The 144,179-nt window shown below is 40.9% G+C and overlaps 1 protein-coding gene across 1 annotated transcript; it reads left to right on the top strand.

Moving 5' to 3' along the window:
• Positions 1 to 69,274: 69,274 nt before the first annotated feature.
• On the top strand, positions 69,275 to 140,943 carry SPATA13 (spermatogenesis associated 13). Its single transcript, XM_058825096.1, has 13 exons — positions 69,275 to 69,353; positions 96,379 to 98,175; positions 111,021 to 111,383; positions 114,454 to 114,598; positions 123,198 to 123,334; positions 123,906 to 124,085; positions 125,159 to 125,344; positions 127,417 to 127,596; positions 128,232 to 128,464; positions 130,875 to 131,004; positions 131,537 to 131,909; positions 135,611 to 135,685; positions 136,914 to 140,943. The coding sequence occupies exons 2-13, from the start codon at positions 96,538 to 96,540 to the stop codon at positions 137,093 to 137,095; spliced, it is 3,822 nt and encodes a 1,273-aa protein (XP_058681079.1). The 5' UTR covers positions 69,275 to 69,353; positions 96,379 to 96,537; the 3' UTR covers positions 137,096 to 140,943.
• The last annotated feature ends 3,236 nt before the right edge of the window (positions 140,944 to 144,179 follow it).

Genomic DNA, 144,179 nt, shown 5'->3' with positions numbered 1-144,179 from the left:
TCTCTATTTTTCATTATGTATAGCACATCCTCCTTTGCTAGCTTTTGCTCCTCAACAAAAATATCAGTATTATTTTAACCCCCTACCAAACTCTTGTATAAATGGATCAGCAGGTTCTTGTTAAGGGTTCAAGTAATGCATAAAATCAAGTCTGTGATGCTCCTTTGGTCCCCAACTCTAATTCACCAGCAGATGGTAGCAAACATCGCCTTCCTTGTGAGCTTTGCCTGGGCATCAGTGAATGAGGAAGGGCCGGGATGCCTCATCGGAGTAATTTGTTTCCAGCTAGAAGAAATAAGCTGTAAACAAAGTAGTTGTGCAACTCGGAACAAGGAGGATAACCACGGAAACCATGGAAATATTGCTGCATTCGGGACAGAAGAACTAAGTAGAGGTCAGAACAAACTCACTGCAGTGACTTGCACTGAATGGCATGAGAAGCATTTTAGTGTCACTGTTATTCTCGTAGTGACAAAAAGAAACCATTATTTGCAATGTAGCAAATGAACAACATTCAGGGAGTCACGATAAAATTGAAACTGCTCTGGGTCAGCTCTGCCTGTGTATATTGACCCTTTGTACTGAATACATGGAAAGTTCAGGAAGGCAACTGCCTTACTAAAGGCAGTTTCTAACCATTTATTTGGTTTTATTCTGAGATATACCACTCTAGTTCTTTTATATTTGGTATTGGCTGCTAATTACCACTTTCTCTCACTCTCTTCTGTACACTTCTCATTCAAATGGCTTGTTATGGCAGCAACGTCTCAGCTTCTTTTTCCCAGCAATGGCTAGAATGACAACAACTGAAATGAAACACAGAATGGACAGAGGGACAGGATAAAGCACAAAGTTCTAAACTGTGGTGTAATTCCCATATGGAAATGTCTCTTCACTTATAAGACAGTACAGTATAGATCTGGGCAAACTATTTGTGGCGAATCATTGGATTTTTTTTGCCTATACTGTTTTCAATTGTACCACCTCTACTTTCAACTATCTAAATAAAGATTTGAAATTCTTTGACTTCTTCATTCAAACACTGTTTAATTCCATAAGCAGTTTTTGGGAAGCATTTCCTTTGTTCTCATTTCTTCATCAATAAGTGTTTGATGGCGAAAATCCTAAGAGTTGCCTAACTGCATACTGAAATTGATTTATATGTTTATTTACTGGAAATGAAAAAAAAATTAAATATCATTTAAAATAAGATAATGGCTTTTTATGGGTATAAAAATTATTCCTTCTCCAGTGCTTGCCATATCCTGGGCCAGTAAACTTTTATTGCTTAAACTTTTAGAATAGAAAGAGAAAGGAAGGACATCAGTTACCGTGTTGTGCTGCTCCTTTCCTTTCAAGACTTGATCTGGAAAGATCACAGAACACAGATGGAACTGGCTATACCTCTGTCAGTGCTTGTGCCCCATTCCTGAGGATTTCAGCTGAAGCTGTCAGGATTCTCCTCTGGCCTTAAATCCTCCTGTTTTCTTGCAACAATCAGAAATACCTGAATACTTCTTTGCCTTTGGCTGATATAACTGGCCTGAGTCCTTTTAGCTCCATTGGCAGGAGTCAGTGGTATAATACTGTGTTGAACTGCATGTGCAGGGTACAAAGTCCTCCCAGTGTGAAAACACTTGTCTCCCAGAGCTGTGCTCTCGACAGAGGTATGATCAATCAGTTCAGGATTTTTGCTTTGGAGTTTTTTGCCCATATCCCTTGCAAGCAGATTTGCTGGGAAAGGCCTGGACATTAGTTGACTCACAACCTAATTTGACAGAGGTAGAACTGGAAGAGGGCACATTACAATATTTGAATGTCATGGTTTGGCAGTATGGTAAATCTGCCTTCAGGGACCCTCACATTTGATCAGAAATGCCATGGCCATCTGAAGCTAAGCTTTGATTTAAAATAAACTCACTGCTCATTCAAATTTGTTTAAAACCACTGATGGATCTATTTTGTACTGTCAGGTTTTATGCCCAATCAGGTACAATCTGTCTGTACATTTCTATTCTTATGCTTAGATCAAGGAACATCTGCCTCCCACAGCCATCATAAAGCCTCCATAGGAGGATGAAACCATTACAGAGCTTAAACTCTCTCCTGTGTAGTGCATTTAATCTGTCTGAACTGCAGTCACCTTCTCAACTCTGATCAAATCCATTTTATACTGTGGGTGGTGCTTAGATACACCATCATGGAACCACAGCCTAAATGCAGCCATACAGAAAGCTGGTGTCAAAACTGTGAAGTCACATCTCTGCTTGACCACATTTGCGTTCCAAATCCACATAAAGATGGATGTGACCTTTTAAAAATATTACACTCAAAATGTCTGTATTTGCCAGTTAACATCAGCACTACCTTTAGTCATCCTTTACTGGCTGATGACATATTAGTAAAGGAGGTCTTGTAAGATGAATCTGGATAAGAAAAAGGAGGGAAAGAGCAAATGTGAACTGAAATTTGTCACTGGAGAGGATGACTAGAAACCCAGTAAACTGCGAGGGGGAATTTCAAGGTTCTTGTTGAACACGAAGAAGGATTCCTTAGAGCTCTATGGAGACTGGAAAATATGATGGTGCAGCACCAAAACAAAGAGGCATGTGTATGGGGGAAGTTTGGGATTTATCTTGTAGAAGTTTGGATTCTGACCAAAAAGAATAAACTTTATGTGAAATACTGATTTGATGAGAATGCACTGTGAAATTATAGCATAGCTATGTGTTTTGCCCATGGGATTCCCTTTCTGTTCCAGTGCAGATGTTTAGCTCTTGGTAACTCACTTAGCCACTTTGTGTCTTATTCAACAATATGAGAAGGTCTTCTTGCTATTACTGTTACAAAATGAGCAGTTGCAAACTTATTGTAGCATGTAGAAATCTTCTTCCACAATGGTAATTCATTCCTCTTTATATAGTATCCATTGTCTTAGCACAATTAAAATCATCCTAAGCGCTTTACAAAATATAAAAAGACATGGTCCTGGCCTAAAGTGCTTTCTGCTTTAGTTCAGACATGACAGAAGACATGTGAGAAACGAATGAGATGGTGCAGGGATGAGTGAGACCCAGAGTTCCTCTAAAGAGAGCACTCTGGTGTGATGTTTATATAATCCAAGCATTAAATTGTGTCCATCCCCCCTCTCCTTTTTGAAGTTAGCATAACTTTTTCCAGAAGCAATTGTTGTATGACATTAACTGGCACTGCAAGAGTTCTGACTGAAGACAGCTTCATTTTTTACTTTTGATAAGAGCTCTTGTGAGTCGCATTACAACTTGGGGCATTAAAGAAATATGTATCAATTTATCTTAATATGTCATACAGTAAATCAGAGTGATTTACCTCCTGCTCTAGAAGAACTTCAGCAACCCCTGCAGCAGGGACAGGCACCTCCAAGTGCTTGGGGGTGGGCAGTTGAGAAAACACATATTGCATCCATCATTTAGCTCCCAATATGGCCATAAAATGCAGTAGAGATATTTCCTGAGCTGTACTCAGTTCAAGTTTCTTATAAGGCCATCAAATTCTAATCAGACTAGTAAAAACCCCAGTGATCTTTGCAAAACTGGTCTCAACAGCGGGGAATGTTTAGTGGTGTCTTACTGCTGCATTGACGATAACAGCACGTCTCATAAAAAGTATTTCCTGGCAACACCTCCTCTCTGAGAACCAGAGAGAAAACTGTAGCTTGAAAATCTTTATTTACAGTTGGGGAAAAGTAGTCCTTTGCCTTAGTGAGCTTCTGGCAGTTACTGAGGTTCTGCAGTGCAATATTCATCTGCTTCCCAAGGAAACTGGCCAGATTATCCATGTGATTGTGGATCATACTGTGCTGGTTCCACTCCTGTTACTGATCCCGAGGGTTAGGAAATGCAGGATACTGCATGGATTTCCTCATTCCCAAGACAGGAATGTGTCCTTCCTACTGGCCATGAGGTCTCTCTGTGATCAGAGAGGAGGGGTGGAACTTCCTTAGACAGGCACTTTGGGTTCAGGGACAGACACATCTAACTCTCTTGGAAGAACTATGCCATTTGCTTCCTATCATGCCTTTAAGCATCCCTCCCTCTGTCATCTTTGACCAGGCAGTCTTGTCTGTCTCTGATTTAGATGTGATCAAATCAACATCCTAACACCTAGCACTTTCCAAGGGAGGATTTCAGAGGGTTGTATTGATGGTGGCAGTGGGTATTCAATTAAAGTTAATGAAGAGAGATTTACATTGTACAGTGATCAGCAAGCAGCTCTGTAAGGATGTTAGATTGGATCACCCTGGTGGTCACTACATCTCCTTTGGCTCTGGTTTCCAGCACCCAAGGTGAATGCTGAGACAAACCAATGCAGGGTCCAACACATTTGTCAAAAAGCTCTCGAAGTCCCATTGTTTAACTCCATATGGAATTTAATTAATTAGTGGATCTGAACATTATCCAGCAGCACACTGGCCTCCACTGGCCAGCCTCAGGCTTGGCTTCTGCCAGCTTTGCAGGCTCTGTCTCTCACAACCAGGTGGTGGAAGGGAATTGCAGACAGTCCTGCACCTACGCACAAATGAGGTGGAATTTTTAAACAAACATTCTCCACTATAAACTTATTCTGCTTGTTTTCCTTATTTCCCGGTCTAAAGTTGGGACATTTCACCTCTCTGTCATTATCTGTTGTTTCATTTCCAGGTTGGACTAAACTAAGGAGAGCTATACACCTTTCACTAGTGCTGTCAGCCCTGTAGCAGGGAGGGGTTCTGCTGGTCCTGCTCACATGACACATCTTTCTGTAAAATGGTTCTGGGAAGAAAAAAGCTGTGCTTGGAAGAGGGAATTCAAGTGAGCAGAAAGTTTTCCATTTAAAGTTGGCAAATTGCTTGAATGAAACAGTGAGCTGTGCATAACTCAGGGTGTAGAGTATGTGATGTGACAGACTTCTAGTGACCTCTTTTCTGTCTTGCTGCCCTTTGGGCAATAATATCACGAAGCTCTGCAAGAACACTGTAACTCCAGGTAAGCTCAAAGATAAGCTGAGAGGCTTTCGCCATTTAAACCTCTTTAGAGTCCTAATGCATTAACAGGAGATTTACATAGCACAAAAGTTACATAAACTGTCCTTTACAGAAAAGTTGTCTTTCATTTGAGTGCCAAAATTTTACTTCTCTCTGAAAGCAAAGGCATTGTATTGGCATTTAACACTATGGCTGCTGCTTCCCTCTCCCACGGCTCTGAAGCTGTGTTTTGGAAGATTGATAATGCGTCTGTGTGTAGTCTGCAAGTTTGGCTTTGTTAAAGAGTATTATGGTATATAGAGTTTGATACTTTCTTTGGTTCAACATTAAACCAAGCATTTCTTCACTATTTAAAGCTGCCATTTTGACCTTTATCACTGTATTAGAAAGCAGCAGCCAGCTCAGCTGGCTGCAGGGGTTTGCAGGGGTTGTTTGCCTTCTACGAACTCAGATTATCTGTTCCAGTCACACTCTATTATTGTACACCATTATAACCATTAACTAGTAACTCTTCAACACAATGAATCTCTGTATTCTGAAGAAACTAGAGCACTCAGTGGGTGCAGTGCCCATTACTCAAAGGATTTTGGACCAGGGTTTGTCCCTGAATTACAGAAAATATTAACTGTCTGGAAACTCATAATGCAGCATTCTCTTTAGTTACTGAGTGCTTGAAATATCCACTGATTTTTCATAAGAAATAAAAGGTGTTTGCAATTTTCTCTCAGTGTTTTTCAAGAAAGTGGGTAAGTGGGCACTAATTACAGGCTTTAATGGCTGAAGAGTCTCATTAAGGAAGATCCATAAGGACCAACTGTCTGAGTTAGGAGAAGCAGTATTTTCACTTCTGGAGGAAAGCTACAAAGGTCTGTGTTACTGCTTAGCCTTCTCTTACTAGACAGAGTCCTTGGTGTTTCTAAACTATGGGCCTGGCATGCTCTGCAGGTGGCCCAAAGCCCCTGGTCCCTCCATCATCTTCATAGGGAGGCAGTGGATGCCACTTAATCATATTTTACCAGTGAAAGCATTGTGATAGTTCAAGGCCTGGAGGGGCAATGATATGTGTACATTAGAGTCTTATCTCAACAAATATTCACTAGGCATACAGAGAATGGACCTTGATGCAAGAGTGGGAAAGATTCCCAGATTCCAGGTTAGTTATTGTCAAATATCAGATTTATAAAGCAGAATGACATTTCTACCTGTAAGAAATGCACCATTCATTTCACCACCTCCAGAAGCTGAGCTACTGTGTTTCTGGACCTAAAAATGCTACTAATGAACATTAGTCATGAGGGTGACTAATGTTCTTGTTTGTGCCAATGTTTAGCCAGTCTGAAAAGATGTAGATTCAGTAAACGATCTCCAGACTTTGAGACTCTGCCCAGTTCTACATCCAAAGCTCACCAGCAAGAGGGAAACCTTTATGCCACTCTCAAGTAAGGAAATAATGGAGTGAAAGCATTAAAGTAATACGACAAAAGCCTGGCTCTACCTAGGGTACAGAAAAATATTCAGCTGATTTTGAAAGCTGGTCTCCTCCTCTCAGTTGCATTGCATACACTGCAAGGTAACTCTTGCCTTAAATGGAGGAGGCCATTTATAATATCCATAATTTAGAAAAATTCAGACATAAAGCATCATGTATAGTTCAGTAACATGACCTGAATCACTTGGAATTTCAGCTGTAAAACTCAGAATCCAAGATTGCAGACTGAACTTTTCTGATGAATTTATTTTCCCCAATTAGAGATCTCATAGCTTGTGTTGTGAGCAGTTCAGATTGTTCCACTCATTACGCTTTGTAGTTTTGTCAGCAGAACAATTTACTGCAGCCTGTCCATGTGTAGTGAATCTATAATGAATTATGGAAATTTGCTTTGAAAGCCTGACCTTTTCCAAAGTTTGTTTCATGGTTTCCCAGTACTGCTGTTCTCATACACTTCAGTGGTCTAGGCAGAAAGAAGTAGTTTCAAATATTGTTAAAGAAGTTCACTTAAAACTCTATGTAGACACATTAAAACTCATCCTTACAAAGGTAAGCAATGCAAATATTACACTAAAAGAAAACTTTGGAGAATATAACAGGCTACTCATTATGTTTTCACCAAGGCAATTAGAGTTCTTGCAAATACAAAAAGTGTTTAAAGTTGTCTGCTGGTCTGATATACACTGCGCAGCATGTGGTCACCATTAATGTGGCTTTCAAAAATCTCAGAAGTGTGGTTCTGTTTTCTCATATATCCTGAAAGATGGTTTTTATCTCAACAGTTGTGTTAGTGAGATGCATTGGCAAGGTATTGTAAATTGAAAGATTTAATTCTGAAGCAGATAATTAACTGGGAAGGGAATCCTCTGACATTAGCTTATATGGCCTCTGATGGGCACAGGGTTGACTATCTCAGCTGGTGAAAGGATACTGTGCTCTGGACATTTGTGATTTGATATAAAGCCTTATAAATCTAGAGAGAAGCTTTCCAAACTTTGGATCACTCTTCTGATATCTGATTCAATATCAAGTCAAGCTGAATCCATTTCCTAAACAAAACCACTGGTATAGACAGATAACAAAGGAGCTTCTGTATTTTTTTTAGGCAAGCAAAAAGGGAGAAGATTTATTTCAGAAGCCTTGAGATAATGTCTAATGTTCAAAGAATCAGAATGGGTATGCAGATACATCCTCTTAATATTATTATGACCACAGTATGTTAAAATTTTTATGACAGTATTCCTTGATTTACTGACAGGATGGTCAAACAAGAAGCACAGATCCATCCTCTTAAGTTACATAGTAACTGCAATGCAATTTAAAATCCTTTGCTCTGAACCTGATTTTAGCATATATGTTTACAAGACTTCATAAGGGATTAGAAATTTGTCTCTTGGCCATTCTCTTCTTCCAGATAAAGGGATGGTCTTCAGATTTAGGATGCCCAGGTTGAACCATTTGTGCTTCTAAATCTGTCATGGGATATTTAGAAATCTGTGAAATCAGACCTTAATAAAGAAGCAGAAGTTGCAGAGCTAGTAATGGGACAGGAGATGTAGAAATCTACAGTGCCATCTGCACTGAAGACCTTTGCTTTTTATAATGTAGCTGTGTCAGTGCAAACCCTTGAGGTTAATGAACCATTCCCTGGTGCTGTTGTTCATCTACTAACCTACAAGAGCAGTTTGCAGCATTGGAAAGTCCTGTTTTGCTCCTAGGTAAAATCCATGTATATGAGAGGTTTGCTAGCACCACAAGTAGGCAAGAATGATGCTGTTTTGGTACAGGGGGCTGGGTCATCTCCTATCCTAAAACTTCCTGGTTTGTAAACACATTTTGTGTTTTAAACTTACAACAATTGCCCGTTGAATAATGAAGAAGAAAGTGAAAGGGAACTCACCTAGTCTACTTACAGCATTACTTGATTTGAAGGCTAAACAAGCTATTGCTTGAATGTTACAATATTGCAATGAAATAAACCTATCAAATTGGGCAAGATTTGTATGCTTGGGCAGGGAGAGGGACAGATTCACTAATGCGCTCACCTCTTGCTTCAGAGTTGCAGACTGAATTGTGATGAACCACAGCAGAAACAGTATCGGGGGCAAAAACGTGGGCAAAAATGCTGACCTTTATAGCATTTGGTGCATTCTGCCAAATCTATGCATAGGGGTGTTTTAATATTTACTGATCATGGTAGTGTTTTATGTTCACAAAATATGTTCATAATGGAGCTGTATTCTGTTAGATGTTATCTATGTAGATGTGAAGAGTTTCTGCCCTAAAAGATTTGTAAACCAATAATTCTAGTTCAGTTTAAACAGAAGTTATTTAGCAAAAGCAAAGCCTTTGGAAGTCTGTTTCCTGCTTATATTTTGTAGTGACTTCTATATTTTCAGATAGGCTGGGAAAGGAATTTCCTGAGCTCAAACAAAATACTGACCAGCTTGTCTGATAGCTGCTCAATATATTTATTTCCCAGTGACCAAGGTTAATTTCACCTGGGACTGGAAGTTCAGGAGCTTGGCAGGGTGGTGCTTGTGCTCCTGTTAGCAGAGCTCCTCTAGATCACAAAGGGAACTCTTGTGGAAGCCAGACTGCATCATCATGTTTCACCCTTGCTGTCCAAGCCAGCAGCAAATTCATTTAGTTTAGAGCCAAGAAAGATTTTGCCTATGGTGGGGAGTGGGAAATTGTTCTGTGAGAAATTTAAATGGTCTTAGTGTCAGGGATTTTTTTTCTTTTCTTTTAAATCCCACAGTCTTGGTTTTTAGGAAATTCTTTTTGCTACTTTATGTAGTTTTTCCTTTACTGAGCTTTATCATTATGTCTCTACAAAAAACTACCCGAATGTGAAATCCAAAAGCCCTTTTTTCTGCAGTTTATTTTCAAAATACTTGAAAAAATAGATTTTTGAACAGATTTTATTATTGACCCCTGAAACTATTAAAATCAGTACCAACTGCTCATGAGTTGGTCCTTATCTTTGTAAAGAGTATACTGCTAGGGGTTTTTTCCCTTCTATGATCTTTAGAACTACCTGAATTATTCAATTGCAGCATAGATTGTGTAGAAAAGTGTGGAAAACATTAGTAATGATCAAGGGACAACTTACTTGACTTCCAGTAAGAAGACATTTTGCTACCAGATGTGTTCATACTCTTTGCAAATGCACTTTGAGGGCTTACTGAATATTGCTTGCTTTGTAATGACCTAACATTATGTTTTATGAACTCCTGAATAAGAGATTTCCTTTAACAAGACTCAGGGCCCATTACAGCAGAGGTACAGTTCTATGAATTTACAACATGCAAGTTTTCCACCAAACTGGGGATGGCTCAGCTCCTGTCACAGAAATACAATTTGGTATACGTGGCTAAGCCAACTCTGCTTTCATCTGTCCTTAATGTAGAGGAATTTGGATATGTTGGATCAGTATTGGTGAACTGGAACTATCACTGTACGGTGGGTGATTTGAACTCATTGGGTTAAGAGTTACTGCAGCCCATGGTGCAGCAGAATCCTTAAACATGTGACAATGCTGTGTCTTTGGAATATTTCCCCTCAGGAAATATTTGGATGCTTTTTGTGAACAGGTGCTTTGCAGGAGTTTTGTTTCCAGTGTTACACCAAAGAATAAACACATATTTTCTTTTTGAGGTATTTTGATGCTTCTGCATTTGTTCTTTAATAAAGCTAGAAAGGGCAGAGGAGATTGAAAACTAACCAGACTGAGTATATAAACCTTTCTCTTTTGCCACACCGTAAACATACCAGTTCCAAATCAAGTTACAAATGGCCCTTTAAGACAGATTAATTCAAACCTCCTCTCTCAACCCTATTAAACTGTCATCCTGCCCGGAGCGGGGATAGGCACAAATCAAACGCGCAGATCACAATGACCCTGGTCACTGTGTGGGAGTTGAAAACTCATCTGACGAAGGGCTTGTGAACGACCTTTCGCTTTGTACCAGGCTGCATCGCGCTCTCCAGTCAAATACCCATTTAATACTTAATCTAGTGCAGGTGAAGTTATTTACTCGCCCCGCGCTGCACGTGGGAGCCCGGAATTCCCGGCAGGAGCGAGCGGTGCCCCGGGCGAGTCCCCCCGGCTGCAGGGAGCGGGAGCCCCGCTGGGGGGCGAGCGGGGAAAGCGCTCCGCGCCGGCGCGGCCAGGGCGCTCCCCGGCTTCTGCTGCCCTCGGCCCCCGATCACACCTGTGTGCCTTATGCGAGAAACCTGGGCTTGTTTCACAACCGCTGAAGCAGGTGTTTGTTTGGGGTTTTTTTGTTTTTTTTTTTTTTTTTTTTTTTTGTCTTTCTGACATTAACAGTATGAATTCTTCATGAAGTTCTTCTCTTGTTTAGCTTCTCAAAGAAGAGTCAGTGAGTCACATTGAGTCACTGAAACATTCCTGGAATTATGCTTCTTAGGCATTAGAAAATGTCAGAACAATAACAACATTTCCCCTCGTGCTTTTGGGAAGAACATGAAATATGAAGCCCATTAATTTAAATAATTCTGGTATTGGGTAATTGTACTGGTCACAGGTTTTACTTTTTCCTTGATGCCACATGTTGAAAAGCTACGTTGAAACAGTAAGAAGACAAAAAGAAAAAGTAGCATGGTATCCTGTGAACACCAGCAGTATCATTATCTTCTCTTTGTTTTCAGAAATAACCTAGTGAAAGGCTCTTTCAAAAGCTAAATGTCTGTGTTGAATCCTTTCTCTGAATCTATTTACCAGCACAAAAGTCTTCAGCCTAAGAATCAACACAAAACTCTGAAGAACAAGGACAAATGGAACAAATTTCTGCCGATCCTGTGCTATAATGTAGAACAACTTTTAATTTGTGCATTGCCAGGAATTGAGGTTTTTGAATTTATAAAGGTCAGGATTTTGGTACTCTCTGAAGTCCTGAAGATCTGTTTCTGATCCCTTCATTTAGAACATATTAAGAAGTGATAAATCTGTATAATTTGCTTTAGAAGTAGTCGTACATTTTAAAAGCATTATGAAATTATTTAGCTTATCAGTAAATCAACTGAATGACATTTCTACTTCTCTTTGCAATTTTTTTCTGTGCAATTAAAGGACTTTATTTATTTTATGTGACTCCCCTTCAAAGTTTGTATTTCAGTTGCTTTTAGACAACCTCTTAAGGCAACAGTAGTCTGAGCCTTACATTTTCCATCCAACTTCTGACTACATTTGAAAAAACTAACTTCTACTAATGCTGACAGTAGGATCCATGTGGTTTTTTCAGTTGGATATACTATCAGTCCCTGTAGAGGTGATGTTTGAAATTCAAAGCCAGAGTAACCACACTGTCTGCATTATTTGTTCTTCTTTCACCCTAATCCAGAGCGATGGTGAGCAGATGCAACATGTTTCTTTTGATCAATGATTTCCTGTCCTCAAAGGACCTTGTGAAATTGCCTCTCCTTCCCATTTCCAGATGGTCATTCAGAGGTTCAGTTGAATCAGGTTTTGAAAACATTAAACGTTATCTCATTCCATTCCCTGTGATTATGTTTTTATTACTTTTATGAGAAAGGCTTGCTGCACACTCCCTGATCTGAACACAGACAGTTTTTGTCTGGGACTTAGATGGCACCACATCCAAGTTGTCCATGAAATCTACCTGATAGTTTTGCAGACAAATTAGTCATGAAAGGTCTTGAATTTATAAGAGTATTTTTTGCTCAGGGCAACTTTATCTTACTATATCACAGGGTTTTCCATCCTTCCTGTCACAAACTAGTGGATACCTGTGTGCTGAAGCTTTGGTGTTATTAGCAGTAGATATAAGACATACATTTTGGTGGTCCAATGGTTTGTTTTGCACACTGACTTGGAGAAAATGCTGACAGCAATAATTAAAAAAAAAATTTCATTGGTAAGAACTTCACCAGCTATCAGTTTTCTATTTTTTGTCCACACAGTTTCCATAGGAAGTTTGAGATGTGGATCACAAGAATTGGCTTTGACAGGCCTCCAATAAATGTCTTTCAAATGTGGAAAACTACAGAGGTCTCTGTTTCTCAAAATATTTCCATGGATCATGTTCTGATTAAAAATGTATGTATCCTATTATGTGCAAGAGCTGTCTTCCCTGAGATGTGAAACTTGTGACCTACTTTTAAAACAGCCCTAGTGCAGTTTCCCAGGTTCTGCAGGACTTTCTTTCTCAGTATCTGCACCAATTTCCTGCCCTATGCTGGAGTCTGCTTTGGATGTGACCTGCTGCCCACAGTAATTCTTGCTGTCATCCATCTTGATGTTGGCAAACTGCCACTTTGTGCCAACATTCCTGCAAGAACAACTGAAGAATTACACTGAATCATGTCAAGTCACCATAATTCTTCCTCTTTTAAAGAGATTATTTTGCTAACCTGGAGCTCTGGACTTCATGAAGCATCTGGATGGCTGGGCCCTTGCTCCTCAGCCTTTGGTAGCTGGATGATTTCATGAATCTGATGCAGAGTTGAGCTCATTTATCTCATTCTTCCTTGTGTTCAGGGTTTGAATTGCTCTGTGCTACTTTTCACTCCCATTAAAATCTCTCAGTTATTTTGTCATCTGCTGCCACAATATCAGAGGGAATTAATATTTGATCAGAGAAAACTGATAAATCTGATATAAACTATCAGAATAGTTCTGGACACAGTGTGGTGCTGGCTTCTCCTGCCCTTGTTATATAGCAATGTGTACTAAAAGGGTAGAGGCTGCTCGCCTACCTGCCTGCCTAAATGCTCAAGGGACTGGATAGGTATTTCTGTAGATGGAAATGGACCATATCAGCAGTACAGAAGAGTGGGAATGGGGCAAGGGGAAGCCTGGGGAGAGGTTTAATGGAATACAGGGAGACTGGGGAGAAAGGAGCAGTGAGGAGCTAGGAAGGGTCCAAGGATTAGTAAGCAGAGAGCTAGAGGTGTTATGTGAGAATATAATTGAAGAGAGAGAAGGATGAGGAGGTAATCTGAAATGGAGAGAGTTTTCTGGTGAAAAAAGGTGGCCAGAAGTAGGTGCAAATCATTACAAGAAGTATCTTTGGTTTTTTCCTCTCCCTGGACAGGAGATGGTACTGGAGGCCCTGTTAGCTCAGCCAGCTAGGGGAAGAAGAGTGTCCTTCTGTGCATGTGTAGACTTCAATCTTGGTTAAGAGATCTTACTGTGGGGAAGTGGGGGACCTTTCATTTTAAAAGTTTACTGTAAAAGCCTGGTGTGATATGATGATTTTATGTTGATCAGAAATTGGCAGCCACAGTCTGGTTTATTTCATAATGCTTGTAACTTCTTGAAGTGCATCTACAGGAGAAACACATTTTCTGCCTCTGTACCCTTTATGAGTTTGTTTTAGATTAAATTCACTAGGGTCTCCAAAGATCATTAAAGAGATTCTGCCATGCTTAACGCAGCCCCAGGTACATTATCACATTAGTTATGATCTTTTGATTAGACTTTGCCTTCAGTTCAACTACAAGCTCCATTGAGAAAAAATCCTGTAATTGAGTATATATTGATACTGAGAATACATTCTGTCAGTTTTTTGATAAAAGTTCTATGTGTACCTTAAAATTTGCTGTCCCAAATTTAATAGAATAATAACGAAACACAATGAACTTAGTTGATCACACCCACTCCAACACAAAATTATCGTGTTCTTGTAGATAATTATTTCAAGTAAAATTTCCGTAGAGGAGATAATAATGTGTCTTCTCATGATTAGTGCAGGCCTCATCACACTTGTGTTATTTAATATTTTAGCCACAGTAAAGTATTGTTTGAATATCTGAATATCCTGCTAGAAAAAAAATTAATGTATATGTGGAATAAGATGAAGATGGAGTGCTTGGAAATATTTTTTCTTACATATGCTTATAAATTATATGTGTATGGAAAAATTAAGGAAATCTATTATGTCCAGCAGCCATGCCATAAAATGTTTTCCATCCCATCACCTGTAAAACAGTTTAACACACTTTTTTTGAAAATTTAACACACTTTTTTTTGAAATTTTTCATTTTTTTGTTCAGAAAATTGGTTATTTGAAATATAGCAATTATTAAATCCAGGTTGAATGCAACCCTTAACATACATAGTCAAGATGTATGTAAACTTCACCCTTTAAATTAATATTTTTTTCAGGAAATAGAATGTTATACTATATTTTTAAAAATTCTTACCTCAAATGTTTTAAGAGTTTTTTTTGCTTTTAGTAGCTCAGAGAATTTCAGAAGAACTTACCAATAACGATGCATTTGTTAATCTGAGAAAATAATGTTATTCTGCTTAATAGAGAAGAAACACCTGCACAGAGTAGTTTCATTTTGAATTTGATGTGCAAAAGCATTTGTATGTGTGCAAATCTGTAGCTCTTTCTAGATGCACCAAATAAGGGTTAATGTTATCTCCAGCCTAAAAGCTGTTTATTAGCACTGCTATGCCATTAAGTTCCAGCTCTATGCCTGATGAGTGAAAAAGATATTAAAGCACTAACCTAAGATATTGAAGTAGCAAAATCCATTTGTGAAGATCACCACTGTGACACATAGTTTTACTCCAAAATAACAGAAACAAAGTAGTTCTGTGTAGTGTTGCAGCATGAATGTGCTGCTCCTTCTCTTGGGTGGCCAGTTATCTCCTGCCACTATCTCCACTGTGTGTTTTCAGTCACATATTGCGGCTCTGATTCTGCTGGATTTCCACAGCTCCTTACCACAGGGTCCCTCCAAGCATGCTGCAGAGCTCCAGATCTCTGAACATGGGCACAACCCAGTGAATGGGCCAGCAAAAGGAATCTTGAGGATTGCTTGGTAAATTGATTCAAGAAAGCAAACATTTCTAGGAGAAAGATTTCGGATTGATATTCAGATCTGTAAGCAGTGTCCATATATTTGCTTGAGCTGGAGGATGAGAAAACATGTTTTGTGCATTGCTTAAGTTCTTGTTTTATTGCTTTCACAAAGTTTATTCATAGTCATAACCTTAGAAGCTGACCAGAAATGTTTCTTATGTAAAAGTATACACAATTTTATCAAATCTGTGTTACCTAATAGTCCTATAAATTGTCTGAGATATTATATAGATGTCCTAGGCTACAGAGAAACTGATTTGGGCATTTCCTAGAAATCAGATGGAGGCATTTTATTGTTGCTGGGAGTCACTAGAGAGTGTGTGCTCCACACAAGAAGGTGTTTCCTTGCAGGTAGTGGAGGAACAGAAGTTTTACCAGTACTGCACACAGCAAACCCTCTGGTTCATCCAACTCACCCCATCCTTACCATGCTGCTGCCATCATTGCTCCCTTCTGGGCCCCTGGTTTTGGAAGAGTGGGGGACAGGGCTATTTGCCTGCTGTTGTTTGAACAAAACCTAATAAACCAGGCCCTGCCTCTCCAAGATGAGAGTTAGCAAAGAATCTCTGCCTGTGGCACAAAGTTTACTAATTAAAGACTTTGCCCAAGTAACCAAGCTGACAGACAAGGTATTACTAAAGTACTGCTGTGTTGAGCCATTCAGAGTGAGTGACCAAATTTCCCCAGGAGTTGCAGAACAGGTTTGTGAGGACACACTGTATCTGACCACACAGCAGTGCCAGAGCAGTATTCACTATTGGAAAGAAAAAGATGATGCATTTTTCCAGCACAGCACATGGTTAGATGGGACCATGGCCTTTCACCCTGACATTCTCAGCAAAAGTTGCACTTTGTGTAAGTGACTCACAGGACATGCCAGCTTCGGTAGTTAGGAAACGTGTCTGTGCCCTCTGGCTTCATTAGAAACCAATAAGCAGAACAGTAAACACTACGAGTTTTTGGCATTTTGGGTAAGGTTGCTTTTAAAATGTTCTTCTGTATTTGAAAGGAGGACATGACTCACTTAGCAGAGTTACATTATAAATGCTGGCTTGGAAGTGCCCCATAATAGCGCTTTTCATTGCAGGCTCTCTGCTCGCAGGGCTGGGAAGAGTACACCCTGCCACTCAGACCTGTTGTTCTTTTTTCCCTTGTTAAAGCAATGCTTTGATGCTGGCATGCAGACAGCTGCAAACTCAGTAGGGCTAAACACAAGTTTCCTCTGATCAGATTCTTTGCCAGGGTCTTTGCATATCAGCTCTCAAAACACCCACAGGAAAGATCTCAGGAAGAAACAGAGCTGTAAGTTACAGTCGCCTGTAATTAGTAACAGTGTTATTGTCACTTTAGAGCACAGCAATTAATTTGTCAAGGATGGAGAGAAGTTTTTTGTTCAGTAATTGCATTAAATACAATTTAAAGATACAAAAAAATCTATAAGATCAAAGTGAAACTGTTTAATCAGACTCCTTTGTTGGCCAGTTTCTGACCCAGTACAGTTTTTAGTTCCTGTTTCTGTTCTGTGATGCTGTAGACTGTTAACTCCTCTGTCTTTGCATGTGGAGGAGTGAGACTCATCTCCACTTTGCCCTACCAATACATTTAAGGCTTAGATTTAGAGAGCTGAGCATTTCAAATAGCCCCTAAATGACACTCAGTGGTCTTCACATTTGCAGTGGCATCTTCCTGCTCTGAAAACCTGTCCTTTGAAATGATCTTTGAATTGTCAGATGACTTCACTGAATTTGTCTCATTAGGTAAATGGTTCTGAAAATTTAACTTCAGTTACATGACTAGAGATTGAGACAGAAAGCAATGGGCAAACCAACCACAAAGAAGGATCAATATTACCATGCATTTGAGGTGAAGATTGCTAAGATCTGGAATTGAAATATGTGCCATTTACTGAAAATCCATGGTTATACGTCAGTTGTCCTTATCTAAGGTAAATCCAATACAATTAGCAAACTTAATTTGCATATTTCATTTAAATAGCCAATTACTGACTAGAAGCAACAAATTATTTCAGAAAAAGCACACGAGTAAATGTGTATAATGTAACTGCAGAACCTAATGAGGTAAACAAAAAAGGACTAATCATAAATTGGCAATATGTCAACATTATGAATTAATTTTTAATAGCACAGGCAAGGTTTCCTGAGCAAAATTTCTTACATAAGATGTGTATTCCCAAAGCATGATAATTTGTAACCAGATGCTTAGTGTTATTGATGATGATATGAGCAACTAGTAAGCCCTTTGGGGGAATATGGGAATAATACATTGAAGAAGAAAGGAATGGTTTACAGTGTGCATGAAAAAGAAATTAGATTATTTCTCTTCTACTCTGCTCTTAAGAGGTTTTCTACTCAACTCAGCACGGGGTTTTGTCAAAGGTTCAGCTATCACCAAACTGCTGTAACCATTCCCATTGCGATTCAATACTGAAAGGAGAGAATTAATGTAATTTCTGATCTTCTGTGGTCTGTGTTCAGAACAGTTTTAATGATAAGCCCAGAGCACTGCTGCATGGAATGTTGTAGCAGTAAGAAAATTAGGAAAATATTTGGGATGCAAATATATTTAAAAGTGTATTGCATCTTGTTCTACCTTGGAGGTAGATATTATGGATATGTTTGGTTTAATTTGAAGAAAAATTCCAACAAGGGCTTGAAAAATTTCAATACCGGAGACCACACTAGTGAATTTTTTTGCTTGAACAATCATGTTATTTTCAAGAGTCTATTATAGATGTATTGATGTCTTTCATTGTCTGTTTGGCTGCAGAATCAAATTCTCTCTGTGAGTCCTGATCAAAAATCAGAGGTGGTTTGGGTTGAAAGGGACCTTAGAGATCATCTAGTTCCAAACTCCCTGCATGGGTAGGCACATCATCCACTAAATCAGGTCTGCAGGTCTTCAAGGCATATTGCAGGATAGCTTGAACAACTGTAGAGTATGGAACCTGGGTAAGGGCTGTACAAATGCAGGATGCTTGAGAAAGTGCCTGAGGGGACCATTGGGAGAGGGTTTGAATTAACCTAGAACTTGAAGAGTTATCTTCTCTTCGGTTCCTTTTCTGTTTGCTTGATCCAATTTTAAATAGATCCTTTTTAATTTTTATATTACTCTCTTTCTCTTATAATATGTAAGTAAGTGCTACAATGAATTCCATGGCCTCTGTAGTTTATTAAAAACCTAATAAAAGTGACACACCGGGCTTATGTAAAGATATCATCTTTAGTGATTGCCTACATGAAACTGATTAAAAATCCAAGAGTCCTCAAATGTGGTTTTGTATCCTGAATAAAACCCTGAAATGAGAACACAATAAGCAATTTCGAATTTAGGCACAAAACCATAATATATCTAGGATATGTACAGTTTTGTTAGCTCTTTCATTTACTGAATAATCTGTTTGTACTGTTGTATTTTGGTATTGTGGGTATGAACCTTCACAAAATATCTACAGCCCCATGTCCTTTTATATTACAAAAATTCCCACATTTAATATTTCAATTAGTTTAATTGTACTTTTGCTATCATTAAGATGAAACAACATGCATCTCTCTCTCTCTCTCCTAAATATATACATTCAAGGAGCAAGTTGCAAATTATGAGACACAAAATATATAAAATATCAAGGGGAGAAGTACTCTATAATGAAGAAGGTGTTAAAAAGTATATAATTAATTCATACAATATTGTTGAAAACTCAGGTCTCCAGCGTTAGATTCTTTTTTGCCCTTGGTTTTCTAGTGATGTTTTAGTTGCAAGGATTGGAATGCAGCCTGGTGGAAATCAAAACCTGAATTTATTTAAGGTTTCAATGAAAATTCTATTGGTACAGTTGAATGAGAACATGGCCTGAAATTTTGTTGAAAAATAAATACTGGATAAAATGTCTCTTCCTTCTCTGCAGAAAGATTGCTCAATTAGGTTATGTGTTGAGTAATACCAGTATGTTGAGAAGCTCAGAAAAGAGTCATTGATTCCAGCTGAGATTAATTCTGAGCTTCTGGCTTGCTTTGAGTGGTGATCTCAAAGCGAAACTCAAAGGTCTCATTCCATTGTGAAGCCAAAACTCAAAGGTCTCATACCACTGTGAAGCCAAAACATGAAATCTGTTTATTCAGACCTAGAAGAACTGAAACTGCTGCTTCTTGTACAGCTGTTTCACCCATCTTTCTGGTTTAGTGCCTTTGCTCAACGATAAACAAAAATGGAAACTGAATCTCCTTGGGCACTGTCTGTTTTCTCAACTGTCCCCTGTAATGTCTGTCTACTGATTTACTTAGTGTCCTTAGGTTTTGACCAAGCAGCATGTGCTGAGATCAGTCAGGGAACAGGACAATGTGTGGGGCAGGGTACTGGGTCAGCTGGGGGCTGGCCTGTTGTTGCATGACCAGGGACAGCATGCTGCCCCCGGCACCATTCCCACCTGGAACTGGGGCTGCTAAGCAGACCAATGAAAGTCACTCCAGTTTGTCCTCAACCAGGTTGAGGATTTTGACATTTAGTGTGTCACCTGCCAGAAGACTATCTGTTTTGCCAACAGCTGGTGAAAAGGAAACACAGACCCTCTAAACCCATTTCTTGGTAAGCAAAGGGAAAGCTGGTTATGACTGATTTTATTCTCAAGGGTAGTCAGCTAGGCACTCTCACACTGCTGTTTTGGACATTAAGAAGCTCCACGGAGTTCTACTGTTTCATTTAATCTTCCTACTAACAAGTTTATTGTGCCCTCTTGCTCAGTCCGTGTTTACCAGAGGCAGAAACTCTGCCTCGTGAACTTGTCCTTAAAGCCCTCCAGAAGGCAACGTGGGCAGGGAGCACTGAAACCAGAGGTTTCTACATCACAGAGGCTGACTGTAGCTAAGTACATATCAGCTCTGGTCTTGCTGGCTCTTTTTTGGGAAGTGGGAATCAGTCAGAAAAATGCTGCAACTTTGGACAGAGATCAATAAAACAATAAATATTGTGCTGGAGGCACTGAGAGTAATGTAACAAACATGTTTGTTGGGAAAGTCTTCTGTTTCACATCTAGAAGAGTTACATATGAGGCAGGAAACTCTCTGTAGATTGAAAAATAATTTTATGATGAGGGAACTGCATGAAAATCAAGTGAATGGCAACTTGTGTTCATTAATGCACTTGCAGTACTTGGAATAACAGTAATGATTATTAGTGTTGACCTGGCAAAATGCCAGCATACATGCCTGCTTTTTTTGTTTGGGGAAGTTATTAAATATATTGCTAAAAACTGTTCTCTAATGCTACTGCAAGTATGTCTTGTTTCACTCAAGAAAGTGTTGCATTACACTGAGTCAATAGTACTCTAATACATGTCTTTATTCATAGTTTTCATCTAAATAATGCACATAGCCCATTATAAAGCTAAACTGATATGAAAAATGTGAGGTTGATCCATTCCCAAAGAGATACAGATGTTTTTGAGGTAGACCCCAAAACAGCTTAGAAATTTGCAACATTTTAGGTAGGAAAATTGATCACATTAAGCTATTATAAAAAATGCCAAGACTCATGGCTGAATGGTGACAGTTTGCTAATTGGTATTCTCATGATTAAAAGAAAATTCTTTTCTTTCCAATTGATTCCTCTAACAGTGAAGGACGTATGAAGCAGGAACACATATCACCAGCAAAATTAGACTCCCTGAGGAAGTGCTTAGGTGGTCATAATTTCCCATGGCATCACATTTCCACATTTCAAGGAAAGGTCAGAACAGCAAGACATCTTTGAGATGACATGTTGAATTGAGCTGAAAAAACATTTTGTTGTTGCTTAGGCATGAACTCTGCTCCATAAACAGAGATAAGTTGTCTCAACTCTTGGCAGCAAGGAAGGATTAGGGCTCCAGAAGGAGCTGGTGATAACCCTGTGCCCAGGAGATCTCTCAGTGCTGGCTGGGCACTGGGCCTGGCTTAGGCCACCTTCTTACTGCAGAGTAGCTCTACGTGTGTCATGGCAAGGCAATGCTCTTCCACAGCCTTGTGCGTTCGTGTCGTGTAGCATCCACCACACTTTGGTCACCTGCCAAATTTAGGAGAGTTTTCCTGGCACACCGGAAAAGGTGAACTGTAGAAGATAGTGAGAAATAATCCCAAACTCCCAAACACCCAAACACCCATTAAGCCTTAAACAAAACAAAACAAAATCCTTTGAAATTGTCTGCGAAGATTCTGTGGACACTGGCATTATTTGCACACATTTCTTTGTGCTGTTGGCCCAGATGAAAAGTAAACACTTGAGTTTGTGGTGATTTTTAATTATTTTTTTTAAATAAATTTGGCGAATGAAAACATTTCTGGAATTTCTTAATATTGGTCAAACTATCCATGTAACCGTCTTACTGTGATTGCGGGTCTGTACGGGTATTGTGACCATGCACAAAGATATTTTGCAAGCAGAATATAGATTGCTAATGAGTTTTAACTAATCTTTTATTGGCCAATCAATCATTAGTGCAGTGGAGAAGTTAGCCTGTGTTGCACTTTGGAGCTGTCTCTTACTCAGTTGCCATCTGCAAGTGCTCTGATTTCTTTCCTTAGGGTTTTGTGTTAGTTCACTATTTTTTCTCTTACATGCTTCAGTTGTTAACTCTTATCAATTATTATGCAATATTTACATCTCTCTCTGTGTTTTCACCTTGGGTTTTTTGGGTTTTGTTTCTAAACTTTAGCTCATGCATTTTGTAAAACCTTAACAACTATTTTACCAATAAAATTAAATTGAGGTCATACAGCCTGGCTCCCAAGCCATACTTCTGATAATAGATGGCTGAACCCTGGGGCCACAGGTTTCAACTGCAGCAAGCTCTTTGTGGGTTTTGCAGAGCTGCCTGCACAGCAATAGCTGATGATTAATTTTACAGTCTTCTCTATGATTTCATGCTTTTCCTGAACAAGATGACTATTGGGACCTCTCTATTTTTTGATCTGGTTAGATCTGTAGCACAGAGTTATCCTTTGAGTCTGGTATGCTCAGCAGCAGTTACACACTTCCAGAATGAAGATGTTCTAAAGCTTTTAGCTTTACAATGAGCCATATAAAAAACTACCATAAAGAAAGAAGAGTGTTGTTTGTTCTGCTGAAGATAATCTTCCTGTTCTGCTGAAGATGATCATCCTCAGTTAGAGTTGGCTTTAACCAGGACAGGACCCTGCTTGAGGGAAGGTATAGAGAAGACAGATATTCTTCTCTTAGAGATACACAGTGAAGGGACAAGATGCCATGGCACAAAGCTGTAGCAAGGCAAATTTAACCTAGATATGCAGGAAAAAAATGTGTACACCATTTAAAGAGAGAGATAATTAAAGTATTGTTATAGGTTACGAAGAGAGACTAGAATTTTCCTCCTCAGAACTTTTCATGTGACTGTACAAGACCTCAAGGAAACCAGTTGAGTATGGAGTTAGTTCAGCTTTGAGTAAGAAGCTGGAAGAGACCTCTCCATAGTTCCCTTCCAAGTTAAATTTTTCCTATAATTCTGTGCTGATATATTACATACCTTACCTCAGAGTCTTTTCCTTTTTTTGTCCCTGATGAGCTGTTTAACAGGAACTTGAAAGATAGCACATAATTCATAATTTTTCACCAAATTGAGAAGGACAAATAATCCAAAATAAAACTAGTCCTTCAGACTGTCAGATTTCAAAGTGGTGGACTGATTCCAGCTTTTGAATCCTGCAGTCCTATTCAAGCAACTCACATGTCTGTGCATATTCAAATTTTCACAAATTAATACTGGGAATGTAGAACTTGATTATCTAATTAAAGTTTCATTTCACTCTGATAAATTGCTTTATTTTTAAAAGCCATCTGTGCTACAGAAACACAGATGCTAAATGACCAAAAAACCCTCTTTTTGTCCTGACTTTGATTTAAATCATTAAACTTCAAAATGCTTTCCTCAACCAGCACTTGACCACCCCAACCCTACCACTTCCTTTGTAAAGCTGGGCATGAGATGATTCTCAGTAGGTGACTTGAAAAATGTTCTCCATGCACATGTTCCCAGATGTGTTTTGCTATACCCATGTAGGTTAAATTTCTTTTTTTCAGTCTACTAAACAGACATTTTGTGGTACACATTTGACTTGACAAGCCCATTTGACTGACAGGACATGTCTCAATCTGGAGTGAGGCAAGTGCACTGGGACTCCAGGAAAGACACTAACTGCTGTGGAGGGCCACTGGAGGTACATAAGCACCATGTTCCTGCCTCGCTTTTCACTGCCTTTAGAGAAGACTGATATTCTTCTCTGATCCTTTTCTAATTGCTGCCTCAGCTATTGTTGATATTAATATTAATGTGTTCGCATTCCTAAGAGAGCATAATTATAACAACACTATTTTTTCCTATTGTATGTGAGCAACTTGAATATAAGAATTATTACATTTTAATATAATCTTGATATTGTCACTGATATCAAGCTTATAGTCTTCATCACTTGTCACATCATCCTGTATTCCTTTTAGAATAATGAGCCTAATTTGCAGGTGTGATTTTAGTGGGTGTTTTGAGAAGGAACCACTCTGTGACCTGAATACAAGGGTGACACATTCCTGTAGACTATGTGTTTTGTACCAGTTTTCAAGAATGTGTTGCTCTAAAATTTTTGTGCTGTTCTGATAATTGCACATTAATTCCCTGGAAGTCCATGTTTACATGTGACAATAAGATTTTAGCTGTTACAATGGTTTCTATTTGATGTTCTAAAGCCCAGGGAAAAGAAACATTAATTTAACTGGACTTTGTATTATATTCTGTGGAAGGGATCTCACCTAAATATCTGAAATTAATTAGACACTGAAATGAATTAACATAAGCTGATTTTCTGGGTTCTCCTTCTCATCAATATGAGGAGAAATGCATCTCCAGAAGCAGATTCAGACTCCTGAATCTATATCTGTGGGAAGAATTCATCACACTTGCTGAACGTATTCTCCTTATGTAAAACAAACTGTACATTTTCTTATCTGAACAAGATCTACATTATCCTTTAATTTAAGCATCCGTTTTCATTTTAATATTTAACAGTATCACCTTGGAGAGAGGGAGATGAGTTTGCACCACTATAAACCAATGATTAAAACTTTCTTCAAAATCTGCTTTATTAATCTGTGATGGTGCATGCTCCAACAGACTGCCTGCTCAATCCCTTCTCTGCACTGAATGGCAGATCCAGCCCAACATTAAGTATCAGCATACTTTACCTATTGATGAAAGGTAAAGGTTCTTTAAAAGATCTTCTCTAAGTTTAAATCAGTATAAGCATGTTTTCCATCCTTTTTGTAAATTTTCTAGGGGCACACATTGAACTCTGGTGTCCAGCTTCACTTCCTTCCTGAAAGTGCCTCATACATTTTTGTTCAATGTGGGCTGGTGTCTGTCCCCAGAAAGCAGTTCCCTGTCTCCTCTTTACTGTGTACAGAAGGCTCTGGCTGTGCACAGTGATCCCAGGTGTACAAGGGCTCCCCAGCATCAGCCTGTGCTGAAGTCTTGTCCACAAGACTGTCTGGACCCAACTCTGGCACCACTGCAATGCTGCTGTGGTTGTGCATAGAGATATGAACAGTGCAATTCTTCCAGCAATTCTTCACTTCCCTTGCACATTAAAGGCTCATTCATGAGCCCTGCAGTTTGCACCAGGATCTAGGAGTACACTGTGTGGAAAAGAGCAACCAAGGCCACACAGGGACACAAACAAACAGAATCCAGAACCCTGAGGCAGTAACACCAAACTCAGAATCCAAGAAAGTCATCAGGAGAAAGCAAAACTCAGAGGAAGGAATTCATTATGAACAGCAGAGGAGCCCGTGGCTTGCTGATATGTTATCTTTACCAGCCAGCCTGGCTCACCAGCATGCTGAATCTGTCTAAAAGGCTGCTGATTCACTCAACTTGCCTTGTGCTCACAATCAGTCCCTCCAAAAGCCTTCTCAGACAGCGTGAGAAAAGCGTGACCTGACTCACGCAGAGCAGGGCTACTCCCAGGAAACTTGAGTGCTCCAAAATCTTACTCTAGCTGGGAGCCCTGCTATTGTCTGGGAGCTGAGGGGTGCCAGGACAGCCCGGAGCAATCTAGTGAGGAGTTAATTAAAAGAAAACAAGTTACAGTTTCATCTCATTTGCCGAAGAAGGTGGTTGACTCTTTGTTGCGCTGGGCTGCCAATGATTTGCTGCGCTGGGATGAAAGCCCATCCTCTTCAATCATTCCCCAGCAGAGCAAAATTACCAGTGTCAGGAAAACTCATTTGGTGGCATTAATCAGAATGGATTAAAAAGGAACAATTTCTGAGCTGCCCTGCAAGAATGGCTGTGGGACTCAAAGAGGGCCTGTGATCCACAAAACCAGAAGACTGTGTCTTCTGCTTTGAAATATTGTAGTGAGCCAAACATTTATTGGAATGACATGCTAACTGCATTGTGTATAAAAGCACTTCAGTGTTTGATAACTTGTGTCCTATCTCCTCCGTAATATTGTAATATTATAATTAGATAAGTAATTATTTGATGTATTCAGGTGCTTCTGTTGGAGGAGTTTAATGATCCATTAAAAGTCTTAGACTGCTTCTTGATTTTAGGTGCTCAGTAATGCTGGGTAATGGGCAACCACAGAGGCTATTCAATCCATTAGGAATAAATGCATTGCTATGTATATTATAGCTACATGCAGTTACTTTAAACATGAATGTTTCCCTGGCTACTTTGAAAAGTATTTTTCCTCTTCTAAGGAAAGAAAAAGCAGATTATGTGTAGAATTTTGGTATTTTATGATCCAATAATTTTCTTACCTTAAAAATCTGTTTCAGATTTTTTTATTTGAATTTGCTACATAGCAACATATTTGACAAGAGTAAAAACATTTTCTTCCAAATCCAGACAGCTGAATTGTCTATAGAACTTGGAGAAAGTACAAAATGTCTCACGCTGGTTTTTTGCTTGAAGAAAAAGAATGCATCTACAAGCTACATATATAGTAGACATATGTGACATGATTTTCAGATGCAAAGTGAGACAAATATGTGTCTTTTCAGATTTTTTTCTACTTTATATAACATCTCATCTCTACTATAGTCATGTATGTGTCATTGCTGAGTGGAAACTACTAATTTGTACTTGAGAGACCAACAGAAACCCTAGACCCACAGCATCTCACTGTGGTCATTACCATATTGTCATTAAAACAGTCTCTTGTAGAAGTGCATAGGGCTTAGTAGTATACAGTTGTGTGAAAAGATCAGCTTGATGCTCAGTACTAATCAAAGAAACAACCAACCAACCAAGTAAACTCCCCCAAATAAGATGTTCATAATTGCTAGGAAAGGAGAAAAGAACAAATATTGTGATGCCATTGTATTAAAAAAATTCAATGCCTCCCATGTCAAATCATGACAGCTGTGTAGAAGTCTGCTCTTCCCAGCTCAAAAATACACAATGCCATTGGAAATGATCCAGAGGAAAGTCACAAGAATGTTCAAAATTATGCAGTAGCTTCCATGCAAGGAGCAAATAAATTAGGATTCTTCAGTACACAAAAAACCCCAAGCAAATGAAGGGAAGATACAACAGAAATCTATAAACTAATAAATGCTAGGCTTTACTAGCATTTAATATGATAAATTAATCTAATATGATAGGTTTAGAATAAAGGGGATGATTTGTCACCCAACATGAGTTTAACCTGTGTAGTAGTTCTATCATAGGATGTTCCAGATATTTCAAGTTTCAAAAAATAATTCAAAAAATTCAAGAGAAATCTATGAAAAACTGTTACATATGAAACACTGCTTCTGTCTGATGAAGCCCCTGAAGGCTGGGAAATATTCTGATTAATTTCCACCATCTGTTTGCTGGAGTTTTTGCAAATTTTGCTAAACATTCACTTTTGGCTAGAGCCAGTTGTTGAACTAAATAAAACATCTTCTTGTCCCAGTACAGCAATTCTTCCCCAACCTGAATTAACTTGCAGTCTAAAAGCACTGAAGCCTCAGTGTGGAGCACACATGGGGAAGGAGGGAATGGGACAGCACAGTTAGGTAGGCATGGCATGAGACTTGAAGTGCTGTCCCAGGCAATGCTCTTGGGAAGGTTGGAGCATCATTAGGTCTTCTGGCAAAATCATATTCATGTAAAAGGCAGATTTTCACCAGGAGAATGAGATACTTATGCCAGTACGGCTAAGACTGTGTAAGGTCTTCTTTCATTTATATGAATGGCAGAAACTGACACAGCTTTTGATTACTGAATTACTATTTTAATTTTTCTAATAAATAATGTCCACTTTAGAATTCATTGGAAAAGCTGCTTACTTGTTTTGCCATGACTCCTTCAATTGCAGCATTGCATGCAAAGACAGAATTTGACTCACATATTCTGATTTAGGAGGAAGTGTGAAATCTATGTGGCACTCAAGAAATACAGGAGACGAGTTTTCAGTCTTTTACTCCAGAGGTACATACCTGCAGTGTCAGAGCAGCAGCTCTGAGACGATGCCTCACAAGGTTCAGGACAACACTGGAAAGATGTTTGTGAACTCAACAAGATTTCATGGTTTGTTTGCTTTTATTGTCTCCACCCACGTAGGATCTGCGCATAGTGTGAAGGAATATATCATGTGGGAGGCAAGGAAAAGTTTTGTAAACAACCCTACACAGGGTGATTAAAAAGTTGTTTTCCTTTGAAGCAGGCCTGAAGTTCCAGCTACACAAGCTTTGGAGACCAATTCAAGCACCAGCATTCAAGAATGCCAAACTACACATCTCTACTACTGGTTGTTGCATTTAGGGATAGTCTCTATGTAGCCCTTCAGAGTCCCTGAAGACTTTCATTCACATTGGAACATTTTAGTACATCAGAAGTGGTAACTTATGGCATGATTTTTTCACATTAAATCACCTTAATCTGCACCCTTCCCTGTGAGTAGGGAATGCGAGCAAGGTGGCTGGCAGACATTGACCCTGAGATTTTTATTCAAACTGATCTAGCTTCAGTGATAGAAGATTAATACCTTCATGTGAAGCAATGGACAATTTCCTATCAACTGGGCTGTGCTGCATCACTAAACCTAAAAGATATTTCCATAGTGCCAAACAGGGTGGGTGAATCAGACCATTACTGGAATTGTTTCTCTGGAAAATTGTTCAGTACTTAGAGATTCCCTTGCTTGTGGTACCCCATATGCATATGTTATCCCTTTCAAATCATTGAAAATCAGCCTGCAATATCAAGATGAACAATTGTCCTCTGTTACTGACACTTTACAAACCATATCTTTTTTCTGCATCTTTGCATCAGAATACAGAACCAGTGATCCAATGTCTGCTTGTAGGAATGGCAGGAATAAAACAGTAGAGGCACTCCCAGATTCATCTGGACCAGATTCTATATCTAATCAGGTCCTATTTAGTTGCAAGCTATCACTTGATTACTGAAACCCATTTTACTGTGATGCAGCAGCTCATTTTATGCAGAAAAAGAATTGCTTCAGTTTCCAGGGCATTCAGTCTGATCCTGCCTTTGAACATTCATGAATAGTTCAAGGGAAAAAAAAACAATCTGTTTTTGTGGGATTGGAGTCTCCATTTTATCCTAAAAAATAAAAACCAAGCCATTTAAATGGATATATTTCATTTCCCCTGCTCTGAGTCTGAATCATCCAAGGAAGGGATGAGTCAGTGAGCCAAAATGATTTTGAAGAGAAGGCTACCTCTTGAAAGGGATGACTTGTAACCCTCCCCACAGAGGTGTATGGAAGGGAGGAATAGCACACACTGACTGGGCAGTGCTAACCCCAAAATGCACATTTACATTGCAGTGGCTGCTGTGAATATAACTTGTGTAAGTGGCTCTGACTCCAAAAAAATATTGATCTCCATTGCTGCTGTTTGGGCTGCTGTGCTAGCAAAGTGCTCAGCAGGAAGCTGCCCTCTGGCAGCTCAGGGTGGGCTTTGTAGCCAGTCCTGAACTCTGAAACAGCACCAGTTACCTATGGGTAAGAGGATTCAAGGAGCTCTGCCTTAGGTGTGCTCCTGCCAGCCCTGGTGAAACAGGGCAGAGCTCTGTGCCGAGCCTGTCTGAAAGGCCTTTGCTCCAACAATGCTGGGCCAGGAGACACTGAGTGCTGAGCAAACAAATGCCCTTTGGAGTTAATGCTTTTCTGATGCTGTTGCATGCTGAGGGAACTGCATGCCTTCTCTAAGTTTCATTTTTTGATCCCAGAGGAACCTGGGGGATTGTCCATTAAATAGAAAGTTCTCTCACTTCAAGAGAATTCTAAGTATAGCAGGCATACATGAAATTTTAGGACCATTCACCAAAGCCTGAAACATAGTTCTGAGCGTGGAAGGATGTGCAAGAGTCTCTGGAGGTTTTTGGGTCAAGGAAAGACTGGTTTATTTCTCTACTCTGCTACAATGTTTGTGCCTGTGCTGTGGAAATAATTTGGGCTGGAATTTGTGAAAGCACTTGGCTCCCTAAGGACACAGATTTAACACCGCCAGTCATGCAGTCTTGAAGAAAAGAGAAAGAAATTGGGAGAAAGAAATTGGCACAGGCAGCTGTGTTGGTGAGAATGGGGAAAAGAGGCTGTAAGAGGCCACAGGAGAGCTCTGCTAGCTTCTGTCTCACTCACCTGTGTGTGTGCTATATGTTCACCATTTGTGAAGATTCACCTGGATTACCACTCTTCTTCTAGCACAGAGGAGTCCCAGGGAGAAGGAACAGAGAAAGATAGCATGGATACTTTCCAGAACAGTCTCCCAGATGTCCAAAAGTTTCACAGTTGAGAGCCTGTCAGAAAGCTCAGTGCTTGTTGAAAGTCAACCATCCTGCTACAACCTAAGGTTTGCAGGAGCCTTTGATGCTTACATGTAAATAAACATACATATATTACATATATATACATATAAATATATAAATCTTCATTATTTCAGAGGACTGCCCACAATGTCTATGATACAGATTTTTCAGCATTTTTAGAAATACACAAAATAGTATTGCAGTATCTGCCAACCTGTGCCTGGGAAGCTGATCAAACAAGCAAGCATGTTCCAATTAGGGTTTATGAAAAGTGAGGACTTAACTGGGATGTTTTCTATGGGCAAGTACAGCAAAAACATACTAAGGTCTATTACCAGTGCTGAAAGGATGAAGTGCAACTCAACAAAGGAGCTTGGTCAATGCATGAATTGGTAAATAAATGATTGGTGTAGCTGTGGTGCCTTTTAATAAATAAACCACTTGAGTAGAAGAAAAATTACTCTGAAACACAACCACAGCACTTTCAGGAACACTGAATGCCTCCTTCAGAAGTGATTTATCAGCTTCTTGATTTTGGTATTTATCCTCATAAAAGAGCAGTAAACACTTTGGGCTCTTTTGGAAAAATCCAAAAAGATATTTCTGTATTTGCCATGTGCTAGCCCAGGCTTTTGCTGCATGTCTCTTACACCAGTTCCAACAAGCTGAGGTACTGAAGAGGGCATTTCTTGTTTACTTCCCTGGAAACAGAAACAGTGTTTAAAAAAGCCCTGGCACTTGAGGATATGGCTCCTAATTTTAACCTGCAAACAAACCACTCCATAACTGCTTGGATGACAAACTGTGTGGAAATGCAGCATGTGACAGCCTGGTTCATCTGCCTCAACAAGTGTTTTGTCCAGTTTTCTGAAAATGATGGCTCCAATGGCAGGGAATGGGCATAAGAGCTTCCCACAATTCTTGGGATCCAGACAAGCAGAGCTGAGGAGCTCTGTGAGTTCACTTGCCTGGTGAGTGAGTTGTGATGTCTCCTCCAGCCTCGCTCAATGTCAGGGATTTGGACTAGACTGGTCTGCCACTAAGCAACCTGGATTCTTTGCACCAGAGCTTCTGTCTGGGATTTGAAAATCTTCCTGTCTGGGTCTTTAACTGAAGCAAATATGAAGCTTTTCAGGCTTTTTACACAATGCATTTTTCATGAGAAAAATCTTAATAATATTCCTCTGCTATTGCAGCAAGGATTTCAGGCTTCAACCAGAATGTGGCTGAAGGGAGAAGCAGCAGGGGCTCCTTTGCACTGGAGCAGGGCACACTGATGCAGAGCACAGGGAGAGGGAGCCTGTGCTGCTGTAGCTCCTCTTGTTGGAAAATGAAAAAAATTGAGACAGTGTGCGATTCTGCATGCACAGCTACACATCCATCCCTATCTAGGCTGGAAAGCATCCCATTTCTTACTTTAGGGGGTTCAAAGTCCTACTTTAAAAGGACAGGAAAGTATAATTTAATGCAGAGATCCTCACTTTCTCTGTAACCTGAATTTTTAAGGAGAGATTTCAAAGGGGCACAGTCACATTTCTCATTTCTGTTGTCAAATGAAATGTAAAAATGACAGCAGGATGTGTAAATTTTTTACTTAAATTATTCCTCTGATAGAAAGGATCAGCCCTCACAGTCTAAAAAGTATAGTTCAGGACCTTTGGCTTGCATTAATAATAAAAAATCAAGACTTCTTAAAATATTTGCAAATTAGAGGAATTTGCAGAGCCAATCTTAGAAAAAGACAAAGATTGTGAGATTTAGCTGCCTGCCTAAAGATAATGCTATTTGCAAAAGTATCTGTATTGAACAAATCCAGAAAAAATATTTATGAGAAAAAAACTTGACAAATGTTTTCCTCTTACTGTTGAATTTTCTGTGGATTTGTTATATTTATTCTCAATTTAAAATTTATTTACTTGGTGATTTCTAAAGATAACCTTTCTTCTTATGCTTTGTTGCTCAGAAGAATTCATTGCATCAGTGGCTCCCAGACTCTTCTGAGTGAGCCTCCCACCCACAGTCTCCTTCCCTGCCCCCTCCATTCCCAGCAGCTCTGGAAGTCTGGGAGATGAAAGAAGGGGGAGGTTTGTACCATAAACCATCTGGCAGCAATTCTTTTTGCTGTCTTGTGTCACTCTGTGCCCCTTTGCTGTTACCTGAAGGGAGTCAGCCAGCAGCGCTGGGGCCTCTGTGCTCCCCAGCCTCGGGTGCAAGGGGAGGCAGTGCCCGGCTCCGGCTCCCTCCTGAGCCCTTCCCGAGCCCAGCTTTCACCCGGCGCTCCGTGCTGAGCATCCAGGGTGCCTGTGGGGGGGGGGGGGGACCAAGGGAATAAGGGCTACATTCTGGTTTACAGTGCTTTAGAGTACCTACCTCTCCTGCTGCTGCTGTAAGAACACTGTTAATATGCCAGAGCTGAAATGTGGGGAGAACACAGCGCAGGAATGATTTTTGCCACTCAGGTTTATTTTATTCTTTTCTGAGTTTCTGATCATAACTCTTAAAATCTGGTTTTCTATAAAGCATAGTCTGAAATATGTTCTCTGCACAAATCCATTCTATTTATCAATATAATTGTTTGCACTAATTCCATGGCTGCATATGTACCTTGACATTTGAATTTATTTTGTTTTTGACTGGTAGGGATGTAATTTCTTCTTTTTGAATGTTAGGTACTCATTTTAAAATTAGTATAGTGCTTCCTTGCTTCTTGCCTTTGCCTGGCAAATTTCCTTGGCTTATAAAGTTTTATGGTTTGGGGATTGTCTCTTGCCTTCTGTCTACTTATGAATAGCACTGAGGCGAATCTGAATAGAAAATTTTAAGGGCAACTATAGCACTACTATTAGAGTAGTGGTCACAGCAATTGCTACAAAAGCTGTAGAAACAGAACATAACAAGAAAACACAGTTCGAGCCTGTTTATGTGTAAGTAAAAATTGCTGCATAGCTTTTTGCAGGGTTTGTGCAAGCTGAACTCAGGTATTACATTTCAACTAGATTATGGAGTGAATCAGTTAATAGATGGGGATGGTACTTAGACTGTATTAATGAATTATGCTGTTTGGTGGTTATATAGGAAAGGATTACCAACCTCATGAATTTTATCCAGTGTGATTGATTGCCTGACTGTTTAATGTGAAGTCCCTGATTAGTCAGCCTCCCAGATGGTTTTTCTCTCCACTTACATTTCTATTAAGATATCCTTTATCTATTTATTTTTATATTATTTTTTCCACTTATATTTTCTTCGGCAAAGAATTCTTTCCTCCTCCCAACCCCTTTTAATTAATTCCAAAGTTTAAATGACAAATAAAAAAATGCTAGATTTGAAAACTCTGGTAAGCTGCAAGTGGACTGACAAAACTAAAGTGCACAATGTCTTCCCCACACTGTGAGGCATTGGAAGATAACTGTAAATAATCTACCATCTGTTTATAAGATGCACATAGGTAATAATTCTAAAAACTTTTATGGCATGATATGAGTTTATTTGCCTGGGTAATTCCAGTAAAGTAAATGGAAATATATACAGCAGTAAAGTACCTCAGAGTAAACTTACACACAGGCTGTGTGAAGCAGGGAAAAGTCATGGGCTTACACGCAGGGTCCCAGTGGTGCCAGCCTGTTAGGATGTTCCCCTGTGTGGGGCAGGCACAGACCAGCCAGCGCTTGCTGTGCACCCAGGCAGTGTGCAAGGAGCACTTGTGGGAAGGCAGGAAAGCATAATGGCATGGATGTGGTCAAAGCATGCCACTTGACTTCATGGCAAGAGACCAAACTCTGCCACTTTGCTGCACTCAAAAAAATATACCCTTAGGAGCCACTGCTGTATAAAAGGAAGCTGCAAAACCCACGAGATCCATGAAGTTCTGTATTCACAGATAGGTTAGGTGTCCGTGTCAGTTTTCATAACTCTGCCTATCCTGAGTAGTTGAAACTATGCTCTACTTAGGTACATTTTTCAAATGTGATTTTGGTTTTCCTGAGCTTTCTGGAGCTTTTTGAAACTGTCCTGCCCTTTGTCCTCATTCCTTCCTGCACATGGGCTTTATGATTCCCAAAAGCCCCAGCTAGTTCCCTGAGTGTGGCTTCCCCTGTTGATTTTCCAGCTCCAATATAGAGAGAAATCAGGCAACTTGGACAGTGTAAAAATTTCAGATATATTTTGTGATGCAAGGGAGTTGGGCTGTGGGGTTTAGTTTACCAGTGATGATTCTGACCCACTTCTCAGGATTAGAATGGAAAAAACTGTTCTCTTTGCTGAAACTACTAATGAACTAATGTCTTTTTACAGAGAATGGACCTTTTCTTATTCTGTTCCACTTTTCTAAAAATATCATATCGACTCATAATCATTAATGCTTTTCAATAAATACAGAAAAATATAATTAAATGTTCTTATTACAGGAATAGGTATACTTGTAGAGCCACAGGTCTTATTAATTACATTCCTGTAACATGTTAAATCTGTACCAGTGTCATATGCTGAAAAAATACCATTAAGATTAGGGGGTTTATATAAAGTAAATGCAAAATAAACCTGTAAGAAAGACTTTTGCAGAAGTAGAGCCTAGAATTACTAATCTGAATTAACAAAGAAGAAAATTAGATTCTTGGGAGCAGTGAAAGACCTGGCTCAATATTTTAGCATCTCAATTGCATAGTGTTTGAAACACATTTATCTTCAATGCCAGTTATGTTTGTTGCCATACAGTCTCAAAAACCAAATTGATACATGCTTTGGATTGAGCCTGTAGCCCCAGAGGAAGTAGGGTTATTTCCAGGTACTTTGGAAGATCTCTAATAGCTGCTCTGGCTGCATAAAATCAGGAAGAGTCTGAACATTTTTTAATTACTCTCTGCAGAAAGAGTGAGCCATCAGCCTTGTTTTAATCCTCTTCCTGGGTGAATGAGCTTATTGCTCTGTTAAATGGCCAATACAGGGAGAAATATTGTGAGCAGGCCATATATTCTCTCACAGCTATCAATGTGATGAGCTGGAAAACAAGCTCTGACACTAAGAAAGATGCTGTTCTGAAGAGATTTGGAATCCCAGCCCAATCCTAAGGTCTAAGGCAGTTTCTAATGATGTTGGTTGCCTTTATTATTTAGTACTTTCATACTGTTCATCACTATTGTATTTTACTTATTCCTTTTCTAAGATCACTTGGATAAAGTGATGAAGAAGATTTGCTTGTAGTGCAGAGTGTTGATAGTAGCCTGTCACTTTACCATGGTACATTTCCACACATGCATGTAAAAATAGACACCAAAAGACTATAATAAATCAAAACTATAGAGAGAACTTCTGAAGGAGCTGGAAAAACTTCATATCTCAGTGTTGTTTCCCTTTGGTATCAACAGGCAGGCATACAGGAGTCTTCTTAGTAAAAATGTTATGGGACTATGGCTGCATGAATATTTAAGAAGGGAATTAAAATAAGAGAGAAATGGATACTACAATTGACAAGATATTTCTAGGAACTGATAATCTTCCTCTGTATTACAGAGGAAGAAATGCCAATTTTGCATAGTGTATCATAGGATAAAAATAACAATAATTTAAATAAATTATTTGGTACTAAGAAGAATGTCTTAACTATAATTTTGTTCTATTATAAAATTTTCAGTGCTTCCTACAGAAAAGATAGAATTTGCATATCTTTTAGTCAGTCTTTGACATGACTGACATATTTCATATATGTTTTCTTTTTCTTCATTCTTTCCCCTGATAATCAGTCAGTGGTGGCAAAAACACTGTCATTGCTATTCTTTTAATGGAATTGTCACACAAAATATAGTAGAGGAACTTTAACTTGTTTCAGGAAACTCCATATTGTTTGAAACCTTAGAACTTTGGTTTCATCTATTTTTTTTATTTGTAGAAGACAGCTCTTTAACACCCAGAGTGTTAACACACACCCATTACACAAAGCATGAATTTACCAATACATATCATACATATCCCATGCAAGTTTTCTTTCACAGTTCAGACAGTCCTAAAGAACCAAACACATAAATTTCAGACTGAAAAACAGTGTTAAATTACTCTATATTTAAACCAGAATGTAAAAGTTCTTTTATAATGTACTGAAAACAACATAGTGAAATGAGAGGAGCATTTTCAAGAACAACATATCTTAATGTCTACCCCATGAAAACAGTTCCAGATTACCAAATTTGAATGACACCCAATTTACAAGATCTTAGTCCATCAAAGGCTATCAATCACTCTCCCAAAGGCAGCCTTGCCTGAGGAGGTTCACAAGTTTTCAGAAGAAACATTCATTAGTGATGGGATTGGATTCCTCATCAAAGCACTATTTTTCTTCACTTAATTGCTAATGGACACATATAAATCCCATTAGAACCCACTGAATCTTTGAAATACTGTGGAAAATAGTTTTGAGCATCAAGACTACAAGATGACCCAATGTTACCAATTCCTGCCTGACATAGTGTAAGTCAGTGAACAAACTAATTAATGTTTTTGTTATGCTCCCCCTTAAGAAAATGAAACTTGTATCCTGAAGGTCCACCTTCCTTACTTTCCAGAGCATTACTGAAGAGTATTTGCTGTAGGCCTTGTGGGTCTTGCTGCCTCACACAACAGGAGGGGCAAGCACAGTGGATGGGCAGGATCCCTGGAGGAAATCTAGCACAAGAGGAACCCACTGTGAAGCAGCTCCTCAGTCTGTCTCAAAACTAAGCCCAGACAGTCAAGGATCATTCATAATAGAACTACAAAATTTCTTCCCTTTTCCAAGACAAAGTTTGACTCTTCATGTTAGAATTGCACTCCTCATGAGTTTGAAAAGCAGGAGAAAACCTGTGTGTAAGTTTCCCACAGGGATACCTGGATTGTAAAGGAATGCTAAGCAGTGCTGCAAACAAAATAATGTATTTAATTTTGACTCAAGAGTTGGAAAAATATGCCCTCCATCACTACAAAAAGAACTCAACTCAAAATTTGGTAAGGTATCTTCTATCCATCTTGGACTGTTTCCTTATTAAATGTTGCAGATATTGCAAATAGTCCAGTGGCAGTTTAATGACTGGTGTATACTAAGGCAGGTCAGGAAACACATTATTCATACAAACAATTGCTAAAAAGGTACATGGTCCACTTCAGCTTTTTCACTATTGCTGAGGCTGTTGGGGATATACTGGGAAACTGGTATCTTAGCCGTGCAGAAAAAGGTGGAGAAACTCACAGGTTTTGTTTCCCAGGCTATGAAAAATGGATAAAATTTCTATTTGACCAAGTAAAATTGATAAACTCTGAGCACCTTTAACTGCACAATTGCTTTTGGCAGGAACTCTGGAAAGTTTTAATGGAAAAGGACTATCATAGCTGCAGGATCAATGTCTACCTGCTCTTTCTGCAGATAACTGAAAACATGTGCCCAAGATGATAGACTTGTACTGAGCATTGTTATTATAGCTTGCTTAAGTAGAAAAGTAAAATAATGTCCATTTACATACATTGGCTGTACATTGTAGGGAAATAAACTTCATATTTTGTGTTCCTGCCTCTTTCAAGTTAATCTTCCACAAATGTGAGATAGTAACTTTCACCAGGAAGTGAACTCAGATGTAATCTTAGGATATAGTTAATATTTTTTACTGAGTAAATTTCCATGGAAAAAAAAGATATGGGAAATATTAAAAAATATGAGAAAAAATATTTTGGAAAGCAAAATTTTTGAAATAAAATTAGTTTTAATGTAGTTAGCTAATTTAATCTGTTTAAATGACTCACAAAATCAGAAGGGTTTCTTCAATTTAGAAAAAGGGATGAAAGGCCATTTGGGGACTTGCAGGTGATGATCCTTTCTCACATGTTACTATACTTGTAAGCAACTTCCTCATACTTACAGCTGGGGCACTAAAATATGATTATGGTACAGGTGAGAGTATCTTTCTGCGTGTTATAGCAACAATGCAGGAAAATACAAGTACCTCACTTCTACTCAAAAAATGCCAGACTATCAAACTCTGGGAGTATTGTTTTGAGCCTTGCTCAAAACATGTATGATGAACGCTTCATCAAGCAGCAAGCTATAGTTTAATCATTAATCATGTGCATTTTAATAATCCTAATTTAAAAATTTGCATATCTGGATAGTAATCAACAATAGAAAAGCATTGGGAGTGTAAATGGTGCTTTAATATGTGTTGCAGAAGAATATTCAGCAATTGAGGTGTGCTTCTTTATGCAGTCATGTTTGGAGGGATGAGACAAACCCTCTGAGGCCTGCCTTTTGCTAAAAGACACCCTGGTGGAGTAGTTTGCTCTCAAAGCCCAGAACTTCTGTTTTTTTTCTAAGTGCTTTTATGCCATTAAAGTTCTTGCCCTTGACAGTTCTTGAGTGAACATAATCCAAGACACACCACACTTTGTGACAGCCTCTTTTAACAGGCATTCCAATGCATTTTTCATACTTCATCTTTCATGCAGCCTTAATCATCTTCTCTTGAAAGAGAAATGATACTGCTCACCTACGGCATTTCTAAGTTTACAGTTCTTTGTTTAAGTTCTCACTTTTTTAGATTGACAGTCAATTTCTAAGGACATAATTGGGTTCTAGTTATGTAAGCTTTGTGTTACTTTAGGAGGTTTGATTGGGGTTTTTGGGAAATTTTGCAGTTACATAACTTTTTTTGTATTTTTAGGAGCTTTGGTTTTACTTTTGTGGGAATTTTTTTGGCTATCTGCCAGTTCTGCTTTGTAGTTAAAATGATATAGTAGTGTTACAAAAAGTACCCTAATGATGTGTTTGAAAACTACATGGTGTCAGTCAGTTCTGTTTGCAAACTAAGTCAACATAAGATTCCATAAGGAATCAGCCTCCAAAGCGATATCATAAAGATTTACCCGGTGTCAGCTGAGCTTTAGTTTATTGTTGTATTGGATGAGGCAGTACTCAGATGTGCAGCATTTGTGTGCCACACTGTTCTCACAGCACCACTCCCATAAAGGAATTTAAATGTATAGATTCTATACAGTCCTGACTCTTGGGGCTTTGGGCAGTTGTCAAGAAAACTTTGAGCTACCGAAACCTGTCACTGTCAGATGAAAGAAATTGGCTCTTCCTGCCTCCCTGGCTGTTCATTTCTGCTCCAGGGCTGTCCAACCACTGAGCTAGCACAAGTTTCTTTGGCCTTACATTGGAGTGGACTGATGAAACATTCCAGGTAAAATTATACTGTCCAAAAAGCTATTTTGGAACAGCTTTGGTGAACTGGGTGAATTAAATTGAACAATGTTATTGGATTCAGCCTATTAAGTGCAGTAGATAAAATGATTTCTACAGGAGCTCTTGCAACTCTGATAATTGAATCTTGACATTAAAAAAGCACAGCCACTGGTCCCTCTTCCAGCTCTGTGCAGCAGGGTCATAATGGGTTGGGAGGGGATATGGGGAACCATCTCCTGGCTACATACCCTACAAACGCTGTTCATGGACACAGAGACACTCACAATGCTGATACCTGCAGTGTGCTCCATGAACAAGTGCTTGCCACACTGGTTAAACAAGGGTAACTTCCTTCACATTTATTCAAGTGCAATTAGGCTGCACAGGAGGAAGAAGGAGCCAGGCTTTGGCTTTCCTCCCTTACAGCATAACCACTGGGAGTCCTGCAGTGATCCTCAGAGGTGTGGTGAGCCTGCAGTGATCCTCAGAGGTGTGGTGAGCCTGCTGCCTTCCCCCTGCAGGGGCACAGGTGGCGATGTGCCAGCGGCAGGGACGGGACTTGTTTCACGCACACTCCCTCAGACACATCTCTTACGGTGGCCTAACGCATTCCTCCAGGGGTTTTGCCAAGACTAGTTTCTTCCTATAGACATGTGCTTCAGGGAATAGGCAATAAGTATAATTAAAACTGCTTCTACTTACTTCCTGAGAACTGAGCCTTTCTAGCTTCCAGCTGCGTTCCCCACTAGAAGATGTGCTAGCTGAAATTGTAAATGTCTTCCCTACAGCTGAAAAGGTAGAAGAAATCATTGTGTCTCAGTTTTGTCTTTCTGCTTCTCTGTCTTTCTGCTCCTTAGGAACCTGAGAATTTCAGGGCTGCCAGACCACTAAGGTAAGCCTTATGGTATCCCAGCACAGCATCAGTATAAACTGAATTTCTCAGAGTTTTGTTTGGGTGTGCATGAGTTTTTCCTGTAAACCTGCCTGCTCCTTCACTCTTTTGAGGAAAGCTTGCACTGGCTTTGGGTGAAGTGTTCTCCTGCTTGGTAATGGTCTGGACCCATGTCCCAGACAACTCTTGCAGGGCACCATCCTATGGACAGCCATGGCTTTGTGGTGTGGGACAGGATGATAGCCCTTCCCATCACAGCCACATGAGGAGGCATGAGGACCCAGCTCTGAGCCCTCAGTGTCCCTTTCTCCCTTCATAGCTGTGTGTCCTGGCAAAGCAAGGCTTTGACAGGTCTGTCACATCCACTGAGTTCAGAGGGAGTGTCTTGCTTCGTGCTCGATATGATTTCTTCCCAGCATGTTTGTAACTTGCTGCTGCTGTGAATTTCAGAAACCTTACTTTACTCCCCTGGAAAAAATAATAAAAACAATCAGTCTCTATTAACATACAGCAATTCAACATCCTGACTTTTATGAGCTCACTGTAGGAGTTTAATTAATTAAGGATGATTCTGCATTCTTCCCAAGGAAGATTGGCTTTTTTGTTTTCTTTGTCATAAATAGTCTCATATGTTGGAACATTTTGGAAAATGCCAAGGAAATATGCTTCCCTCCCACTTTGAGAATATTCTCCCTCAGCATTTTTGAGTCTTGTTTTTATTATCTTGGCCTCCAGTAAAAATCTTAAGATAGGCATGATTTTCAAGGGGAAGGCTTCTGTACAAACAGCCTTCAGTGCATGTTAGCAGATTTAACAAAAGATTAAAGATAAGATTATTAGGAAATATGAAAATAAAAAGCTAAATCAATGCTGCCAATATTTTCAGGTCCAAATTCAGGTCCAGTATATCTGCCGAAGTGGTGCATCCTTCAGTTTTAAAAATTATTTCAATGTAAAATAAAATATTCTATTCAATATAAAACACTACTGCTTATAAGATTCGATTCTAAAAAGAGGAAGTGACAATGGGAATTGTGTCACAGCTGAGATCAGCTCTATAGGAATAAGAGCAGGACAATAATCTCTGGTGACAAGAGAGAAAGAACAGGATAATGTAGGAAGAATCCAGATTCCAAGACTGCAGATTTGGGCCCTCTGATCCTGTTGGCATTGTAGCTGAGCAGTAGCAAGGACTGTGATGAGGGTCTTCCCAGAGCCCTAACAGCCTTTTCAGATCCATCCTGATGAGGAAAGCCTGTACTCTTCCTGCTCAGTGTAGCAGAGAGAAACTCTCCAGCCAAACCCAGTGAAGCTGCAGAGCCCTGCTGGGTGGCATTTTTCATCTACCTGCTTTGTTTGTAACATGTCTAACTCTTGCAGTGCCTGGTTAATCCAGCATTTGAGAGTAAGTGCTAGGCAGTGAAGTGCACAGTACCAGTGCTTTTCAAGAAAAGTAGGAAAAAGAAGGACCGCTAAAAACTGGAAGCACAATTTCAATTTCTTTAACAGTCACAACTTCATCCATATTTGTGGGTGTACAGAAATCAGAGAAATGAGAAGCAACATGTACTAGTGTAACAAGCCCACCTCCTGCCCACTGTGTCTCTGCCTGTTCTCCCAGCAGAGAATGCTGCTTGGAGGAATGCAAGGTTGGCACAGAAGGGTCTTAGAGGAATGCAAGAAACATCTACTGTGTGCAAGGAGCTGCCTCAGGAGCACAGCACAGTGTGTCTCAGCGAGGCAAATGAGCACGCCCTGAGCACCGTGCTGGCAGCAGGGCTTTACCAGCACCCATGTGAGCACATTTTCAGATGGCTTGGACTTGTCTGAGCAGCTCTATAGGCAGTGCAACTGCACTGTTACCGGTGCTAAGCTGAGGCATGCAGCTCCTTAGTTTTACAGGCCTGAAATTTCCTTCCGATAGGAAATCCTGATACCAAAGCCTCTGCATGTCCCTGAGACCAGAGGCAGAAAGAAAGCCAGCGTGAAGGAGCATGTCTTGGCAGTCCATACCTGCAGTGCTTACCTCGGGAAGGGGTTTGGGGTTCCCTCCTCTACCCTCAAGATTATTTGTGGTTTTATACTTCAAGCATCCAAAGTAAGTCCTAGCCCATCTCAAGTGAGAGAGCCAAGCTTCTGGCATCAGGCAATTAGACACCCTCAGGCCTGCTCCCCTCACATCCCACAGCTCCTGAGGTCCTGGAACAGCAGCACAGCTGCATTATAAGGATCTTCCTACCTCTCTCTTCTGCAGCCTTGTGGTAATGAGCATTGTACAGGAGATAAAAGATATCTGTGTGAGCTCTACTTGGCCAAGGGATGCAATTAGCTGTCTTAAACAATTAAGGTGAGAATGGTTTCAGGAGACAGGTTACCTGGTCTAATAGATGAGTATCACTGAGAGGCAGAAGATCACTTGCTTCCATTACTGACTTTATGCCAAACCCACCAGTTATTGGGCAGATTGTAGACCCATAAATTCATTAATCCATGAAATTGAGATGAGATAGATGAGATGAGATGAGATGAGATGAGATGAGATGAGATGAGATGAGATGAGATGAGATGAGACACCCCAAATAACTTCTTGCTGTATAAATTACTTAAATTGTCTGGCAGACAAGTCTGAGAAATTGAAGGGGTGGAAAGGACCACTTTAATCTGGAAAGTGGGTGAGACCTTTCCTTTCAACAACAGTGGGCCAGTGTATTAGGCCTATAGCCAAATCCCACATTTCCATTTCTGGTGAATCCAGCAGCCACAGCTGGGCCACCCTTAGCATCTGGAAAACTTTTAGGTTGACCAGGAAGCTGAGTGTGGAAATGCTAAAGAAGATGCAGAAACTTTTTTTCTTTTCACCTTACATATTTAAATTTTGCTTACATCCTATTTTAAACATCAAAATGGGCCTTATTTTGTATTTCCCTAGTCTCAGCTTTGAGACATTGATTCTTATGCTTCTGCTGCCAAATTAAAGGTTCCCCTTGTTCTTGTGCAACTCCTTTCTGATAAATAATTTGATCCCTTTAAGTCACTTACTGCAAGGCATTTTCTCCAATGCTTTTGAGGTTTCTTTTTTGTGGCTTTTCCAATTCAGTATAATTTTCATCCTAAATCTTCTCAGGACATGTGTAAATTGTTTTGTTGTTCATTAAAAATGCAACAAAACCCTGTGCACCCCTGAAACAACTTGTTACTCTGTGACTGATAAGACACTAATCCGAATCCAGAATGTTTTCCTATTAAATATATGCAAAGTCTTTTTGTCCCCATACTTCAGTACATATGAGCAAACCAGAAGCAAAATAACAGTCTGAAAACATCTTTGCTTCACAGGGAGGATCTGACACCAGAAGACACAACTGCATATGCAGTTCAAATGCATAGTGATTTTTCAGGTGTTGCCTGGAAGCTGTTTTTAAATGTATTTTTGGGAGACACTTTTGATTATGGCAAATTCATACAGTTAGTCAAAATGATACATATGCCCATAGGATTAAAGCTGTGTGGAAATTAGCATTTTCTATTTTGTTGCTTGTTCTTGGTAAAACCAAAGTATTTTTCTTTTTTATTTAAAATGAAAAACGACATCATCATGACATGATATAGATATCTGTTCAATCTAGTGACCCATGTATTAACATGCAAATGTCTGCATTTGGATAGAAACTGAAAGCATAGCACAAAACCTTACAACACAGACAAGATCTCATTTATGAAAGATGCTGACAGTGTCCTGGAATTCCAGGTGCAAAACCCCTAAAGCTAAATTGTTGGTTCTCACCCTTATGCATTTAGGAAATGCACAGGTGCTTTTACTCTATTCTTCACTACTTCCTGGTATTTTCTTCCACTAAAGCTATTACACAAAGTGGTCAAATCTTTCAGTCTCTCAGTCTTTCTCACTATCTGAACAATGCTGATATTTTTATCATGCCCTCTTGGTCTTCTGTGTTTCAAGATGATACACTGGGGCTTCCTGAAGTGTTGAGATATACTGCTATTAGTAGAGCTGGAGGTGGCTATTCAGCTGCAACAGAAATTTCCCTACCCCTGGGGTGGTGGGAGAGGCTTTGGGAGAGTACAGCTTCTGCAAAAATCCCCTCCAGAAGACTGGACTTGCAGGTGACTTGCTGATTGTGTGTATCTTCAATGAAAGGGAACTTCACTGGGTCTGCTTATGCTTCCCCAGCTGCCAGCAGCACTTCTGTTCTTGTTCTGCTGAGCTTTAACTCACTTGAAGGATGACTTACATTGTGTACATGTAATCTATGTAACTTCCTTGCTGATAAATGCCAGAGATAAGGAAGTGCCTTCTCTGCAGCCTGAACATGATGTGCTGCAGCACTGCCTGCTATGGCACTTCCCTAATGTCACCACAACATGGTTTCATAATGGCAGATTGTTTCCTGTGTATTATCCTGAAATCAGATAAAAGCCACATATGTCCATATCCATGTCAGACCCTGCTTTGTTGTCTCCATGTTAAATCAGAGGTATGGTTTTGCCAGGTGAGGAGGACACATACTGGAATCTCTAACTCAGTGGGGTTTGGTGTGCTGTGAGACCTGATTTGGGTTTGCACCTCTTAGTGTCCCACTAAATCAAGGCAGTTTAAAGTGGCAGTGTTTCTGTGCTGAAAATCCAAACCAGACACTTTTAGAGTTACTGACTGGTATAAATTATGCTAGACTGATCTCAGCACCTGATTCTGTGTTCATATAGGTCTTGCCTAGACATAGCCATATTTCATTTGCCCACACACCTGACTACACACAGTGTGACCTTTATTTATGTTATTTATGGCTAGCCCCACAAACGATAAATTCTGGCTCTATCTCTGATATTCATTTGAGCAGTGAGCATCTAAAAACCAGCTCTTCAAGTCAGCCAGCCATCTGGAACAAGAAAAATTCATTTCCAATATGTAGTGACAAAGCAACCTCCATACATCCTCTCTGGAGTGCTGGCTCACAGCCAACAATAACTTTTCTATGTAATGTATTGTGAAATGTTTGTGGTTCTGTAGTGGTGTTTCCTTTTACTATTTTTCTCCTGGTTAGCGATCTCCTTAGTTGATGAGGATTTAGCTCACCTTTGTAGAACATTAATTATATACAGTAAAAGGCTTATTTTGGTTGCTTATGCACTACTGTTTGTCTTTTTAAAAAGTGATTCCACTAGTGATCAATATTGGCTGATTTACTGTCTGAAACAAATATACAGAGTTGAGTGATTAAAATAGTAAATTAATCTGTTGTTCAAAGCTATCTGAAGAAGTAGAACTACATCCAAGATTAATTTTATTCAGTATTTCTCTTGGTACATTTGCTTTTCTTTTTTCTGTAGAGACTTGAAATACTAGCACCAAATTGTCTGAAGCATTTATCTCTTGCCAATAAGACTATTGGTTCAGACCTAGTAAAACATGTTCAAGCTTTTCCAACACAAGTACTATGTACTTTATGAGGTCTAAATTAGGTTCTTTGTGAAATCAGCACTGGTTATATAACCACTGTACAGTTTCATTAAATATGGATTATTATCAAGAACATTCTTTTTGGAGAATTTGCAGGCTCCTTTCCAAGGGGAGCAGACTAACTGGAAGGAAGGAAATAACTGTTGATTTTTCTTATTTAAATGCAGAGCATTTCTGCATGGGTCATGTTTCATTTGAACCTGCCTGTCTTCTGAGGATGTTGAGGAGGTACTCTGAGATAAGTTCATCTGAATACCCCCTAGATAATTTCTGAGCAACTCTTTAGAAGACTGGAATTCTCCAATACATCTGATTATTTTATAGCTCTTCCTGTGCTTAAGTTTCTGGGTAACATTTGTACAGTCTGTCTTGGGCATGTTCCTTGCAGTCCCAAAGCATGCTGATCTTCAAGGTCACACACAAACCCTGCACACAAAGCCAGTAACTGTTTCTAGGGAACAATGAAGCAACCTTTTTTTTTTTACTCCAAATTACTTGCCAAATTTTTGTAGCTGACAATTCACGCTGGATTTTAGTTTTTTTCTTTAAATTTGATTTTCTACGGCTAGATCCCTTGTGCCACTTTCCTAAGACAGCTGCTGCTATTTTTAAGATGTTAGGAACATCACAGTATCTCTCCCATCCTATTCTCCACTATCTTTCTTCCCTCTTCTTACTGTGGAGCCAGGAAGTGCTCATCTCATTCCAGTACTTGGGGACTGTATGAATTTGCCTACTAGAAGACTATGTAGACTAATCTAGAAAATGTACATAATGGAGGTGATGTAAAGCTGGAATCCATGGGAAAAAACTGTGCTATTTTCTCCTCCCTTAACTCAGACTAATTCAGCATTTAGTGTTTTTTGTAGAAATTAAATTTTCAAAAGTGATTTATTTTAAATGTTTGTGATAAAATACTATCAGCAAATAATTTATGGAAGTAAACAATATTATACTTTGGTATAAAACTTCCTGACACTGCCTTTCAAGACATGAATTCAGTAAAACAGTAGTCCTTGAATATTTATGGTGCATAAAGACTAACAGTGTCTATAAAAAGGTATTTATAGAGGATGAAGGCATACTGGACTCTTTGGTGTATAAGCTGTGCATTACTGAGCTGTTTTGCTTTTCCTACTAAGAGAACTCCCAGGTGATGAGGAATGCCATTTTGGTTAGGACTTTCACTTCTGCCAAGGTCCAGCATTACAGCAATAACCAATTTTTCATATTGACTTTCCTGCCTTTAAAAGTCATCTTCTGCACAACAGTGCAGTGACAGGAGTATTGCCATAGGCTGTTTGAATGATTCCCAGTTGACTTGGTTTTGTAGGCATCATAAATCTAAGTATGTCCCCACAAGGATGGGAGAGAACAAGGATAACAAGGGTTTACATCATTATGACATCACAATATCACTGAAGTCCTCACCAACCTCAGCTCGAAATACATATGGGGAAAGAGGGAAGGAAGAGGGAAGACATCTAAGGGAAAAAAAGGAGCTGCAACCTGTATTATAACAGCTCACAGAGTAACCAAAGGCAAAAAATAGTTATATTTACCATCTCAGAAATAATGGATTCAGTAGTTGTTCTCTATATAAACCTTCTGTTCAGAAGTAAATGAGTTTTTATGGATATAGTAATGATCAAGTAGAAGCACTTAGTCTGAACACACTTCAGGTGCCATTTCACAGCAAACAGGTAAAACTATTTCTATTGTGTTGTATTAAACCTGTAACCCTCAAGGAATGGCAGCAGCGAGGTATCAGTTCCAGGAATATATAGGTTTTATCCATACAAGGAATTTTGTGGTTTTAGCACATACCAGCATGTCTGTGGTGTTTTTCAGAATGTAAGCTTTTGTTTTACTATAAGTAATTTATACTCCTTATGTTTAATGATGATATAGACCAATCTTCTCCAGGAACTGAGTTTGCAAGAGGTGTCATTTAGAATTGGATGGAGAATTGCAAGGAAACCGAAGAGCTAATAATTATTCATAGAAAAGACTTTTTACATTACTTTGGTGATATAAGGGTCTTTAGGCTGCTCTAATGTCAATGAAAGGCAGTCTGGAAGCTGGAATAAGCTATGGTGCAAAAAATTCTTCCTGTTAATGACAGCTAAAGCCCTGTGGGTTTTCAAGTGCACAAATGCCAGGACTTCCATGAGATATGACACTACCACATTGTGTAAGAAGAATATAGTTTGAAGTGAAAGAACAAATGAAAACTTCAGAGAAGAGGGAACATGTCAAAGAGCAAGAAATGGAGGGGTCAGTCAGTGCATGGAGAACAAAGTGAGAGATTTCTCATGTGTGGGAGGAAAAGAGAGGACACTGGCCTTCTCATCTGTGTATTTGTACTGTAACCCTGACTTTCCCACGTTTGATCCTTTCTCCCTGTGCAAATTTGAATCTGTAGCAAGGTTATTAACAAACACGTCTCTTATTCAGTCATTCAGAACTTTTCTGTCATGTAGCATCACAGTGACACAAATTCAGTACAAAAAGGAGGAATCAAAGCAAAGGATGACCAATTCCATTACAAACTTCTTTGACTATATGAAGAACAGGATGCAGCTCAAACCCCCACAACTCATTCTAGCCTGGAGGTCAATTGAGCAGCAAACAAGATTTTTTGTTTCCACCTAAACTGAGGTTGTTTTCCTATGGGTACAAAAGAAAGCCCAAGAATCTGAAATTTTCTGGAAGTGAAAAGCTCTTAGTGAATGAGAAACTACACCCTATCCAAAGGGATAATCTCCAAGAATTCTGTATGTAGGTGGGTGAACGTTTCCACCCATCTCTCCAAAGCATATGAACAAATGTCCAAGGTTTAAGAGTTTGAATCTCAAACAGATGTTTGAAACTCCCATTGTTGTTTGAGACTCCATTGATGTTTAAGACTCCCACTTCAAGTATTCATAATTTGCTCTGTGTTAGGACAAGGGGGCTTTTACAAGTGTCATGATGAAATAATAATTTAACATTTTATCCAGTGTGTTACTGGATGCAGATTTCTAACACTTAAACTAAGGCCTTGCAAAGCCTTAGAACTGGTGTATTTGTCTTTTGGTCTATATTTCCTCTCTGACTGCTCACCATAAATTTTGCGAAGGGTGGAAAGGTTGTATTCAAACCTATGATATCATTGTGTGTTCTTTGCTGGGTACATTGTGATATGTGCAGTTTGCTGACCTGGAATGGGGCTTATTTGGCAGAATGATTGCTCTTGTAGTCTGATGAATCTCTGATGTGCTTTCAGTTTCTGCAGTGCTAGATTACTTTGGAGATATTGTTGCTCAGAACTGAGCATCTGATCTTGCAAAGCAGAGGTATACTGCCAAGGAGATGCTGAGACAAAACATATTTTTGTGGAAGTCAAAGGCACATTTTGCATTTTTGCAAAGTATTTTTGTAATAAAATTACTATAGTAATAACATACTAGTTATTCTAGTTCTCTTGATTTTCTGAATTTTTTTATTACTACAGATCTCCTGAGACAAGAGAAGGCTTGGTATAAAGCAGTTTGTAACTATTTTGTCTTGGGAAATCTCAGTATTTTCTACAGAGCAGAGCAAAGTCTTCATTAGGGAATATATGCCTGTTGAGAGTAGCATGAGTATAATTTCACCTTAATTACATCTAACCTGCAGTAAGTACTCTTAAGACTTTTTCTTAAGAGTCTAACCAAATCCCACTTTTCTTTAGCTCTATTTCCTACTGCTTGGGTGGTTTGGGGGTTTTTGGTTTTTCGGTTTTGGTTTTTTTTTTTTTTTTTTTTTGGTTGGTTGGTGGGTTTTTTTGTTTGTTTGATTGGTTTTTTGGGAGGGGGAGGGTTTGTTGGGGGTTTTTTTTGGGTTTTGTTTTGTTTTTTGTAGTCATACACAGAAGTTGATTCCATTGGAAAGTTATTTTTCTTTCCAGGTGGGAAAGGGAGCTGAGCTGACTTTCCCTACAGCTCCCCAGTTGCTTGTCTCCTCTGGCAGCTGAAAGGCAGCAGAGCTCACAGAGGGGACAGTCAGGAAGCTTATTGCAGTAATTGCTTTGGAATTGTATTGGTTTGGTGTAATATGAGATGCTCCCACAGCTGGCCTTTCCAAATTCTTTAGAAGTAGATCCTTGCTCCTCAGGGATCTGTGAACCACAGAGGAAAACCACTGCTTAACTAATCGGATTATCAGCGAGCTCACTTGCATGTAATACATATCTAAACACTGCTTAATTTGGGATATTAATTACAGCCTGCACTGAAAGAATATGCATAAGTCTTTAATTACATGGAAAGATCTTCAAATTGGTGGCTGGAACTCTCATTTCAAGGGTTTAAGAAGCTGATAATTGCTTGTGATAACCATTTTACACTGTAAATAGATTTTGGCAATATATTGGCAAAGTGCTTACTGATCTATGTTGCCAAATGCCACCCAGATGGAACCCAAAACAGCCTGCAAACTTGTACATACAATATTTCCTCATAAAGCTTCAACATTGTCCCACTTGTTGTCTTACATATCTGACTGACTGTGACTGAGCTCAGGCTAACAGGTTTTTTTCATTCTTAGCTGTCTTTATTATAATTCCTTGTTGTGCAATGTAAAATGTGAATCCCTTTATGCTCTGGGCTGAACCAATGAGGGGCTGTGCATGGCAGGGTTTAGTGCATAGAAAGTAAATACTGTATGTCCCATGACTGACTTCTTATCAAAACAGCACTGATGTATTTACTGATCCTATTTGTAACCCCACTAGGTGTGAAAGGATGCCAATGACATTCTGACACATGGAAGTGCATTGTTTTTAGAACCAATACTGACAGTTTTTAGGGAATCCATAAGGTTGAAAATGGTTCTTTTAATACTTCTTGAGCTAAATTGACGTGTGGAGAGCTTCCACATTTAGCAAGGATAAAGATGGGGATTGAGAGATACTTTTTGTAATTCAGTTTTCTGTGTGGAATTGATCCCACTTTAATAATCCATAGATAAGTCCTTAGAAATTCTTTGAAGAATACAGTTTGGAGGTTAAGAAACAATGAAAATTTTCCTTGACATAAAATAGTTCAAACAAGATTAAATTTTGTATCTCAGCCATTCTGAAGACATTTTTTGGCAGTTATATTAATTTGGGGGGGGGGGATAAAAATTAAATACCCTTAAAATTACGTGAAACAAAATTCAGATACAGATCCAGTAGGGAGCACACAAATACACAGAGCAGAGAGACAATCACAAGCTTTGCTGGAACCCTTAGCAGGATGCATATTCTAAAATGAATAGGCTGAAGCTCATGGTGAAGGGAGAGGACCGACGTAATTGCATTTTTTACATAACTTTTCACAAAGACTTTGCAGGAGGGACTTTTGTAGCAGGTTTCTTCACAAAAGAAGGTAATTCTGAACTATATCTGATGCACTGGTGATAGCTTCCCTGTGGAGATGATTCAATTCTGCAAGTTTGTTCATGGAATTATAGAGTATCTGTAATATATACAACAAAATTTATCTCTCAGTTGCTGGTTAAAAAATACCAAACTGTATTGCTTCCAGACTTGTGAATGTTCTCATTTCAATAGGTTCTCATTTCAATAGCATATTGGATGAATTCAGTACTAATTAGTGAAACTAATAAAAAATTAATTATGAATCTGGTAATCAGTAAAAGATTCAAACCTCCTGTCACAGTCTACAAGTGTAAGAAAAATTGCAATATTCACAAAATATAAACCTAGCTATTTTGTCTGCCTGCAGCTGTCCAACCTTCACCAAATTAATACAATCATCAAATTAGTCCATCTAGAATATTTATAAATATTTCATTGTTTACTGTTGTACTTCCCTGTACTTCTCCAGGATGCAACAAACTTCTCTCAGCTGAGGAAAATCCAACAGTAAATATCACACAAATGACACGAAGATTTCTCTCTGATACCTAATATCTAGACAATGGGAAAGTTATAGCAAAAAGAAATAAATAATATCCAATTTAAGCTACATACATAATTTTCTGACATAAAAACCTTCCTAAATACAAAAATATAATTTAGTAAATCTAATTAGTACAAATACATTTCTTGACATGTCAGCCCAGCAACTATACACAGAAACTCTTCTCTTAGTACTGCTCTGGCCCAGCCCCTCTGTTTTGAATTCAGTAATAAACTAACAAATCTGCAGTTTCTATTCTTGCTGTAGGTGGGATTTTCAGGGCTATTTAGTTTTACCTTCCATTGAAGGTAATGGCAATATTTCTCTTCTAATCAATTTAAATAAACCAGGCCAGCATGGATTATCCTCAGAAATCTGACTGTGCTTGTTATTTGAAGAAGCCACACTTAACAATGAGAACTAGAAAGAACCCTATATAGACTAATTTGCTATTGCTTCCCTCTCTAATTTTTACTTTGACACTTGGCAGTAAAGAAATTCAAGCACTGCTAGAGCTGTAAAATAGTCCTAACTGGCTGTTTGACACCTGGCAGTGATAAACTCATAGAGAAATCTCTCTAGTGGCTTCTTCAAAGCAGTGAGCTCTTGTGATTCTCAGGTAGCCTTGCTTGAGGCCAGGGGTGACAAACTCAGCAGAGGAGGTGGAATGGAAAGGGCCTCTAACAATGATCATAGACATTTTTCAGCTAATTCAAAATCTACAAAGAACTGATGTTGTCTCTGAGGCAAGAAACAACTGGTTTCACTCTTGTCATAAATACAGCACCTTTTCAAAAAGCAGGAGAGCTTAAATTGACTGGCCTACAAGTTCTACATTTACCTCTAAAGCTTTTATCAGTAATGCATGGTCATTTTAAAGTAGTTGACTTCACATTGTAAACTACTCTCTACTGTTGTACTTTGTACTTGCTGCCAGAAGGGAAATAAAGAGGCCCTGGCTGAACTACAGCTTTGAAAAAGAAGCAATGCAAATTAGCCTGTGTTACAGTCTCACAATTAAATGGTTCCTGGTATCTGGTGTGGCTTCTGAGCACTTAATGTGAAGGCATCTGTCCTATGCTGTCCGCATAACATGGATACACCCACAATCTCTGGAACTCCTCGTTGAGTGTCTTCTGGGAAGCTTTCCTCCTGTAGGACTGTATGAACAGGAGTATTTCTAAATAATCAGGAAAGCTGGAAGTGACCTCTGGAACATGTGGAGGTCCATAACCCAGCCTCCTGCTTGAAGCACCTCCCATGAAAGCAGGTTATTCAGTGCCTTGTCCTGTCAGCTTTTGAAATCTTCAAACATGGAGGTTCTGCCACCTCTGTGCAACCCAAATCCTCATTAAAAAACTTTTTTCTCTATATTGAGTCAGAATTTCTTCTGTTTCACATTGTATCCATTTCTTTTGCTTCTGCTGTGCACATTTGAGAATAATCTGGCTCTGTCTTCTCTTCAGTCTCCCACAGGTAGTTAAGACAGTACTAATTATCCTTTGTAGCTGTACCACACAAAATAGAAAGGGAACCTCTTCAGAATTTCTCCCCAGTTCTGACATTGTGTAGAAAAGACTGAAGACTTCAGAAACCTGGAGAAAAGGAAGAAAAAGTGGGGAACCTGGCTCTGGGATTCTTTTCCGTTACAAATTTTGCATGGAAAAATCATTGAGTAAAAATGTATCAGTGGTATTGTGAGCAGAGGCTTGGAAGCTGTAGTCATTAAGATTAGCAGTTAGACTTCTCCCTTTTGCTCTCTCTCTTTTCCTTTTGCTCTCTCATGAATCTTTCCATCACTGCATCTCTCTGCAATGGCCCTGCTAGGGGGAGAGGTACCTAACCACCATAAGGACTCGTGGGTTGAAGTGTTTGCAAAAGAGCTTTGAAAAAAAGGAAGTCTAGTTAATGTTTCACAGAATGCTGTGTAACAGAAGTGTGTTATTAAGCATGTTTGTCATTAGGCTGATGAAACTGTAAACTTGAAGGATTCTTCTGCTCTAGGCATACAAACTGAGGATGGCAGACAGCCCTGCTTAGCCTCATGGGTTCAGAAAACCAAAGGCAGCTAGATGTCTGCTAGACATCATAAAAAATAATTTCTTCCTAGAAATGTCTTCTTCTCCCTCGTGACAGGGAATATCAGATGCTACTGAAATGAAGCTCATGCCATGAACAAGGGGGGCATTACTAGAAGGTGCAAATCACCATGAATTTGCAGCAGAAAACCACCCATGTTGCCTTACTTAGGGGAAATGAAACAGCTAGAGAGGTAAGTGAAGAAGGAATAACATGGAGGGGGCTGGTACAGAGGAGAGAGCAGCTCTAGGAGATGTAATGAGAAGGAAGCGATGATGGTGTGAAGAGAGGAGAGGCAGAAGGGGACTCACTGGTCTATGAAAGATGTACAGAGCTCCCTGGCCGTTCAGACATTTCTGCTTTGAGATCTTTGACAGCTGTCCCTCCTGTCTGAAAACAAATCTTCCCAGCAGGCTGTGAGCATATCTGGAGGGCATAACCCCAGCTTCCAGTGTCCCCCAGTGGGCCCCTCTCCCTGCAGACTTCTTGGCTGTGTGGTGGCACCTTTGCCTGTGTCCATTTCTTTTCCTTGCTATCTCCACAAGCTGCTACATTATGCACCTGTTTAGCACCTGTGACTCCATCAGATATCTGGTATCAGGTTTTTTCCATCCACTGTGTTTTGATAACAGCCTGCCTTCTGTGTGAAAAGGACAAGGAGGTGTCTCTAGTTTTAGATGTTGCTCCCCACATATGGGTGCTGTAGTGCTGGCAGCAGGGGGAATTTCTCCCCTTACGACTATTGTATCTCCAGCCAGCTAGACTTCAGACAGGGATATCTGGTTCACCCAGAGATATCATTAAATGACTCCTTGTTTAATGCACACATGACTTAAGGTGATAAGATGGCTTGCTTCAATATACAAAAATAACAATTGCTTTGAGCTGCCTGGAGGCACACACCTTTCCCAAACTACCATTTAAATCTTATCCAAGGAGGGAATTTAAAAACACCTGTCAGTGCACTGCATTTTAAATTAATGCCTGTGAAACAAACACACTTGGACCACAGAGCTCAGTACTTAACTCCTGATGACTCAATGACTCAATGACTCAGTAAACCAGAAAACTGTTCTGAAGGCACAAGGAAAGAAGCTGATGGTCAATCCTAAATAAATGTAGTGACAGGCAAAATTTAGGGTAGTAAAAGTCTGTGCCACAGGTGTAAATGGGTAGTGTAATTCTGTGCTACTGTCCAGTCTTCCATCCCTGCAGAAGGTGAAGAACTGAGCTTCACCAGGGCTGCAGTAGCCCCTAGTTAGCCCTGGAGAGCATCATGGTTGCTTTAGAGTTGGTCCTCTGAGTTCTTCAAATATCCCAGTGGTAAATCTCACACAGCTATGTGTCATGCAGTGTCCATATCATTTGGATTCCTAGAATCCCAAAGAAAGATCTCAGCTGCCTATTCTGTACTGTCGAATGCCTAGGGGAGCTCTCCAGGCAAATTGTAAGTGCACAAAGTCAGCCTGGAGAAATCAAACTTCATGAACTAAATATATACAGTGCCTTGAAAAAAACAACTTTTCCTGCAGACAAATGTGCACTTGATATGTTGGTTGTTTTTAGAATAGCTGATTTGACAATGCTGGATTTAATAATTTTTTTCTTCTCCAAGCCTTTGACAGTTCACTGTAAGCTTTGAATACTGCCCCATAACCATAAGATGTCTCAATAAAAGTCAGGTAATTTCAGAAATAAAGATTCACTGGAGGGACAGAGAAGAGACAGAGTTTAGCAGCAAAGATAGTGGTCCTTCTGAGATCCTCACACCAGGACATTTATCTCTTTCTCCTTCACTTCTGCACCATGGGTTTGTGTTTTTCACAGAGGGCTAGACTGCACTTGCTCTTTACACTGGTGCACAGGGAGGTTTCCCTTCCACACCTATATAACCCCACTTCTGGCCAAGTAGTCATCCTTTGGAGTAGCAGTCCCAATCTCTTGGCATGTTTTTCATCAACCAGTTTGCATAATGCATTTTACCATCACATTTTTTCTATTTTGCCTCTTATAGTGGCCTTACAGGACTATAAACCAGCTCAGAGGATTTATTGAATACAATGTGCCAACTGTGAGGCTCACATAATTGTCTCTGGTTTCTCACTGCTGAATCCATGCATTTGTAGCTCCATTGCAGCCTCTCCTGTATCAGGATGCAGATGATCTGTGGTCCAGCAACCTGCTCCCTCTTGGGTAAGAGCAGTGAGCAGCAGAGAAGCTACTGAGCTCTGCCACACTTTGGGATCTGCCCCTGAGCCAGGTGCCATGGTTAATGGGCTGCAACTTGAAGACAAGCCACAGGCTCCAGGGTGCTCTGTGACCAGCCTCCCATGCTCCCATCTTCACAGCTGTAGCAGGGAGCTAATATTGCTGTGTTCTGAATTTCTTAGGCCATAATTATTTTTTTTCCACTCACTTGAGAAACATGGAAAGACAAACCGCATTGGTGAGGCTCAGCAAGAGTAAGATACAAGTTTTACATTTTGTTTTCACTTGTATTATAGTAATTATGTAGTCCATGTCGCACTGCAGTCTCAGAGGCAGCTCAGAAGACCTGAACTGCAGAGCTGTCTGTATTTGAAATATTCCTGCATATGTAATAGACTATATCTCCTGAAACAAACTGCCAACCGCATTGCTACCCATGCCTGCTACAAAAAGGCAAGCTTTTTGCAGGATGCTAATGTCTCATCCTGCACAGCTTGTTCTGAGGAGGGTTAGGGCACAGGGGTGCAAAGCTCTCATTATTGTCTATTACCTAATGCTAAGCATGCAAGGGGGGAATCTGCTCCTCTGTAATCAAGACCAGATGAAAAGCTGTCTGACCTGCAGATGTCTGAACAGTTTGTTCTCATTCTACAACATACCTTGCAGGCAGTTGTAATGATTTGCCCAGAAGTCTGCTGCTGCACTGTGTATAATAAGGTAACTTCACTCAATTTGGAATTAGACATTTAGAATATCATCCTCCCTGAGCAGAGGCAAGAAGATCTTTGTTACTTTTGATATCTGAGCCACTATGGCTAACCAAAATATCTTTAATTGATTACAATCCTGTAGGACTTTGATGTTGTATTTTTCTGTAGCCGCATTCCCTCTGGAAATGTGGGATGTAATAAAAACTATTTGAAGGAGAAGAAGAAAAAGGTATATTTATGTTTTCTCGTATATCTTCACATCTAACAGATGCTGCAGTTCCATATTGAAGCAGTGTCTGAGAGCCACCGTGGTTTTGGAGTGTCACAAATAGCTGTGGAGCATTATCATTAGGTGTCAGTATTAAGTTGGATCATGATTTGCCAGTACATGTGAGGAATGGAAGTATGGAAGTATTTTTGACTCTTGGCTATTAGGAAGAGGACGTGGGTGGTTTGTATCTATTCTGGCCCTGGAAGGGCTGTTCCTCATATGAATATTTTCTGCCTGGTTTACTCAGCTGGGGCTCTTGGTCCCCTCTGGCAGCTCCCAGTTCACTTCTGGGACAGCTTGTTCTGCCTGAGATTTTGCAGGTGTTCCCCAAAATTCGTGGCTCCAGGGGCTGAGAATAAGACCGACTGTATTACAGAGAGTGCCTTCACCCTTTCCTCAGAATTTCCTACATCAGTAGGAGTAATAAGACTGTAAAATCTAAAACAATCCACAAGGAACTGGATAATTAAAATAACCCAGTGTTATGGGACTGACTGGCTCAAGCCACAGCAGTCTGAGCAACAACACTTTTCATACCTTCACCTGGCTCCAGGGCAAAGGAAATGACAGGGAATGCCTTTCAGTCTTTCCCTTTAATCTTTTTCCAGTTGTTGCTGGATTTTGCATGGGTTTCTTGGAGTGTTTGCTCAAGGTGACACAAGATGAGTGTCACATCCCTGGGATGTAGGTGTGCAGTGTGCAATGGCTGGTTGCACTTCAGCAGATGAGGTGGAAATGTGAGTAGTGGGTCACTGCAGAAAGATGTCCACAGGCCAATGACCATATCAGCATGTCCTCTCAGTGTCACTGGGCTTAGAAGGGGCCTTTCCAAGCCTGGCTGCCACTCTGAGGCAGCAGGGGTGGAGTTGAGCTGCCACTATTGGCATTATCTTTGTTTTCTAAGATAAAGAATTTGATTTTGTGGCACAGTCAAGTCTGATACTTCTCACAAGTGCTACATTAAATCATTAATTATTGCTGTTGCTTATTATTTGTGAAAAGCTGGCTTTGTGCCCAGAATTTTGATGAATTCTGAGTATTGATTCTATGAGAAATATGACAAAATGGAAAGCAAGTTTTTTGTTAGTGATGATTAAAAGATACTGTGGAGCAAAGATGAAAGGACTGTTGTCACTCACCATTCCCATTTAAAACATAACTATTTGTATTTATAATGGGATACCAAAGAACCATGCCATTAATAACTATTAGGCAGGAAGATGCTATAGTGGCACATTTGCTTCTATTAACTTCTCTGTATTAGCTCTTTTGGAAGCTCTATTAACTTCTTTTGGATGAGAAAATCATGCGTAAATTGCCAGTGAAGCAGTAAATAACTATCTACACTTATTTTACTAATGCTATAGTTTCTGCTTAGCTCCAGACTCTGGAGAAGGCTGCAAGGCAACTGTGGGTTTTGATTCTGATCTCCCAGGTGATTTCCAGCTCAAAGCCCTCTCCTGAGTCAGTCATCGTCTTTCAGCATGTCACCATCTAGATGCAGGTTTTTCACCTTTAATCTCTTACAGCATAATTAGGCAGGCCTGGATTTATCAGAAATGCCAAAAAGTTGTTAATCCTTACTCACCCTGCCCTCTGCCCTCTTCTGACTGCCATCCCAGTCAGGACTGAGGGCACAAGTGACACCTAGGCAGGAATGGATGTGATCCAAGAGTTCATGAGGAAACCCAAAGCCTTCCCTCATGTCCAAGGCAATTTTGAGCAGCTCTTCTACCTCCAGAACCATAGTACAAAAACAGAGACCCAAAGACAAGAGAGGTGTTTCTCCTGACCCTATGGCCACAGTATCTCAGTGTTCTGTGGTTTGGAGTTCTGCTAAATTGCAAAGGAAAACTGGGGTTCAGCTAATGGAGTCCTTGTTATGTCCAGGTCTCGAATGTGCTTCATCCCTTTCATAGCATCTACAGATTCAGGGCTGCATCTGACACTTCCTATTGACCTGGCTGCTTTTCCTTTGTCTTCTGTAGATTTTTAGGTTCTGCCTCATTACACATTAAAAGACCTATATCCTCCTTTCACTGAACCAGGCTTGACCTCATTTGTCCAGGGCCCCTCTCCCAGCATTTGGGGAAGGAAACCTGCATTTGGGAATTGATGTCTCCCTGTGGCTGAGGGTGGCACTGGTGTTTGTGCCTGTCTGAGGCAAACCTTGTTTTTCTCCCTATTACTTTCTCTCCAGCTTAGTTGACTGTGTGCTCCTGAAGACTTTGAGGATGCTTTTTGCATAGAGGTGATTATATGCATGCATAAGAGAGGGAAAGAGGGCAAACACAGCTGTCCTCTGAGCCCCAAACATTCCCAGCTCACTGTGCAAATGGTGCCTGCAGTGCTGATGGAGGCAGGGGGGAGAAGTGTGACTTCTGCTCCCAGCAAGTGTCCCTCCATCCACCTGCAATGCTGCAGAGGGAAGACACTAAGGAAAACATGAAGCAGGTTAGGGTAGGTAGTAGGAGCAAAGTTTCAGTGCTCTTTTCCTGTTATTTCCTAGGGAACTAACTGCTGCTGAAGTTCAGTTTCCAGAAATGTATCTGTAATTGCAAAAGTGTATTCCAATGTACATCACTGGGCTTCTGTCTTTTGTTGGTGTACATAACCAGAACTGAAACACACATCTGTGCACTGATGTAAAATAGTGGGAAAGAGTCTTATATAAAATTATTTACAAAAGGAAATTACTCCATGACTGCCTTTTCTTTGAGCTGTTGTCTGCTTTGACCAACTACACTGCCCTGTGAGTAAGGGTAGGTGAGGAAAAAGCACATTTCAAGAATGGGTTACTCTGTGCCTGAAGAATAGTTGGCATGGGTCTGAAAGGTAGGCATTGTCAGAAATCCTTCATCCCACAGAAAAGCCTAAACCTCCAGTACAGCTCAGAGGACTGGAGTTTGTACAAACAGGAAGGATGCTGGCTGGCAAACTCTGCATCTTCTTATTTTTTAGGTATAAGCAATGCTATGTTTTCTGAAATCAGCAAATATTAGCCAGAAATTTGGGCTATTTGTGTCCAAAGTAATAAAATATTATTTTGAAATGGGCCATTTGGCCTAGTTCAAAAGAGGCAGAAGTATTTTTATTTTAAAAATAAATTATTTTTATTGTAGTTGTTAAATTAGAACCTTTGGAGTTTCAGAGGGTGATAATTTGAACTGTCATTTTTAAAGTATCAGAGGAATCTTAAGCATATTTAATGTTTGCTATATATAACAGATCTGTGTGATTTTATCTGAGTCATCCTTCTCCTACTTGGATGGCTAGTTGTTTACTTAAAACCAAAACACAAGTCTCTGGGGAAGCCATTGCCATAATCACACTTTGGGTGGTTCGATTAGAGCAGTCACTTCTCTGAGGCATTTGAACAGTGTAAATTCTTGTCCCCACTGGTAAACACCCCAGGGTGTGCCAAGAAAGCTAAAGTACATGGCACTAAGTTGAGGGTTTTAAAAAAATTTTCTTTCAAAAAAAAAGATTATGTTGTCCCTCTGGCAGTAACATACTTCTCTAGAAAACCACGGTTTTCTGTGTAGCTTCCTGTGACTTTATAAAAAGTACATACTAAGCTCTTTGTCCTTCTACAAATAGAGAATATCATGTTTGTAGGAGGTTGAAGTCTTGTGTCAAGTGACATTTGGTTGTAGCACCAGTGTGATTATAATCCAACAGCCACTGTATTTGACTCACTGACAGCTAAACTGGTGGCCCAATGTGACCGACTGCAGGATCCATGACTGCTACTTAGCAAAACAGGTGTGAATGCCACTGGGGCCCTTGCAGCTCAGAGAACTATTCCAGCAAAAGTCTGGAGTAAGCTTTGTGAAGGCTAGGCTGAGCCGTGTTTCTGTGAGCAGGGATTAGCAGGCAGTGTCAGCCACTCACAGAGGGGCAGAAGATAAAACCCTGATGGGATATGCTCCACAGATCACAGTGGCTTTGCTGACCTTAAGGAGTTACAGAGGGTGAATTTCCAGAGGACCAGAAGGACAGCAACCTTGTCTTCACACTGGTGATGTTACCAAACTTTGCAGGGGTCAACCCCTCTACTAAACTTTTATGATCTGTAAGAGGTTCTGCTTAACTTTCCTTAATAGACTAACATTTCTACAGCACTTGTCAACAAAGTAATTAAGTACCTCCACATAGGAGTAAATATCTTCTAAATAACACAGTCCATTTAATTTGATTTTGGACTTGCTGAATACACTCACACAGTGTGATGTCAGTACAGGTGCACATGGTAAATACAACCCCCACAGTGTGTCACCAATGTCAAAGTAAACATATTTCTGTTCTGAATAAGGAACCACTTTGTTCCCCATACCTTCTCCTGCCCTGAAATGCCAGCAGATGAGTTGTGGCCCTATTCTGGGCTATTTGGTCACAGATGTTGTCTTGCCTTGCCAGTCTCCAGGAGCAGACTGGTTGGGAAGCCAACTTCTCACCTCCAACTAAAAGCTGGGGCTGGAAAAGAAAACATGGCTATAACTCAATAATAGCCATCAGTGAACAAGATTATGTTCAGAATAATACTAAGATTATGTTCAGAATAATACTAAGATTATGTTCAGAATAATTTTGGTTGCCAGGCAACCAAAAAAAAACCAAAACCAAACCAAACCCAAAACCCAAAGAAACACCCAAAACCACAAAAAAACAAAACTTCTCTTGACTTTCTTGGCATCCTGGCAGTGTAGTGGCTGGATTGGATGGTGGCTGTACCCTGCTGATGTACTGAAGTCTTCCTGCAGTCCTGAGGTTCAAAGATTTCTCTGGGTAGTTCTAAACAATTCTTCTTTTGTCCCAATAGGGTTGCAACCATCTGGGCTGCAGATCAGCTGTGCAAAAAGCTCTGTGTTTCTTGCCCTGGTGAACAGATAAAGTAAAGGTCACCAAATTCAGATGAAGCAAGGAATAGTGAATTCCAAGGACACTCCACTCTGTGCCATAGCTTCAGCTGCCAGACATTTAAACTCACAGGCTGTGAGCAAGAAATGGCATGTAAAATATGACAGGTGGCCAAGTTTATTTAATATGTTGGCTTTTCCACTGCTCTTAGCACTGTTATCAGAACACTTAATTTAGTTACATGGGGCAACATGGAAAAACACTGGCGAACATAAAAGAAAAAGCGGCTTCCAGGTAGCTTCCAAATTAACTATTAGTCCCTTTGCATTGCTGGAAATCTAATAAGGCACTGATTACATATAGGAGTAATGAGTTTTAAAATATGCTCAGCTTCAGCTTTTACATACATATTGCTCAAAAAGCCTTGGGGCAGGAAATATGAAGTCATCTTGTCAGGACCTAAGCACAGATACTATGAGGTCTTTTGAGCTGGCTCCTCAAAGGCTTTCTGTATATTCCCACATGGCAGCTGGGAAAGGGCCAACTCTCTGTGCTTGGGAGTCACTTTCCTCAGTCATTCTTTTGGGATGGGGCCACTCTAGCAAGAATATGAGTTAATTAGCCCTTCAGTCCAGGACAGTCCAGCTAACTGGAGATTCCAAGTAAGTCAGGTCATATGGCAAGTCCTGGAGAGCATGACAGTAGCCACCAGCTGAGGTCCAGCAGGTTCTGCGAGGGTTTGCTGTCCCGACTAGTATTCCCAGGGGCCTGAGAAGCCAGGCTTATCCATGCCAAAGAGTGAGATTTGCTTTGTAGAAGAGAAGATTTATTTAAAGGGACTTAAATGGACAAATTATATATGCTTCCCACAGCCACAGACCACCCTTTCCTCCTGTGGTTGCTTGAACACCCAGTGCAGCATGACTAGAAAGTGCTGGAGCTGCCTAGAGCATGAAGGTGGATGATGGTCAGCTCCTTGTTCTCATGTTGGCTTGAAGCTGTATATAACCAGACTAGGAGCACCTCAGACTACAGCATCCTCTGCAGACACGGGCACAACAATTTGCTACCTTCACTGGAACTCTGGCTTTTAGAACCTTCGTGCCCTGCCCCGCCTTCTGGCTATTGATTAGGTTGATTTTGGGCAAGATTTCACTCTTCACACCTTCTTCACCCATTCTTCCTCTCCTCTTCACCGTGCATCTTTGCTGCTTGCTTTGTTGCCAGCTCTGGCACTGCTCCAATGACAGAATAAGAATAAGCCAATTCAATCACAAGAATGGCAGAGAATTAAGTCAGGACAAGTAAATAGGGAGAGGGAGGAATGTGGAAATGGGGATGGATGGAAAGGGAAATTGGTGAGGAGGACAGTAAAGGCCTTCTTTCCATGGCAGCCAGATTTTAACTTCATTCAATGGTCAGAGGTTACTGGTGGAGTTGGTATCACAGCTTGGGCTACATGCAGATACATTACCCATTTAAAAAACAATATTCCAATATTAATTGATTGGTGATGTGTCACAAGAAGGCTGTGCTTGGGAAAGCATACAGCTTCCAAGTCCTTCCTCTCTGAGCACTTCTCATCCAGAAGATTCATGGCTAGAAGAGGAAATTCAAAACTATCAGTCAGGGCAGGATGCAGGTCTTTCAACTTGTTATGTCAGCTGAGCAAGAGATTTGAACACTAATGTTGGGAGACCTTTGAAAGGATTTTCGTTTCTAGAAGGCAAACTACGTCTTCATAATGTCACCTTTCTGTAAGCAGACATTTAAAAAGTAAATTGAAATCACTCCCACAAGTGTTCAGCCCTGTTTGAAACATGACCAGCTACAGCAACCTGCACAGCACAAAAGCCAGCAGGGAGGAGGCAGAATGTCACCCTATAAGTATCTGCTACAAAATATAATACAAAAAGAAGTGACATTCCCCAAATCCTTCTGAAGAAAAGCCAGGGGTGACTGCACCAGCCTGCTATGGTATGCTGGCACTCGGGCTGGTATTTGACACTCCCTGAATTTCCTTCCTCCTCTGTGCAGTTGTATTTCATTAGCTGGCAAGTGCCAGCGGGAGGAGGAAGTTGATGTCAGCATCTGTACCTGGGCTGGAGTGGAGCTGGTGTAGGCTTGCAAGCCAAGCAGTCAAGAATCACCAAGGTAACTTGGTAAATCAGAAGGCAGGAGCTCAAATGAATGTAACAAGGCCCGATGAAAAGAGAGTAATTAATCTTCCACTGGTTTTCCTGATTTTTCTCCTACTGTCCTCTGGCAGTGTATCCAGGTACAAGTATTGCATCATCTGAATGGATGCCTTGGTGATTCAAAGCTCCCAGGTCCCTGAAGGGCAAAGGAGCTGCACAGCAGCTTTAAACAAATTAACGCTTTCCTGGGACTTGTTCCTGTCTATGTCAAGAAAGAGCTTTTCCTTGAGAGGAGATGAAAGGTCCCCAGCATTGTGCAAACCATCCATCTATCCTCACCACAGCTTGTAAAGTATGTGCTGGGACAGATCTCAGGCTCAGCTAGGAAATAGCAATAACAGCTATTGTTCAGGGGAGGCTGCAGCTGACCCATGTTAAGATGTTATTGTACACTGAGCCCTTCTTTCCCTTCTTTCCCATCACAATGCACTCCAGCCCAAGCATGGTCCGGGTTCCTGACTGCATGTTCTGAATGCTCCATCACACCTCTGTGACCTGGTTCATCTCACAGGCTATAAAAAACAGGAAAAATAAAAAAACCATTTCTGTCAGTTAAGTGAGCTGAACTGGTTCATCCAATTGTTCAGAGGAATGGTGGAGTTGGCATGAGGTGGGGGCAAAGACAACTGTCCATGAGAGAGAGAGGAGACTCTGCCCTGTTTCAATGGTAATAAGGCATTAAGTAAAGCATGCACCTGGTGAAGCCTTACCCTCTGATGCAGTGATATAATTGCTCATTTCGTCATTCCCTGGCACACTTCTGTGAAAATGATCTGTACTTGCCTCAGGGATTTTCACAGGAGATTTCTGGTTTTCCAGATCATTTTGATACTGAGGGGATACAAAAGGTGCCACCCTGTTGGCAGGTCTGAGGAGGCAGTAATCTTCATGGAAGTGTGAGAGGCATAAAGAAATAACCTCTTAACCCTGTTAATCTGTGGCCTGGACAACATCTCTAGCTGTGTCCCAAGGGTACAGTCAGGCAGTATATCTGAACCGGGCTTAAAGATAACTGCTGCCAAAAAGTTCCAGGCAGCTTCTCTTCCCTTTCCACTTGTGTGCACTCCTACAATTGCCCTTGGAGCATCACTGATGCTCATCTTGAATCTGTGGTGAGCTGGTAAAGGAGTTAAGACAGGGCAAAACAAGCCCACAGGAAGAAAATGAAGATTTTTCTACTCATTGAGAGGGACAGATCAGGTAATGGTAAAGTCAGACCAACTCCAGCTTCAGCATAAAGAGGACAGCTGTTTCATCACCAGCTGCTGCTGTGAGTTGTCACAGCGTCATCATCAAGAGCTGTAGGCAGCAAACACATAGCACTTGCACCCCCATTTGAATATAGGATGCTTACCTCATCAGTCACGGTCTATTTGCTGTAGCTGATATATCCACAACTGTTGTATTTAGGGGCCACAATCAATAAAGATCAAAAATAAGATAATGCTGAAATACTTTCCAGAACAGCATACTGAACAGAGGTATGTGCACAAAGTTTAGAAAGCTTGAGCAAGTGAAACAGCCACAAAATGAGCTCAGTTAATTGGCCTGCTTTGGGTAAGGGGCATCCCTTCAAAAGCCAGGAATTTCAGCTTTAGCTTTTTAAAGAGTGGACCACAAACCTTGTTTGTTTCCTGCATGCTTTTATTCTAGGTTTTGCCTTTTCAGTTTGCCTCAGTATTTTGTGGGTTTTTGTGAGCTGTGTCTCGTGGACTGAGTAGGACCCCATGGAAATAATTCTGTGAAACTCTATTTATGGCCGGAGCACCTAGGAGGTCAATCCTAAAATGGGAAGGAGTTCTCAGCCCCAGCTCTGACAATCTGCTAATCCCTCCAGACACTGTTGAAAGGATATTTGAGACTTCCATTGCTGGACATAAATCAGTATCACATTCTATAGCAGAGTTCAAGAATGCCTATAGAAAGTTTATGATTTGCATTAAGGGCTTTGTGGGTTCCTGTGCTTTCCTTGTACTGTTTTGTTCCGTATGGCTAAGGCAGTACCCAAAGATCCTACCTCACCGTGCATCCCCCAGCAAATAGGTCTTAGGCACCCATTGCAATGTAAATAGATGCCGCATACGTGGCCAGAATAATTAAGCTTTAAAATTCTAGCTGAAAATCCATTGTCACACAAAACGGACCATACAGATAAGAAGGAGGTAATGAGAACAGCCTTTTACTGTCTGCACTTAACCATAAATGCTGGCCAGAATTCAGGAAGGATTAGGTGTTTCTACAGGAACCAGAGCATTTGCAAACATAGCACTAAGCAGCTGCTAATGGCTCTGGGCCAGAGCCCATTTCTTGGGTTCATTCACTCCTTTCCTTTCTGGAACATCGTTACTAAAGGCCGTAGGAGCTTTCTGCCATCTCATCAGTGTAGAGGTTCATCTTCAATAGCAGGTCTAGTAAGTGTGCTTGTGCAACCTTCTGTTATCTTCTTAAATCCTGTGGATGATGTCAAATTAATACAATTCTGAGTTATCTATGTGCGGTAAGACAATTTAATTATTATATAATTTTTAAGCGAACACTGCATGCAGGTTATTTTCACATTTTGGTTAAAAGTTTTCAGAAAAACAAAGCTAAACTGACTTAACACAAACGACATTGAAAAATAATATAGAACATATACGACTTCACACCCCACCCTTACTCCCACTGATAGCTTATTTCATGGATCTGGGCTCAATTTACAAAAAGAAGAGTGACTTTAGTACTTACAATTTTGCTAACATTGGAATATTTGTTTGGTATGCACAATGTACAGAAATTAATCAGTTTAACTTGTATATTTTATCGTTTTTTGCTAGATGATGATACATTATTCGAAGTTGAGTTTTCGAGTTGGTGAAAACTCTGATTTCCTATAGCCAGAGGTTTACAATCTGTAGGACAAGGAAAGAGTGTTATCCCATTTGACTGGGAGAGCTCAGGCACAAACAAGCTTAGATGGAAATTTAAAAATACAAATAACCTCGAGCAAATGGGGGCTGCTGTTCTGCTGTCCCACTGCACAGCCCACCCATCTGCCTGGACTGCATCCAGCAGTTGCACAACTGTAGCCAGGTCAGCTTAACAAGCTGATGAAATAGAAAATGATGGCTTTTGGGTCCATTGGTTTTCAACTGGATCAGCCCACTGAACGGCTGCCTCAGTTGCCCCAGCACATTTGCAAACACAGACTGGGGGCGAGGGATGCACGGAAAAGATGAGGGTGACATTCACCTTGAGCCTCGCTGCTCAGGTGCAGTGTCAGACCGAGCTCAACAGCAAGTCCAAAGAAGATCTGGGCAGAAGTGGAGCTCCCTCCCACCACCTTGGAGCCAGCAGAGCTACAAACACTCTCAATAGTTCCATGGGTTTCACTGAATGGAGCCAGAGTACAGGGTTAGTGGTCCACCCTTTTAGGCCTGCTTTGAAATACATTAAAAACTGTAGCAAACCTTATATACTGAAAATATTTTGTCGTCATATGCACAGTGAAATATACAGCAGAGCCAGAGCTTTACAACAGAGCTTTACAAACTTCATAATACGTATCACTTTCTTAAAACATATAAGCACCTATATGGTTGGTATGGGGTCAGGATATCAGCTGGTGATAATTTAAGAAATACGTACTGATGCTGGGACTATATTTGAGTATCTATCCTTAAAAAATCTAATGAAACGTCATCAAAGGGTGTGACTTCCAAAGCTGTGAATGCGCATTTAAGCTTCCCCTTTCTTTCTTTTTTTCTTTTCTCATTTAAATGACAACTCTGGAAATGATTCTCAGCTATTGCCCGTAAAAAGATGTGGATTAAGAATTTACCTGATTTTTTTTTTTTCGTTTTGTTTATGTTTAGTTTGTTTTGTTTTGTTTTCGGAGGGGAGGGGAGAAGAAGAGGATGAGCATGATGTGAAGAAAATGAAGCTGCCTGGGTATTGAGGGGAAGGTTATGGTCAATTGTAATGAATTTCAAGGCTGGAGGAAAATGCTAGATCTCTCACTCTATGTGCTCTGCTGCTTCCGAGCTTAAGCATGCATTTAACCTGGATCAGAGAGAAAATTGTCTGTAGTAAATAATACACAATTAGACCCTGAAAGATATTTGTAAATCGAGTAGTTTTTAAGGCAACATTGAGTTAAAACACTGAAACGTTGCTTGTAAGACTCTTTTCAACTCGAAATACCAAGGTTCGGGTTTTTTTATTTTACCCCCCGCCCCCATCCTTTTGCAACTGGGGTCAAAAAATCCCTGCAGGGTGGCATGGTTTGCACAAGCCTGCCAGGCTGCTCCCATAGCCTAAATTACCAGTAAAAGGGCTGGAAATCTGCATGCAGGTCTGTGTAGGGTAGCAGCACTTTGGATGAGGGGATGCATTAAAACCCATTAAACCCCACGTGATCCCTGCAGCACAATTCTCTTTTATCTTTCCTCTCTCCACTGCCCGGAGACTAAAGAGCTCATCTCCATAGGGCTCATTTCCATAGAATTGGGAAAGCAAAGTCTTCCACAGGCATTACTTGTTTCTGACCCTTTGCTCTTTCTCACAGTATCTGCTGTAGATTTACAAATTTAGTTGGGAACTTTTAAAATGTTCTAATCATCTTTGAAGAAATCAGATAAATATATGTGAATAAGTTAGGGGGAAAATACAAAACATTTTGTGACCTCCTGAAAAGTTCCTAAAATTTTGCTTCACTTAGGTATTAGAAATGGGCTGTTTATCTGAATAATGATTTTTTCCCCCCCTTTTACTTGGTGTTACATTCCTTCAAAGACTTGTGGAAGTCCTTAATGCTATCTGCTGTAATGAAGCAACCCCTTGGTCTGGGTGGGAAATCTAGAGTATAAACATCCAGTCTCTTTATTTCTTCTTTGTACAAATAAAACCACACAAACCAGCACGCTGCACTGGATAAATCTTTTACATAATGAATTGTTTTATGCAGAGGGCTTCTGAAGGGGGTAAAAACTTAAATGTGGTTACTATGTCAACAAACGACGGGATTTAGGCATTTTTCTCAAGGACTTAGGTCTGCAGAAGACTGGGGGAGAATTTATGGAGCGTGTTGTGCTGACACCCTCCCAGCTGTTCCTGCCCCCGAGCGGAGCAGGCAGGGAACGGCTCCGGGGGCGGCGGCGCCTTCGGGACCCGCGGGCGCTCGGAGGGCTGGGAATCCTCACGGAGGGAAAGCGTAAAGGGCTGCTCGCAGGCAGGGGCGGTTAGGGGAGAACGAGAGCGCCCCTGCTTTCCTCCCTGCTCAGCGGAGAGCCTTACGTGATTTCTGGGAAAGCTTTGTGCATGCAAGCGCCTGCTGCGCTTTCCGAGGAGCCGGCAGAGCGGCAAGGCAGGTATTTTCTCTCACGAGTTTCCTTTCGTGCTCTTTCCCCGTTCCCTCGCCAAGTTAGGAGCGCCCACCACCATCCCGCTCCTCCGAGCGTGACCGCCGGTGCTGCGTCCCGGGGGGACTCTGGGGACACCCGGGGGCAGCGGGGGCTCTGCGGGCTGCCAGGCGCATCCCTCGGAGCTGCCGTGTCCCGGGAATGGCTCTGGGGACACCCGGGGGGAGCGGGGGCTCTGCGGGCTGCCAGGCGCGCCCCTCGAGCCTCGGCCCAGCCGCGGGGCTGTGCGGCTCTGCGGTGCCCTGGGACTGCGGCCCGAGCAGAAGTCTGAAATGTAATCCACGCTCGAGTGATGCTATCTCCAGTTTGAGGTTATTTGGGGGTCGTGAGAGCTTGTGTTTTTTGTTATTGCATGCATCAGGTCTTGTATGTGCTTGTGGTCATTCCTGTTCATGTCTGATCTCTCAATATTAGAAATTAGTTAGGATGCCTGAGAATAGTATAAGTTGCTGAGGGGATTCAAGTGTTTGGGACATGAGGAGATGTGCTAGAATCCACACATGTGTAGCTGGAGTTGTTTTGTGCAGATGCTCTACATCCTTCTCCTGTAGAGCTGCCCATGGCTCGCACCTCCTTTTCCAGCACAGATCTCTGGCAATTCCCCCACCTTATCCTTATGCATCACAGCTAGTCTCATCTGGATACTTAGCTCATGGGATTTTGAAATGCATCACACAAGCACATTTTTTACTGTGAAAGTGAAGCCAGTGTGTAGCATTTTCTGCTTTCTTTACACCCACAAACTCAGAGTCTTAAAAAGCTTCTGCCTCCTCAACTCTCTGAAACAAAAAATGGGGCCTCATGTATCAGGCCAAAGAATAACCATCTCAGTGCTCCTGTAGGAAAAGAACAGCTGTGTGGAAAGATCAAAAAACACCACCAGTTGCTTCAAAAGTCGTAAAATGGAAAGACTACACAAAATAAAAGTGTGGCAGGAGACCCTGGCTCCAGACACTGCAGGAGAACTCCTGGGAAATGCAGTAATTAGTGGGAAGTCTCAGACTTGTTTTCTTTTGGTGGTTCCATGCATAAAAATATTTGGTTTAGGAGATGAAATCACAGTGGCAGGAAGAAATACCTGTGTGAAATGAAAGCTTGTTTATGCTTAATGCATTGGAGAAATGGTTAATGAATGGTTTATGTCAGTGAAAATAAAACACTCACAATGTTGTCAAGGCCACAGACCTCAGGTGAGCTGTGTATATGCTGGTTGGTCCTGTGAGCTGAAAGTGTCTAGGGTTGCTTTGGTTTTTTTCACTCTTTAAACAAACAAACAAACAAACAAACAAACAAAAAGTGATAACCTGTTCCAGTGATATTTTCTTTTTTCTACCTGCCTTTTCACATTACTGTAGCTCTTTGTTACTGTAGCTCTTCACTCCTTTGCTTAATCTGCACATTTCCCTAAGTTTTCCTTCATTGCCAAGAGAGAAGAATCATTTGGGAAGGCCCAGCTTCTCCTTGATGGCTCTCTCTTGCCTCTCCAGGTCACCACTTGGCGGCCCCTCTGTCACCTTCGCAGATCTCTCCTCCCCACCCCTTGCTCTCCTCAGCCGCTCAGGATGTGATGGTCCTTCCTCACTGCTTTCACATCTCCTCCAGCTCAGTCCACTCCTGCTCTTCTGCCTGGATCCTGCTGCTGCTTTCATGCTCACATTGGCCAGCCTGTGCCACCTCCTTCCAGCTCTGTCACCACCTGGGGGACTGTTGTTTTCCCTGAGACAACCCTGTCACAACTACTTTCCTAAAGAATGCCACAGGTTCCACAATAATGTCTTGTAAAGGAGAAAGAGCTGCCTGGATTCTAGATTTGCTGCCAGGCACGGTGTGCAGAATTCATGCAGAACTCTATTTACTCCATGCAAGTGGCTATAGAAGTACCCGGTGATTCCCCTGCCTGTACAGAGTTTAACAGGAGAAGGGTTGTTTTTCTTCCCTTCCCCTTCACATTTCCTCTTGAAGATTTTTGACAGCTGTGTGCCCCTGAGCTTGGGCCTTGAGGTGTGATTGAGAGACAAATTAAGTTATCTAAATGTTTATAAAGCTAAATGCTAAAATTAGAATAATTTGTGTTGTGTAGGAGTTTGAATACATGTGAAAACTTAACAGAATAATGGCAGTAACTTAAAGCTCTTCAACTCACGTTGCAGGGATTTCCAAGGGGATTGGAAGACATGGGTGAGACCCAGATGCAGTGCTTGCTCCATGCTGTGTGCCAGGGCAGTCGGTCCCTCCTGCCTTTTCTTTCCCCAACTGTTTCCTGCCCCTAAATCATCACATGGAAGCCTGCAGTCGAGCAAAGATGTACAGTACACCAATGTGTTCTGTCACTATTATAAAAGTATTAGTAGTAGAGTGAGGCTGGCTGACTTTATTGTAATGGCCAGTGGTCTGCTTTGGGCCTCACTTCTGCAACCTTTTGCTCTTATGGGATCTCATCCAAAGCTCTCTGAATTCCCATTCACCTTGGCAGGCTTCCACTCTACCTCACTGCAGCTAATATCACAGATAAGAGCTCCAGGACTGAGTTCTTTGACTCTGCCTGAAATTAGTATAAAGTTCTTCTAAGACAAACCCTGAGTATCCCTTCATCCAGATAGCCAATAAGGATATTAAACAGGGCTGGCCCCAGTAGCGAGCTCTTGGAAAGACCACTGTTGGCCATCTGCCAGATGGATGCACATTCACCACCACACTCTGGCCTCAGAGCCTTTACCCAGTAAACATTGCACCTGTCCATGCCATGAACAGCCAGTTTCTCCTGGAGAATGATGTGGTAGACATAAAATCGTGACTGCACTGTGTGGTGTGGGCACTTGTCACACTCTGAAGTGAATGCATTGTTGGAGATACAGGAATCCCGAGAAGCTCTAGGAGAGCCATGTGCTTCTGCCTATGGACAGGGACTTTGTCTCATGGACACGATGGGCTATGCCCCACATCCCGTGTGCAGGATGTGCACATGCATGGCAGCAGCATGCCTGAGGGTCTCATTGGCTCACTGTGGCCTCTGGTAGGCTCAGTCATGGGATATATAGAAATCCTTGGCAAGTGGTCTAATTCTTCCTTTTCTAATAAGACTACATTATTGGATGGAAGAAGGTACTGTTTGAGCAGGTAAGGCTCATAAGGGAATGTAAAACCAAGTTAGTTTGTCCTTGCCCTCTTCTTTTATGCCCTTAGGTGAAACAAATTGATGGGCATAATTCCTGAAGACATGGAGCACCAAATATGCACTTCTCAGTGAAATGAGGATTTCCTTGTACACATTATAAATCCTTTCCAAAGGCTTTTCCCTTTTTGTTTATTAGTGCAATCAGCAAGCAAATATCAAATGAATAACAATCAAATATGCCAAAGTTGTGAGCGGCTAATTGGTACTTGTTGCCTTTCTTCCAATTTGCAGTGGCATTCCTGATAGTGGCATAACATGTCATCTGTTCTCAGAGGGGCTATAAATCTTCCCAGAGAATCACATATTTAATTACAAGTTTTTGTTTTTCCTCTCACTGAACACCAACATGTTGTCCCATGAGGTTTGAAAAGAACATCATCTATTTACTGTATCTGTTTCAGTCTCAGTTTCTCCTGCAGTTTTTGTCTTCTAAATATAACTGTCCTTTAGATTCCAACACACAAGGAACAGAGTGGTTTGCCAGTCCTTGATGCCACTTTCTCTGCATATTCTGTTTTCAGAGTCCTAGAAGTGCGTAAGCAGAACTCGTTTCCAAGGATTTATGAAGCTGGTCTGATAAACTAAGGCTGTTACTCAGAAAAAAGTTGGTGCCTCTTAATGAGCTGCATGAATGCTTTTCGTATGCAATACTTAAAGGGGAAGGGATAAAGGGAAATTATTTATGATAAATTGAACCTTTTAATGTGACTGTCGCAGAAATACTTGTGGTTTGTGATGCTTGAAAAATTATTATTATGAGCAAATGAAGATGTAGTATTCTTGTCTATTCCAAGTGTAAAAGACATAAGTGTTTATGGGAAAATCTAGGAGCTGGACACCATAATGTTTTTCCTGCCTGCTGTGATATAGCCGACTGCTATACCTGTATGTGTTCCAGCTGAGGGGAAAAGGTCAAGGGCTGCGAGAAGGACTTGAATAAGGCCATGGAGGGTTTTAATGAGAGGATTTTAACAAGCTTCCCAACCAGATGAGAACTACATCTGTGACTGAGCTCCTGCGGCAGTACAGAGCAGCAGCAGCAATGCTCATGTGCTTCGTGAAGCGTGGACAGCTTTTGAATGGCAGTTGTGTAATGAATTGATTTAGTAGGGGGCAGGCTCAAGACTCTTTTCTGCACCTGTCAAAAGCAAACCCATCTTCAAGGAAATCAGTGGCTATTTTGTACTGCTGGGACAGCTGACAGATCATTTGCTCATGGAGAGACCTTTAGTTTTATGAGCCAATATATTCAAAGACTAGCCAAGACAATGTAAATCCCCACCATGTAAAACTAGCAACTCAAATTGCACAGCCTAACCGTTGAAATGTTATTTTAAGCCTTTCTGGTCTGTTTTAGACTTAAGCAAATTATCTGGCACAACTGACCAATTAGTAAAGTGAAGCAAAAAGAAAAGTCACACAAGTTGGAATCTGGTGATGAAGAGATTTTATTTCTAGTTGTGACAGGTTTACCACTCTATTTAGAGATTTAGTGGCTGGCACACCTTTTAAAAGAAAAGAATTTTTTTTCCTGTATGAAATTGTTCTTCGCTAGTGTATTGTAGAATTGTGAAATGCTGAGACAAGCATGTAGTCAGGGAGTGAACCTGGCCCATGTCATGTCTTACACTGTATTAATCTAAGAATGCTCTGATGGATTACTGTATACACACAAGGACAAACATGCACATATGATCTTCAGGACAAAACACTGGTACCAGATGTGGTAGGCAGGTAATGAGAACATGAAAGGTATTATGTTATATTGGTTGTAAGTCTTCCCTTTGACCTTCCTAGAAGAGTTTAAATAGCTCCTGCGTGTTAAACCCTATGTGCGTGAGGAGAGGTGTGACTTTGGATCTCAGGGCTTTAAAAGTGCCCATTTGAGCGGCTCTGTGCTGGGTGAGGCAGAGACTGGAAGAGCTTTGCAGCTGTATTTGTATGCTTTGCTTATGAATTTTGGGGGAAAAAGCAAGCCAAATTGATTCTTGGGGCCATCAGCTGAGCCATACTGACCTTGTGTAAAACAATCCATGAGGGAAAAAACCCAAATACTTTTTGCTCTCCCCCTAAAAACAAAAATTATGCAGAATTCATTATTCCTCTGTAAAACCAGGTTTATTCCTCTATAAAAACATGTTACTCTGCAATAACTGTGTTTTCTGTCACTGATTCCTGGTCTGTAGCTCCATATAGAACAGACCTGTTAAACTTAAGACAGGAAGAAGGGGTCATTGTTGTTCAGGAAACGACAGTCCTGCATCCCTGTAGAGGCAAAGGCGTCTTTAATTACAGGCTCAGTGAGTGATCTCTTTGGGCCTCGGTGTTTGCTCTGACTGCCTCAGTCATAAAGACCACCACATCGCTTTTTCCTCTTCCTGATTCTTCCCTGATTGATCCCAGAAACTGCTCAACCTTCTTCTTTTCACTGTGCACAGCTACCACTCCTCTTTACTGTTATCAATTTCCTTATGGTACATGATTCCTCTTCTCTTGGAACAGAGCTCCCTACATCTCAGCCAATCCTGCCTTCAAATTTGACTGTAAAGTCTTGTGAAGTTCAGATTCAGACTAAAGAGTCTGTTAATTTCCTAGGCAAACTTCCTCCTTTACAAATACAAGCATAACATTTTCTCTTCTGTAGTCACATGGTTATCAGTCTGTATTTAACCGTCCCTGCTAATGCACATGAAAAGTCTTCTTTTGGTTAGTGTTCTGTTCTGGGAGAGAGACAGTCCTTTGTATTATTTGGTCTTTTGAGAATTTGATTTTGCTGTTGTTCTGAAAGTATTAATATTGTATGTAGGTGTGCAGTTCTGGAGAAGTTGTTTCACTTGTATTAGCTGGATAATTTTAAACAGAGGGAAAATTGTTTATGGGTCTGAAGTCCCCAATTCATATTAGTCAAATACAATGGTGATCCAATAGGAACACAAAACATGGCTTACTTTTGCTACTCAAAGTGTCATTACTTGAAGCCATGACAACAGATACACATTATTGTGATAAGAAGAGTTACTTGTCACACAGTTTTAATCAAGCTCCAAGTGCAGTGCAAATTTCAGCAGCCATCTGTTGAACAGACAGAGCCTCCTAAATCTCTATGTACTTACACTGTTGGCACAGAGTGCCCAGTTAACAAAGAAAGCACCTATATCATTAAGACGAATTATGTGTCTGAGGTATTACATCATTTAATATTCCACTGTCTCTTTCCCTTCTTTGTCTTCCTGGAGGCGAAATGGAAGAGAATAAGAATGTTATGCCTCTTGCTGATGAAAAGCACCAAAATTTTTTTCAAAATCCATCTTTGTTCTAAGATCTCTGTTCAGGACGCTTAATCCTTGAAACAGTCAATTTTCTCAGCACTGCTCTCACCACATGTTCCATAGCAACCTTTGATTTTGAATTTGACTAAATTTTGTGCATGTTTTATGAGAATATTTTGAGTCTGAAGTAGGTTGATCATAAATGGATACAACAGTAATGAAGAGCTTGTTTTGATTAGTTCTTTGATCTAACAGTTCCATTGAGCCTGAGGTTCAGCAGGAGAGCTGAGGAGTACTCAGCACATGAGAACTGTAGAGAAAGGCTGGTACCTACTTTGTCAGCAACTCATTTAGCCTGGGTCCAACCAGGAGCAAATTCAATCCCTGCTAATAAACACACCTTCCTCCAAGCTGTGTGCTAGCTCTTGCAGGGAGAGGTGAGAGATTAACACTTGGACAGTATCGCTTATGTCTGAGATGTTTGTCTCTGTGTCACGTCTGCCCTCTCTACCTGACTCAGCTGGAAAGTACCTGACCTGCAGTTACAGCGCAGTCTGTGCGACCATTGCTTGGCTTCAAGGCAAGGCTCGTTGATCTCACCTGGCATTTTTGTTACATGATCAGAATGCCAAATTTGGCATTTCTGTATTTTTTTCATATTTTTATTTTGTGTTATGGAAATACTTTGTGGTCTCTGAAAACACACTGGATTTGGTTAATTTTGTTACACAAATTCAAGACCAGTTAAACCACGCTGTAACCTGGCTTTCCAACAGAGGGCTTCCCTTACATAAGCTCCTGGCTACCAGCACTGCTATTGGGAGGCCAACTTCCCACTGCACAGGTAGCATCAAGTAAGAGTTAATAGGTGTGGAAGAACCACCTGTCTTATTTAAAACCAGCTCATGTCTTTCATTCACCCAAACCATCCTACTGGACTCGCCCATCGAACTCCAGCTAAAAGTAACTTTGACTTTAACTACTAGGCCCTATCAGCTGCACCCTATTAGCTTTAATAAGTAATTGGTCATTTATCTTGGTTACATTTATAATTTGTTTTCTGATTAAATTAAGGAGTAGAGATTTTCACAAATTAATCATCCCAGTGATTTCTATTTTATTTGTAATCTATGGCTCTAGATTAATCTTGCCAGCACTGCTTACGTATTCTGAAGGTGTTCTCTTTCATATGGCTTCCGTTTCCTGGGATGAGAAAATAAAAGAGGCTTTCATGCACGTGTGGCAATAGAAAGTAAGAGTCTGTTGTAATGTTCAAAGTTCAGATGTTCATCAACTCACCCAGGTACCCTCTTGAGGCAGCAGTGCAGAAGCTGCTCAGCTTGTCCCACATTTTGTCAGTTGTTTTCTTCTTTCTAAGGAAGGAAACTTCTCTACAAAAGCTTCTGGATTCATTTTTACCATGCTTAACACTGCTATGATGAGAAGTACACTTCCTTATTATCTTGTATTTTCAACTAGGTCCTAAATATTGTAATTTCATGTTTTATTTCCATATGGAAGAACTGCAGCTAAGAGTTTCAAATAAAGCCAGGATCTGTCCCTGCATTAATACAATTGCAGAGACTGAATTACAACCAGAATGCTTTTTCTAAGAAACAGATAATGCTGCCTCTGGGCAAAATGTGTGAGTAAAATGCTTCTGTCAGTTAACAGACTAAATAAACTGGATTTAAATAATAATGATAATGAGGAGGAGGAGAAGAAAAAGGACGAAGTTATGCTAGGTTGCATAATAAAAAAAATCAATTCAAGATTTAAAAAGGAAAATCCTGTACAGAAACCTTGTTTAAAAATAAGTTTCTGAATGAAACCATCACTTTGAGATTTGGGCTACTAAGGGGAAGAGTTTGGCTGTTTATGGTACTACAAAATTAATGTTTGAAAGATGGCTTTTATAGATTACTGTGTTTCTGCAAAGTTCTGTCGTGGAACTTGGAATTCACTCAGAGCCAAAACAGTTTTCTTTTGTTTTTGTCACTTGTCCTTGCTTATGACAAGGGTCAGCATTTTTAAGTACAATGATTTGGAACTGTTTGAAGTAAGTTATTGCCTTGTTCCAGTGTGTTAATCAGGACCTTGTAATTAAAAGTAACCTCCCAACAATGAACTTGGCACAGTGCATGGTTTGTTGCTGTGTTGTTTAAACATTTTTATGTTGCTGATGGAACAGCTTAGCTATCCAGGAAGAAAATAGCCAAGTTTGCTAAATACCTCACTGTCACACACTTGTGGAACACACTGGAGAAAAGGTTAACATGGAATTTATACTTCCTGGTGCACTGGCTGCTGAGAGAGAACAAGTGAATTTTGGGGAACTGGTGGCATTCAGCAGTAGGGCTTTGACTTTGTAGCTTGTAAGAAAATGGAGTTAAATATGTTACTTTAAAACATGAATGACAGCATAAAATACAAGAAGCATGTAGAGAAGCAAGAAAATAAAAGATTGAGAACATCATGCTTCTAAGGAATTAATTATTTGTTTATAATTTATGTATTACGGTCACTGAGATTTTAAAAAACAGGAATCCCCTCCTAATGGTACAAGAAGAAAGTATGACCACCATTTAAATATTTAGGCAATAGTCCAGAAACCTAACTTGCATGTTTGCCTATATGTTTTCCTGACAGCTGTGCTGTCTTTTCTCATTTTCTCCTGGCAATCCATCCTTCCTGTTTGTTCAATACCCATATTTAGGAGGCTGGAGGCACCCAGCTCTCAGCACTCTGGTGCAACTAGGTTTTCAAATAGACATGGCATCACCTGGGCAGGAGATTAAAATCAAACGAAAGGAATATATTTTAACTTGGGGTACCAGTTAGCTGTGGGAAATAATTATGGGAAATTCAGTGAAATATGAGGATATAGAATCAAAAGAATTAATGCAAACAGAGAGGAAGCAGAAAAATTTGTGGGAAACTGGCCCAAGAGGATTGGAAAAAAGTGTATTCTGAATGCAGCCTGTGATTTAGGAGGACTCTAAATTGTAGACTCCCAGAAAATGGGAGAGTAAAATAAAGGGAAATTTTTCTGTGTTCATCTTTTTCCTTGTTCCTCCTTAAGCCACTTAGATAGTTAGATGGCCTTTTGTCCAATTTAATTGGACAGCAGGTCCTTCCTAACAATTTTCTCTTGAGAACAAGATTCAGAACTAAGGCTAAAGACTTTGTTCTGGATATTTCACTATTTATTTCCAGTGTACTTTTTTATTTTAGCTTTAAATATTGACATCTTATCTGCTATGTTTCACAATAGATATATTTATTGTATTTTATTCTATTAGCTGTATTTTATCTTCAGTGTAAGAAACTGTCTCATTTATCCCGTTAATACTGCATTTGTATGTAATGTACTTGTTGAAGGTTTTACAATCTTCCCTATGAAACAGGGTCTCACAATTGAAGAACATACATTAGCAGGTTTTGCTTTTATGGATGTAATCTACTGTGTCTTTTCTGCATGAGAGCATGAAAAAGAGAATAAGGAAGAGAGAAAATTGTAGGAACCTTTTCATCCTGTTGCAAAGAAATCAAACTTTTAGGGTGGAGGAAAGTGGTGTTTTTTGTACACTGACATTACCAGCATCAAAACAGTCACTCCCAAGTCCTAGAAAGAAAATTCCTGTGCTGAGAACTCAATTAGTACATCATTTTACCTTGGCAGCAGCAAGGAAATGCAGAGGCATGGGCTGAGGAATTAATCTTCTCAGAGGCTTTAAAATATTGTTAAAAATAAACCAGGATCACTTAAAACATCTTGGTGGTTGTTAATCTGCTCCCCTCTACATCTAGTGTCCAGGCCTAATTGCCTTGTATGACCTGGTGATGAATTGGCCTTATGAATAGTGCTGTGCCTGGATTACTTTGCAGTTGCTAACCTAAATATTTGCAGGGGGAATTGCCCTTCTTTCAGAGCCTGCTTTGTATTGTATTGTGTGGGGCTGTTAAGACTGAGAATCCTTAATGTAATTGATACATTAAGCAACATGCAGACATGCTTACTTTTGTCTTATTTTCTTTTCTTTTTTTTTCCCCCAATTTATTTTATTGCTGTTTTGCTGTGTTCTGATCATAGTAGAAGATTTGGCATGAACTGTTGGTAGGTGAACTGTGTATTCCATGTTTCCACATTTCTCAACTGAGCTTTGAGATAGCAAAAGGTAGTGGGAGAAAGGCCTGAAAGACAACTCTTGTACTTGTGGAGCATATACAGCATGGGAAAGATACTGTTTTGTTAACATGTCCAAACTCAGGTCACCAGTATGAAAATTATACAGTGTGTTTAGTGTCCAAGCCTTCTTAAGACTTCTTAGCTTTGGTTGAGACTGCTGGCAGTGGTTGCAAAATGCAACAGTAATTTCCAGAGAGGAAACAGTCCTCTGAAAATGTAAGAGATTTCCAACCAGGAGCAATCAAAGACAGAAATTCTGCAGCTGCATGACTATTACCCGATGTTAAACCACCTCATGATGGAAATCCTGGTTGTCAGGGGCAACTTAAACCATTCCCATATTCACCAGAAAGTCAACACTGCAGGGCACAAGCAATCTGGGAGGTTTCTGGGTGCATTGAGGATAACTTCTAACCCTGGCAACTGAGGGGCCAATGAGAAACAGCATTCTGCTGGACCTCCCTGAGCTTACAAACAAGAATACATGGCTGAGCATGTGAAGGCTGGAAGCAGCTTTGGCTGCAGTGACCCATAGTGATGGGTTACAAGATCCTTAGAGGAGGGAACAGGACAAATAGCAGGATCACAGCCATGGGATCGAGACAGCAGGCTTTGGCCTCTTCAGGGATGTCCTTGGAAGATTTCTATGGTATAATATCTTGGAGTCAAGATAGGTAGTCAAGATTCTTGACTGGCAAGAATCACCTCTGGAATGCTCCAGTCCTACAATCAGGAAATCAAGCAATGATGGCAGGAAGCCTGCATGGGTGAACAAGGAACTCCTGATAACTTAAACATAAAATGGAAGAATACAAGAGTGTAGTGGGTTTACATGGCAGGGTTTGGTCTGTGGAGGTTACAGGTGGCCTTTGTGAATAGGAATTAAGAGCTGGGAAAGTATAGGCTAATCTGGGGCTCAGCTGAGTCCCCAGGAAGGAGGTGGGTCAAATCTTCATGGAAGCCATTTCCAAATGTATGAAGGACAAGAAAGTGGTTCGGAGTAGTCAACGTGGATTTGCAAAAGGGAAATCATGCCTGGTCAAGCTGATAGCCTCCCAGAAACAAAATGACCAGCTCCAAAGACAAGGGGAGAGCACTGGTCTTAGCAAAACTGTTGACACTGTTTCTGATAACATGCTTCCAGGCAAACTGAAGAAGCCTGGATTAGGCAAGTGGACAGTCAGGGGATGTAAAACTGGGTGAACCACTGGGTTCTAAGATGTGTGATCAATGGCATGAAGTCCATCTGGAAGCCAGGCACTAGTGCTGTGTCTCAGACACCAGTGCTGCGGCCAGTACTGGTCAACATTCTTGATGGGACTCACCCTCAGCATGTTTGCAGGGAATATAAAACTAGGAGTAGTCCCTTTTACACCAACTAGAGCATCTAACATATGATGAGAGGCTGAGACAGCTGGGATCATTCATCCTGGGGAAGAGGATGCTGAGGGGATCTTATTAATGTGCATAAATACCTGATGGGACTGAAACAGTAAAGAGGATAATGAGAACAGAGCCAGACTCTTCTCACCGGTGTCCAGTAAAAGGGCAAGAGACAATCTGCACAAACTGAAATACAGGAAATTTCTGAAATTGCTGAAATACTGGAACAGGCTGCCCACTCATGTTCTGGAATTTCCATCCTTGTACACTTCAAAATATTATTTAAAACTTGACAGGACACAGATCTGCTTGCCTGCTCTAGCTGACTCTGCTTTGAGCAGGGGAGCTAGACCAGGTGATCTCCACAGATGTCTTCCAACCTCCACCCTCCAGTGAGGGGGGCTGGAGTGGATGGTATCCAGAGGTGTCTTCCAACCTCAACCTCAGCCTGCTATTCTGTGAGTTGCAGATTGACTGGAGATCAATTTGTGCAATGTAGTATTATTCGCATTTCAGTTTCTCCTAAAATGTCAAACAACAATGATATATTTAGTATTTTCTTCATTTTCTCCCTTCCCAGCACCATAATCAAAATCAATATTTAGATGTCAACACTCTAGATGTGCACCCTGATGAGTGACTTGAGACCAAGAAAATTGCTTGAACTTAGTTTTTTTAATAATCTTTACTTACAGATTTATAGAAGCAGGGGAAAGTCCCCTCAACTTTTGTGGACCTTGTGTCTGACTCAGAAAGCTTAATCTTGTAAAAGCCCAGTCTTGCATGAGAAGAGCATGGCTCTGAGGAGTTTGCTTCCTCCTTTTTAGTGAAGGCCTTGAGCATAAGCCAGACATTGTGGAGCTGTAGTTCTGCCTTTATCCTCTCATACAGTTACTGGGATCCCAGCAGAGCATTCAGCTAAAATGAATTTATCTAGAAATAGGGAATTCCATAATGTATGAGTTTCAGATTATTGCATGAGACATAATATGAAGCCTTGTACTTCATTATAAATTATTAATTAGGTTTTGAAAATTTTATTGGATATGTAAACCCATTATTAAGGAAATCTGCTGGCATTTCCACTTTTAAGAAATTAATATAGTATTGCCATTAAAGATTATAATTTGATTATTTGTGGAATAACTATGAGAACTGCAAGACAGAAATTATTTTCTCTTTGAATTAATGTTCTCTTGCATTCACAATTGCAGTTATTCTTCACATCTTTCTAACTCAGAAAAAAATGCAATTGAAAGTCGATTATATCTTCTATGGAGAAAAAGGGAAGATTGAATCACATTCCAGCAGATCTTCTGTAACACAGAACTGCGTCTTCTACACAGGGATGTGTACAGGAGAGAGCTGTACAGGTCCTTCTGACTGGACAGCATAAAGCCAGGGGCGCTCCATATTTCTGTGTGTGGTGCCAGGCTCTCGGGATTCACGTGGGTCTCTGGGAGAGTGGAGCTGCACCCCCACTGAACGCCAGGCAGGAAAAGCAGGGAGGCGCACATCCCTGGCGCATTTCTGGCAGGCGTCTATCTGCTGCTCCACGCTGTTCTGCCACTGGGACAGCTCCGCTCCCCACCAGCAGTGTCTGCTGCACACCCCATTGCCTTCCTGTGCTACTTCGCAGCTCTCGGAGACATAAATGTACCTTTGAGTTCTGCCTCTTTCATCTGCTTCAGTATCACCAGGTATGATTCTGGCATTTGGCTCTGCTGCTGACACCTGCCAGTATTAGAGCTGCGTGATAAAGTTTTGAGGTTCCTTGTTATTTTCACTTTCACGGATATGTATTCAGTGTGTACCATTCTGGGTCATCCATTTTGTCCTTGCTGTCAGGTGCAGCTTGCTCAGGGTAGATTCCAGCTGATAATAACCAGATCACAGTCTGCACCATATTTAACTAGAAGGCTTTGGTTGCAACTTTAGATTATTTCTGCCTTGGCTACTTAATTTTACTTTCATCAGCACACTCCCAAACCTTACCTTTTTATTGGAAAATATGTAGGAATGCTGCATACAAGATTCTTCAAGACAAAGATTTTAATGAAATGGTCCTGTAAATATTCTTCCTTCTGTGTTACAGTTATTCCAAGTGCATGTTTAACTTGCTGATTTCACACACTGCTGTGCAGCCGTTTGTTATACATTAACTTAAAGCTCAATCCCACAAGGTAATGACTGTGGATCATGCTGAGTCCCTTTTCCTCCCAGAGGCATTTAAAGGCTTACAGGGGGCTCAACAAACTGAGCCCAGAATCCAGGCAACAACAGGCTCTTTCAAAAAACCAAGCAGGTTTCCTGGAACAAGGTTTGTACTATAACTGGACAATATTTTGTGCAATAGAATTTATATATGCAGATTAAATATTATCCAGAAGAGCCGACATTGTAGTTAGTGGCTGCTGGAAGGCATAACCATTTAGGTATATATGGTGGTAATTAATTTCATTTTATAATTATGGTTTTATTAGTTTTTCCAGTTAAGTGCAAAACCATGACTGAGACTAATATCAAAATATCTAAAGTTTTGCGTGTTGGCTGCAGTGTGGTTTGTCCCCTGTTAATGTGTATATGGTTTTCAGAGCTGCAGATAATCTGTGCAGTTTATCTAGCAAAGCCATTTGGCATTATTCTGTGGAGCTCACACACTACGCAACTGACTGCTTGTACTCTGTGACTTCAAGGAGATCCCACTGGCAGTGGCATTGGGGGGCAAATTCCCTGGCATTACTCCAGCTTCCTGGACCCACCTTCCTTGGGCAGAAGCCCATCCAGCCATAGAGCTGAGCCACTGGTGGCTGTGTGTACTGGTGTGTCATCACTGATGGCACTGGGCTGGAGCGCTGTCCTCCACTGTCACTCAGAAATTTTGAAAGGCAGACTTTGCCAAAGGCTACTAAGCTGGTCTGTTGTGTACATTTTGGGAAGCCAGGAGAAATATGGAGTGACTAAATGTATCTTAATGTGATCACACTACAGTGTAGCCTGTGCAAATTACAGTACTAACTATTATCTTTCTACCAAACTTTTTTCAGAAGACGGCACCATTGGTCTGTGTTGTAACGTATTTGGCATTGAAAAAGTGTTGTAACATACTGTTTCTAAAAAGCTGTTCTCACTGCTTTGTACGCAGATAAAAACAATAATCTCCCATTGTTTGCGAGGAAAAAGACAGGACCTGAAAGCTTTAAGTAATGTGGTTTAATTCCACAAACAAGGCAAATTACTTCCAAAATGGCAGCTCCTGCCTTTCCTGCTAGGCAGGGAAGGAGATACTCTTTGATTTTATCTGCAAACAGAAATTCAGAAATACAAATAAAACCTGAATTTTACTTTCAGGCTTATACTTAAGGCTGGCCAAAGCCAAAGGCACTGTTCTGCGCTTAGAACTGTTGGAGCAGTGTCACTTTAATTCAAGTACACCTGTGTGTTAATAAACGTATCTTTTTAAAATAAACAATCACGCTGTTGGCCTTTGCCCTTACTCCCCCAGTTTAACTATTAGGTGCGCACATATTTATTGTCGATTATCTCTTGAGATCAGTGTGATTTTAAGCATGCAACAACAGAGAATCACCTACTTAAACCATTTGCAAGATCATAGCTCTAGCAATGCACTCTAACTGAACTTGCAGTCTGAAATCAGCAAGGAAATTGAGGATTAAGCAACTTGCTGACTGCCAGTTTTCTTGGAGTAATGGCTGTCAAGTTGGCTGTTATGCTTTTCTAGGGAAATAGGCAAAAAACCCAAACAAAACTGAGCTTTTGGGAGTCTTTGGTAAATTAGAGAGGTTTCTCTGTAACTTTAAGCATAATTAGCCAAGCTAACATTTTAAAAGTTAAGAGTTGTTTACCCATTAAGGGAAATAGGTAGAAGTTTATGAGAACAAAAATGGGTTGTTGATGCCAGTGAAGTATTTTCCAAAACTCTCAGCATAGGATGAAAGCATCACATGATTCCATGTAAGAATACTGCAGCAGAAAGTAGTCACAAGTACTCAATAGCCTCCCTGGGAAAACAGTTCCTGGTTTAAGTGAAATGAGCCTGGACTTGGTCGTATGCTAATTGCTATGTGTTAGCAAAGCTGTTTAATACTTGCTATAAAGCCTGGATTTCACTCTCTCTCATTTAATACCAGGTTAAATCTGAACTAATAAGCTCTCAAAAGCTTAGAGGTTCCAGTAAAATGAGATTTGGCTAAAAATTGCTTGTTGGTTTCTACTAGTAACAGTGCTGTGCTCCAGGCAATGAGAGGAGGAAGACTCAGAAGAGAGAAAAGAGAATGTGCTTCATTGGGATGCTGAATGATTTAGTAGAAGTCGTGGCGTCTTACTGTAAAACTTAGGAAGGGTTTCCTAGCCTTTGGAACAGTGAAAGATGTAACAGTCAATTTTGAATAATTTCCAAGTTTTTATTTGTATGATGTACTTTGATTAAGTGTTGGAAAATCAAGCCATAGAATATTGTGCATGGAGCAGCATGATTGTTATTTCAGTGTTTCTCAGGCGGCAGTATCTGTGACTTTGAGGGCTGAACACTGAGCAAGAGCTGCTTATGAGCTGAACAACAGCAGGATTTCTCACAAACAAAGAATCTTTTGGCCTGGTACCAAGTGAAGTATAAAGATGATACTGCAGTCTGCTGAAATTGGCTGGTTATAAGGGTGCACCTCTGGCTCTTTGGTTAAAACAATTATTCTGGAATGTACTGTCTGTGGCTCTTCAGGACTTTCAGAGTTAAAACTTTCATGTAAGTCTTGTCGCTGCTAGGAAAATTACCAGATGCTGACAGGGGGTGTCAGCAGTGCCTCAGCTGAACATATGCTGCATATGGTTTGGCTGCAGGCACAGACAGGGAGGCCCTGTTCCCTGCTGCTGCAGAAACTGGTGAAAACAGGCTTTAAACCAACTGATTCCAGCACAATAGTAAATATTAGCCTCTATGCAGTGTTCATCCTACCAATGAGACTGAATAAACTACTTGAGTATAGATTGGCCTGCCAAGATTTTTGCTGCATCAAAAAAAGAGTTAGGCAGCATCTTTACTGAGTTATTTTACAAATGGTTGTTTTGAGGTACACAGCAATCCTGATTGCTGTGCATTGTGATTATATTTTTACTTTTTTGTGGTGAGGCTGGAATTTAAACTGAATCAGAGATTGAATACAAAGCAGTTTAAAATCTCTATTAACCGTAATGATTGATCATAATCTCTGAGTCTGACACAACAATGCATCATAAAAAATTATATTAACTGTTTTCTGGAGAAAGTATTTCCCTGCTTTTCCAGAGAACACAGTGAAATATACTTACTGTTTGTGATGTTGCCCCAGAATTCGGAGATTATTTGTGTCTCTTGTATGAACCTGCTACAGGCACCCACCCAGCACACCACTCACACACCCACCTCCCACCCACACATTCTGGCACCCTGTGGCAGAAACAGCACATGGGGAATTGCTGAGGGCAACTGCATGTTTCCCCAGCCCCTTCCAATACACAGCACTCTTGAGAAGATCCTGAGAAAAATTTCAAGTCTGGACCCATTTCAGGAGTCCTGTTGCTTGTGGAAAGCGTTTCCACCCTCATTCCCGCGCTTCCCCCCTGCCCTTGGATGCTTACTTCCACCTCCTGCCCAGCAACAGCTCGGGTGCAGCCAGGGGAGCTGCTTCAGCTCACAGCCTGGCAGGAAAAAGCAGAAGGCATGGCCAGCATCTCTCCCTTTAGGCAGTAGCATGCTCTTAGATTGGCAGGAAGCACCAATTCTACCTTCATACTCAGAGACCAGGTAGATCAAAGGAGATTATGTGAACAGGATCGGGTGATCTGTGGGGAGCAACAGCATCTCTGGGTCACTGTGTGGTAACGAGACAAAAAGGCAGCCACTCCTCTCCTGGCATAGAAATGAAGTTTGCTAAATTATGTAATGAAAGGCAAGAGGTGGGAAGAGATCTGGCTCAGCTATTCAGTATTGCTTAGATAAAAGACAGACCCTAGGACAGAATTTGTGCAAACTGACTCCCTTTCGTACTGGAACTGGAAACATGGTTCATATTTCCAGCTTAGTAGCTTAATTATGTACCCCAGAATGTTGAGGGAATGTCTGGTAAGGTTTTCCTCAATTGATTTGCTGAACCTGAAGCATAAGGACTTTTTAAAAATGACAGTGTCACTGACAGGAACCAAAGCAAAGACAGCTCACCAACATAAATTAACTTTTTTAGTAAGCCTATATGTAATCTTTCAGGTTCAGGGCTATCCTGTGCTCTTAGAAGACATAAATTATTAGCCAAATCTGCAAACTCCAGTTTAGAAGATTAATGGACCATCATCAAAATAGTCAGTTGAAAATTGAAACAGCCACTTGAATCTGAACTCCTTTCAAAAAATGGAATTTAGGGTTTGTCCTCTGCACGGATAGATAATGGATTATTTTCCCTATGTGTACACTTTTTATAGCTATCATCATCGTAAGCATCAAAGTGCCAGAGGAGCATTGATGGATTGGTCCTTGCAGACCCATAGGTTATAAGGCACTACTCCTATCATCACATATTTTACACATATGGCATTTAAGCTGAGAAAAGTATGCTGAACTGCCAAGGTCAGAGAGGAACAAAATCCAGAATCTGTCCTCTCCAGCCCCAGGGAAGATGTCATAAAGACATCTCTCCTGCCTGAAATGGGTGTTTCCTTTTTTCCAGATAATTTACCATTACTTTTGGCGGTAGAAGAATACAGAGTTGTTTTACCACTAGTTATAGGAATATGGGTGTCTGAGCCAATGGCCATAAAACTTGGTGCACTGCTTCCAGTTCCCCCACTTCAGGCAGTTATGTAATTTGGTACCATAGATATATATAACTAACTCCATCTCAGGCTACTAAAGCTAGAATTTCTTCCTTGCTGTTCTAATAGGAAGGAAGTTGCATAACTACAGAGTTCTGATTTTAAAAATAATCTGATTTCCTATCAAAATGTGACTAACTTGTGCAGCTGCCATGTCTTACAGAAGCAGTCAATATGTGTTATTTGTATTGATTCCTAGAAACAATTGAAATATTACAAAAAACTAAGACTGCAAGAAATTTCTTTAAGTATACTGCAGATAAAAAGTTTTAATTTAATATGTATGGATCTCTTTAAAACAACTTTAGGTAAGCTAGTCCAAAATTTATAAATTTTTGTCTGATTCTCTGTCCAGACAAATTTTCAAGTGAGTGGCATTGTGTGTTTTCTGCATCTTTAAAATTAGGTAACTTCTTTTCTGGACAAAATGAACAGACAGTTTGCTTAATGTGATCATCCATGCTTTAAAAAATATTTTTGAGTTTAGTACTAATAATGAAGAAAATTTGTTACTACAACAGCAGAAAAACTGAATGATAACTATTAGATGGAGGTTTGTAATTGCTTTGAAGTTTTCTGGCTAAATTCAGAGAACAAATGTCAGTGAAAAGACCAACCACATAAATGTTGTTGTAGCCCTTGTCACCTGCTTTGCTCAGATTATTCTTTCCTTGGTTTTCAGATCCAAGGCATTCTTGATAGAGTAAATTCAAACAAAAAGTAGAAATTGACAAACTAAAGGTAGAATTTCAAGATGATTTTTTTTTGTCTGAAAGAGAAACATGGTGGAGATGGTAATTAAATTATCTGGCACAAGAAATACAGCAATGAATGTTAATTTTTCTTCAGACTGTAACAAAGATAGCAAGTTTGTAATTTCGGAGAGAGACTAAATAAAGAAAAGTATTGGTACTAATTCAGAAATAAATCCCAAGCAACTGTGTGGTTCTTGAAGGCCATGAATCAATACTACCTAGGAACCTCCTAACAACAGGATGCCCCAATCCTTCCCACCAAGAGCAACCTGTTTTTTTTTTTCTTAATCTTACTGAAATATTCACTGTTTTGCTCTCATGAGCTTATCAAAAGCTGTAATTGTAATTCAGGGTTTTTTGGTCTGGCCAGCACAAAAGTACCTAAGTCTGCAGCCATAGTGTAACTAGGTGGGAATTTCTGTAGTGTCACACTGGCTAATTATTCTGTTGACCTGTTATTTTGTTATAATAAGCATGAGAAGCAAGATGATCTTATGTAGCTTTGCATAATTTCTACTACTGAGGCATCATTCCTAACACAGTCCACTACCTGCTTCACTTTTCTAGTATCTGATGGACACTGTGCCTCTGCAGCATTGCTGTATCTGTACTCCCTTCAGCACTGCTCAATGATTTAAGTGAGCACTGAGTGCCGCTTGTGATTCCTCCCTGAGCCCAGGGAGAAGCATCATCCTTCCAAAATCAAATAAATCCATGCACGGCCCCTTGCTATGGCTCACACACAAAAATACTCCTCGCTTTCACTGCAGCCCCTGGTCTGAATCATTCATTCACCCACTGCAGGTGCTCCTCAGCCTTCAAACTCCCGCAAGACCCTTTCTCTGTGTATTTATTTTTCCTTCTTTTTTTATCCCCTCCTTGTTGCATAACAAAGTGCCTTCATATCCTCAGGTAATTTTGGAAGAACAGTTTTGAATAGGGAAGAGGGGATGGCAGGGTAATTAAGCGGGTGGGGAAGAAGGTTGATAAAGAGCTGCTAATAGTCACTTTTACATGCTATTATTTCGAGCAAGGAAAATAAATACAGAATGGCTGCAGAGCCATCAGAGTCTGCAGTGAGTGTGACATAGGAAAGGACGGCAGCTAGAGCAGAACAAGGAAGAGAAAGCAAAAGGCTGCAGAGTAGGACAACTCCAAGTCTGAAATCTTGCCCGTTCTTCCCGGCTGGTCCATATCACTTTAAAGTACATCCATCTAACAGAAAATCTAACATTTTTGAAGATAAGAAGAAAATGAAAAATATATAGTGAAAGGGAAAAAGAAAGACAAGAAAAGAAAGAAATTCTTGACTAATCTCTTTTCCTTCCTATTTCTGTCAACTTTTCATCTCCACAATCCTTTCTCTTCCTACTTCTTATACTTTGTGAGACTCAAAATAAAGGTGGAATTCAGCCTTCCTAATTGGTAACTGGAAGTCTTCTTTATGTTAAAACACAATGATCTGTTTATTGGAAACTGCTCTTCTGTAGTACCAGCCATCTCTCCATGTCATGCTGCCTGAATAATGCCTCTTGAGGATGGGGAAGAAGAATAGCATCATAGTCAGACCCCGTGGGGTTATAAATAGCATTCTAGCAGCCTGAAAGACTGAAGCCATCATTAAGTTGCATGCAGCTGTAGTGGTGTAGGTGGGTGAGTAAGAGCAACTCAGAGATGGGATAATGGTAACCTGGTACACAAGGGTCATTTTTCATTGATGGCGTCACTCCACTGGGGTATTGTGCTCTCCCTAAATTAGCTCCCTGTGTTTAAGAGAGCTGAGCAAGCTCGGCCTTGCAAAGCATATTTAAAAGAAGATTAGAGGGGAAAACAGTCTGTTGTGTATTGTGATTTATACCAAACTGTGATAAACTTTTCTCACTTGGGTCAGTAATTGCTTTTATCAGCAGCAAAGTAAATGCAAGTGGGAGGGCCTTTAGGAAGCTGCACACCAGCCTCATGCATGTGGGCAGTGAGGACTTTCACTGGCCAAATCAGCAAGTTGATGCAGCAATTTAGCTCAGGCTCTCCTTTCAGTGTTTTTCTTAGCAATGTGATTAATTTTGTCATCTTGGACGTCTTCAGTGCCAACACGACAAAGGTCTTGTCTTTGGAAAATCCGTTGCCATTTATTACTATTAATTTGCTTGCAGATATACAAAAATGGAAAAATCCTACCCTAATTTCACATCCTTTACATTAAAAAAAAAAAAAACAGATGAAAGTAATTAGCTGCCTATGTTAGTTTGAGCTTACATACACAAACATGCTACTCTTCACTCATTTCTAACTAAAAAAAATTGAAATCTTGTTCCTACTCCCAGTGAAGTTGTTGGGGGAGTTGCCTTTAACTTCAATAGATATATGACTCAGCTTAATTCCTCTTGTGGGACCTGTCAGTATGTAAAGATTCCTTGGGGGTTAATTGCTTGCAGAAGAGACTTTGCCTGGGATCTAAAAGGAAGGTGCAAATTGCACAACTGGAGCCTTAGTTATGTACTGCAGCCTGGAAAAGACACTGTCATTTAAAGCAAAGGGATCTCTTTTTTCAGCAATTCTGAATCTTAATAATTAAATTTGGTCATTCATTAATTTAGCATATATCTTAGAGTCACTTCCTTTGCTATCTTGCCCAGTAGCTGTGGAAGCAGGACAAGTGCTTTTATGTTTTACTGAAATGATTCCTTTTGGCTTTTTTTGTTTGTTTGTACTCTATTTCAAGAGTCCTTTGTAAAAAAAAAATAAATTACTACTTTGAAGTAGATTTTTAGAAAGTATAAAAGAAACATGAAAGAAATAACTGTTGCAGGAGTGGAAGAGAGGATTTCTAAACTAAGTAGATAGAAGCATTCTTATTCAGACTTTTCAGATTTATGTATGTGACTTCATTATATAAATGTGCCCTTTGCGATTCTGAAAAATCTGAGATGTATCACTACCAATTAAAAGCTGGGAGAGGTTGCTCCTTCATCTTTAAAACTCTATATTCATTCTCCCATGTCACATTTTTTGTAATCCTTTCCCACCTGTATTACACTTGGAATAATCCTTCTCACTCCTTGTCACATGTGCATTAAACCTCTTTTAAAGAACAGACTTAGAGCTTCTAAAACAAGCATTTCATTTTTCTTGTGCTAAGTGTGATGTCAAATCACTATTAGAAATCGCACGCATATACCAATTCTGGAAGTTCTTTCCTTTATAAATTGCTGTACTTGGTCAACCATAACATGTACTGCTGGCACTGCCTCTCTGCTCACTGCAGCTTTTGTTGTTCATCTGGAGGCAAAACATTAGCCTGTAAATAACAGAGTATATAGCTCAGTCTTCCAGAAATACCCATGTAATTGTTATGGATTTGTTTGCATTAGCAAGGATTCTCAATGGCAAATGGTAATAGTACTCTCATTTTGCTTTTTTAGGATTGTAGAAAAACCTTAACATAGGAAGGACTAATGTCCTGGAACTTTGGTTTGTAACTTTGAGGAAATATTATGGCTTATATGAAACTGAAAGGGTTTAAGTTTATAGCTAGAAAAGGGATTTGCCTTTTTTCTAATGGCAGTTCAGTTGATAAATTCTGTTTTGAATCAGTTTACTAGATCTTGGTGTGATGGCACCTAAACACTATATATAATTTATCAGCCTTCAAAAAAAATCAGATTAAGAAAAGATTTTGTTAATTATTGGTCTCCAGTACAGGAAGTTAATCCTGTTCTCAGACACACTCTTTAGTGCACTGCATCCAAGCTTCTCTGAATAGTACGCACATGTGGAAGGGCTGGCTGAATCAGTGAACCTGCAAGATTTAGAAGAGGGTTTTACTGCACTACCAGCAGAAAAGCTATGAAGAACAAGTCTGGAAGATTAAAACTATTTACTTTCAGAAACTTGACAAATGTCTAATTGACTAGATACAGTTATATCTGTAACTGCAATTTTCTAGGTATTTTCTTCCTTAAATGTAGTGACATTTAAAAAATACAACATGCAATATAAATTCTTATTATCTAAAGTGAGTTTTAGTGTGGCTTTCTAAGGAAATTAAGTTTTTGTGAGCACTTTGTTAATCTGTCAATACCTTCTTTGATAATTTCTAGCTCTTCAAGACAGTTTAATCTGTTGATGAACTTCAACTACATTTAAAAGATGGTTTCAGATCTCAGTTATCAGTTATTTTTTAAGTTCCAAAACATTGTTGGCTGGATAAAGGAAAGACCCAAATGAGTGGCTCAATTCAGCTCAACAGTTTTTTGTGCTTTGTCTTTTTGTCCAGCTGGTCGACAGAGGACACCTGAGGAACTGAAGGTTCCTTTCTCTGAGAAAGCAGAGGTTGTGGATTAAAAAGTATACTCAGGAGTGTGATGCATATACCTTGGATATCTCTGGAAAGAAATTTAAAGGAACATAGGAACACAAACCCATTGAAACTCAGGGTTGAATAAAACTATTAGAAGTTTTTAAGTGACCAGCACAAATCCTTACAGATACCAGGGAGGCTCTGCATTTATTTCTCCTTTGCTTCCCATGCCCAGCACTGTAAAGCAACCACCTTGCCCCCTCATTTGAGTCATTATTCCAAACTCACTCCTTCCACGGGATGTACCAGAAAGCTGTGGCTGCAAGAGCAGGGCTGGTGGCAGGCTGTGCCTGCTGCTGCTGACTGCTGGAGACTTCTGTGGTCACTCCCAGTTATTTGCTACCTCATTTGGCCTGCATCCCTTAAGCCCATTTGTTTGCCTCACCCCCTGACTACACCTTGCCTTTGAGAGTGTGTCTGTACTGCTCTCCAGAGAATTAATTACACTGCATGTGCAGTCACACCAGTCTCGGAGGAGAGGCAGTGGGGCTGATGGCCTTTGCTAGTTCTTTAGGGCATCTGCTCTGCCATGTAATCTGTTTTGCCCCAATTTCTCTTGGTATCTTACCTGAGCTTCAATAAAACTGTTGAAATTATATTTACAATTCCAGTCCAAGTGTAGAAATATTTTTTGAACAATAAACTTTCTGAGCAAGGTCTACCAGTTTGTACAGGTCTTTGCCAGGAGTCATGACACAGGGCTTTTAGACACTGTCTTACAAAATTTTCCTTGTAGTATACGAACTCTGTTCAGATTGTGCATAAAATGTTGTTTTTGCTGTTAAGTTTGACGAATACAGCAAGCCAAGAAGTTGTCCAGGTCTTGCACAGAAATGGAGCCTGGGAACCAAGCGTGAGTTTGATCAATGAGCCGTGCAAACTGCACTCGTGAGCGGGGCATACGGACCTAGGGACGGAGAGGCGGGGCAGGGCGCCATGGAGGAAATGTTTAAGCTCCTAAACGTGACCATCGCCGCGCGGCCGCTTGTTCCTCGGCCGGTGGAAGGAAGGCAGGCTCCTTGCAGCGAGCGGCAGCGGCGGGGGGCAGCGGGGCGGGCGGAGCGGACCCTGCCGGGCGCGGGGCGGTGGGAGCAGCCCAGCCCCGCCCCGGCCCGGCCCGGCCCGCCCCGCCGGGCGCCGCTGCCATAGCGATGCGGGAGCGGGCAGCGGCCGGGACGCGCGGCGGCGGCGGGGAGCCCCGGCTCTGCCTAGGTAAGGGTGCTGCTCCGGGGCTGCTGTCGGAGGCTCCGAGCTACGAGCTGGGTTTTTAATCTCATCTCGTTGTGTTTGTTCTGCCGCCCCCCCCCCCCCCCCCCCCCCATCCGCGCCCCTTCAGCCCGCTCAGGTGCAGTTTCTCCCAGAGCCGCTTTCTCTGGGAACTTCTCTGCCGAGAGCAGCGTCTTGTGCTCGTTTATCGTTCGGTGTTTTCTTTCCGCGTGGAAAGTTGCGAGCGGTTCCAGGGCTCAAGGGCCGGCCGAGGGTTGGGTGGCCGGCGGGCTTTTGTCCGGCCGGTGTGCCGCGGCGGCGGGGCTCGGCCCGGCTCTGCCCTGCCCTGCTGCCCGGCAGGCTCCGCCGCGACCCCGTCACTAGCGGGGATTAACAACTGCGGCGGGGATGTTCCAGGCGTCTTGCTGAAGCGCGAGCAAATCCTTTTATCCGCAGAGGAGCAGAGGCTCGCAAAACTTTGAAAGTGCGCTCAGGAGGAGGGAGCAGCCCGAAAGGCAGCGGGCAGGGCTCCGCAGCTGCCGCGTTTCACGTGGAGGTGGGACTGACTGGCTGTGCGGGTCCCGGCGGTGTCCCCGCGATGGAACCCCCGGCGGGCTCCTGCACCTCCCGCCGCTGCCCCTCCGCCTCGCCCAAGTCCCCGTCCCCGCTGCTCCCCGAGCCCCCGCGGCCCTTGCGATGGGAAAGAGACAAAGAAGGGTCCGGGGTCTGCCGCCTTGCCCAAAGCACAGCTGTACACGTTCTCTCCTTGTTTCGGGTGAGGGGGAAATCCCCCCCGCCGCCCCCTGGACCCCGCAGACAGCGGCAAGTTTTCGAAGATCCCACTGTCCCTTGCTGAAAGGACCGTGCATAAGCTTTGTTTTTAAGGTGGAGCCAGCTTCAGACTGGGCATCCCAGTGTTTTTCAGGGCATTGTTTATCATGGTGGGGAAAACGTCTGCCTGGCTAAGATCCCTGGCTGGGGCAGGAGACGCATGGCCGGTGGTCCCCCCACAGCTTTCCCAGGCACTGGAGTGTGATCTGGTCTCCTGGGTCTCCCAGCTCAGCTGAGGAGGAGATCCTTTAAGCATGTCCCAAATGCTCTAGTCACTTTCAGGTTTAAGTTTTCATTTTGTTGTCACCATAGCATAGGGTGGCTTCTGGATGTACTGCTTTTAATTCTTGTTTTCTTTTGTAGGGAAAAAGACTTTGCTGTGCACTTGATGTAATTTCTTAGAATTTTATGTGCCAGGGGACAGACAAGTCAGTCAAGTGTCACACAGCCTTCCAACAGAAGCAAGTGTAGGAAAAATAATGTCTGTTTTCCTCTTCCTTGCCTCCTGTTTGAGAGTTAGGTGTCCCTTGATGAACGTGTTTTAGATGAAAACCTCCCATGTGTCTTGGGGCTCAGTGCTGAGCACATGAGAAGGAAGACTGGATTGGTGTTACAGGGAGTTTCTTTCCCTTACGTGCATATGAGGATTGCATTTACTATTGTAAGGTAGCTGTGCTAGTCATAATGAATTTATTAGCTGATTAGCATTAGAGAAACAAGTACATATTGAAATTATTCTGGTCTCTTAAATTGCTGACAAATGCAATTATACTTTGAGGGAGTGACAAATGCCTTCTCTGCACCCCTGCAACACACCTTTGTTCACCATGAAGAGCTCCTTCATTTTGTTTGTGTCTTTATTTCCTACAATATAGCTGAAGCTTCTTTTCAAAGGGGACTTTGTAAGAAAACTTTTTAATGTTGGCTTTTGTTTTCTTGATGCAGGCAGCACCACCTGAGGAGCTCAGCTCACCCAGTCGATGTGAAGGCAAGGCAGACCAAGGTGCAGCAGATGAAGGGGAGGCAGCGAGATCAGCTGGTGGGGACAGCAGTGTTGCTTTGAACTACCCCAGCCTCCACCTCCATGCCTACAGCATTGAGAGCATGACAACATTTCCGAATGGCTGTGGAAATGGCACCACCGTTACTTGTATAGTTATGGATAATAAAGAGCCCCAAAACCAGACTACCTGTGCCAGTCATAATGGGGGACACAGCACCAGCAACAATGTTGAGGAGGAATTTCAAGAGGACAAGCTCAGCCCTTCCAAAATCATGCGCTTTTTCACCACCCCTCGGAAACGGGCTAATTCCAGCTCTGACAGGCCTCGTTCTCTGGTTTTGATGGGCAACTCATCCACGTGGAATGCCTTTTCTTCTATCAGAAGGATGGGATCTTTCAAGAAGTTGAAATCTTCAGTTCAGCAAGGAACTCAAACAAGGGAATGCTCAGACGTTGTAAACGACAACAGCATAGGCAAACGTGGTTCAAATGGAGCAGTGGTGCAAGTTCAGACTAACAGGTATTCCTATTCGGGGCCTCTGCATGATTTCCAGAATGCAGTGGATAGTTTGGCTTCTGACTGCTCTGATGTGGAGGAGAGCGATGAGTCCTTCCTGAGGAACACTCATCGCTCACGCAGCATCAGGCGGGCTTACGGTGCTGGCCGCATCAACTTGTTAGACACAGATAAAATTCAGAGTCGCCACAACTGTGTTAGGCCAACGTCACCTGTCATTGCAGAGCCAAAGATCTGTGAAATTCTGGTGAAAGACTCTGAAAACAACAGGATCATTTATTGGAGAAGCAAAAGTTCTGATAATTTGAACTTTCTGAAGAAAAGCTCATTCAAACGGAAGTCCACCTCAAACCTTGCTGATCTGAAGGTCTCAGATGAAAAACATATACCAGCAAGGACTGCGAGTGTTCCTTCTGCTGACTCTGACAAAAGTGATGGAAACCCTGAGAGGCGATCCAAGCGATGGAAGAGCCCTATCAGAGCAAAGGATTTTGATCGAGTTTTGAAACTCGTCAGTAACGTTACAGATGTTGCAAGGAAGAAGGATGGCCCCAAGAACGTGGCTCCTTCTCCCGGTGAGCTGTCCCAGAGAACAAGGTCAAACAGCAGGCTGCACGATGACTACTCCCGCAGGGTTTCCAGCAGCACGGACCATGACAGGAAGAGAGGCACCTCCTCAGTATCCAGTCCAGACTCTTCCTTGCCAGAAACACCTTGCCTGCAAAGCCCTGTGATTCCTCAGGGTAAAAAGGCTGACATGAATGTAGCTGTCACTGAGGATAAAAGCCCCAGGACGTCATCAGGTATCCCAGACTCTGATAGCTTTTCACCTACTCTGGATGACATTAGTCCATTTCCCAATGAAGTCTTTTATTCGGACTCAGATGAACCAAAAGCTACTCAGCAGTGTACAGATGAAGCCGAAAACCTTTATGTTCCCGTCAGGCCAACTACTCCAAAGCCTCAAAGTCCAACTGCAGGGAAGGTCAAGTGCAGTATGAATTTCCAGTGTCCAAACCATCACAGCACGTTGTCACTGAGCTCATCAGAGAGCGAGGAGAGAGTTGAGGTACCGGGGCTGAAGCTGGGCAGGAATCCTGTTTGCTTCCAGGACTCAGTGAAAACTGTGTATTATGATGATGGAAATGAAGACAGTGGCATAAGCAGCCACTCTCAGCTGAGCCTCAATTTAGCCTCTGGTACTGAAGAGAAAAAGGAAGAGGTAAGAAAGAAAGAAAAATCCTTCAAAAGTGATGTATATTCGCTGTTGGGTTTTGTCTTTATTAATGCAAAACAATGCAAAGTAATGGCTGCTGCAGCTTGTTATTGCTAAAATATGCTGACAGTAATTATTTCCTTTAAATATTCTCTTTGGATGCTAATATACAATTATTTTTTTCTTTGCACATTAATATCAAAGGAAGTTTTGGCAGCAAAGGTATTCGTGTACGTTTTCAAGGGCAGTTCATTGCACCCTGAAGATACACCACCTGTCATGTGGCCTTGTCAGACTTTACCAGCCTGAGCAGGGTCTGACTGTGTTTTCTTGACAACTGAAAGGTCTTTTTAAAGCGTCCGTGTATTCTGAAGTAGTGTTGACTTACTGTAAAACACTTTGCCTGTGGAAACCTTGCAGAACATGGTAATATTTGTAGAGCAGTTGGGTGTGAAAGACACAGTACAGATGTTTAAGCATTCAGTTGTATGCAATGTTTTCCCTGTGTAGTGATGACTATACTGAGGGTAAACTGCTTGCTTATTCCTTTGCTTGCCAACTGCAGACAGCAGTGCTTTAGACACTGGGCTGAGTCTTTTGCTACTGTTGTTCTGGTGAAGACACAGTTGTTCTCACTGCACCTGATGAGTGATTTCATACTCTCAGTGAATGGGTAAAGGGATATATTGCAGCACCTCTGAGGTAAATTCACATGATAACATTGTGCCCCCACCTAAAATATGGTGTGAATTGGCACCAGGGAAGTTGCAATGATTTGGCAGCCTTGATGAAGAGCTGTCAGACATACCCTGCACCTGTCTGAAGCAGTGAAGTTTAGCTCAGCCCCAGCTCAAATATCCATCTGGATCTGTATAAATATGCAAGTCATTTACAGAATGAAGCTGACATATCTTTTAAGCCACTTCAGTTTGACTAAAGTATCTTAGACCTTAGGTATGAGATAGGCAAGGCAATGCTGCAGCTGCACAAGCTCCAGCCTTTCATGCTATGAAGTTTTAAAATGTCTGTGAACCTGTCCTACTTTTAAAGGCTTGGCACAGTTTTTGCAGACTAACTGCAAAAAAGTGGTTACAGAGCTTATCAGTATTGTCCTTCTGCTGGAGAAAAGCAATTTTGTTTACTGTTGTGTTTGCAGCAATGGTAAGATTGAAAAAATAAACTCAGTGTGTATAAATGTCTGGGCTCAGAGTTTATTCGTCTTCTGGAATCATAGAATTACTCCAGCTATCCATATTTTCCAAAACTCTTACTTACGTGCAAGGAGAAGCTTTCACACTGCCAGAAGAGGCAAGAGTCCTAGTGTGGATAGATGCCAGTTGTATTTCTCAGGAGTAAAATGGGAGGTGGAATTAATGCTACTCATCTACCATCTAGTGGTGAGCTGCCATCATGACCCAGAAGAAATTAATCTGGTCCTTCCCCTTAGTTCCCAACAAACCAGTACAGTTTTTACATGAATGTGTCTGCGTTGGGTGGGTAAAAGTTACTGCAGTTTTTAGTTTTAACACCACATTCTGTTATTATCTAACATGCAATTTAAGCTTTCTCTTTATATTATAACATTTTTAGGGTAATTGTAAGTGTCCTTTAGTACTTGCTTCAGTTGTCTAAAATACAGAGTGTGCACTGGTGGCAGCTCTGGGTTTGTGTAATGGGCAGGCAGACAGTATGGGAGAGATCCCAGCAAAAGATGGAGGAAGTGGTGGCCGGGGTAAGCTTGGCTGTAAGCCCTCACTTTGTTGTTGTGAGCACTGCCTGGAGCCCCTGTGCTTCGTAAAAACAGCTGTGGCATAGCTGCGTCCAGGCAGAACTCTCTTCTAATGGAAAAAGCCAAAATTTTTGGAGTTGGGAGGTGTGGGTTGGAAGCAGGAGCTGTGCAGGAGAGAGTCTACTTTTATCTTGCTATACAAGGGGTATAAAGTCTGTTATTTCTTTTTTCCATGCCTGTTTCTCATCTCATACACAACCCTAAAGCTGTGGCACTCAGAGTGACTGCCAGACAGGTAGAGTGGTATGGTTTCTTCCTACCATTTCTTTGGAGGATTCGATTTCCTGCTTTACAGCATGCTTCCCTCAGCATGGAACTAGCTTGGCACCAAAGATACTTATACCAGGTTATTTTTTAATTGGAATTTATTCAGCCTGTAGGCACTTTTATGAATGCCACATACTCACACAATGAGGTCACTGGGGTTTGAACTTCTGACTACAATTCATTTTTACCTTACACCTCCGCATTGCAGAACTGTACCTGCCCAGCAAGTTGTTCTGTGATGGCTGAGTGCTTAGTTTACTCTCAACAATCGTTTGAGATGTGGTGTGGAGCCATGGGCATCACACATTTTCAATTTTTTGTCTGAATCTTAAATACACTGTGTTGATGGACAACTCTGCACTGTTTCCATGTTTCATGGATCTGCCTTTCTGTCCAGATTTCATGTATAAGCCAGTATGTATTCCAGTACATTTACTAAAGCTTGAAGACATATTTTGATATAAAGCTTAGAAGGTCCTCAGGCTCAAATAATTCTCTTTTCGGGACTGGCTGCTGTAGCTGGAAGCAAGTATAGTTTATTTCCTTACTCACTCATCTGATAGATAAGTCAGCAAATGAAATCTGTGGTAATTTGGACCATCTCTATATTTTCCCAAATATGGAAACTAAAATATTTCTACCTTATGTTTCCCCACTACTGTAAAGCTGATTTTGCAGTATTCCTGCAAGGGCATCTATTTGTTCATCAGAATTGATATTTTGCGTTGGTTTTTTTTCCTTACGTGATTGAGTCTTGAGATCCTGTCACTTCTCTTTGTTGGTTTCACTAAAATGCAGGATTTGGATTGAAGCGGGGGAAATTTCTTGGGTTTTGGTCCTGACAGAGGTTGTTTCCCAGGGAAGAGCTAATTAAGTGCAGCATGGATCCGTGCCTCAGCACTTCTGAGGCTACAGAGGTGTGAGTCACCAAAGCTCACCTTTGACATCCCATGCTTTGCCACTGTCTGCTTCATGCTACTGTCATTTATATTCAATAGGTTGCTTTTAAATGGCATGAGGAGATGATTAAATACAAGCTTGTACTTGTGTGGAGTGTTTCACATAGTCTTTGCTTTCATGAAGGAAGAGCCCCATGTCACTGGAATAATGAAAACTTAGTCTGTTTCAGACTGGCATGTGTCAGCCACTAAAGCTGCCTGAACAAAATACTGTTCTGAATTTGTTACAAAAAAGTAAGAGTCGAGTTACTTGACATTTCACCCAGTCTTTCACAAACTCTTAGATCAGGTGGTATTTAGGTTGCCTTGCTGGCATCTGGCTTCACAGTACACCAGACTTTTTATAACTTGAGTACCTTATCTGCATGACCATAAGTGCATGATAAATTACAGTGAAGAGGTAACTCTGCTGTAATTACGATTGAGTCACAGTTTATTTGCAGACAATATTTTACATGTTCTAAGACCTGTCTGTCAACTCATTTATGTTCATGCCCTATAAAAGTCACTGGTCCCAGCTAGTCCACATCATAAAGTGCCCAGTGCTCAGCTGTTGGCAAAGTTGAGCTGGTGGGTCCTGGATAGGTCTCTGGACTCTGAATATTGAGCACACAGGGTTTAACTTGGAGGACAGCTTGTAAAGATGAAGAGGAAGCATGCCTTTAGGGGTGGGGACTCAGATATGTCCTCACTGTTTGTCCTCACTATTTCTAGCTTCAAAAAGTGTCCTCACAGTGAAGGACCAAAGGGTGGGAGCTGGATGTGGTCGTGTTCAATGCCTGCAAGGAGCAAGCAGCAGCCAGGATCTGAGGGTGATCATCTGTAGTACATGCCTCAAGGTCCTGAGTGCTGTGGGGCTGTGTATGAGCACACCTGCTGGGAGCTAGCTGCTTTCAGCTCTCTGAACTCTTCTTTTTGGACTTATTCACCTCTGGTTCATCCATGTGCAGTTTAGAGTGTAGCTTAATCAACCTAATGTGTATTACCATAAACTGTGAGGGATAATTAGGTGAAGTAGTGGGGGAAAATTTCTTAAAGTGGGTTTACTCCTAAGGGGCTTGTAATTTGGAGTGAGGGCTCACCACTCCAGTGGCACTCTGGTCTTGCTGACTACAGCGCCTGGGGACAGAGCAGCAGAACCCTGACACAGGGTCTGAAGAGCTTCTTACAGAAAACTGAGGTTTCAGTTAGACCAAACAACACTGGATTTGCACTAAACTCTGAGCTGCTCTGCACAAGTCAGGGTGCATTCACACAATGTCCACACAGTCACTCAGTGAGTGACTTCCAGATGCGTTTGCCCAGAGCTAGACTAGATACCACTGCTCATTGCTACAAGCCTAGATTGCAGAATCCATTGCTGCAATAATGCAGCAGGGAGCCCTCAAATGACAGGAATATCTTCCTATAGCAGCAAAAACTCTTTCAACTCCCAGCAGCAGAGCTGTCATCCCTTGGGTGCAGCCCATAATCATTTGTTGCTGTATCTGCAACTAGGAAGAAGAAAAACAAAGCAGTCATGACAATAATCTGAGTTCTGGATTCGCCTGAATTTTAGACCAAGTAACTCTGCAGTTCTTAATAAAATTAGCCATTTCTGAAAACTGTAGGATAATATAGGAGATAGGAGTTACTGTCATTCTCTCAGAAATGGTTTGGATGGTGACGGAGAGCTCAGGGGGGCTTCACTGCAGTTACCCTGGGGCAAGCTGCACCCTTTCTTTATTGCATTTGTGCATCTTTGCCTTTCCAGAGCGTCCCATATTTGACTCTGCTGTAGCTGTCCAGTGGCACCTCATTAATACCCAGGTGTTGCTCACCCTGGGATCAGGAGTAATAAGTAGTGCACCAGAAAGCAGAGCAGCACTGTGCCCATGTGATTTGGTTTCTTACATCAAACACAGTGTTGAGTTGTTGGCACTGAGAATCCATCTCAATGCTAGGTGGGTGAGATTTCCAAAGTGAGCAGAGGCAGCTGCAGAATCTCCCCTGAGCCACGTGCATTTTCCCTTTCTGACGTCTGGAGGCTGCCATGGTGCTGGCGCCAGGATGCTGTGGCAGGCTGGGAGACCAGCCGAGTGTTGGGGGAGAGCCCAGCAGCCTTGCCCCCCCCCCATTCTCTGGGAAGTAATAATTGGCAGAGCTGCCCAAGGCTGCTCCTCCCCTCCCAGGCTGGGGTTTGTGTCTGTTGCTGGGACTTGCTGGGGGCAGGGCTTGGGCTTGGGCAGGGACAGTGAAGCTTTGCTCTGAAAGGGTGGAGGGAGTGAGGAACCAGAGGACCTCATTTTGGAGAGACTCTGAAGAGAGGCAGAGGCTTATGGCTTTTTAAGTTTTGCTTTGTTAACATGAAGTTCTGCTTCCAACCTGTGGTAATCATTTGAGATCTGCCAGTGGGTATTACAAAGATAGCCTGAAAGAAGAAAAAAAGTCTCTCATTTTGCCAAATGAAGGGATTTTTTTAACCTGCTACTTGTTCTGGGGTGTTCTGAGTAAATTCCGAAAATATGTAGGGATTTATTTAGGATTTATTAATATCTATACATCTAAAAGAAGCAGAGAATATGAATACCCCTTCACTATGCACCACAAGTTTGCAGTTCCAGTTCAGATACTGAAGGAAAGACTGGACAGTATAAGAGCATCATCCACCATCCTCAAGTATTGAGTCACCAAAAAACTAGAGGAAACAGTTTTCTGGTTTTAGCACATTTGCATTTTTATATGACTGATAAGACTATTTCTACAAAGGAAGTACATTTCCCTGCAAACTCCTCCCCTGTGCCATTTGGAAGTATGTTAGCTGATTTGGATTTGGAAATGAATTAGAGGAGAGGATGAAGGAAATCCTTGAGGCTGAGGAACAGATTTGAGAATCATGAGATCCGCTTGTCATTTCCAGTCCTGCCCTATGCTTCTACATGACTTAAGTGCTTTGTATCTGTTCCTTATCTGTAAAATGTGGATATTACCAAGGTGAACTCGCTAATCTTGGTGAAGCATATTGCTGAGAGGGAAAGCTTTATGCTTTATCATTGATTGTGATAAGCAGGCTTTCAAGGATCAGGTTAAATGAAGCAAACCTGCATTAAAAGGCCTTAGAAAATAGATGGCTAAATTTTCTTTGTATCTATATAGCCTGATCTATTAATGTGGTTTTATAGGTGTATTTGTTAGTTAGAACACCACAATTGCTTTGGTGTTCACAGATCCCAAGTGGAAAATTATATAAATTTTTTCCCCAATTTTTAAAACTTCTAAAATTAGTGTTTCACCACAGCAGTTTGTGTTGCTAATGGGGGTTGCTTTTGCTATGTCACAGGGCACAGTAATGTTGTTTTTCTTTACTGAAATGCATAGTATTTCCTGCATCTATTCTGTGAGTTTATACTGGTGTAGTGCAGTGGTATTCCTTTAGGGAGTCCCCATCAGAAGCAGTGCTTTGCAAAATTTTCAGCTGTGGCTCCACACAATTTTTTTTTTTGAGGGGAGGAAGGGGAAAAGAAAAGGGAGGTTATCCTCCAAGCAGCTAAAATGTATGTAGATGTTGGCCATGGTTGTATTGCATTGATTGCCTCTGCTTTGCTTGTGCATATAAGTGTAATTTAAGCAGGTTTTTTTTGCAGTTGTTTCACAGATTGTGTTTTGCTGTCTTGCAGACCACTGGTCAAATTGCCCTTGATGTTCCAGGGATAGATAATCAATGCATTTATGTGGGGTCTTCGCAAAGGCCAATTACAAAGAAAAGATGTTAGTGGCAGAGGAGGCAGAGGGATGTAAAGAAAAAGAATATAATGCAATTTGCATTTAATTACAAAGGAATAGATGGAAATTTTCTTGAATTGGACTGGTTTAATAATTCTTGTTTTTTTGTGATTGAAGATGTAATTACTGAAAGTGTGCTTTCCTCTGCAGTAAAAGCAGTCATTTCCATGGTAGCTCTTGCTATGGTATCGCTGTTTGAAATTGTCTCTGTTGGATCAATAGGGGATCACTGGGCTCTCTTGAAACTTCAGAATCTTTTTATAAAACCTAGAAAGAAAGCAATGAATAAATTTTCTCTGGGATACTTTATTTATCCACAGTTTCATAATCTGTGTCTGTCGCAACAGTTTGCAGAAAAACTAAAGTATTGATCGCGTCCATGAAACATAAAACAAGCTTTTAACCTCATTTGGTATTAGTGATAAATGAACTTCAACTAATGCTCTCCCAACTGCTATTTATCAGCAAGAAAAAGTGCAGTGGTTTCTTTTTATCATGTACCTAGGTGGAGACATGTCCAGACTTTTACTCTGTTAGGTCAAGGTGTTGAAGTAATTTATATCCACTAGGTCACAATATCTTGGCCCTTTATATGTTTGGTGGCTTGTATAAATGGAAAAGCCACTTCTAATATTACTGTTGAGTTCCTAAGATTTGGCAGTTACTGTGCTATACAGAAATAATAGCTGTTTTATAGTCACCAATTAAAATATTTTATATAGCTGTCATTGCTAGTGAAAGAAATTTGTACATTTTTATATCGATCCCTAAATATATGCAGAAATGTATCTGCTTGCTCAAAATAAAAAGATACCTACATGACCTAGCACAAGTATTGTGATAGTTTCAAGCCTTGTCATTTGCAGAAGAGCAATTACCCATCAAAACTTTTCACTGAGAAGATGTAGTAATTGTGTTCTGAAACTTCTCAGCCTACTCAGGTTTTCCTCATAACTTATTCTCAGTCAGAATCATCATCCGTTTAATTTATCACACCTTTCAATAAATTGCATTTGGAAATTAATATGCATTTTTGTAAAGACATTATTAGATTTTGATTTTCTGTTTTCTGTGGGTTAGAAAAAGGCAGTAGTTGTTAGCAAAATTACATTTCAGCCAGGCAGCTCAAATATACAGAGATAACAGAAGAAGAAGTATTGCAACTTACTGTGTAGCTAAGGAAAACAAACAAACCCTCCCCTCCCCCCCAAAAAAAAAAAAAAGAAAAAAAAAAAAGAAAAAAGCAGAAGCATAGTCAAGATGCTCTTTTCCCTGGGGAAGAGGAATGCTGGGGGTCTTTGTCCAAGATGTACCTACTTGTGACTTCCCAGAAGATTATCAGGTAGGGAAAGCTTTTCAGGTAAGAAGTGTCCCCTTACACCTTTGAAATTGTCTGTATGTGCATGTTATGGAACATCACTGCATTCGGAACTTAAAGGTTAAATTTTGAAAATCTGAATAGGTAACAGTAGGGGTTGAAATGCAGATTAATGGTCAAGGGATCTCAGCAATGTACACGTCATCAAGACCTTTATAAAGTGGGGATTTTAATTAGGGAGTTTATTGGCTAAACGTGTTGAGCAAAAAAAACCCAAAAAATCCAGAGCTTGTTTTTCCTTTGCTATCATGGTGTCAGCCCTCAAAAGTGTCCCAACAACAGGAGGCTGACCAGCAGCATTTTCTGTTGGGTCAGACTTGTAGTTTGGGCTTTCTCTGCAGCAGAGAATGGGGTCAGGTATAGAGGATGAAGGGTTATTCATGGTTGGTGTAACTGCACCAGCAGAAGTCCTGCCATGCAATTTCAGGTACTGGCAATTTCTTTGCCATATCACTGATAAAAGTTGCATCCGCATAAGCAACATTTTATCAGTACTGTGCAATTCAGGTCTTGTGCTCCTTGGGCAGCACTTCCTCTGAAATCAGTTCTGAGTGCTGAATATATCAAAAGTACACAGTGGTCTGAGTAATAGCTGGAGAACCGGGCTCTAAAGACTAAGCTAAGATTTCAGTGATTAAACACCTGATGCTGATGTTGCTTACCTTGGTTATTAATGAGCACAGGGAATGCCAATAGCAGTCATGTGCCATTCAATGGAACAGGGTTGTACCAGGGCCAAGTTGAGCTGAGTGAGATCATTATTGAGTCCTTGAAGTTGCTGTAGCTGGATTGGGAAATCAGTCTGGGCCCAGGCATGGGAGGGGTTTGGTCTGGCTGGGCACAGACTCTGTGGTGTCATTGTTTACCTGGGAGCAGCCTGGGAGAGCTCCCACTGTAGCCTGCTGGGTGTGGTCAGCGGGTCCTGGGGAACACAGCCTTAACAGCACACCTGAATGTGGCACCTGGAGTTGAGCCCAACTAAAAATAGCTGTCAAATGAAGTGAGGAGCAGCTATCAAAGACAGCTGGAAAAAACCTCATGGTGAAGCTGCACATTTTTGGAGCAGGAGGTGGGGACCAAGCAGGGCAGTCCGCAGCACTAGGGAACATAGTTGTAGCTCCATCTAAACCCACCTGCAATCCAGTTGACAACTGGTTCCTGCCTGTAGTGCTGCCTGGCTGGTCACTCAGTAGGCTTGGCTGATGCTCTTGTTTAGGGGCTCAGCTTGATTCCTGGAACATAAAAGATCCTGCACTGCTGGAGATGTCATGACAGGCTTCCCTTTGTCCCCAGGGGCTGCTTCTGGATGGCCCAAGCCTCCCTGTGTCATACTTGCATGATGCATGGCACATGGAGATGTCTTAGATTCCTTTGGACGTTTGAAATAGCCCTGGGTGTTAATGTTCAGGCAACAAAATTTCATTCTAGATTTCTCCTGGCTATGATGACAGCTTTATTATCTAGTTAATGTACAGACAGCTCCATTGCAGAATTGAAATTAAAATGCAGGAATCTGAAGCTAAGAGTGACATATTGAAAGGGATCAATAGCAAATATAAGTGTATCCTGGATTGAAGTAGATATTCATTTTAAATGGTTGTATTTGTATATACAGTGCTGTCAGGAATAAGGAAAGCAGTTGAAATACAATGATTTAACTAGTTTGCTGTTGTAGGAATTTAGTTATCCAGATAAAATTAATTCATTTGCATCAGCACAAACAAGCAGAGCTGTTTGCATTTGCACTCTCAGAAGAAACCTAACTGAGGATACAGCCTAAAAGGCAAGATAAATAATCTTGATTTCTAGTATTGGTGTTGCTAGACTAGCAGGTATGAATTTCAGAAAATCCAATGTGGATTAATCTTAGACCTTAACTTCTCAGAAATCTCAAAATGCCTTGAAATTTTTGACCAGCACTTAAAATGCATGAGCCAGTGCATGAGATTTTGATTTTCATCCTATATGAAGTGCCATGTCTATCTCTAGATATCTGTAGATGTTCCCAGTAATAATTGCACAACATCAACCTGCTTTCACTTGTAAAAGATTCATTAGGAGAAGGTAATTTGAGGTCAGCAGTGGTGCACCATATAAAGCCAGTCATAGGTGGAGTACAATTGTTTCCTCAGAATTTTTTCCTTGATGTCAAGAATCACACTTATGCTTAAGTTACTGCAGTACTGGAGCCTGTGAGTTGTGTACTGGATATTTTTATTCCTGCTAGTGAGTGGTCACTTGATAAGGTCCTGCTTGAGCAGGCCACTTAGAGGAATGTGAGATTATCAGCCTGGTTTGCCCTGTTTTTTGTAGTGACAGGGTTATGCTTTCTCTTTTAGTATTTTACAGTGCAGTTTATAGATCTAAGACTAAAAACACACATCCTTCAGCATTGTTTGTTGTACAGCAGAGATTAATCTGGCTGTCATTGGATCACTACTTAAGGTGGAGTCCTGCAGAATGCAAGCAGTCCTCTGCAAATGTTATTGCTCAAGATAAGGGTGTAAGCAGCAGATTATGAGATGACGTGTGACGTGTCCTTCCTCAGTCTAAAAGTACAGGATCATGGTATGAACTTTGCCTGACTGGTTATGCAGAGAGTGTGCTCACATTTGTAGCTCTTATGGATGAGACTTTGCGAAACAAAAACAGAAAATGACTCTCATGAGCTCCTTTCTCAGTCACTGCATATGTGGAGACCCTTTACCTGTGTCTGATTCTGAGGTAAGAACCTTATTTAACCTGTGACTTTGCTGCTGAGTCTTGGAGGGGCTGTGCTTAAGGGACAGCTTTGCTGAAGCTGTGTTAATGCATCAGCCAGGGAGTGACTCTCTGCTTCATTAAATGTACTGTTAAAACTGATCCTGAACACAAATTTGTAGAGAACTGAAGTTCTTGCTTGAATGACAGGTATAGAAACAAATTTTGTTTTAAAGTACTCTATTTAGAATAAATGTCATGCTGTAAGTGAAATAATTGAATGTAGAACAATATACTTGGGAATATTTGAAAAGTACCATTTTCATAATTGCAGTAATCATGTTAAAATATTGACTGTTTAGTAACTCTGCTTACTGGCTGAAGTGCTTTCATACCATGGAATTAATCTTAACCTGTCTTTCAAACAAAAAGCAACATCTGCCCACTGTATCACGAGGCTTAAAAAGAGTCATTAGATTGGTAGTGGCCTGGCTGAAAATGACAGGTAGACAAAAAGGTGCCAGAAGATAAATCCTCTGGCACCGACATCATTGCAAAAGGCTGCTTCTGGGCTGCATGCTTGCTTTGGTTATTCAGTATCTGGAATGCCTTCATCTGATCTGGAACAGATGAACAAAATATAGTTAGAGAGAGACAAAATTATGCTTTTCTCTTTTGGAATACTTACTAGCTTTCTCTCTTTTCTTTTTTTATGAAGGAGCTGAGAAAAGCTGAGAAACACCAAGAAATCAGAAATTTGAGGGAAAAGTGAACAGAAATTTTTGTGTGCAGATTTTTTTCTGAAAATTTGCAAGGGTTTTGCTAGAAAAAATTACAACAGTATTACTTCAAATGCTTAAAAATGTTCCCTCTATCAAGTATTTAGCTGAGGTTATTTTATTTCTAAACTTGTAATACCACTGCAGTTGTGATAGTTGCAGGCATTCCCTGTGAGCCAGGTGTGCTGTTAAATAGGAAAAACATGCTCATTTTCCAAGCCTCCTATCTAAGCCCATAGTTTTTTACCTGTGTTTGTGCTATAATACATCTCCGATATAATCTTGAACCTCCCAGAGCATGTGGGAAGTGAGCTTCTCCTTTCCAAACTGGACAAGCTTGCTCACCTAATTCACTCCTGGCTGCAGAATCTCTAGATCTGACCAAGTGGCATTGTGGGAGTGAGTGGTAGGAGGGAGCATGACTGCCCAGTCTGGCATCAGATTACAGTTACATGGATCTGCAAGTGGTCAAAATGCAGCCTTGCTGTTTGTTTTCATCACTGAACAGAGGTGGAACAGAGAAATATCATAGGATGGGTTGGCTTGAAGGGACCTTAAAGATCACTCAGTTCTAGCTCACCAGCCATGGACAGGGACACCTTTCACTAGACCAGGTTGCCCAGAGCCCCATCCAGCCTGGCCTTGGACAATACCAGGGTTGAAGCATGCACAGCTTCCCTGGGCACCCTGTTCTGGTGCCTCACCACCTGATGGTGAAGAATGTCTTCATAATATGTAATCTAAACCCACCTTCTTTCAGTTTAAAATTGTTGCCCCTTGTCCTGTTGCTACAAGCCTTAGTAAAAAGTCCAAAACCACAGCTGAGTTATATTTACTGGTGTTACCTGTGATATCCAACTTGTGCGTAGAAAAAGTTCTGTGAGCACAGAACTGTCTTTCTAAGGTACTATTCCATGAGTTCGGTGTCTGTGATAGGACCTATCTGTACTGCTGAGGTAATAGGTCAGTTTTTAGTGTTATTAGTCTGGTTTGCCAAAGAGGTACTGATTGTTGGGTGCTTACCTTACTCAGCACAAGCATCATGATGTCTCTGCTTTGCAAAGTTATCTCTTCCTGAATTGTCAATTGCATTTATTGTATTTATGGTAACTCCTTCTGTTTTAGACATGTTAAGTTGACCTGACATATGACAAACTCACAAATTATTAACTGTCAGAAAATTCTGTGGCTTATTTGACTTGTTCACATTTAAAAAGGTTGTTTCTGATGACCACTGGAAGAGGTCCACATCCCAGGAGGAAGAAAAGGCAGACTCACAAAAAGTCACACCAAGGAAATGGGGCTCTGGAAAAAGATCCCGGCCCAGACCTCTCTCAGACTATGGCCAAATGGCGATCCGAAGTTTGTCTATACCAGAAGATGCAGTTGCGGTGGAGTCTGAGAACACAGACTGCACAGATGGAGAATATCAGCCGAGACTGGCATCCCTTGGGTCTGGGATCCAAAGCAGTACTGTAGGCTACCACAGAGGGAGGAAGAGAAGACCCATCTCCGTAATAGGTGGGGTCAATTTCTATGGAGACGATCAAGCAGAAGAGAGAGAAAATCTGCTGACACAAGTAAGATAAACAGATGTGCTCTGCAAACTGCAAAAGACCCTTTCACTTCCTTGTCTCTATCTTCAGCCTAGAAAATAGAATGGATGCTTCCTTCTCTTCCTTCCCTTTTGTCAAGCTGACATCGTGTACTTAGAATATTGCTTTCCTGGTCACTAATTACTTTGTCTTCTTGCTAAAAATACAGCATGGAACAAACCTGATACTGACTTTGGGATCATCTTTTCTGTATTTTAAATTAATCTGATTTCTTTCTTGGCATGGTCATTATGTCTTATGTTCGACTATACGGGCTTATTTGTGTGTAAAACAGATGTGTGTTTAGTCTCCTTATAGAGGGCCTGAGGAACAGAATAGTACAATCAAAGAGAATGATAACACATTATTTATTGGTCATTTCAAATTATCCAAAAGCAAGCCTGTTCAAAAACTGTGGCTTTATAAATGGTGTTAAAATCTTGGTTGATTTGATCTAAATTCATCTGATCTACTAAATTGATCAGATGAAACAAAGGTAGGAAACCTATTAGCAAGCAGTGTATTCTTGAACAGTACCTATATTTGCCATCTCTGTTGGCTTAAGTAAAAGAGTGAGAAATTAAAAACTTCTGAAGGGTAAAAATTGCTCCTTTCTCCCTGGAGGTAGTGCTGAGCAAGTACAATGTGTAGAGGAACTTACTGTTGTGTTGGTGGTCGTCGCCCCATCTTGCATTTGGTTGCAGAGCTTCAGCTTTTGTAAGACTGCACTCATCAGGTATTTTCTGCTTTCCCTGGAAGCTGGAGGACTTCTGCCTAAAGCAATTGTCAAGCTGATAAAGCAACAGAAAAAAGAATTAGTATTTGCATCCTCAAAAAAATTGATTCTGGTGGTTATTAATGAAATTTGAGTCCTGTTAGTCTTTCTCAAGCCACTTCATCTCCCACTGGGAAGTTTACTGATAGTAAAGTGCTGGAACAATGTCAGGATTTTCAGTTTCCTGTGAAAAACATTTTGTAACATGAACACTGTTATTGCGTATTACATACTTTTTCTTTATAAGTCCCTGATGAAAAAATGCATCTTAAAGCAAAACTCCAGCTGAAGCCAGTGAACCTTTTACCCAGGCAAAGGCCTGTGTTTCAAATCATACGTAATTAAGATATTTTAAAATTAATTCTATTTCTTAATTTGGAAAGTTAAAAAAAAGAGGAAAATTGTTATTGTAAATTCTATGCCATCTTACTCAAGAATAATAGATGGATTTCAAGAGATAGTAAGTATGGGCAACTTGCTGTACTGTGTAAGGGATTAAATACTCTCCAGGCCCTTCATTTAGTGCTGACACCGGAGTGATCTCTTTTGAAACCTTGTTCACATCAGTTTAATAGTGAAGGAACATACATCAAGGCAGCTTTTTGAGTTGACTCTTTCCATGCTCCAGTGCTGCCATAACAGCTTGGCTGGGGTTAAGTTAGCACATTGCTGGACCACTGTGGTCAAGACCAAAATGATGAAGCATTCCTAACATTATTAAACCAAATTATGGCCTTCCCAGGCCAATTTCCCAGGGCTGCCACACATCCATGTCTGTCCAGGGAAAGGATTTGGACTGAAGACTTATAAGAAAATTTTAATTGCCCAGAAATAAATAGCTTTTTTTACTTACTCAGCCAGTTATTTGCATACCATAGTTGCCATAACTTTTATTAGCTATTTGATACAACAAATCAGACTTTTTGTGGTGAAGGATCCTGGTATACTGATAAGGCACTTAGGAAATTATGTTTAAAGATGAGGTTGTAGATGAATCATATTCCATACACATTGAGGTTTTTGGCAGTCATAATAAAAAGTAAACTTTTAGCTGGAATGTGAAAAAGGACTCAACAAACAGGCATATATGCCCTAGAAGTATTTTATGTGGGGCTGTCAAAGACTGCTCTTCACACTGGTGATTTTTTTTTAAAGCTTTGAAAACCCTTGGGAATATTTGAAAAGTACAAAACTAATTCCTCTTCGCTGTATTTTGTTCTGGTCTGACAGCTTAGGTGTGAGAAAACATTTTCAAACAATACTGTCATGGGTTTCGTAACAGAGTGTCAAGAGATAGTTCATTAAAAACCATCCCAGATGTTTCAGATTACCTGATAGCAGAACAGTAACAACTGAACAATAAGAGAAGATCTAAAGCTGAGTTTCTCTGAAGTTCATGTGCTGAAGCCTGGTTGTTTATTATGTTGAATGCTTATGCAAAATCATTCAGCCTGGCTAATGTGGCATTGTTCACGGACAACATAAAATCAGACTCAATTTGCAAATAAAACAGGGGCAGGTTTTCCAATCGTAATTTAAGAAATGAATGATTTATCCAAAGAAAATGGCTTTGAGATAATGTTAATAATAAACTTAGTATTACCTCTTTCTTACGAGGCTCCTGGGAACTCAAAACAGAGCATCATTTGGACAATTATTTTTGTCTTGTTTATTTTACTGACACGCAATACATTTTACTGATGAAAGCAGAAATCCACCACCTCTGCAGAAAACCTGTTCTAGTGCTTTACCATCCTCATCCTAGAAAACCTTTTCATTAATCTAAATTGGTCTTCCTTCAGCTGAAAGCTGTTCCCCCTTGTCCTATCTCTACGTGCCATTGTAAAAAGTCCCCCTCCAGCTTTCTTGTAGACCTCCTTGGGTCCTGAAAAGCCATAGTGAGGTCTCCCTGGAGTCTTGTCTTCTCTAGGCTGAACAACCCCAGCTCTCTCAGCCCAGTCTTCATAGGGGAGGTGCTCCCACCTTCTGATTGTCTTCAGAAAAGCATATTACAAGATGAAAATTACAGAGCATGTCTGACCACAACAGAAGGCTAAGGAGTTTTCAATGTAACAAAGAACTGTAATGTAATAAAACTTGTTCTGTGATGCTGGTGGACATGGTATGCAGTGTTTAAGCAATGTCCCTTCAACATAGGAGATTTTACTGCCTGTGTAATTACCTGGACTATCTGGAGAAACCTTACTTCATCCCTGAGCTTTGCTCAGTTGGACTTGCCTGTAGCTTTACTAATACTGGATTTTCCTGTTTCCTTGGTAGCCTGTGGCACGGCCACCTGTTCCAGCACACAAGGTGCCCCCGTACAAGGCTGTTTCAGCCAGGTTCCGGCCACTCACCTTCTCACAAAGTACCCCCATCGGTCTGGACCGTGTGGGACGGAGGCGGCAGATGAGAACATCTAATGGTAAGATGAGTATTTTTAACTGTGTAGAGCAGAAAGCCACACTCCAGGCTAAGCAAGAATTTAATATATAATGTGGAGGACAAAACAGTGCAAAGCAACTCAGTGACAAAGTTAAACCCAGCTAAGTTGCTTTGTTTTGTGAGTTTCTTACTAGTAGCTGCTGTTCTCATGTACAACTTTTTTTTCACATCTACTCTTTGACATTGCTATGGTTTATTGTTCTGTACCACTTACATGCCTGTATTCTCCGCTCTCTTAGTCATATACTTGCCTAAAGTCAAGAGATTATGAAGGAAGTAAGTTCTAATATGCTTGAGTTCATACCTGAACCCTAGCCACACCACACATGTATTTTTAATTTTTTGTTTGCCATGCATTCATCTTTACTTAAATAGGCAAGCCTTAAATCAGTAAGTGGCTTGCTGATGAGTGTAGTCCAACCAGAACTCTGGTACATGAGGGACAGGTTCTTGGTAAAAATTGCCTTTTTTGGAAGCACTGTGCTTTAGCAGGCTCGCTGATATGTCCTGTGTAATTTTGCTGTAATTGTTTACTCTTAGCATGGAATGCTATCTGGAGTTAATAGAAATAGTCTATTAACTAGTCTAGATGTAGTGGAGCATTTCTTCACAGGTGGGTCCAGAACAACCTGGGTTAACACCATTTGTTTTCCTTCTGGCAAGATTTGTAAATAAAAGCAAAGTTCTCACTTTGTGTCTTTCACTGTTAATAGTGAACAAAACACTGTTGGGAACCTTCACCCTGAAGTTTCTTGATCAAGGCTTCCCATGACTGAAGTAGGAACCTTAACAAATAGCATTTTCAATGTCTATTAAAATTATGTGTATGCTTACAAGTCAGTACTTGGCTTCTATGGTTCTTAGCTAAGTTTTAGCTGCAGTGATGTCCAAATTCTACCAAAAATGCTTTAACTACAAATTAGTTTACGTAAGAATGTGTTAAAACTGAATTCTCCTGTTTTAAATAGAACATGACAGTTTTTTTCAGGAGGTGCTCTTCAAGAAGCAGACTTGAGAATTTCTAACTATGGCAGTAAGAGGGACATACCCAATAAGATGAGCTCAGTTTGTTGGAACATGGTATTGATAATGCCTAGGCTGTGGGTTTGATCCCCTTGTGGGCCATTCACTTAAGGGTTGGACTTAATGATCTTAGCAGGTCCCTTCCAACTCAGAATAGTCTGTGATTCTGAGATACACTATTGTGCTGGTTTAGACAGCTGGTTTAGAGAAGCTCCAAATAAGCCACTCCCTTTCCCCCTGCCCCTTTCAGTAATGGAGTGACAATAAGGAGAAATTACAAGATAACAATTTACTAAAATTGCAAAGACAACAGCATCATCAATAGCAAAAAGTATGCAAAAAGAGGGTGCCCTACCCACAAAAAATGGCATTTAGCACTGTGAAAAAAACTCCAGATCTTCCTGAAGGCATTGCCTGCTGTGGTCTCCACACAAAGGCAGTATAATTACTGTTCCTGCATGTGGGGCATGTGGTGTTTGGGACACAAAGGCGATATGTCAAAGAGAGCTTCTGCTGCTTAATGTTCTCCCTCACCGCAGTCGGCAAACAGCAAAGGAGTAGGGCAAGCAAACCCCTTGGAAGTGCGATCATCGCGTTGTGCCGCAGCACTGCCTCAGACCTCTGCTTTGCTGGTTCCATTCTGCAAAGCTGCCTCTGGCACTGATGCCGCTCCAGTTGGGCTCTTCTGGAGCTTGGGCTCTGTGTAGCTCAGCTGGGCTCGGCTCTGTGCCGCTACCTCTCTCTGTTGCTTTTTGTTCCCTTGGAGTGGCGTCTCAGACCCATCGTTGCTGTCATTCAGCACCGTGTTTTAAAGCTGCAACCTGAAGGGATGGGGAGGGAGAGGGGCTGGATCCACTTGGCTGATCCCAGTACCTTCTCCCTGGAGAGATCCAGCAAAATGGCAAACTTTGGTTTCCAGTGTTCCGCTATTCCTGCCAAAACCACGCCCCCAGCAATGATGTGGGTGGTATGGAATAAACAGTGCTAAAAGCTCCACCCCCTCTTCTCTCAAACCAGGGCAATTATATATACTCTATTTGTGTTTTCCTTGAATTTATATTGTAGTAAAATATTGGGAACTACTTTAAAACCTATGTCTGGAGTGTGTTCTGCTGTATGCTTCTTAGTACACTTAATGATCCAGATCAGGCACTGAGATAAATTAGATGTCGAATGCTGTGACTCTTGCTGAGATTCTGTGGTGTCTCAGTCCCTGATTCCAGAAGGACCACTCACAGAATAACAGGTCTTCCATAATGTAGTTTGTGAAAAAAGAGGCTCTTTTATTATCACAGAGCAGGAATTATTTTTTCTATTTTTAGTTGTCCTTTCCAGTTGATGTTTGGAAACCACATGAAATGGTATTAGTTACCTAGACTACTGACTGAGAGCAATATCTCTCCAGGTATTTAGGTTTTGAATAACCAGTCTCCTGAACTTAAGCATCAGGATGACAAATACACAAACTAAGATTGCTGCCACTTTTCAGGACAATTAAGCCAAAGCAACCTTGATTATGTTAGATGTGACTTTTATGAGACCTTACAATAAGCATAGAAGTGGAGCAGGAAAAGTCTCTGAAATCAAAACTCTGAAGGCAAGTGTGGAATATCATAGACTTCACAGTTTGAAAGCAGTTGCAAAAAATCTGTTTGGTAGCTCCAGAAGAAAATACTAAAGTGACTAGTGTCACAAATTCTGATCTCTTTTCTTTTTTCTCTTAAATCACAAGGCACTTCCTTGTCTTTGAACATGTGAGAGTTTTTTGTTTGCTCATGCACAGTGAAATTTGATAGCACAAAAGCCCTTTATTATAGAAAGTAATTCTAAACTCAAGCACTGAAAACCAGTGGTGTCTTATTTTAGTTACTTGCTAAAGCCTAATAAATTACTTGCTTTCTTCTTATAGCAATGGCAGATAAAAGTGGAGATATAAAATTTTAGAAAAATAGATGGTACAAGACAGTAAATCATCATCTGTAGGAAAGAGAGTAAGAATCAGACAACACACAGGAAACTGCCCTTGAGACTTGCATTGCTACTCTTGTGCTTGAAGGGTTACAGGTTTTAAATTACATTAAACAGGTTGTCTATTTGTCACTACAGAGTAATTTTTATAAGCATCTGAAAAACTAACCCGGTTTTTTTTTTTGCATATTTTTGGGTGGGACTAGAATTTGGGCTGTGTGGAGCACAGCTTGGGAATGACTCAGGAGAATGGTTGGTTTTCTTAAAGAGAGAGCTGATGAGTGGAATCAGATGTTCAGTGTCTGCACAAATGATGTGGCAAGGGAGGTATAAAATGAAATGGTAATTCTTGCTGGTGTGCTGAATTATTCACAGTAGTAGAAGTGAGACATGAGGCACTGCTCTGGCTTCAGGTGTTGGTAAAGCCAAGGTAATGCATGTGGAGGAGGAAAAGAGCCTGATGTGCTTACAGAATGATAGACTTTGAGCTGGATATTGCCATTCAGGAAAAGATCTTGCAATCTTAACAGACATTTACAGAGTCAGTGCAGTGCATAGTAACAGTCAAAACAGTAAATAAAAGAGCAGGAGTTTGTAGGAAATGAATAGAGAACAAAACAGAAGGCCCAATTGTGCCACTGGTGTGTGTGGGGGCCATCTCCCTGTTCCTTTCCATCCCAAAAGGCATTTTTTACAGGGGACAATATAGAGAAAAGCAGAAGGACAAGAAAATCGACTCAGTGTGTGTCTCTGGGAGGAGTGATTAATGTGGCTTGGACTCTGGAACATGGAAAAAAGGACAATAGGAGAATAAAAGTCTGTTTGGCACAGGCAAAATTAACAGATAATAGTTATTGTTTCCAATAATTTAAGAACTAAAGGGCACCAAATGAAATCACCAGAGAGCAAGCTCAAAATAAAAGATAGTTTTCGCAGTCTGTAAAATTAAACTATAAAAGTAATTGCTACACATTGTATTTCACATCCCAACAGTTTAAAAAAATCAGAAAGTGGTTTGAAAAATCCAGTTCATTAAACACAAGGATATAATTTCTGCCCCAGGAGGGATCTGACTGATCTGGAAGATAACTGGAATTTAGAAAAGTACATCAGAAAAATACCATCACACGCCTCATCTATTTTTATGTTCCTCCCTGGCTGCTGTCAGAGAAGTGGTTGGGGGTGACCTGTGGTCTGGCTCAGGATGGAGGGTTCTATGATACCAGGGTATTTCTAGAACTGAATTTTCTTGAGGTGGATAAACTAGCTTTTAGTATTTTAGTAAGTGCTACCCGCAGCCTTTTCAGAGTGCCCTGCACAGTGGCTAAGCTAGCTCAGCATGCATTTGGGCAAGGTCACTGTGGACTGCCACTTCAAAGGACAGCCTGTGCCTCCTCCTTTCCCTGGCTGATCTACAAGGAAATGAAGCCACCACCACCTCGCCCCAAATGAGCACTTTTGTGGTGGTTCAGTTTGCCAGATGTGCCCATGCAGAGGAGGGAGGGCAGGCCCCCCTCCATCTGAGCAGCATCCCACAGTGGCATTAGGTTAGTCATTGGGCAAAAGCACACAGTCTGTTCCTTTCTGCAAAAATCAGACCAAAAGAGTTTTGAGTTGTTTTTCAGAGGTTGTTTTATAGTGTCTTGTAAAAGAGCTGTGTGGGGTTTGATCTGGTTTTCCTTTGGCAGCTGAATTGTTTTTTCCCGATGGGAAGGGGTTTGACATGGCAAAGAACTTGTGATCTGGCTGATTAAAGGTGTGAAATTTTCACTTGCAAGTCCCGGGATCATCAGCACTTCAGTGTCACCACTGTCACTTTTGTTTGCCAGCTTGCTTTTTTTTTAATGGTTTATGCCAAGAAAAATGCTGTGTGTGAAGATCTTATGTAGTAGCTTGTTTTTATTGAGCTATCCAACTAGAGTCCTTGCAGCAAGAAATAATAGGGAAGTTTGAGAGATTCAGAAGATGATTTCTGTCAGTCTCCTGTGGAGTGCAGCACAAATAGGATTTTTGCAGAAAGACAGCATTAATACTTCAGGGTGATGTTTGGCCTTTCCTTCTATGTCTGAGGCAGCGCTGGGGAAAACCATGTGATTTTAGTGGGTGTTGAGAAGTTGCTGTATGCAGAAATGCCTCCAGGGTTTTGTGAACACATCCCTGGAGGAGGCAGTCCCCAGTTACAGTACAGGCTCAGCTGAGCAGTTTTCAGCTAAAGAAGAAGCCAATAAGTTTTTGGGGCTTTCCAAACTGTAGGCATAGCGCTGTGTACAGACATAGGTTGCAGCAGGCTTTGCACTCTCCAGACGGGAACAGCTCCTGCCTTTGCTTCCAGTGCATGGCCTGATCCAGCTTCAGTGAGGGAGGACACAGATGTGGGGTGAATGCTGGCCCATGGTGAATGAATGAGGTTGTGCTCTGGCTGGGTCAGACCCAGAGAAAGATGGATGGTTTCAGTTTCTTCCTGCTTCATTCCCTATTTCATAGAGCAGCTGAATGAAGTTTGTAGTTTCAGTGAGAAAATGTCTCCCCCCCTCTCTGTTTTCCTGGGAGCAGTCTGCTGCAGCCTTAACACTTGTGTTGCTTGTGCTCTAAAAAATGTTACAGCATTTGCCTGTGAAGCAAGAGAAATTGTGCAAAAAATACCTTAATTGTTTACTTCTTCTGGAATTTTAACTGGTATAGTATGACAAAGATAGACCGATACTCTGAACAGTGTTGTAATACAAGGAACTCCCAATTCCTATCCAAATAATCTCTCCCTCTGGATTGCAGTCATTTGAATATAGATTGAAATCGCGTTTAGCTGCTTTAATGAAAAACAAACGCACTCCCTGGCTCGCCGCGTTCGGATGTTCAGGCTCTGTGGGAGCGGTCTGGGCGGCTGCAGGCGCAGCGCGGCCAGGGCCAGGCAGCCGGGTTTTTGTTTCTTTTCTGGAACTTCCTCCCTAAGGGCACCCCATGATGTCAGAGAGCCGGGAGCTCGCGGCAGCCAGGCTGAGCGGCTGAGTGCGCTGCTGGCAGTTCCCAGCCGGGCTCGGCCTTGGAGGCACTGCCGGGAGCCGGAGGCAGCTGACAGCCTGTTCCTCTGAGCTGTGCGCAGCTCAGAGCCTCTTGTGATCCTCCAGCAGCCCTCCCTGTAGGACTGAGCAGCATCACCTGTTAGAGGGCTGACGGCAGCATGGTAGCCAGGGGGGCAATGGCACGATTTTGGAGTCTGGAGAGCCTTCAGATGGGTACGTGTGAGTAGAACATGCTCGCTCTTGCTTTTTTCATGGTGTTTTTTGATCGAACTGGTAAACAGTGGCAGTCGGGGGGCCTGATCCTGATGACACTTACTCTGTGTCATCCGTGGGAACTGCAGTACCGGTGAAAAGCTGCTAGAAGATCAGCGTCAATTCCAGGCTGTCTTAAGTTTTTTGCATCCCATTGGTGCAACTGGGAAAGCACACCCCTCCCTCTGTATTTCTGTCTGTATACAACAGAGGAAAAGATGCAGAATTCAAGATTTCACTTGATTCTACCCAACAAAGTTAATGTAAGCTTGTTGATTTGGTACAGAGTAACAAACAGCTTTCTGTCCCAACATTGTAGTTCTTTTTTGTCTGGAGTCAAATGAATTAGGTTATTTTGATGTGCCATTATTGCTGGAATGACCCCACAGGCAGTACGGATAGTGCAGTGGAAATGTGGAAAGGATCACTGGGATAAATTATTTGGATGTTGCTTTGTAAGATAAAAATTGATTTGATGAAATATTTATTTGCAGATCTTTTAATAAAGCATTTTTGGTAAATTTTGTAAGATGTGTTTTAAAAGTTCATCAGTGCTCAGATTAATGAGTTTGTATGGAAGAAAAAGTCTTGATTTTTCTAAATAGGGGTTCTGCATCCTTCTTGCTTAAGCAGATGATACTGTTAATGTGAATGTCTATTTAAAATGCTAGGGAGTAGAACAGAATAGCCATGTTCTGTTGTATCAAGACTAAGCCATATTTTTCCATTTTTAATGGAAAAAAAAATTGCAAGTTTTTAATTGAATCTGTGTGGTGATCTGCTTTGATCTCTCTGGCAAATTAATGCTCAGATGAGTGAAGATGCTGGTGATGGTATGTGTGCCCTGAGGAGGGGGTTGCAATATTTCTCCTGATAAGGTAAATAGCAGATGGCAGCAGGTTGCCTGGTGGTAGTAGGTGCATGGAGTAAAGCCAGGAGTTGTCTCCTTGCAGCTCTTACTCATCCAGAGCTCAGCAGACAGGCAGTGCCCAGGTCTGAAGCAGAGTAGAGAAGAGGCAGTGTCCGGATCCTGCCGCTTAGCCTTGCTGCTTGTTGGAATTGGCAGGTTCAATAATTCTGCTTAAATGTCCCTTCCCAGGCACTCAGAAGTAAGAGCTGCTCTGTTGACTGTGTGGCAACTTACCTGGGAGATGCTAACCTTTTACAAAGAAGTTCAGGGCTAGCAACCTATTCTGAATTTGACTTTTTACTTTTAAATGTGGTTTTGAGCATTGTATGATCTTCAGACTCTAGTTCACAGCTTGGGCTTGCCATAAGAATAAATCTTTAGGACTAAATTAACAAGGACCAGAGAGTGCACTCAAGTATGGGGCCACTGGTCGTGAATGCTTCTTGATCCCGGGTGCTTTGAACATTACAGGCAGCTTTCAGAGGCAAACCCACTTGCACAGGGTCCAACACTGAGCAGTGTGGGTGTCAGTCAGTCAGTCAGTCAGTCAGACATGTTCCTGAGGTCAGCCCCCATTTCTCTTCCTCTGCCAGTGGTGATCACCAAAAGAATCTGTCACCCAGTGGTGCACCCCAAAGGAGTTTTATAGTTTTATACAGTAAGAGTGTTTCTTATGTGGCTGTGTAATAAGAGGAAACCCATTTTAGTCCTGACCTCTCTTTCCATACAAAGCTGCCTCCTTGGTCAGAAAATGTACAATTGTCAAACCAAGAAACTGTTGTGATTTGGAAGAATGGAAACCGGTTTTTTGTAGGGCCATTCCACTGTGCCATCTGGGCTCCATGTCCCCTCGAGCCTTGCTGCTGGCAGAGCCTCCCCAGTTTGTGGGAGAGGTGGCAGCAGCCAGCGCAGAGCTGGGGCTGCACACAGGCTGCCCACCCCTCCCATGGGTGGGTGGGCACAGAACCATTGGGTCCTTGTGTCCCTGCAGGGGATGTGACAGTGTGAGGGCACCCAGCCTGAGGGTGACAGTATCCCCCCCACCACTGCTGGGGACTGCTGGGGCTCTCACATCTGCTGCCTGGGAAATGGCATCAGAGGCTTTCCTTCTGATACTGGCCATTTAAGGTTTCCTCTGATAACAAATAAGTAAGGAATTGTTGTAGTTCTGGGTTTTTTGTGTACAAAAGTTTAATCAGCTGCTAAATGTGAAATTCTAAAAATGAGTAAAACGTATTTAATGACGGAAAGGTGGTTTTCCTGAGAGCTCTGCTACCCTCCACTCCTGCTGTTACTGTTTCATTTGTGACAACAAAGGCGATTTCTCAGCAATTCCTCTTTCATTGTTGTCTTTCTTTGAATCATAAAAATGATGAAGCAAACAGCTGTTGCACTTTTGTTTTTAGTTGCTGCAGATGGTGGGACTGAATCTTCAGCCTTAGTGGATGACAATGGCAGTGAGGAAGATTACAGCTATGAGGAGCTCTGCCAAGCTGCTCCCAGGTACCTGCAGCCCGGAGGGGAACAGCTAGCAATTAATGAGGTAATGTCCAGGGCTTTGCATTGCTGGAATGATGACACAGGGGGGGCAGGAACAGGGGTGGGGGATGTGGAGGGATGTTTTCCATAGTCTGAGATTTCATAGTCATAAAAAATCCAGTGGCAGTAGCTAGTTTCTTTGGGAGGGACTTTTGTTTGCTCAGTGGTAAATACCTTTTTGTGGGTAAAACTTTGTTTTGTACACTCTTTTACTAGCATTATTATGATTATTACAGTTTTTCAGTAAATTGTGATTCCTTCTATAACTTCTCCTAGTGTTTCCAGGAAGGGAGTGGGGGAAGGGGGACAGTTTGAGTGGGTTTAATTTTCCCTCTGGGTTTTAAACCATCACAGACTGTAACTGTTACCCTATATAATCCTACTCTGGAGCAGGATTCTAATTGTTTTCACAAATGAGAATATGCATAGATTTCTGAAAATCTGAAATTTTAGTTTTATCCTGTAACAGGAGTAATAGTAGGCAATCTAGTGACCTATATTGACATCTTTGTAGTTTATAAACACTTCATAGTTTATCTCCCGTCCTTTGCAATCTCATTTTCTTCCTATCTTAGCTGATAAGCGATGGCACCGTCGTCTATGCAGAGGCTCTCTGGGACCATGTCACTATGGATGATCAAGAGCTGGGCTTCAAAGCTGGGGATGTCATTAGAGTTCTAGAAGCTTCCAACAAAGACTGGTGGTGGGGAAGAAATGAGGACAAGGAGGCCTGGTTTCCAGCTAGCTTTGTCAGGGTGAGTAACTCTTTTGCTTCTTGCTTTTGCACCATTGCAAGATTCCTAGCAGAGTGCAACAGTTGTCCTGGCATTACATTTCATACCTGATCCTCATCATGTTTACAGCTGAACCTCAGTGACATAACCCCTAAGGAGTTCACAAGGAAAAAGGCAGTAGAGAATCACACCCTAAGATCCCTTAGCTTCCCTGACAACTTTTACTCTGTCTTCTTCATTTGGTCCCTTTGTAACCAAAGGACTTTCTCAAACAGAGGTTACAAGAGCAGAAAGCTCAACCAGAAAGTCATCAGTGTATACAGAAAAGACACAACAGTTCTCATAAGGGCAGGGGAGAGCTATGCTGAAGGGATTTCTTGGTAAAATAGGGTTTAATTTATTATCAAGGGCTTAATTTATTATCAAGGACATTGTGTAGAAATCTGGTTCACAGTCTGAACTTCACAGTCAGAACTCACCCAGATTAATACCAGTGTAACTCTCAGATAGTAAAAATTGAAATATATTTTAGAAAATAATTTGAACTGTCTTTTGATAACGTGTAGTGAAACTTGGACTGCACTGCATGAAGTACTACATACACAAAGTGCAGCAGGTGGTTGCTCCCTTTCCCTTTCCTAGATCTCTAGGCAACCTGGGCAATCAGAGAGAAGTCAGAAAAGGAGGTGCTGCTGTGTACACCATACAGATGGGGCACAGGGAAACTATTTAAAAGTGGTTGAGTGTCTGCTTTTGTAATTTTTACCCCATGCTAACTTGGCCAAACACATTGACTATTGGGTATGGATAAGGGTCAGAAATAAGCTTAACTCTGAAAACAACATGGACAGTACAATGGTCTCTCTCAGATACTGTGAGTAGAAGTCATGTATTTAACCAGGCAGAAATCCCAAGCCTTTATTTGAATATGCAGTGAGTACAATGAGATAAATCCTGTTGTGAAGCCCCCTCTATAAGAATGAGAACATGTCTGTAGCCACTCTTCTCTTAGGTATAAGAAGTTTATAACAGTTTTACCACACATTGTAAAACTTTCTGCTTCACTCTAATTGCTTTGTTTGTTCTGGCTGCAGCTGCGAGTTAATCAGGAAGAAGTGCCAGAAAATTGTAGTAATATCCAGGACGAAGAACAAGATTCAGATACTAGCAAGCATCGCCAGAAAATAGCTGAAAACAGGGATCAGATGAGAACCAACGTTATACAGGAAATTATGAAAACAGAACGAGTCTATATCAAGCATCTCAAGGACATCTGTGAGGTACATGCTTTAACCTGAGGACGTCCTACTGACCTAATGAGAACAAGTCATATAAGTTGAGAACCACAGTGGTTTCTTATTTCAAAATACTCCCAATTGCGCTTCTGACGCCGTCAGTCCAATTCTTCGTTTCCTCTTACGACTTTCCTCTCTGATGACTGCCATGAGCCATTGCTTCCTTTCTTTTAAAAAACTTCCATTTTTGACAGCAAAAAAGTGCCTCTCTGACTGCTATTTCTATAATAAATGAGAGAAGGAAGTCCAGTTTATTTAGAACTTTTTGCCACTGTATAGAGAACTTTGGGTAACTGTAGTAAAATAATTTGCAGTTCAGTGACAAAATTTTTGGAAGTAACTTGGAAAGAGTATTTGCTAAATGCTTTATCCCCCCGTTTTCTCAAGTGAGGAGATTTTTACTGGATGCCTAGGAGTTATGAAGAAATCTAAATATGTTTTAGATCTGCCTTGCTTGTTTGAACCATAAAATGAGGGTGGTCTTCTGCTTTTTTTCTCAATATTTGTTGGAGGCTCACACTTGGGCAAGAAGCTTCTTAATACTTTTCACTGAAGTTTGCCTCTTCTGACATGAGTTATGATGCATTTGACCTGTATTTGACTTGTCTTTGAGGTTTGCATCTGGAATGGTGCTAAGCAACCTACAAAAATATTCTTAGTAGCCTTAGTTTGCTAGGTCTGTCCTTGTATTTGTCATGCTGTCATCCTTTAGTCCACCACTTACAATTAGATCATTTAATTCACAGCAAAGTAGACAAGACAGGGGTAGGTTTTTATTTGTTCTTTTTTTTTTTCCTTTCAATTTTTAGATCAGGCCCTTTTCTTGAAGAGAGAAAAAAGGGAGAGAAAGGACAAAAATTGGTTACCAGCTGGCTAATTTTAAAACATTAAATGTAAATTTTGTTATTTATATTCATTATTTACTTAAGCTAGTAATATTGATTGTGTGCATGAAAGACCAGGGAAGAATTTGTACACTCTGCTATGCTGCTGCCACGGCTAGCTGAGTCCTAGGACATGACTCTCATATTGTACTGACCTGTTAAGTCTTAGGCAAATATTAATTAATTAATTTTCTCTAATACGTGTATCCTATACCTGGTTTTTAATATCTGGCAAGCCTCTGAGTTTAGTACAAGAGAGCAAGCATATATTTTCCAAGAAGAGAAGCAATGGGCCACGCTTAACCTGTGGAGTAGAGATAGTCTGCTGTCCTCAGAGTGAATCTGTAGGGTAGTGCACGTAGCACATAAGGCTGAAAATACACTCAAGTAAGACTAAGCCAGAAAAGCTACACAGATAGTAACCCAAATTTGCAAGCTCAGCCCTTGTATGAATCACTCAAGCTGGTTGTAGCCAGGATCATGAAGCTAAAGTATACCCATAAAACATGTCTTACATTCAAGAAGTGTCTGCAGTCCACATTACAGGAGCCGCACAGGAATTAGCTTTCCCTGTTGGTGCAATAGGAAATGCGGTAGCTGGCTTGCAGCGTAGCCACTGCACAGCTCTCAGAGCAGATGGCTGTGGAGGAGACAGGAATATTCCTAACAGTGCCAGCAACAGTCAGTGTTACTTCCTGGTAAACCTCACCAGAGCAACTGCAAGGCTATTTCAGCTGTCTGCTCCCAAGGCTGTTTGCGGGAGGCCTGCCTGCCAGCAGCCAAATGGAGGAGCCTGGCAGATAGCCCCTATCCCATCAGTTAACCTTTGTGCTCCCTGAGCCCTGGTGCTGTAACTGCTGTGAGACTGTGAGCACAGCAGCTCTTCCTGGGGGTTCAGTCTCTGCAGTGCATTCTCAACAGGGAGATGCAGGTGAGTTTTACACTTGGGAGGTTCCCTGCTTCACTTGGGCTACCCTGAGATAGGGGCTGAATGCCAGGAATCCACATGTGAACATCTCAGATGCAAATCTGAACTTCTGCTTCTGAGTGTGTGTGTCTAGAAAACCACTCCCTTGGCTGGAGACCGTGGGAGCCTTGGCAGCTCAAATGATTTTGTTAGGTAGGACCTGTCTCACATCCTTGGACTAAAGAGTGTTTCTTATTTCATTTCAGGGTTACATTCGGCAGTGTCGCAAACATACAGGAATGTTCACCACAGCTCAGCTAAGCACCATTTTTGGAAATATTGAAGATATTTACAAGTTCCAAAGGAAGTTTCTGAAGGATCTTGAGAAACAGTACAACAAAGAAGAACCTCATCTAAGTGAAATAGGGTCATGTTTTCTTCAACATGTAGGTTAAAAAAGTTGATTTTATTTATGAAATTACCAAAATATGATAATAAAAAGCCAAGTTACCATACTAGGAGGGGATTTTACTAACAAGCGCTTCTTAAATAATAAATTGGCAGCATTTTAGAAGGTAAACTAACTTGGAATTAATTATACATTTGTTTTAGATTTCTCCTCATCTTTAGCAATCATGTTATTTTATAAACAGTTTTAAGTTTCTTTGTTGAAACTCTAATGATCACAGATGGGCTGGATTGTTTGCAGTGATCTCATATTCAGCAAGCAGAAACTTCATACAGACATTAAGAAAGGTAGGTAATGGGGAGATAGGCTGTGAGTTCTTGATAGAGACTTGTAAGCCTGTAGCTGTCTTCCCCAAAGAAAAATACTTCTTAAAGTGAATTTGATTATCCTGATTCAAGAAGAGACCTTTATTTCTGTGTTCTGACAAAGAAGGGTACATGGTTTTGACAGCTGCAAAGTAGATTTCTGCATACTTTCAAGGCTGATCAGCCTGGAAGCAATATAGAAAATGGATTACCTAATCTAATTATATATAACAGATATTACAAAAATTGCTTTTCTCCTTTATAGACAAATACTTTAGTAAAGTTGTACCTTTTTTTTCTTTAACAGCAAGAAGGCTTTGCTATTTATTCAGAGTATTGTAACAACCATCCCAGTGCCTGCATTGAACTCTCCAGACTGATGAAGCAGGGCAAATACCGCCACTTCTTCGAGGCCTGTCGCTTGCTTCAGCAGATGATTGACATTGCCATTGATGGTTTTCTTCTTACGCCTGTTCAGAAAATCTGCAAATACCCTCTGCAGCTTGCAGAATTGCTCAAATACACCACTCAGGAGCACAGGTGAGAGAATGAACATAACAAATTCTGTAATAGTAGTAACACCTAATTACTCAGGTTTTCTGGGTGACACAACACTGAAGGTTTTGAGATCAGGAACAAAACTGCCATGGGCCATGATAAACAGGGCTTTTTGGAACCATCACAGTCAGTCACCAAAACAGTATCTGGAAGTGCAGCACAGGGGACTGAGAGGATGCATGACATAATGAGGAATAAGTCAGAGAGGGAGAAGGAGAAGGAGATGGTGTGTAAACAGGATGCAGGGAGGAATGTGTTATTCAGAGTGAAAAAAAAAGGCCAGAAATCAAGGAGACAGAAATCTGAAGAGGGGAAGACTCATAAAAGTTGTGGATGTAAGAAAAAGTGAAGAGTGCCTTAGAAAATAACTACAACCTGAATAAGTTTGGAGGTAATTTGTTTTAGAAACTTAGTAGTAATAAACATTACCTTAGTTTGCAATAAAGTCCAGACACTAGATTTTCAGCTGGCATAAATAAAAATTGAAGTTGCAGATAGCCTTTCTGGTATAGCCCTGCACTGATTCAATCTTTGACTAAATTAAGATTTTATCTGTAAGTGTCTTTTTATCTTGTATAATTGCAAGAAAGTACTCCATTGTGACCCCTGTGCTCAAAGTCCAAATGAAGCCTGAGGCAATGTTTCCTTGGCCAAAGTCAGTACTTTAACCTTGAGAAAACTCCCCTTGGAGACCACCGGATTTTTGCCAGAGGCAAAATACGAGGACTGTGAAGCACTGACCTTTAGATGTGAAATGCCTCTATTCAGTTCTGTGACTACCTGGGAAGTGCTGCAATAAGAATTACTAACTAGAGTTTCTCTTTCACTGCTACTAATTTTAGAAAAGTTATTCTCTGAGCTATTAAACCTGCAGATAAAGTGACAGCTAGGTCTCACCACCTTCCTCCGGCAATACCTATTTTCCTCTTGGGTGACACAGCACCCAGAGATGCCTTTAAGCACAGAGAGGTGGCCACTGTGCAGAGATGCTCAAAAACAGGCAGATCTACACCCACATGGAGCCTTAGGAAAGCTCCACCCAGCTGGGGGTTTTGGTAGCATTTTGTTTTCATAAAAAATTTGAAGTTCCAATATGCACAGCCTGCTGTGAAGACCACAAGTTTTGTAGCAAGTGTGGAATAAATACCAACAAAGAAAAAAGGAACTGAGATAAGGAAGGGCAAGTGTAGCAGTATGAATGTCATGTGGTCACCCTGTGGGACATCTCCCTAGCGTTAGTAGGATCCTGTTATTGTTAATCTCACTTTTTGTATTCAGTGTGGCAGAATAGAGTTCCCACAGATGTAAGTAAAGAGAGGAGAGAATGCACACATTCAGAATGGAAGCGCATCCATCAGCAGCAGCCAATGAAAACTGGAACTGAGACAGAAGCAGATAACAAGGACAGCAAGGCTAATGCCTTGGCAGGATTTATTTCTGGTTCGTGCTGTTTTCTGTGTCTGGCTCCCTTTTCTGCAAGAGGCATTCTGATAAAAGAGGAAAAGCAGCTGCTCTGCTGGGATTCCTTTAGCAAGAAATATGTCTCTTCCGTTCTCCCTCTTCTGAGAGACTTCATTTGATGAAGGTGAAGGAGAGATGGATGCTATTCAGAGGGAAAAAAAAAGCCTGCCTGCAAACTTGGGGAGATTCATACACATGCTGAGAGCTTAGGAAAGGAGGGGAGCAGAGCATTGCAAGAAGGACAGGAGGATTGGCCTGGGTTAATTGCATTAGTCCTGAAGCAGGAAGAGGCAGGTGACCATCATGGCTTTCACACATTTGTCCTGTAGAAACAGGATGCTTTCTTCATATTGTCTCCTTTAATTCCTCTCTCTGGGGCCCTTGTACTTGGGTTCCTCTCATGCTCTGTGGGATTGATTTTGTTTGTTTTTCCTGTCCACCTAGCATTCCCCATTTTTGTTCATTGACCCAGTCATTGGGAACAAGAAGGAGAAAATGCAGTTGTTAAACATGGTCAAAAGACTGCCCTTCCCAAAAAGTCCCACTAAAATCTTGCTAAAAGTCCCACTAAAATCTTGCTAAAAGTCCTTAGGTGAAATACAGCTATCACTGAGCTCAGTGGGAGTTCTGCCATTGTTTTCAGTAGAGACAGTGTTGCAGTTCATTAATTGAACACTTCTGTCTCCTTGCACCAATCTAGTAATTTGCTCCTAGACAAGCCCAGCAGTACAGGAGCACTGAATTGTGCAGGCTACTGTGTGGGGTTTGGGATAGCAGGAATCAGGTTCCTCTTTTTTAAGTACCTGAGTAGATGGATAAGGGGGTAATGTGGGCTAATACTGCAGGCACTGTGGTTGCAAAATTTCCATGGTTTGTGATTGCATCATGTCCATTGTATAAATGATCCTTGAAATGTGCTTACATTTCCCAGTGATTATAGCAACATAAAAGCTGCATATGAGGCCATGAAGAACGTGGCATGCCTGATCAACGAGCGAAAACGGAGGCTAGAAAGCATAGACAAGATTGCCCGTTGGCAAGTCTCTATTGTAGACTGGGAGGTGAGTGACAGCCTGTGCCTTTCCTGGGCAAAGGTACTGTGTACAATACCTGATGTCCCCTGCAGGAGTCCTTCTGCGTAGGTGCTTGTTTATGGTGCCTACTTTTCAAGTGGTCATTGCTCAGTTAAAAGTCCAGTTGCTTCATTTACAATGTTTCTGTTACTGATTAACCTTGTTTATAGTTCAGGAAGAGCAGTATGTAACATGGACACTTGCCTTTGAGATGAGGTGACAAAATGGAGCTTTTAAAAAGTTGAATCTCATTTGGAAGTCTGGTAGTTCTGTCAGAATGGGAACCTGTTTCACTGACTTAAATGTTTCCCTCTGTTTATGCAGGACCACATTGATTGAATTTACCTCTGTGATATTATTTACTTTGTATGACATTTTCAAATCTAATAATAAAAATACAAGAAAAGTGAGTGAACTTAAGATTTGATTATATAGTGAGACTGGTTAGACACACACTGAGATCTTAAAATATTATTTACTTACTACATATCTCTATATCTCTATATACCTGTCTTCCTAGGGACCAGATGTGTTAGCCAGAAGCTCGGAACTGATCCACTCAGGAGAACTGACCAAAATATCAAAACAAGGCAAAAGCCAGCAGAGGACTTTCTTCCTTTTTGACCATCAGCTTGTGTTCTGTAAGAAGGACTTGCTGAGAAGGGACATTTTGTATTACAAGGATCGTATTGACATGGATGAGACAGAAATTGTGGACACCGAAGATGGCAGAGACAAAGATTTTAGCATCAATGTCAAGAATGCTTTTAAAATAATAAACAGAACAACAGAGGAGGTTCATTTGTTCTCTGCAAAAAAACAGGAGGATAAAAAGAGATGGATGGAGGCGTGTGAAAATGAAAGGAGAAGAGTTCGAGAAGACAAGGAAATGGGTGAGCGAAACAATTTCTAAACAGCGGTTAAAACAAACTTGCTTTTGCAGTTCTTTGTTTTGTACAGATGTGCACTCTGTCTTCTTGAGCTGGTGTCCATTTCTTGCCTGACCTGATGTTTAGCTGTGTAAGTGAAGCCTATTTAGGTGTGTTTGACCTGTCACTGTGGGCCAAAGGTCCAGGACAGATAGCGTCATCCATGTGATTCTGGTGCTTGGTGGAGCAGAATGAGAGATGAGATATGACAAGATGCAAGTCACAAAAACCAATCAATATTAAAATTCCATCTAGAATCCTAGCACTTTTGTATGAACGATTGGTCAAAAATATCTGTCCATAAAGGATGCTTTTTTACAAAGCCAAGTGGCAATAATTGTAGATTTATACTGTCTGTGTGATGTAGTAGCACCTCCTGTGTCCAGGAGGCCCATGCAGTTGTATGGTGCCATTAACTACAGACCCACCAATAGCACCACTGGGCAGTGAGTTGCACTGGCACATTTCTCTGGCACTGGCCAGAGAAATGATGCCAAACCTTGAGTGAGCAGGAAAAAAGGTAGTAAATCCTAGGACCAGTTTTAGACCTGCAGCCTATGGGACACTCCAAGGACAGTGTGTCTTCTGTGTCAATGTATAGTTAGGATTGCTTTTTTGGTTTTGTATCGTTTCATGTGTCCTTTAAGATCAGTGACAAAAGCTCCAGCAAAATTTAATTGGCAAAACATATACAAAGAAAGCAGCAACAGTAATTTTAAAAAAAGAAAACTCTTTTTAGTGTTTCTAAAAAGTCATGTTACTGCATCTGAATGTTGGCTGCATGAGAACGTCTCCTTTTCAATGAAATTCTTGAGGCTAAGGCTTTGGATTGACATCAGGTTAACACTGGAAGTGCAGTGAAGTGGATTAAAACTTAAACAAGATGCCAAACCTTATATTTCACAGTCATGTAACATACATGGTCAGAATAATAGGAAGACAGGAATAACCATTGCATTACAAATGTAACCCTTTTGATCCTAGTTGCTTTCTCTTGATACTGTTGTAAGTATGACAAAAATAAGGCCTCTTCCATGTGTATTTAAGATAGTCCATAAGCAGAAGAAAATATTAAAAGTTTGCCAGTTGATTATCAATTCAAAATCAGTTTTAACCCTTCTGCATTGCACCAACTGTTGCAATTAATCCCAGTCATCTTGAATCTAGAGTAAACAATGAAGGAGCCACAGCTAAACTTCCCTCAGACTTTGGAAACCTGACCCTTCTCCAGTTCTGAATGTCACAGTGTGACATTGCAGTCAGCGTTGGTGGGCACAATGCTGGAGCTTTTGTGCCTTGCTCTACGTGGAGCTTGCTCTGTCACCTTGTGCTCATGGGGATATGAGGTAGCTGCCTTCCCTAATTCACCTAAACAGAACTCTAAAACAGTGGGTATTGTAAAAGGGTGAAGGTGATCAGAGGGTAATTGAGCAATGCTGAGGATCTGATCATAATTGTCCACACAGTCCCTCTTACAACAAAGTTAGAGAACAACTCCACGCCAGTATACAATGAGAACCATAATTCAGTGACATGGAAGGATGCTACTGAGTAAAACACAGCTCCTGCACTTTTGTGAGCAAGACTGAGGTAAAGAAGATAAAAACTGAACTAAGATGAAGCATTCTTGAGCTCTGCACTGCTTCCTGGTGGTTACTTTATGGAGCACTGGGAAAGTATGTTGAGCAAGTTAGATGCTGTCTGTCAGGAAGCTCCTGAGGCTCTGCCCTGGGCAACCACAGGTCTGTCTTGGTGTTACCATTCCTCCTAAGTGACACTGCTGCAGAAATCCCCCAAGCATGAGGAAACTGCAAAGGTGTAGCAGCTACAGCCCTAAACTATTTATTCTGCTGGGACCTCATGAAAATCAACATGATGTTTAGAAGAGTGACCATCCAACAGTGGTGGTGGCACTGGCAGTGAGATTTGTCATAAAAGCACTAACCCTTGTTTTGGGGCTGGGTCACAAATTCCCGTGGTTGCTGAGTGCGAGAACTGCACAAGGAGGGTCCATTGTGCTTGATGCTCTTCAGGCACGGTGCAATAGAGTGGGGGAAAAAAGCCCAGTTAAAAGGGAAACTGTATGTTTGATAATGGCACATGCAGTCTTCTCTGCCCATGTAACATCCAGCTTTCTGTAAAGTTGTTTTTCAAGTGTTGCAACTCACTATTCCAACATTCCTGTTTGGGCCAGGTATGATGAACCAGAGGAAAGATATTTGAGTTGTAATAGCTAATGTCCATCTGGTCTTGTGAGCCACAGTGGCTTGGATCTTTTCTCCATTAACCAGAAGACTGCTTCTTTTCTAAAATTTCTTCTTTCTTTGGCATAATTAAACATTTCCTTCAGCCAAAACGAATGGAAAAATGCCACTATTCTCAACCTCAGGTTTAAATTTGTCTTGTTGATTTTGTAAGCTATCTTGCTGGGCTAAACATAAAGCCTCTAATCTGACCACTCAGAGAACAAATAATACTCTTTCAATGCAAATGGCATTTTACTTCTATTTTCAAAGACACTTTGGTGTGAGTCATTGTCTCCCAAACCATATCTAGCTTTTCTTAGCTTTTATGAATATATGAGAGAAAAGACCACAGCCAGAAAATCCTTCTCCAAACCACTAATAGTAAGCCTAAGAAAGTGGTCTGATCTCTCTTGATGAAATTGCTTTCATTTTTAAAAATCTGTTTCCTTCTTTCTATAAAGGAAAAAAAAAACCCTGCAGGATAAAATAAACTACTGCTACCCAAAAAATTATGGATGTTTTAAGTTAGTAGGCTGATCTGTAATAACTTGTTCATAAGTTCAGGATAAAAAAGGGAGTTTTAAAAGTATAGAGAAGTGAGGGAAGATGCAAAATGGAACCAAAGCAGACACTTCATTCAGCCTCTGTGCTCTTTCTGTGCATATGTGTGAAATGAGTGCAGCCTTATGCACAGCATGAAATGTGCACCCTGTTGTCACCTTGTGCAAATGTGACATTTGCATGTATCTCAACTGTGTTGTGCACAGGGGGAGGAAACTGGAGTGCCTCTACCTGGGCTCCAGGCAGCACTAGTCTCTGGTGCCACCTTGTAGCAGATGTCTGTCGTCTCTGTACCCCAGCTCAGCCATACACCTGTCACATGGTAGTAAATAGCATAGGGTTACCCATGTGCTTCATGTGAGTTACACAAATATGTATGAGAAACCCGAGTGAGGGATCCAGCCCCACAATGATGCAGCCAAAACCACATCACAGCCTGCTCCAGCATCTGCCAGATTTTGTAGTACTTTCCTCTGAGTGAAGGGAAAGATACCCGAATTTGTACTAGGAGTGACTCCAATCTGTTTTCCAGGTTAGCTCAGAGTGAGTGAAAAACAAAAGGATTCTGCAATTGTGATCTATTACTTGGTGACTTATAGATTTCAAAAATTTTATTTTATATCCTTTTTTTTTTAATCTCTTGTTATCTGGATTTATCTGTCATTATCCCAGTGGAAAACCCTCTTTAAGTTCATATGACAATATAAAACATACTTCTAAAAACTTCAGGTGTATTGCTACTAAGATTTACTAAAAATTGCTTAAGATACAGTTTACTTATTTATTTTAATTTAATGCAATCAAGTATTAGATACAGTAATTATGTACTAGTGCCCTAATTTACACTTTGATGTGTAGGTATGGAAATCTCAGAAAACCAGAAGAAACAAGCCATGCAAAATGCCCGTAAGTCAAGGCAAGGAAAAATTAAAGGTGGGTGTTGAGAATTGCATTACCTTTGCTGTGTTCCATTGATCTTTTCATTAGGAAATAGCACAGTCTGGCTGTGGCTGAGTTCTTCAGTCTTTTAAAAAGATTTTTTGTGGCTTACATGGAGTCAAATAATTGCCATCAACCTGTATTTTAATATTAAATTCCAATATCTCTCTAAACTGTCTACTAAATCAGCTCCCTGAGCTTTTTCAAACAGACAAGTCAGTATTCTGTATGTTAAAGAAGAAACTCAAGAGGTAAGGCAAAGTGTTTATTTTTAAGGTTGTGATGATTTGGATGCACAGGTTAAATTATAAATTAGTGCTACAATTCCTTCCTTTGCTTTTACTTAAAGACCGTGTTCTTCTTTACCAATTCTGTGTCTTGTTTAAAATGTCCTAAAGTTCTTTTTGCAAGCCACATTGTTATATTATTTACAATAACAGTCAAAATGGCTTCTTCTGGCATCCTTCTAGAAGGAAGGATGGAACAGAAGCTTGTTTGCCAGGAAATGGCTTTTTTATTCATTTCCTCTCTCAGAAAATAATCACAACACAAACAAATCACAACAGATTTTGTCCTTTTCCATCTTAAAGTCAAACTCAGCTAAATCTCTAGTGTGCTGAGAGAAAAGTGGAATAAGATTTAAGTCTGAGTTTAGGAGTGAAGGAGTTGATGTTAGGTTGTCATCTGTTCATTGGGATTAATGTTCTTAAAGCATTTTCTCTTAATCAATCAACAGGTACCCCTGGAACCTGTCTGGATTTTCAGGGGAGTGGCTAAAGTTTGTAATTAAGAGATTCTGTTCAGAATCCACAAAGCTCAAAGTCTTAAGAACATTAACCCAGAAAAATATATTTCAAATGGAAGAAACAACAGTCTTGTTGGTAGCAGTATTTTACCCAGCCTTACTCTGAGAGTGGACTGAAGTACCAGTATCTTCTGTTTGAAGTCATTCCTTTGAAATACAAGGATTTATTTATGCAAACAGTATAGTCCAGCTGTGTGAAACTGCTGCTTGTTTTTGGTTATTCTGTTACATTATTTTTACTGGCATTGTTGTCTTCTTAAGCCAAATCAATGCACCAATTAAAAAGTCAAACATCAGAAAACCTGACCTTTAGTAGTTGTGCCATTCAAGATCATGGCAAAATTCATCTTGTCCCCTGGCTCTGTGCTTAAATTTCCCTGGCTGATTCAAGTGCTTTCTCCAACTGTTCTTCTGCAGGTGTGAGCTATAATGGGTGTCCTCTGCCTCCTCTACACCAAACCCTTCATCCCCTTCACCAGCGACACATCACCGTGCCTACCAGCGTTCCGCAGCAGCAGGTCTTTGCCCTGGCAGAACCCAAGCGGAAGCCATCCCTCTTCTGGCATACCTTCAACAAACTCACTCCCTTTAAAAAGTGAGAGGCCAAAGGACCTGGAAGGGCATCAGCACAGAGGGAGACTCACTCCAGAGAAGGACCTTGGAGACATGGTCAAGCTTACTTGAGCTCAGTGAATTTCCCATTTCAGAGGCAGAACCTTGGGTTCCCTTGAGCCAGGAATGCAGCCTTTGTGTTGGATAAGAAGTTTGTCAGGGCTGCTCTGAAGTCCATGTTGCCAAGTGTCAGCATTGCTGATGAAGAGCAGTCTCTCTTCTGACAAAGACAACTTGCTGTTACTCAGAAACAGCAGTATTTGATCTCTGTTTCTTAGTTATGTTGAAGTAGTGATGGAATTGTGCAGGTCATTGTAACATTTCATTTTTCTTAACCTTATATTGATGGCCAAATTTTGGATAGGGAGGAATTTTTCTATAGGGATGTATCAGCAAGGAGTCTTAGGAGAGTTTTCTCCTTCCTTCTGGAGCACTGAGCACAGATCACCCATTAAAATCAGGTGGAGCTATCCCATGTGATTTACCAGCTGGTGCAGAATTTAGTGGACCCTAATCCTTCCTGTCTTTTTTTTATTACATTGCCAAATGGCAGGAGAACATCCCGCAAGGCCTTACCATATTCCAGATTGGAACAGGGAAATTTTATTCTGTCCTATAGAAACAGGAACAGAGTGTGAAATGGACTGTAAAGATATGTGCATTTATTGCACACAGGTGGAAACAAGAGGAGCCCAGGGCATCTCAGATTGATTCATTTCAGTCAGAGCAGATGCATGCATGTATGCTCTTCAGTGTAGAGCTTTCACATCGCTTTTTCACTCATTTCTTCACCTGGGAGACTCTTCTTTGTATTTCCAATATGTTTATTTCTCTGTGTAAAAAATACATTTTTATTTTCTCACGGAGATAATGTGAATGTACAAAATCAGAGTTGAGACAGTACATTGTGACGGCTGGCTATGTTACACAGATCTTAAGATTTTTATTCATATAGCTGGACTTAGAAAATGAATAAATTGTAATGTAAATATATGGAAGCGGTCTGGATCCATGCTTCTTGTACACATTCAATTGACAATGGGTTTTGACTAGTAACTTCTTCGAAAAGAAAGAGAAATCCTTACTGGAAGGGACAGAGAAATCATGTGGACCAGAGATGGATTTTTGTCTTGGTGTCATCAGTCCCCATTGGATGAGGAAGAACCTGACTTGATTAAGGTCAGTTCTGGCCAGCATATGCAATCCATGATTTGCATTGCTTCAATTCCTCTGTGGCATGAAATGGATCTGGGAGAATAACTTTTAAAAAGCCACCAGGAAGAGGATCTGATATTTGTAGCACTGATAGTTTCTGCTTGCTTGCTCTCATCAAGGACGACAAGACTGCTGGTAATATGGAAGGAAGTAAAGACTCAATATGATTCAGAACCGATTTGCTATGAATGTCTTTACAATACTTTATCCTGTGCTGCTGATTAGGGGCATTACCTGATGATTAGGATAGATCCAAGGGTATTCTTTGACAGTGGGCACAATCAGCTTTGTCATGGATCTGTAATATATGAAAAATAAACAAGGGGCTAAATGCCAGGCATTTTAACAACAGTGTAAAAAAGCCTTATTTTAAAGATGTATTTGTTTCTACTACTATTGTTACCTCCATATTTTTATTTACCATCAGTGTTGTGAAGCCCACTATTAACTAGGTTTTGTGATTTCATAACTTTGTGGCCACTTCTGCAAGGCCCAGGTTTGTGGTTTTGATTTTAAATTACATCTTTTTGACAACTTTACATTTCAAATGCCTTGTGTATATAGCTCAGCAATAAGGCAAAGTCTGGTATGCTCAGCCAAATTGTGCCCTGCATAGCAAATGTCATTGCTTGTGCTTTCCCATAGCAATGGGAGATGATGTAAACTAGTTAAGAACTGGAAGTGCACACTGACATTTGCAATGATCCAGCTGAAAGAAAATGCACAGGGAAGTCAGTGAAAAAAGCTGCTTGTATATTTCTCTTGATGTTTAAGCCAGCCATTGTGGCTCAGATTTTTAAAAATAGATAATTCTAAATGCTCAGTTTAAACACAAGGAGCAGACTTCCAAATGCGGGCATGGATGCACACCCTTACCCTCAAAAGAGTAAGCCTTTTGCATTTCTTACATACCCATTTTTGTGGGTACTTGCCACGTTCAGGCCTGTAAACCAATGAGATGCATGCACGGTGCAAGTGAAGATGATGTTTTTCATAATCACATTTTGAAAGACTTCTTCTAAGTGCAAAAAAAAAGGCTGAAGTTGGATTGCAGTGCTCACCCAGAAACTTTGCTAGCTGGACCTGAAGGCATTATGAGATCCACACTTATATGTGTCTTTGCTGAAACCTACTTCCTTCCAGCGCTCAGTTCTGTGGGGTGCTGGAAAAAAAAGGTTTGGGGATCTTTCTTCTGACATGTCAGTGTCCATGAAGGCTCTTCACATGTATTAGTGCTGGTGCCTTAGCCCTAAAAATGAACAGAAATGTTTGCATATGGTTTTGGATGCAATAGGTTTTTTCTCAAGAACTGAATTTCAAAGAGATAAAAAGAAAATATTTCATGGTGCAGATTACTCAGGACAGTTTTACATATAGTACCCTTCATGTAGACATGGCTGTTTTGTAATGCTTTCTCTGTATTTCTTTGCAATATGACCTTGCAACAGATTGAAGATCAAATATAGCAAGACAGGCCAAATTTATACTACACCATAGTCTTTTAAACAAATTATAGTGAAATGAAAACACGTATTATTCAACAATTAAGACAAATATTTACTTGGGAGTTAGCCTCACTTCAGAGTCTGTGGGAAGGAGTTGCAACTAAAATGTAGAAGTTTGAATTGTAGCAACTCTTGCCCTGATTCTCCTTCTCGTGACAAAACTTATATATAGATCTTCAGAAAGCTGTGATAGCAACATCTGTTCTTTTCCACTTGCATGCTTTAAGTTACTATAAAAAATTCTAGGGCAACAACTGAGAACATTTGTGCCTCATTTTGATAAAGCCCAGCCAGAGCCTTCCTGATGGCCTGCTGAGCAGATAACCTCCGACTTTTTGCATGAGATGCAGTAAAATATAATTGTCCTCAAATGTGTTCCCACTGAGTTAGGAAATGCCAAACCATAATTGCATCCAACTCAGAGCATTTGATGTATAAAATAATAAGATTGTTTTACAAGTGGCTCTTGCCATGCTAAATTTCACATTGAATTTTAGTGGTCAGTGTAAGAACTGAGTTCAAAGACAGACTTCTCAAATGTTCCACATTTTTGTTGTCTTTTGGAAATAATTATATCGCAATTTTGGAGCCAAAGGTCTTTAGCCATAACTAACACAGTACCTTTCTCTGACTGCCTTTCTGCTTTCTTTCTATATGTGTGGCATTTGTATGTAGCAGATGCCTTCTAAATGATCTCTAATTTAAAACTCTTTGTTGTAAATACTAGGGATAACTTGCATATATATTTTATTTTGGTAAGTGTTTTGTAACATTATACCTTCCATACATTGCTTTGTGCACCTCACCCTGTATGTGTGCTGTTACACATGTTGTAAATGAAGTGTCCTGGCTGCAGAGCAGAGGAATTGGCTGTTGACAGCTGAAGTACAATGTATAGGACAGCAGTAGCTTGATGTGCATTTCTTCTGGAGTAACTGCATTGCAAGGTTTATTTACTCTTTGAATGTTGTTTGTCAAATTAATCTATTTTCTGGAAATAAGTACAAACTTACATTCCTGTTATTTTTCTCTTACTGTACATGGTTGAATTAAATAATATACAAAACTGAATTCCTCATCTGTGTCCTATAAAACTTTATGTGCAGTTTTAAAAATGTTGTGTTTTTTTTTATTGTCTACAAAATTTCCTTCATGATGCAAAAATGTCATGTTTCTTCTAGTATTTTAAAGAAAAAAAGTCATACCATGCTCTCTTCTTTTCCCAGTAACAGCCTCAGTACTTCCCAGCACAAGTTCATGTTAACAATGCCTAAGCCTGGTTCTGGTATTGAACTGTTCATTGTTCAGGCAAAGCCCGTGCTTGTTGCTGTCTCAGCCTGTGATTACCGTGCTCTACGTTGTCCTGGCAGAGGCTTCACACAGTACCCCTTGCAATGGTGCAGGTGCAGCTTCTGTGCTCATAAAGCTCCTGCTAACAGAGGATGGTGACTTAGGTATTGCAGGGCAGGTAAGGAGGGTTTAATTTCATTTTCTTTGGAACAAAAGGAAACCCATTTAAAGGGGTTCACCCAAAAGGCATGTTCTGCACTTGTGTGAACAGACTTACCTGTCTGCTTGATAGAGCAATGGGCAACACAGCTGGGGATTTGACTTCTCTGATTCAGGGAAATTTTGTGTCTTATTATTCTGATAGGGAAGAGGGCCACGTCTAAAAGGTGTGCCTGTGTTCTTCCTGCTCCAGGCTGTGTCAAAAATTGTGTTTTGCTGAGACACACCAGCTTTAACAAAATAACATACTTTGCTGAAATCTTTTCATCAGAAACGTTTTGATGAGTGCAACTGCTGGCACAATAGTTGGTTTGCTAATTCTTTACCCCTCTTTCCAACATCTGGACTCTTATATTTCTTGGTTAATCTCACAGCTGAGAGTTTCTGCCTCCCAAGATTGCTGCTGTGGTGGGATGTGTGCTGAGTGCCTCAACATTAAAGTGTAAGGCACAGTTTGAATGCTTAGTGAGATAGATGGGATGACATAAAAACATACCCTAAGCAAACATTGGAGTAGGATGTAGCAATCAATAGGCTTTCTAAGGACCCTGTGGTTCAACTGGCCAGGGTGAGCTCATTTGTGCCTTTTATTTCATGCTTGGGCAGTCAGGCTAAATCCTCTAAATTGTTCTGTGCTTTCAGCTTTTAAGTTCTTTGAGAGCTGATCTATCAGATGGAGCTTTTAGTTTGCACAGAAATAGCACTGCTTGTCTTAGATTGTTTTTTGTTGTTTAGGTTTCTTCCAAAGGCTGCAAATCATCTGTGCTTGGTAACAGAGATAGGGACTCAGACTGTTTCATGTCCCAGAATCAAAGGAGAAATGAAAAACTCAGCAGTGAAAAACAGCACACCACGTAGTTTGTAAGGAAGGCACCCAAATACTCCTTATAATAAATGTGTTTCTAAATGCTTTACAAAATCTAGTTACTCTAACTAGAGGATATGTAATTGTGATAATATGATGAAGCTGTATAAACTGTTAGCACACTTTTTTTGTTAATCTTAAGTCCCTGTTTAGTTCACTGCAATCAGAACTTGTCCGGTGCTTGGAGCTGAGAACTCACCTATTGCCACTATTAGGTATTTAGGCTCTGATTTCAAAAACAGATGTGTGTGCATGTGTGTGTGTGTACATGTGTTTACACCTGCACCTCCTTTGTAGACTCCATGGGGCATCCCCAAATGTCTCTACTGGCACCTACAGCAGGTTGCACCAGACAAGTGACCCACATCCATCACACCTTCCCTCTGTTTACATTACATCATTGTCTGTTTACAACTCATCATTACATCCTACATTTCTGTTGTGCATCTTGGGGGGGATTGGGGGTGTGTATGTGTGATTGACACCCGGACAACATTTATTTGAATCATTTTAATGTTTGAAGCATTCAGAGTGGGACACCTGCATTGGCAGCCAAACCACTCTGTGGACAAGCAGAGATTGGAAAGTGTCCATCTGCATCACTGGAGTCGTGAAGTTCAGAAGAGCAGATCTGAGAAGTAGGAGTACCACTGCTCTTCAAGGGCTGAGTTCTCTCCAACCACAAGGTGATGTAGGATTTATCCACTGTTTCTCCCAGGGATTTCTTTTCAGGAAAGCTGACACTGCATAAGAGGAAAGGAGGAGCCCCAGGTGCACCATGGCCTCTTCCTATAAGCACACCCCAGACTTTAGAGGTACTTACTTACTGAAGAAGTGTCTGGAAACAGCTCTGCTAATAAGGTCAGGTATATCTAATTAATCATCATGGTCGTTGCTGTCATATTCATCTCCTAACAAAGGTAATTAGCACAGCAGTCAATCTAAAATCCTCTGCATCTCCTGCCTTTCAATGTTTTTTAAGAGCAAATTATGAACTCTTCCTCCCGTGTAATTATTTTCAAATAATTATTCTGTAATGAGACAAGGCACTAAAAAGCAGCTGAAGGAATTGCTTTTTCTTTAAGGCAATTTCTACAGCAGTTTTCTTGGTTGTCTGCTAAAAATGCATCAAACCAGACTAACTGCAGAGTCCATCAAGGTATAGGTAACTAATGAATTATTCCTAACTGGCAGGATGGGCTGTTTTTTAATGACTCAAACTTTTAAGTGAGAAAGGAGGCTGAGGCTAAGCAGGCTTAGAAAATTTCAGATGGTGTTTAATGGGTAAAGAGAGAAGGATTGTTCATTGTGGCTCTCGTTTCTTCTTCTCAATTAGCACAGCAGCAAGATTAATTTGGCTACAGAAGTTCATTCAAGTAGAGCAGCGAATTGCTGCCCATGGTCCCTCCTTTCCCCAGAGCGCGGTGGACAGCATGCGCCAGGTTCAAGCCAGGGCAACTCAACTCTTGCAATATTTTGGCGTCGCCACAGGGTGGTGGTGAAGATCTTACAGAAAACTTTGTTTCTCTGCGGGTCTGAGGGAGCATTCTTTGATGTTTGAAGAGTACACGTGTCACATCTTTGCAGTGTGGTGACACCCTCAGACACTGTTTGCAGTCACTTGAACCAACAAGGGTGAATTAAGGCCACTTCCTCTAACACATTAACTCACGTTACTTTTGGTTTTGTCCTTCGCTGTTGATGATCAGCATTTAGGGAGTTGATGATAAGCTCAGTTGACTTCCACTAGTCCTTAGACAACAGCAGTTCCAGTAGTTTCAAAAAGACACAGTTAAGAATTGAGTTATGGCCTTTTTCAAATGAGTTACCACTAATACATAATTTAGTAGCCCAATAGCTTTGACTGTTGCTTGAATAGGTAGATAGGGAGCCTGCTTATTACACATGAAAAACTTTGTAATTCTATTTGTTCTGTTTCTAATTTAACCTTGTTACTTCTTTTCCATAATCACCTAA

Source organism: Ammospiza caudacuta, chromosome 2 (assembly GCF_027887145.1).
Source record: "Ammospiza caudacuta isolate bAmmCau1 chromosome 2, bAmmCau1.pri, whole genome shotgun sequence".
Taxonomy (NCBI): domain Eukaryota; kingdom Metazoa; phylum Chordata; class Aves; order Passeriformes; family Passerellidae; genus Ammospiza; species Ammospiza caudacuta.
Note: the sequence above shows the minus strand (reverse complement) of the source record. Positions and strands in the feature narration are given on the sequence as shown.

What these genes read in the sequence shown, in the direction of transcription:
- SPATA13 (XM_058825096.1), top strand. Translation starts at nt 96,538, where the DNA reads ATGACAACATTTCCGAATGGCTGTGGAAATGGCACCACCGTTACTTGT. An exon ending in TCTCTATTGTAGACTGGGAG is followed by an intron (nt 131,005 to 131,536) that starts GTGAGTGACAGC and finishes CTGTCTTCCTAG; the next exon opens with GGACCAGATGTGTTAGCCAG. An exon ending in TCGAGAAGACAAGGAAATGG is followed by an intron (nt 131,910 to 135,610) that starts GTGAGCGAAACA and finishes TTTGATGTGTAG; the next exon opens with GTATGGAAATCTCAGAAAAC.